This window comes from Miniopterus schreibersii (genome assembly GCF_964146895.1).
Source record: "Miniopterus schreibersii genome assembly, chromosome: 4".
In the NCBI taxonomy this organism is placed as follows: Eukaryota; Metazoa; Chordata; class Mammalia; order Chiroptera; family Miniopteridae; genus Miniopterus; species Miniopterus schreibersii.
Genome location: NC_138105.1, coordinates 81,242,159 through 81,344,164, shown reverse-complemented (window position 1 = coordinate 81,344,164; position 102,006 = coordinate 81,242,159). Strand labels below are relative to the sequence as shown.

The window sequence follows — 102,006 nt, the reverse complement described above, 5'->3', positions numbered from 1 at the left end:
GCAGGCAGCTGGAATGGTTCCTGGCTCTACCACAGTAATTAGGCACCCTCTTCAAAGCTGTTTCCTCATCTGGGAGACAGAGATAAGAATAAAGGCTACCTCTGGGGTTGTTACAGAGGCTTAAGTGAGATGGTGGATGTAAAGTCCTCAGCGAAGAACCTGGCTCATTACTAGTACTTACTAATGAGGAACTATTACTACTATTATTATTTTTGATCACAAAATCTTATCTGGACCATCCTCTACCATCTTACAGGACCCCATGTTCCGCAGGAACCAATCTGGGTGATGCTTACCTTATCAAATTTTCTTATTTTATAGAAGGAGAACTAAGGCCAAGGCAGAGCTGCTCTCTAGACTCTTTTATTTTGAAAAAAAAAATGTGCATGGCCCAGCCTCTTCCCATGTCACTCATTTCCACTCCCACTACAAACGACAGAAGGACACAGGTCTGGGTTGAAATCATGTGCCTTTATGGGAAACAAAAATATCCAACAATAACAAAAGCCCTTCAAATCTTGCCAAGTTCTCAACCAGTGATAATGAGGCAGTTTCAATGATTGCATCTGGCTGGGGACATTTCTAAAGGGTCAGGAGAGTTGAAAGACATTGGCCATAAAGAGAAGTAACAGAGAGGGTTGATATTTTAAATAAGAGCATATTAGACCTCCCTTCCGGCCCCTCATGCTTTCACCCTTTCAAGTTACAGCCTCCTCCCGGTTTACAAAGATACTTCCCTAACTTCGCTCAAATGCAGCCTCCTCTAGAATGCTCTCCTTCGTCTGTGCCAACCGCACCTGTCTTTTCAGTAATGCCTCAAACATTTTCTCATGCATCCCCCATCACTTCCGCCTTACATCCGTCACATTTGAGTATGTGCCTTATGATACCCATTGATAGTAGGCACATCCTCAGACCAGGGCCCATGCTGATCGTCCCAGTGTTCCCACCTCCCTCCCCCGTTCAGTGCTCAGTATACAGCGAGTGCTCAGCATCAGCAGGTGCTCAGTGAGGGTGTGTTGAGTTGAAGCCAGTTCTACATGCCACTTCATATCACCAGCCTCTTGAGAGTCCTAATTGTCATTTCCACATATTCATCCTTCCTCCAAGACCTCAAAATTGCCTGACTCAAGGCATCTCCAGGAAGGAACAGACCCCACCAAACATCACCAACTCAGAGTAGAAGGTCTGGAAAGGGGAGGAGAGAAGGCTAAGCATTCACCCCCCATTCCAGAAAGGGGCAGAAGAAGCAGCCACTGGGGGAATCCAGGAGGATCGAGACTGGTGTGGGCAGTGCTTCATTCTGGAATCTCATAAGCAGCCATTTTTGGAAAGTTTCCCCTATAAAACTCGGCAAACTTTGTAGTGGGAGTCAGGGCCTGGTGGGTTACCTGGCCCAGGACCAGCAGGCATAGACCAGGAACCTTTCTTTGGAACATGGCCTATATTCCCTTGAGAGAGATGTTAGAGGTTGTCTGTCTAGTTGTTCGGTTAGAGCTATGGTGGGAATGTTAGCCTCGTGGTGTGTTGAGTTGTCAGGCACATAGATTGTAGTAAGGCTGAAGAACACAGGCTGCAATAACAGGCCTCTCCTTCAAAGGGGGAGGGTCAGGAGGTGCTGGGAGCAGTGAGGGAGAGGGCAGGTCCCAAAAGGTCCCGCAGCTCCAGCTCTAATAGGCGTCCTGCTCTGTCTCCCTCTCCCTCTCCTGGCTCCCATTCCTCCCCTCTGGTTCTCCATGTAGGGCCAGGCAAAGGGGCCAGTTGGAAGTGGTGGAAGAAAAGGCAGTACCTCTTCTTTTCCTACTGTGAGTCATAGATTTGGACCAAGGAGAGGTTGAGGTCAAGGACAGAGGGAGGACTGAAGAGCTGAGGGGAGGCCAAGGCCCCTGCCACTTCCTCCTACTGCTGTAAGGAGTAGATCCGAGGCCCACACTTCTAATTGCCTCACCCTCAGACAGCTCCTAATTGTGGGTGATGAGAAAATTCTACAAGGGCTCTCAAAGGTGCTCAGTGACTCTGTGCGATCACTGTGGATCCTCCCATGGGAGGGCCCCTCTGGGGCCAATAAGATGTGGAAACAGCATGGTCAGCCTCCAGCCTTGAGACTGGGAAAAGAGCCAAGAAACAGAGAGAAGAGACTTCTTCAGGCACCTCCTTTAGGAAAGAGAGTTGAATCTTGGGGGACTCAAGTTAGGACAGATGTTTCAGTATAAAAAGGATCCCCAGTAAAAGGATGGGCATCCCCTCAAATCCCTTCCCAAACCCCATTGCATTTAGAAAAGAGAAAGTAAGGAGCATAAAAATATCTTGATGACGTGGGCTTGCCTGACAGTACAGAAAAGCAAGTCTCATGGCAGGCAGTGTGTCCCATTACACAGGAGGATTATACCGAGCTTCAGTATAGAGATTTTACATATATCTTTATATAAATGCATATATATTTATAGAGCCTCTGTCTAGAACAGCCGGGCTTGCTTCTTCAGTTCATTCCTCTTCCAGAGGGCCAGCCGGTCAAACTCAGAGATGGTCATGCCGAAGACTTGGTAGAACTCTTCCTGGGACAGGTGGCGCTAAAAGGAAGTGGGAGGGGACAGAGAGGAAACAGCTTGAGGATGTGAGGTGTAGGCTGGGGGCACATGGAGGCAGGAGCGGTCACTGTGTTTCCTTTGGATGTGCTGTGCCCGGAATGGCGTCGGACCCACAGAAGGTGTGTGATGAATATGTGTTGAATGGATAAATGCATGAATGAATGTTTCATCGGAGGGACCTCTGGAGCTGGTCTGGCTAGAGAGGCTGCCCCTGCTCAGGATTCAGGTGGGACTTATGCTTCACCTAAGTGTCCCTGGATGCATCCCGGTTCACGCTACCTTTCTGCATCCCTCTTCATTCATTCATTCTGTGTTCAGGAGTGTGTAGAGATTAATGATACTCCTCTGTCCTTTGGGAGAAAATGGAGGCATAGCCAAGATTTTAGGGTGTATTTCCTCCTATTAATAGTTTTACACATGATTTGGATGGCTGTTCCTCAGGCCAGTCAATGAAAAGGCACTACTGTTCATATTTATCCACCCACTGAAATGTCCTTTCATCTCTTTCTTATATGAAACAAATGTGCCATAAATTGAAACATTGTTCTGCATTCCATGGCAAGCCCCTCACTCCCAACTCCTACCTTCTTCCTGCCTGCTCTCTCTCCATTACAAGCAGTCTTAAAAGTTGACACATTGTCAAAAGCTTTTAGATTTAGAAATATATGACACTTAAAATGTGGCAAAATGTTAACATTTTGTGCATTTAGGTGGGATGTTCATTTTATCCTTGCAACTTTTCTGGAGTTCTGAAATTTTTCAAAATAAAATTTAAAATTGTTTTGAGAGAGAAATATGTGGCCTGAAAATATCCTGCCTGAAAACTTACTGGAATCACTGAGATAATCTGTTAGTAGCAATTATATCAGCTAATTTACTCAGTTCAGTCCACTCCCTGATCTGGTACAGGGGGCTAGGGCAGTGTCTCTAGCCCAGTGCTCTCAGCTCAGGCAACACATTAGAGGTTTCCACGAGTCTCTGAAAAACACTGATGCCTGAGCTCCTTCCCCAGACTGCAATTTAACCGGTCTAGGGTGGAGCCTGTATTGGCATTTTTAAAAAGCTCCCTGGGTGATTCTCATGTTTAGGGAAGGTTGTGTTTCCCTGGTCTGAGCTTCTGGGGCCTTGGAGGATGTAGGAGAGCTAAGGGTCTTCCAGAAAGAGCATTCCCATCCCTTAATGCTGGCGTTCCACGGAGCTGCTGTGGGAGCTGTCCCCTTCAGCACTGGAAGACACTCACTGCCAGACAGTGAAAGGAGGCCCTTGTTAACACGTGGGAGGAATCGTGTGCTTCCTCACTGCTACCCCAACAAGCCAGAGCTGGAAGCACTCACAGAGCTTCCTGAGCACTTGCATTCCCCTCCTACTGCCCCAACCATCTCTCTACTCTGTGTGAATTCCTCTGCAGTTCAGGTGAAGGTGGTTGATATCCTCGACCTGTCCCAAAGAGTGCTGAGCCTCCTCTCTTAGAAGCCTGCATTCAAATTCACAAACATTTCCTGACACCTCTCCCAATCCAGGCCATGTGGTAGATGACAGACGATCTTTGGCAGGCAGAGGAAGTGGATCTGCACACTAGACACTGGGCTGGGGGAGGCTGGAAGAAGAGGTGAGTGACACATCCTGGGGGAGGCTTGGGGCACAGGTATCACTAGAAAGCAGCCCTGAGGAGTGAGGAGGCTGGTGAGATGGGAAAGGCAGTCCAGGGAGAGGCATGGAGAGGCCCTGGAGTAGGAAGGGTAGAGGGTACACCTGCATCAGAAGAGACCAGGGACTGGGACTCCACTCCAGGTATGCTGGACGGCTCGAAAGCCCACTGCCATGCTCAGGTCACCTCTGTGCCTTTATGCTGTTCCCACTGTATGGTGCTCTCCTCCCTCTCTCCATCCATCCTAACCTGCCCACCTTGAAAGTCCAGCCAAATCCTTCCTCTTGGTGGAAGCCTGGTCCTCCAACCCAGCTGTACTGGTCTTCTCTGAATAAGAGCAGTCACACATTGGTGGAGTGCTTACTACTCAGGACAGTGCCTGACTCAGTGCCAAGGGCTCTCTGTGTCTTGTTCACTTGGCAACTTGAGGGAAGCACAACAACCACCCTACTTTATAGAGGAGAGACCTCAGCTTTAGAGAGGTTGTCACTTGGCCAGGCTGCCCACCTAGGGATGGCAAGGTCAGCGTTGGAACTTAGGGAGTCTGAGTCTAGACTTCCTTATGCTTTTAATTCTGCACAGTAAAGCATACTGTGCTTCTGGGGTCCTGGAGGATGCCTCCCCATCCTCCCCATCACAAGCACTGGTTTTCTCTACAATCCTGCATAAAACCAGTGCTGAATTTCTTCTTATCTACAGACCTTGGAGAGTGGGGACCAAATTTAGCTCACCTATGTCTGCAGAAGCATCAACCTCAGATGGGACACACTGTACCTGTGTAGCACAGATGCTAAGTAAATTGAGGAGGCAGCACAGAATATCATGGAACAGTTCTGGGCTAAAGAAGCTGGGCTGGAGCCTTTGCTTTTTCAACAAGCTATGTGACCTCAAAGCCATTCATTTCCCTGGCCCCTCCAGAGTTGGGTGAGACCCAAAGGCTCCTGCTCAGTTTTTATACTTACCTCTAAACGTGTCCGGTCCACATCCTTGGGCAGTCGGTTTCTTCCTCTTGTGGTCACCAGCAGTAGTTCATAAGGGTAGATCTAAGGAGAAAGGATAGGGATAGGGGCTTGCAGGTTGGGTGAGGGCGGTGGGCTTGTCCCTTCAGCCACATTTTGTGTCTGGGCTCCCTCCTCTACCCAAAAAGTGTCAGAGGCTAAAGTCTGGAGGGAGGGCTGGGTCTGCCTTCCCTGGGGTTGCCTGGCAGCCCCAAGACACCTTTTCCCAAAAGGTAAGGCCCCAGAGTCCCCTGATCTGCTAGGGATAAGCTTGGTGGCATTTGGCATTAATGTGGGCACAAGGCCTCCTGAATGCAAATGTCTCATATTTGGTGATTTGAAAGCCTCCAGAAAGTCTCTGAGGCCCACAGGGAACTGTCTACTTTTAGGAGGCAAAGAGTCGTGGGGAAGGATTTAGGGAAAGTGAGCCAAGAAACTGGAAATGCTGGTAGTAAGAGGACCCTGGAGGTTATTTATCGGTGTCCCCTTTCCTGCATAGACAGTGCTGTCAGTCTCCTGCTGGTCCCCAATGCAGCAGTTCCTGGTGTCTCAGAGACCTCCCAGGTCTATGTGTCCCCTTTACCTTGTACTCTGTAGAGAGAAAAGAGACACAAAATGGAAACACATTGGTCTTTGCTTTGCATCACTATACTGGCCCCTGTCTTAGAGACCCTGTGCTTGCTCAGTTCATCCCAAATCAAGGCTGGTAGGAGCACCATGATGGCTGGAGATAGGGGTTGAGTTGATCCAGAGAAATGGTTTTAGGGGGGGAAATGACTTTTGAGATATTTAGAAGAGAAATAAGATGAGTCTAAAGCACAGGGCAAGACCCTCCATCTTCTGGGGGGATCCTCTAAGATTTTATATGAGCTGCCCTCCTGCCTGAGTCTGCATGTAGGAGCTGGTAGAGGCTGGTGGGATAGCCTCATGGCAGACTGCCCACAGCTCATGGAATTTTTGCTGGGAACAACATGCATTTGGCTCTGAGTGTTTCCCTGCACCCACAGCTGGCAGCAACTCCAGCTCAGCAGTACTGGGACAACAGTACTTTGGGCTGGCTCCGGGAATCCAGATGGGACAGATGGCCTGGAGGTCACCCAAGGCCAGGGACTGGAGAGGATGAGGGGTGAGGAGTGGAAAAGGGAGGGACTGGGAAGTGAAAGGGAGTGGGAACTTGGGGTTTGGACAGAGCCCAGCTTGGGGCCCGAGTCTGTAGCAATCTTTTGTTGAGGGTCATGCGACATCTATGAGCAGTGCATCCGAAGTCCCTATGAGCTCCAGGGGAGGCCGGCACTCACCTCGCATGCCCCAGTTGACGGCATTCATGCTGTCGTAGTGGAAGAGGTCTGCGCTGGGTGTCTACAGGGGAGACAGAGCCATTGCTGGCCTGAGGCAAGCTCACCTCTGCCTCCCCGAAGTACTCACCTATGTCCAGAAAATGGACCAGGGTATGTGGGACATGGTGCCCTCGCAGAAGCCTCAGTCTCAAGTTGGGCTAATTTAACTCATTGCCATATCCCTAGTGCCCAGGCCCAGCACATAATAAGCACTCAATAAATATTCATTTATTGGTGAATTACATCTCCTGCTTTCTTTCATGAGCTCTGCACTGGCAACCCTATTTAAAAATGCAAGTTGCCCTCTCCTCAAATACCCAATCTGCCTTATCCTGCTCAACATTCCCCCCTTTTCCCCACTGAACTTATTACCTTCTACATTCTATATAATTCGACTTGTTTACTATTTACTACCTACTTTCTGTTTCTCCTAAGAATGGAAGCTCCAGGGGAATGGGTTTTTGTCTGGCTTGGTCACTGATGTATTCCATGCACTTGGAGTGGTGCCTGGGGTATATAAAATACTTTTTAATAAATAACTGTCATGTGAATGAATGTCCAGGCTCCGAGCTTGTAGAAGACAGGCCTGTGTGTCCTTCAGCAGGACAGGTTGATTAACAGCAGCTGTCAGTCTCTGGTACAGCTCAGATCCCTTTCATATGCTTGACCCTGAAATAGTCTAAGGGGTCTATGGCTTCTACTTCTGCTCTTCTGTAGTCTCTGGTCCACACAGCAGTGGAGGGATCCCTTTACAATTCTGAGTCAGGTCACACAGCACAGTTACTGGGAACCCTCTGAAGTCCTTACCAGCGTGCAAGGCTCTACTGACATCCCTGTTGGGTTTCATTTCCATGCTCACTCCATGCCAGCCCCGTGTCCTCCCCTCCCAGGGCCTCTGACACTGTGCTTTCTTCTATCTGGATGGCTCTTGCTGGTCTTCAAGCAGTGAGGTCCCTCTGTGCCCCCAGGCCTGGCTTAAATCCATCCCTCTCTGGCTGCCTTCTCTCCCTACCCCCATGTCTGAGTTCCATCTTAGCACTTATGATCGCTTGACTGCAAATCCTACCTTTACTTGCTGGTTGTCTGTCTCCCCAGCTAGAACTCAAGCTCCCTGGGAGCAGCAACTTTATTCACTACAGGACCCCCAGCACCTAGAACAGTGCCTGGCACTTAGTAGGTGCTCAGTTAATAAACATCTATCTCAATATCCCTGCTTTCCCCCATCACCTGTCCAGTCACACAGCCTCCCCTCTTGCTAACAAGATATATTTTTTATTCCCTTTAGGTCCTTAAACCAACTCACTGATCCTGTGAAGGTTTTATGTTGCAGGCCATCAAAGAGCTCAGAGGGCTCCAAGGCATGTCAGGCAAGTGGAGCAGGCGGTCAGGTGCGGGCCATGGGCTTGACTCTTAGCCCTACACTTACTGGGTGTGAGAGCCTGAGCAAGTCACCCCACCCCTCCATGCCTCCATAGTAACCACCTCACAGGGTAAACGAGTTATTGCTCGTAAAGTGCTCAGCACAGTGCCAGGCATTCGCCAGCTTTGCCCACGAGGACTCCTTTTCACATAGGGCTCACTGGGAGGAGAGCAATCATTGCCTTTGGGTTCCTTCAGTTAATCCTCCTCTAGCCCCAAGGCCTTTGTTCAGATTCCGTCCCTAAGGAATCACCATAAGCACCACAGCAATGAGCTAGTGCTGGACTTGCCATCATCGTGGGGGCAATGTCCCTGCATATCCTCTCTTACCCTGTGCAGCCCATTTCTTCTGTAGGCAGGCAGGGAGGCAGACTTGGAGATGAGGGGATCTGAAAAGAAGAAGCAAAACAATTACTAGGGGGCCAAGCCGGGGACCCCTCTCCCTGAGCTCATTTGGCTGCAAATGGCCAATATTACTCCCCAACCCTGGGGCAAAGAGGCCATAGCCAGAGGCCAACAGCCCCTTCCACTGCTCTCCAGGCTTGCAGTTAACCATCTTAAGGGATCTCACCCTGGCAGAATTCTAGGCCCACCCGAAGCACCCACTCACATGGTCTTCTGGCCTTGTCCTGCACACATCTAGCCTCTTATGATGGACTCCTGTCCTGACACAGGGTGGCTCTGGACAAAGGCCCTGGAATTGGTGGTGAGCTCAGAACCCAGACAGGCAAGCGCTCACATGGGTGGGAGAGGTGCATACTCTTTCTCTCCCTCTGGGAGCTATTAGGCATGTCAACCCTGGTTCTGGAACCAAAAATTGAAGCCCACCAGCTGACAAATACAATGGGGTGGACTATTTGAGAGGAGCACTGTGTTGGGACATCACAGCTATGGGGAATCTGCAGCTGACTCAGCTCTGGCCCTCACAGGATACCATGGGATAGAGGCAGGATGGGCAGAACATACCACTGTCAGCCAGGTAGTGGGACCGAGGGGCTGCAAGAGAGAAAAGCCAGAGATCAGTGTTCAGAGACATAGTGGACAGTTCATGGGGCAAACAGACATAACTCCCATACCTGGGGCGCCCTGGCTGGAGGGGAGGAGGGACCTCATTCACTACCTCCTTTCCCACTGGTCAGTTTCCAATTGTACTTGTACCCCATCCTCTCCCCCCCCCCCCCCCAGCTCCTAGCCCAGCACCTGGTGCGTAGCAGGTGCTCTGTGATATTTGCTGCGCAGACGCCATTGAATGGAGTTGAATTTTGAGCAGTATTGGTGGTGCCCACAGGCAGGGGTTAAAAACAGTGCCCCTCAGTGGTCAAATAGGGAACTATCCTGGCTCTGCCATTAGTAGATACATAACTTCTACAAGTTACCTAATCATGCTTCAGTTTTCTCATCTGTAAAATGGGGAGGGAGTGTCTCCTTTATAGGGTGATTGTAAAGAATATATGGCATAATACAGAAAGGTACTAGCACAGTGCCTGACACATACAAAACACTGAATAAAACTGGCTTTATCATCATTACCACCAACATCTTTAATCTCATCTAGAGGCAGGGTGATTATCCTTGATTAGGTTACTATCCATCAAGCATTGACCTGTATTCACAAGTATTCACATTAAGTATTCACAAGTATATCAAGATGATTATTCTTGACAAGGTATCTAGGTATCTATCAAGTATTGACTTGAGACAGGATTTCCTGGCAGGACTGACTCCCACAGGGGTAAGAAAGAGAGGAGGCAGACAGAGCATGTGTGTGTCCAGGAACAGGGATGGTATTACAGTGAGGGACACTTAGGGCAAAGTGCTTGAACCAATTCTCTGCTTGTTTACCTCCAGTGATAGGCTGCTCACTACATCAAGAGGTAGCCCCTTACATCTTTGAGCCATTCAGATGATTAGAAGATGTTTTTGTTTAGATTGAACTTGGTTGAAAGTCATTGCTTTAGATACCCCAAGAAGCAGAAGTGACTGCTCAGGGCAGAGCATGGTCTTACTTAGTGCCCCACACAGCCCCTTGCAAAGTCTGTATTCTAGAACCAGGTGAGACTATAGGAGTTCAAATTCATTGATGGAGCAGGGGGAAAAAGCCCCCACTGGCAGGCCTCCAGAGCAGCACTTACAGCCATTGAGGGACATGTCATAGCCAGCTGTGTGTAGAGCCTCCCGGCTGCTGGTGGAGCTCCTGGGTGGGGTCCAGGGATCTGCATAGGAGCTGGACCGGGCCTTCATCTCCTCTTTCAGAATCAGCCGGCCAATTCCGCTCTGGAGCTGGGAGTCAGGGGAGAAGCAATATGAAGTTAGAAGGAAGCTAGAAACACTGAGATAGAACAGGCTTGAAAACAGCTGAGTGATTAGACTCTCTATAGTGAACTGTTGTCATTTTTGCCTTCCCAGTGTCCCTCCATCCTTGCAGCATCCATATTTTCTTTTGGGACTTCATCTCAAAGTCCTGTGGTCCTGTGGCCTGGGTGGGACTCTGTTGATGGGCTTAAAAACAAGTCTGGCCAATGACAGGACTGCATTGCCCTGGCCATAGTGATTGGTTCAGTGATGGGCCGATGGCTCCAGCTGGGCCAGTGAGAGCCTTCTCTGGGACTCTCGTTGGAGCTACTGGCGCCCATCTTTTTTTAAAAAAATTTTTTAGAGAGGTGAAATTCACATAATATAAACTTAACCATTTTAAAGTGAACAGTGTAGTGGCATTTAGTACAACCACAACCTCTATCTAGTTAGAAAACATTTATATCACTCCCTAAAAAGACCCTGTACCCATTAAGCAGTCACTCTATTTCCCTCTCCTCCCAATCCCTGGTAATCATCAATCTATGTTCTGTTTTTATGGATTTACCTGTTCTGGATATTTCATGTAAACGAGATTGTACAATATGTAGGCTTTTGTGTCTGGTTTCTTTCACTAAGCATAATGGGTTTTTTTGAGGTTTATCAACATCATGGCATGTATCAGTACTTCATTCCTTTTTATGGCTGAATAAAATTCCATTGCATGGATATACCACATTTTTTAATCCATCCATGAGCTGATGGACATTTGAGTTGCTTCCACCTTTTGGCGGTTGTGAATAGTGCTGTTATAAACATGTGTGTACATATATTTGAGTACCAGTTTTCAGTTCTTCTGGGTATATATCTAGAGGTGAAATTGCTGGTTCACATGGTAATTCTACAATAGTGGCACCACTTTCCATTCCCACCAGCAATGCATGAGAGTTGCTAGCACCCACATGCCACTACATGAGAAGAACCTGCCTGAGCATGAGGCCAAGGTAGAGGCAAGCTGGCACAAGAGCAGAGAGACAATTTCCCCATGATAATATTTTGAGCAGCTGGATCTAGTTATAACTGAAGCTAATCCTACCATTTGGCTTTTCAGTTATGCCATTTCTTTATTCCATCAAAAAATGACTTTGAGTTTGGTTTCTGTTACTCGCAAGTGAAAAAATCCTTAGTAACATACTGTTCAATCATCTTGTTCAGTGGTGTGGCCTGCTCACCTTGTGCATGCTGCGGTCAAAATCATCCTCCTCTCCTCCAGACGAGAACCTTCTGGCACGGGGCACTGCCAAAGGACAGCTAGGATTAGCTCCGGCGTGTGCTCCCCACTCAGCCTGCTCAAGGGGCAATAGAGCCTAGACAGGTGGGGGTTTCCTTTATGCGCCACCACTTTCTAGCTGAGTGACCCTGAACAAGTACACTTGTGAACTGCTACTCACCATGGCCTCCCTGTATGGAGATGCCCAGCATCCCTCCCATTCTTGAGCTGTGAGGTACACGTGAAGCTGACTGCCCAAACAGAGCTCATAAGCCTCAGTGTTGGGACTCTGCCTGATGCTGGTGGGAGAGAGAAGTCCTCTTTCTGCCCAGGGGAGGAGGTAAGCCTGGTCTTGCTGGAGCTCCCTGTGCTATGACATGGGCAGAGTCAGCCTGAGAATGGAGCCACCTAACTCAGGGACAGGACAAGTCCTGATGACATTCATTCACATCCAGATCCAGCTGTGCCACACAAAAACTTTCAGTCACATGGCCCAGGAAATCCCTAATTTGGCCTAAGACATTTGGGGTTGTTTTTTTTGTTTGTTTGTATTTTTGTAATTGAAACAGTTTCATCTAAGATTCCTCCCTCCCCCAAAGCCTGCTGGCTGTGTCTTTCCTGACTATACAGCCTCTGAACACTTATTTCTTAGGACATTGGTCACTGTCCACTTTGGGTCATAGCTGTGCTGGTGTCTTATCTCCTTTCGATATGGAAATGTCTTTGACGGTGGGGCAGAGGGTCATCTCAGCTCCTCAGAAGCTTTGCTTCAGTTAGTAAAAGGTGTGTATTAAATCAAAAAGGCACTTGATGAAAATTCCTCCCCAAACTTGAAGGAAACAGCTTGGGGTGCGAGACTGGTTGGGGTTGCACATTGAAGACCACTAAGCCCCTTCGCTAGGGTGCCCACAAGAGCCTCCCGCCTGCCTACATCCTCTCTTCAGTCCTCCAAACCTCTCTCCACCCTACAGCCAAAGTCTCTCACACACACAAATCTGATCATTTGTCACTCTTAGTGCCTTCCTATTGTTCAGGATAAAGACCAAAACTCACAATGCCCAGTGGGGTCTGGCCCCTCATCACTCCCCCCACTTCACTCTGAGCTCAAGGCTAAGCTGACAGCCTTTTCTTTCCCCCATGGAACCCAACCTCCCATCTTGGGTCTTTGCAGATGTGTTTCTACACGCTGTTGGCTTGCCTCTTCCTCACCCTTCCCATAGCAGCAGAGCCTCTGCATCTGAGAAGCTTCTGTCATCTTCTAGGCTGGACAGCATGCCCCTGTCATCAGCTTTCTTACCTCCTGTATATCACCTGCCCCTCTAGTTAGGACCTGTGTCTTCTCCACAAGGGCAAGGACATGGCCTAGTTTGCTCCCCCATGTCTCCCTAGAGTCCATCGCTGACCCTCAATACATGTCTGCAGAATGAATAAGTGAATGATCATGTGAAGGAGTGGGTGACTATCCTGGCCCCTGTGTACCTGGTGTAGGTGACAGGGCTCTGGCCCTGGCTCCCCTGTGGGGCACACTACCTTTGGGGGACCCATGGTAGGTCCAATACTCAGACTCTGAAGCATAGTAGGGGTCTGGCGAGTAGGCTGGACTATACTTGGAGGCCTGGCTGATGTCTTCACTTGTTTTACTCTTGGTTGCTGTCGACAAATCACCTGCAAAGGCCCCAAAGAGAGAGAGCTTCAGGGAGGCAGAGTATTCTAGACCAGTGTCCTATATACTCTTTCCCATGTCTCAGCCAGGCTCCAGCCCAGAGCAGTGAGGCCACTTTGAGGCCAGGATTTGGGACATGGAGCATTGGAGCTGGAAAAGCACTGAGGCCAAGGCTGCATTTGACACTTAGGAATCTGAAAACCAGAGAGGGGAAGGTGCTTGCTCAGGACCACACAGCAAGTTAGACCAGAAGTGGATCAGACCCCCAACTCAGGGATCGTTCTACCACATTCCACGGACTCCCAGGTGTGCTTCTAAGTGAATACTAATGCTGTGGCTCCTCCAAGATTAGACATGTCCCAGGTGAGCCCTTGCCCTCACCTTCTAGAAGCCAGCCTTGTTGTGGATTTGAGCTACATCTAGAGTGGGAATCGGAAAGCAGGCCGTGCTGCATGTTGAGTCAGGTCAACTTTCTCATTCTGAAATGCCAAGTCCTTCTTGGGGAGATGATATGACCCAAAGGAAGGAGCACTGGACAGGGAGTGAGTAATGCTAGGTTCTGCTCCCAGCTCTGCCACTTAACTCAATTGTAACACTGGGAAAATCCTTCCTCTGTCTGCCTCAGTTTCCTCATCTGTGAGCATCAGAATTGGTCTTTTGGCTCAGGTACCAACCAGCTTCAAGCTTCTATGTGAATTCCTACATGGGGTGACCATCAAAACTATTACAGGCACAAAACCTTGTGGGGCAGTGACTTTAGCACGTTCCAAAGACTGGCAAGAGGCTGATTAGGGTGGAGAGAGGGCTGGGGAAATGAGCGCAGCTTCAGGATAGTTCCCCAGGAGAGAAGCTATAGGGACAAAGTCTACACTCCGGGCAGCCAGGGCAGCAGAGTGTCCCAGGATGGCCCTCAGCCAGCTCCAGGCTGTGCCCCTCCCCAGCAGCACTTGCTCCCAAAGCTTTCTATTGCCTGGTGATGTGGGCCCTCGCCCCAGCCAATCTCATTCGGCCCCTTTCTTCCTTCCTCTACCCACTCAGTCCACCTCCACCCAGGCTCCCTGCTTTGGTGCTGCCTCCCAAAGCCATCTGCAAAATTCCACACAGTCCTGAAGGGTTTGGGATCTGGGGGCCTTATCTGGATATGAAATCAAACTAACTTTGTCAGGGTTGGTGACTTTCTGTGGCCACTTGGGGCACATAGTGTGTCCTCTGCAGCCACACATAGGTGTGCACAAGCTCACAGACTCCTCTGGACCCCAGCCCAGCCCCCTCCAAAATCGAGGATGTTTGTCTAAATGATCAGGTCTTAAGTACCCAGAGCCACTGTTTATATTTGTACCGCCCCTTCCACCAGCTCAGTGAGTTCAGATTCCTGCACAGGGCTGCTTTTGCCAGCTCCATGCTCCACCAACTCTGTTATCCAGCTAGACCCGTAGGCACATGAGGGTGACAGGGTGGCAGCTGCGCCTCCACACCCTCAACTAAGAGATGTGCTTATTCAACTGAGGCTCAGTAACTGGGACTGTCAGGTCTCAGTGATAAATGACTGAGTATCAGTGCCCCAAGAGCTCCTCTCCCAGGGAACACTGACAAGGGTCGCTCTGACCATGGAATTCAGGACGCCAGACAGTAGGGAAGGGGGAGTTGAGGAGATGGTGGCAAAGGATTTAGGGGATATGAGGCCTTCCTTGCTCTTTCAAAATGTCACCAAACTCTTCTCCAGTGTCACCTGAGTGATTGGGGGAGGGCAGTCAACAAGAAGGACTGAGGTGCAGCCTTGCATGTGCCTCTCCTGGTAACCCATGCAGAGCCATCTGCACAGATGTTAATTGCCCCACACCCCTTGCCTGGCCATGCCCGCTTGCTTCCGACCATACCATGCCGTTTGTAGATCGGGGGTTTCCGGTAGATGTTACTTTCTCCAGCTGCCAGACAGACCCAGAAGGGACAGTAGGGAGGAGAGAAGGAGAGACAGGAGAAAAGGAGACAGCAGTTGGTCAGTTGATCTCAGAAGAGAGAGATGGTCAGCAGGTTTTTCCAAGGGTCCACCATCTTTTCCCTGGTGGGTTTCCTCTTCCAAAGCTGAACTTCCAACCTCATACCATCAGGTTCAAAGAAAGGTGAGGGGAGAGGAATGGGTGGATTCAAATGGTGCTGAGGAAGGGACCTGGGGCCTGAATGGTGGGTATGCAGGCAAAAGGTAGGCAAGTGCTCAGCAGGACCCCATGCAGGAAGTTATCCACTCCTCCACCCAGCAGCCACGCCTCATTCCATGTGCAAGTGCCCAGAGTGCTGCAGCCATGGTTCAGTGTTATCTCCTCCCACTTCCTCAAACAGACAGGCTGGGAACTTTCTGGGGCAGGTGAGAAAGGTGTAGATGAAAGAACAGGATGAGCTCCTGGGGAAACATGAATGGGGAGTGAAAACCTGAGCTCAGAGTTGGGAACATAGTCTAGTCCAGCTCTGCTGTAACTCAGAGTGAGATCTTGTCCAAGTCACATCTACAAGGTCACCTATCACTGTCCCTCATGCTCGCAACCTCTAGCTACACTGGCCTGTTTCAAGACCTTTGTACTTGCTGTTCACTCTGCCAGGATGTGTTTCTCTGGGATCTTAACAAGGATGATTCCTTCTCATCTTTTGGCTTCAATATCACCACCTCTAAGAAGCCCTTCCTGACCACCTCACCGAGTCCAGCCTCCCCGACCCCAATCACTCTATCGCATATCCTATTTTATTATCTTTACAGCACCTACCATTACCTGAAATTATCCTTTTACTCATTTGTTGACTCATTTATGTCTCTCCCCACATTAGAGCATAAACACCATGAAGGCAGGATCTGGGCTGGTTTAAGCACAGTTGCAACCTCAGGGTTCAGAACAGTGCCTGGCTGTACAGAAGGAATAACAGAGGCTCAGAGAAGCTAAGTAACTGGCCTGAGGTCACCAGCTTATATATAAACAGCAGGATCAAGATTTAATCCCAGGAGTTTTGATGCAAAAGCCCGACTTTCAGCCTGATTACTGCTGTGTCCCATCACGACCCCTAGACATTCAAAGCACTTCCCTGGGCTTCTTCCTAGTGGTCCCGACCAAGGCTGATTCTGTCAAGTGAGTGGGCTAAAGACTATCGGTGTATCAGGGAGAGAAGGTGGGTTAGTTCAGGTGACTGGTTAGCGAGGGTCCCTGGGAGCCGGCTTCTCCTCGGTGCCGGTGCAGGGTGCCCAGTGACCCCATGAAGCATGCATTCATCCATGCTGGGAATTCCGGGCTGGCAGCCTACCTGGGATGTGAAAGTGCTTGGGAGCCTGGTAAGAGGTCGGAGTGGAGGACCTCACATCTAACTGGCTATGGTATGGAGAGCTCCGGCCACTCTCGGGCCCTGGAGCACGCAGGCAGTGGTCCCAGAGAGAACAGAGGCAGAGAAAACAAGCATTAGCGCGGTGGCAGTCAAGGCAGCAGTGAAGTGATGACAGCAGGGACAGTGGGGAGGCGGCTGTGCACTCATGCACTGTGTCTGCAGAAACAGGCTTGACCCCATTTTCTTGCTTCACCCCGAAGTCAGGTTTTGTGGGTTGTAAGAACCCACTCCACCAAGCTTCAGGAAGGTATTTTCACCCCACCCTCCCCATCCTGCCTCTCCCTTAATTGCTCTGCTGGCTTCACCCCTAACTTCAGAGCTGGCTGTCAACTACCTGACTGGCCTGGTTGGGGCTGGGCCATTGAGTAAAGGCCAGGCCACAGCCCATTTCTGGTCCTCTGGGTGGAGGGGCCTAAGGATGAGCACTAAAGTGTCTCTTCCAGCCAGGGCCTTGGGCTGCCGCCACGTCCCTTTCCTAGCAGCTTACCACCCATTTCCCCACAGCTTCTCTCTGCTCCCCTGCCAAGGGCATCTGCAGGGACTCAGGGAGGCCCAGCCAGTCACCTGCGTGGCCACAGGCCTGCAGAAGCCCTGCTGGACAGAGATCTCAGGAAAGCCCTGTTCTGCCTCTGCATCTGGGGACATCAGGCCACTATGTTGTTCCCCTGGCTCTTCCTGTCCCTTTGGGGGCTTTCCCCTTCCTTACCAGAGCGGTAGTAGTGGTGAGGCGAACGGGAGAAGGTTGGGGACATGCCCTGCCGGCTATAGGTTGGGGAATCGATGTATCCTGGGCTGGAGGCCCGTCTCTGCCGGAGGTCCAGGTTTTCGTAGATGTCCTGAGGGAGGAAGTGGGGCTGTGAGCAAGGTCAGCAACTAGATGGGCCTATGGCCCAAGGGTCTAGGAGGCAGGTAGGGGAGAGACAGAAAATCCAGGATTCTAGGGGCTGAAGTGTAGTGCTGCCCTTCTGAATACAGAGACCCCCCCTCCCTGGGTTACACATACAGCTCAAAGAAGGGTGCAGAGACTTTTCAGGGCCTTCACCTATCACTCACAGGCCCTTGAATGGAACCTGAGAGTCAGGTCCCTGGAATCCTGGCCAAGGATCACAGAAGCATCAGGGAGGTCTTCTCTGGGTAGAAAGGATACATCAGGTCTCCCTGCCCCCCAAACATTTCTACCCTTTATGCCACCACATGTTCCTCCAGGTCATGCTCCTATCTCCCTATCATTTCCCTGGTTTGTTCAAGGGCCCGGGCCCCTTGGAGGCCTGGGGAGGGGTAAAATCAGAGGCCTGTTTGTTCAACATAAAGGGACACAATTATATAAAAGGTCTTCCCAAACCATCTTAATTACCTGGGAGTAGGGAGATAATGTTCCCAGCGACTTAGCAGCGAAGAGTTTGAAGGCAGTCATGGAAGGAGAGAGAAGAGAGCAAGAGAGAGGGACAGAGAGCAGTTAAATAGTTCAGCAAAGAGAGGGCCTCCGCTGCCCCCTGGCATCCCTGTCCAGATAACATCCTCACTTAGAGGCCTGGGATATTAGCAGTTCTCACAGGTAGTAGAAAACCTTGAGATTATGCTTTCCTTTTGCACATGGGAACCCCAAGGCCCAGAGAAAGGACAGGATGGCTCGGGGCCTCTCAGGGAAGAAATGGCAGGGTCTTCACTTGGACCCAGGCTTCTCCACTGCAAGCTCACGGTCATTTCATGACTCCTCCTTGTCGCTTTACCAGTTCATGACCCCTCTGTAGTTCATAAGGACAGAGCCCAGGGTAAGGGATCCAAAGGTAGGGCCAAGCAAGGGCCAGGCTGGTGCCATCAGTATGGGAGTTGGGCCAGTGGGTGGTGTGACGAGCTGGAGAATGGAACGTCCCATCCAAGGGGGGCTGCTCAGGCCCAGCACATCAGGGCCAGGCTGGGATGTCTGCCCAGCGTTAACACAGCTTCTTAAGTTTCCAAGACAAGTCAGGCAGGCAAAATCTTATGTGAAATCTCCCAATGTTTAAATGTTGAAAACTAATTTACAAGATATTACAACTAATTTAAAAGATATTTTGCGAGTGAAAAAAAAATTTTCAGGGCTGGGTGTGGTTTGTGGGCCCTAGTGTGCCATCTCTGTTCTCAGGAGAATCAGCTTCTACCAAATACTTGGTCCCCTTTTCCTGGTCCATTTCAGGGACCAGAACCCAGAAAGTCTCAGCACCGGGCTCTCAAACCAAATGGAATCCAATCCCTTTAGAGAGGAAGGGGACGGTGGTGGAACAGGGACAAGAACTCGAGTCTGTGGCTTCCAGGCCAGGATGCTTCTGCTCCAAATGACAGCTCAGGAGTGTGCAATGAAGTTAGAAATCTCCTGGGATATTGACCACCAGGACCTCCAGGGTAGTGGCCACCCTGCCTTCTCCAGAGAACACTTTCTCTTGTCCAGGAACCATTTAATTATTTCAAAATTCATCTGATGCTGAGTTTTTATAAGAGTTCTTCTCTTGCACAGGGACTTAAGGCCAAAAACCAGAGAACCTACTAACTAGGGATTATAAACCCAAATGGCCATTAAGCATGGCAGGGGAGGAGAGCCATGGCTGTGTATAAAAATTTCTCCACTGTAAGGAAAACAATATAGTTCAAATGATAAGTAGTTACAGGTTCTCGGCTTCAATGTTGGGGTTCTCAGGGAGTGTTGGGGACTCAGGAGAACTGGAAGCCCATGTCCAGTCTATAGCAGGGCATTGCTCCCCATCTCTAGATGGTAGAAATACTGGTGTAGTGTCTTCAGCTCTAATTTTCCAAGTAAAGCCAGATTTTTGGATGAAATCACCTGGTTTTAAAATGTTGACTGTAAATTACAGTTTAAAAGAGTCTTGGGTGCCAACACTGGAGGGCAAAGTGTCTGTGATGGAGGGGACTGGGGACCCCGTGGGCCCTGCTCTCCTCCAACAGCCCCAGAGAGAGGGACAAGATGCCATACCTCTCCATAGCCACATCTCTCCAGCATCTCATCAGACGTGTATCTGGAATGAGGCTCGTAGGAAATGAGGTCGGGGCGTTGTATCTCGTAGATGGACTTAACCTTGGGGAGAGCTGCCAGGTCTTTGTAATTAAGGATCTCATTATCCACTTTAGCCTAGGGAAGGAGGAAATGGACAGGAAAGGAGCAGAAAGATAAGAGAGAAAGGAGAGAGACACAGGGAGGACGAGCTTCTCTGGTTTCCACTAAAAACCAAACTTTAGGATGGAAGACTCGCAGAATGTTAGAATAAGACGGGTCTTAGAGGCCATCCATTCCACAGGGCTAATGCTGATGGCGGGCCCAGGATGGGTGAGGCCCCGTGCTTACAGGATTCATCTCCTTCAAATGTCATGACGTCTCTGTGACATGTCAGGGTGCTGGCTGCCTTCTGATCCCACAGAGAGAGACACCCCATTCACAGCATCCTTGAGGATGATGAAGATGGTAAAGGCAGAAATAATCACGATAGAAAACACTGGCTGATGTTTGGTGAGCACTTATTATGAACCAGACACTGTTCTAAGTCCCTTATGTGGATTAACTCAGTTACTCCATACAACTCACAGCTCTAATAGTAGGGTCTAATATTATTCGCACTTCTGAATAAGGAAACAGGCACAGAGAGATCAATGGACTTGCCCAAGGTCACATAGCTAATAAACAGCAAAACCAGATGTCAAACCCAGCCAGTCCAACCTGAGAGCCTGCCCTCTCCAGTGGCCTCTCCTAGTCCCCCAGGGCAGGGAGTTCACTGACTTACAGCTGTCAAAGGGCTGCATCAGAAGGCTGCTTCTCACATCAAACTGAACCGAGCCTCTAACTACTGCCTGCCTTTGCCTGAGCAGTTCTCTAGAACCACACAGATGAGGAGAGAGCTTCCCCTTGCACGGGACGGCCCATGTCTTATGGTTCCTGAAGCCATGTTCTTTCCATGTCTGCATCCTCCAGAGGTTCCTTCTGTGACCTGGTTTCTGCTGGTTAACAGGATCTGTCTCCCCACAACTACTGTGCTCACAAGGTCCTGAGGTGATGCAAATTAAGAGAGGCCACTAGACAGAGAATCCAAGGAGACTGTATTATCCCCATAATGTCTCCCAATGCCTCGGGGGCCAGGCAAGTCTCAGGGCCAAGACTACTATAGAGAGAGCAACTTTCATAAAGACCTTAGAAGCGTTGGTATTTTAAACACTTCTTAAGGCCCTTCCTCTTTCCATCCTGTCCCATCCCACTGCTATTTGGGCACTGTGCTATTCATTCCCCTTTGCCCATAGACCCACCATCCACTCCTCCTTTCTCTGATCTGGGCTCTGAGGCCCCATGGACTGTATCACAGGCTCCCTGTTTTTCAGCTGGGTTTGGGCAAAGTGGGGCACCAGCAGTGTGGGAGGTGAGTGAAGAAGCTATTTACTTGTCGCCCTTGCACCTGCCTTGCCTGGGACTGCTCTTCCACAGATCAAGCTCTTACTATCCTTTCCCTTTATGCGAGGGTGGTGACTACTTCCCACTCTTGTAGTCCTGGGATGCTGCATGATGTGTGTCCCCTAATCCTGCCCATACCTATGCAAACACTCCCTTCACAAAACCTATCTCACTTAAACCCTTTGAGGTGTGCCATCTCATTTATGCCAGACCCTGCCTGGGTCAGACATCCACACCTGTACCAATTTGGGGGAGTGTGAATAAAGGGAGCCTCATTAGGAGAGTCCACTTGCATAAGTAACTGCTGCCTTTCATTCTGGGATGTTAGATCTTGACCTTGAGAGCTGTTGGCATCTTGCAAACTTGTTTCAACCTATCACTCACTATTCATCTCAGAACTTTATTCCAAACCTCAGAAACAGTAAATTTATGTTTCTTCCTATGGCTGCCTTGTTCACAGGTTATAAATGAGTTTATAGTGATTGGACAGAGGTATCCTAACATAATTAGCCAGGAAGGAAGCGACCACATGGAGCTGGTAGAAGTCAATTCTCCTGGAGATGACTGCAGTAGTCAGTGGGGGATGGAGCAAAGTTTGAAAGGACCAGTCCCCTCCAGGTACACTAATAATTCTATTTTAATACCAAGCCTCAGTATTTACAAAAATTAAACCAATACTCTATCTTTCTGCCTGTTATTGCCTGTCCCAAAGGTGGTTGGATTGATTCTTCCCTCAGTTTGGAAGCCATGTTCAGAATGGTCTGACTTAAAACATGGCTCACATCACGTGTGCAGTCATTCCCCAGAGCCACCGGAGGTGAGGCACCATTAAGGGGAGAGCAGGAGAAGAGAGAAAGGAAGACACATGCCTACTCAAGAATGTGGGGGTAACTGATCTCAATGTGTAAGCCCCCAGCTGGAGGGCAGAAAGGCAGGTGTCCCCAGTTGCTGTTGTTCATCTGTAGTTGAGCTACTTCTCACAAGGGCAACTCTAAGAGATTTCTCCAGGCCTCAGGGTGAACATCATCAGGGCCTAACTTATTTCACAAAGGTTAGCAAGGCTCCTCAGTAGCACAGGAGAGACCAGCCAGGCCCAAAGGGCATTATGGTGCAGCACTATATATCCTGAGCTCACATACCTTGGTAACTCTCTTCTGGAGACAGGCTCACTTTGGTCAATAACATTCCCATGGTGTAGGCCCTGAAACTAAGCTCATTAATCCTGCTGTGGTCTGGCCTCATTCATAGCACCAGGGGGACAGTCACCTCTCTTGTCCTGGACAGGAATCTTCAATGAATACAGCCTGTGATCAAAGTCGCTTGTCTTTTGTGGGAGCCACATGGCAGTATTGACGCATATTGAACTTGCATTCAGTGTTTACTCTTACATCTTTTAAAAATTTGAACAGAGGAAGAAAAGAAGGGAAACAGTCCCGTCAATGGGCATTATCCAGTGATCAAGGAGGAAACTGGATGTAGATTTGGAGTAAATTAATGATCAGGCACGGTGGGCAGGGCCCACCAAAGGCTGGCAGGTTTGAGGACTTGTCTAGAGCTTCTTATTAGGATTTCCTACTCTAGACTCCTCCACCCCCCATTTGTGGTCTTCTTGGCTCCCTTGACTCAAGGAAGGCTGGAACAGTCTGGAGTCAGCCAGACTGAGGTTTGCTTACTGTCAGTGCCCTCCTCTGATCATTGTGGTCCTTTCTGGCTCTGCCTCCTCCGCATCCATTATCTTCTGCTTATCTCTCAGGTTTGAGCTTAAATGTGTCTTCCTCATATTCTTCTCCCAGCTGATCCTAGACTGTCTGTTTCATCTGCAGCAGCAGCAGAGCACCCTGTACCTTTTCTTCCTCGCACTTATCAGAACTGGGACTGATCATCCGTGGAATTACGTACTCATTACATTACGATGTTATGCATCGGGTTGGTGCAGCTCCCCACCATCTCCCAGTGCGAGCACAGCATGTAGTGGAGTAGACACTCAGCATGCATTTTTTGAGTGAACAAATGAATAAATTACATATCCAAGGGACTCTGAGGTCACCTAACTCAACTCTTGTCCCCTTTGCCACATCCCTGGCAATGATGACCATCTCTGTGTTTGATGCCTCTAGGGTTGGTAGTTCAGACACATGCACAAGGTTTACTTCATCCCTGGACTTCTCACATGGATAGGAAACTCTTCTTTATGTTTGCAAATCCTTTACGGCCATGTTTCCACATTCATATGGCTTCTACCGCCTTTATGCCTCTATCTCCATGTTGACATCCCATCCAATACCCACTCTGAATAGTACTCTGATCCCCAATTTTTCTCTTGCCCTTGTCTCAGTTAAGTGATGGGGAAGGATGCACATTGCACTGGTTTCAGAGCTCGTCGAGGGCTCTTGCTGTTGCTGCACTTTCTCGTGCTACTACTGACTTTGATATCATCCCTGTAACTCTGTTTACTAAGCTGTGTGCTCCCCAAGGGCAGGGACCATGTCCTCCCTGTGCCCCACTGTATCCCCAGCACCTAGCACAGAGCCTAGCACATGACAGGCCACACTGGGTAACAGTAGATACCAGTTGGATAAAAACCTGACAGCTATCTCTGGCTTGTCCTTAGAACTTCTTTAGATTCCAGGCTGGGGAATAAGAAGGTCCTACTGTGACTGAAAAGCAATACATACACAGATAACTCGGTTGGGTGACCCAATGCTGGATCCAGGGGGTGAGATGGAAGTTTCAGACGTCCGCCTGTGCTGTGGGAGAGACAAGACAGAAGGGGTGAGAAGCTGCACCTCTGACTTGGTGGGAAGGGGGAAATGGGGTATAAGAACACAGCTCTTCAGGGACCATTAGCATTACTATTAAAGCACTCTCTGGCTATTTCTGTACTTTCTCTTCATTTTCTGCCTTTTATTTATTTTTATATTTTTATTGATTTTAGAGAGAAAGGGAGAGAGAGAGAGAAACATCAATGTGAGAGAGAAACATCGATTGATTGCCTCCCATAGGTGCCCTGACTGGGAATTCGAACCTGAAACCTAGGTATGTGCCCTGACCGGGAACTGAACCCGCAACCTTTTGGTGTACAGGATGTTTTAACTAACTGAGCCACTTGGCGAGGGGTTTATTCTCTGCCTTTAAATCAATGTCTGAATGTGAATGAAATCAGAAATGCACAGGGCTTCAGGCTGTTGGACTGAATATGCATTTGTTTTTTACATATTTGTAATCAGCCTTTTAGATAGGAAGTTACTTATAAAACTATTTGGGGTAATCCCAGTCAATAATGTACTTACTTTAAGTGAATAAAATTGTTTAGTACTCATTCCTTAGTAGTTTGCTTATACAAAATATAAAAGTAGGTTAAACTTCATGTAATTGCTCAGTATACTGATTGTTTATAGTATACCCATTGCCAACTGACATCAACCTAAGTGATGAACTTAAAAAAAAACTTTCGCTAAACAATGGTGGTGGCAGCAGAACAACACTGTGTCAGTCTCAGAGAGTGGCAGCATGTTGTGCTTAAAAAGTAAATGGATCAGGAACCAGCGTCTACTAATGAACTACGTGATTTCAGGGATTGGTTTTAGGGATTGCTAAATTCCCTTTCAGATCTCTCATCCTACAACTTAAAGCGTTCCAAGTGGGGCTGTACAGCAGTGTTTCCCAAACTGTGGATTGTGAACTAGTGTGGTTCTGGGGAAATGAATTTAGGTAGAACATTTGATAATACGGAGTCCTGGAGTGAGAGAGTAAAATGGAAAATTCTATTTTAATCCTCTCATATCAAGGAGGAAGTCTTAATTTGGTGCTAATACATTTTAACAACTGTCTTGACAATTGCTAATTCCCCAACACCCCCTTCCCCATTTTTTTAACAAAGAGAGTTCATGAAACATGATCTAGCTAGAATTTCCAAAATGTATTCTTAAGAATTATTTCATTTTCATCAAATTTATTTTATGGTTAGCTTCTATTTATAGCAAGTAATACTGGGTTTCCACTTAGTGATATAAAGTTTTATTTTAAAATAAGTTCAGTTAAGTAAAAAGTGGTGAGTTACTTTAAAGAAAAAGAAAAACATTAAGTATATAATGATACAGGTGACACACAGATATGGCAAATAGCATCAGGTTTGTAGGAAGATGGCCGAAACTTGAGAAATGTCACCAAAGAGGAGGAAATTGAGGAAGAAAAGGATGATTAGGTCTTCTTACACTTTAAAAGGGAGAGGCCTTAGAAGAAACAGGAGAAAAAGCACAAACTTATGGCTCAAAAACAATTATATATCAATAAACCAGCTCTTTCCCAAGCTTACATTAGATGGATGAGATGGCAAAGGAGACAACATTACACCAGCTGGTCAGAAATTATACACGTGTTTTAGGCTGAGACTCTACCAGGGAACTTTTAACACAGCACCGAGGTACCAATTGATATCTGAAGGCCAGAGTGTAGGGGCACCTTGGAGATCATCGAGTGCCCCCCACCACACACTCTAGGTATCTCCTCCACAGCATCAAGGACCCAGAAACAGGGCCCTGTCTTGCAGTTCTTGGATCAAGAACCCAGAGTCACAGGACTCCCTGGTGCTTGTCAGAGCACAGTAATTCAGAGGAACACAGGACCTCTGCTGGTCCAGCGTGTGTCTGGAGACTGGCTGTGCTTCTGCCTGGCTGCATCACTGTGGGCAAATCACCACCTCTTAGACCTTGGTTTTCTCACAAGCAAAGCAAAGATAAAATTCCTTGCCCCACCTGCCCCATGGGGTTAAAGAAATCAAATCAGACAGTAGCTGTGAAGATCCTCTGCAAATTCTCAATCCCTGTGACAATATTAACTATAATTATTAATAAATGACCTGAGGCTGGGGCACCTCAGAGAGGCTGCCATCTTGGTAAGCAATGGTTAAGATACAGCCTCACCCCAGAAACACTTAAAAACTCACATTAAGACACTGCTGTACAGTTTTCCAAGTGCTCTCACATCCAATGTCTTAATCCCGCCAAAAGCCCCATGAGGTGGGAGTTACCATTAAGGAAACCCAAGGACACAGGCACACATTTGGGAGTGTGCACACTAAGGAATGACTTTCTACTAAAGCACAGAGCCTCCAACCTGTGGCAAGAAGTAGCTGGGCTTGCTTACCTTTAACTTCTTCTCTGCCCGGGCTGCCTGTTTGCAGATTGGGTGCCAAACCTCAGAACCTAGGGGGCCAGGAAAATAACAAAGTCTCAGACCTTTCACACCTACCAGCATTCGAATCTCTCTCCCCTCCCCCCATTTACTCCCTCAACAGCATATGTGCCCTACACAGCAGCCAGGACCCCTGGTTTTCCTGGCTCTCTGCTGCTACATGGATTCAACTGGCTATGCACACTTTCTGCCTGTTCAAATCCTACCCATTCCTCAAGGTCCATGCCTGATATGACATCTTTTTGCAAACATTCTTACCTGCCAGCTGAGAGTGACTTCTCTCTCCTCGGTGATCCATAGTTCTTTGTATCTCTCTCAGCACAGATGGCCTTAAATCATAGCAGTTTGTGGATTTATCAGCCCAACTAGATTAACAGCTCCTTCTGGGCAGGAGCTGGTCTTTATTCATTGCTGGATCTCCCACAGCATCCAGCATGGGACTTTGCTCTCAGCAGAGTCTCTGTACATGTTTGTGAGGTGAACAGATGAGTGGATGATCGGCAGTGAGTGACACATAGCAGGTGGTCAATAAATGTGTGTTGAATGAATGAATGGCAGTGGAGGTGAAATAAAGTGACAGACTGTGGTGAACTCCAGCCTTTCTTCCTCTTCAAAGGCTCATGACAGTCTACCAGAGCTATCACATTCAAGGGGAAGAAGTATCATGATGTATATTCTGCTTAAGAGCATTGACTTGACCTGCTAATTCCTAAGAGACTCCAGACTCTTCAAATTTAGTATATTGCATTTTGTTGTGGGTGAGAAGCCAGTTGCCAGCCTCAAACCAAGAGGCCAATTTGGAAAGGCATGAGCAACAGGTGGCCGGTCACATGTTGAGAAGCAGCCCCAAATATTACACATTCCCCAAAGAAGGAACAGATGTCCTGGATTAGGAGAAAAAATAGGAACATATTATCCCACTAGTGCCATTCCTCTTGTAACCAGCCCTAAAAGGAAAGGAGCCAGCAAATGGCTGGATTCCTGAGCACCCAGATGGCATTTGTTTGTCTGGCTTTGTTTTTAGGATACACTCACCATTATGGTTTGTTGCCTGGAACCCCAGGACTAGAATACCAGCTAAGTGACAGGGGCTTGGTTTAAGGTTGAACAGTTAGACCTGAAAGTGTGGTGAAGAAATGATGGGCCTGGAATAAGGAGCCCTGGGTTCTTATTTCTGCTCAGCCCCTAATACCCCCACTTTATGGGCCCCAGTTCCTTCACTTGGATAACAACGAGGTGGAATTTTGATGGTCTTGGAGATTATTTTCATCTCCAAAATTCTAATTCTAGGGCCATTTTGTCATTTGTGGGACAGGGATCTTAGATTCTTATTTGCTGACGTTCTTGGGTGTTGCTAATGATTCGACACAAGTTTAATTCCTTCTATGTAAAGTGCAATGGCTCTCAGAGCCCAGTAGAGGGACTCTGGGTCTGCGGCTAGATCCAGGAACCTCAGGGTGTGTCTGCTATCTGGTGCTGGGTGGGGATCCTTGCTTTGGGGAGTTAGAGAGAGCATTTCTGGGTCCTCTTTGAGTTGCTTCTGAATCCACCAGGAGTTGTTTACCACTGTGGCTCTGCAGGAAGCACATGTTACAGGTCACTGTAGGAAATGGATGAGATGTACTGAGATGTCTAAGGTCACAAGATTAAGCAAAAAAGGCATAGGCAAGGTAAAAGGCCAGGCAGACGTTCTCATGGGGGGAAATCATGTGTAAAAGGAGGGGGTCAGATGAGATGGTCTCTCCATGCCATCGACATATCTGCTTTAAAATAAAGCTGAGCCACAAATAGCTTCAGCACTCCGCACACAGGAGAGCAGTTTTATAAGATGTGAGGGGTGAGAGTCAAAGGGATAAAGAACATATAGCTAAAAAAAAAAGAAGTTGGGCAGTTGGAAGAATATCATTTAAATTAAAGAGGCCGCCCGGCCGGGTATGGCTCAGCGGTTGAGCATCGACCTAGGATCCAGGTGATCGGGGTTCGATTCCCGGTCAGGGCACATGCCCGGGTTGCGGGCTCGATCAATGACTCTCTCATCATTGATGTTTCTATCTCTCTTTCTCCCTCTCCTTTCCTCTCTCTGAAATCAATAAATAAATATTTAAAAAAAAAAAAGAGGGGAGGAATCTGTCGTTAGGTAGCAATAAACTTAGATAAATGGAGGTAAGAAAAGATGATTTGTTCATGAAGACCCCTATGAAATTGTAGTCTGCGGAGCTTCCGCCTTTAGTTAATAGCTCCACAGTGTGACGTTGGCAGAAAGGTAACATCTGGAGTGAGGAGGCGGGTTATTCTCTTCTATGAGCTTCATCCCCAGAGCCTAAAACAGTACCTGGCTCATGTGGGTTTAATAAAGAAATGGATGAAAGACTGGTTGGATCCCACCTTTGTGTTTTAAAAAAAGACAGTGATATGCTCCCAGAGGATGATGGTCACCATAACAGGAGGGTGAAAAGGATTTTTAAAAATATTTTAATGCTTTTCCGTGGGAAGAGGGATTAACTCATCCATCATGTCCTGTAAAGGAGATCAGGGACCGAAGGCAAACATTTCAGGGAAGGAAAATTTAATGTCTGAAGTTTGAATGGGCTCATTCTGCAAGTGAGCTTCCTATCCCTGGAAGTATTCAAGCACACATTGGGTGTGTAAATGCTCAGCAGGGATATTGTTGAGGAGATGCATCACGTGGCAGTTACACTCATGAACGTTTATATCCTTCCCAACCATGGAGATTTTATGTTTCCATCTTAACAGGCTTCTCTGTATGGAAAAATAATTATTTACCCCTGTCCAATGCTCTTGACTAGAATAAGTTCTATAAGAAGTGGGATCCATATCTGTCTTATACACAGATATGCCTTCAGGGACAGCATATCCTTAATGCTGAGTGAATGAATAAACAAAATAAACATGATACTCTATTTCAGGCTAGTAGAATTCTCTAAGTGGGCTCAAAGATTTGGACAAGTGGTAGAATGAGAGTGGTTAACACTCCAAATTTGTTTCCCTGGAATGTATGGGATAAAGAAATCAACTTTACAAGACAGGACTCTTTAACTTCTTGTAAAAATTCCACAGGTATGACTTCAGATTGAGTGTCCAGAAGAATATTCGCTAGATTGGGGTTTGTCGAAGTGTGACTTGTGGGCCACCTGTCCAGCAGCCTGGTGAAATGCAGATTCCTGGGCCCTCAAAGAGCCCCTGAAGTCAGTTTCCTGGAGGTGAAGCCTAGGGATCTGTGATTTTAACAAGCTCCCCAGGCGATTTATGACTGTAAATTGGAGAACCACAGGGCTAAATACTGGTTAACACTCCAAATTTGTTCCTCTGGAATGTCATGGGATAAAGCAACTTTACAAGACAGGACCCTTTAACTTCTTGTAAAAATTCAACATTTTTTGTTTGTCAGACTCCTGGTTCCATGAGTCACCCTCTCATCCTCTGAGACTGTCACCCACAATTCCAGGTTTTGCAGTTAAAACCGCCTGTAAGGGTTATGGAAGTGAAGGATTAGCCATTTCTGTGCCAGCTGAATCAGAGATAGAGATCTAATTCTCTAAAACTGTCCCTGAGCCAGGTATTAAGGCTGTTTTTAATCTGTAGCAGAGTCAGCATTCAGTCTTATTTGACTGGTTATAGCACCTGTAACATTTTGAATTTAGTTTGGGAACCCACTCACCTCTCTGTTGGACCTTGAAATTCAACTTGCCAACTCTTTTATTTTGTTTTATTTTATTTGCATTAGTAGTTGTTTTATGCCAAAACTGGAGCTGGTGCCCTAGTCTTCCAGAATGCCCAGCTGGGGTTACAAATAGAGCAGTGACTGAAGCTGGCCCAGGGAGGTTCCCTTTGGGCAGCACGGTGTTTTCTTAAGTGTTTTTGAATATGAATGCTCTAAGGCCCTGCAGGTGGCCAGTGACCCTCCCTGCCTCTCAGCCCTTCTCACTCATCTAAGCAGTTTAAACAGGACAGTTAAGTTTTCAGCCCCTGATCCTAGCCAGCCTGTTCTCTTACAGCAGGCTTCTTTGGATTTCTCTTGACCATAATAGGGTGAAATTTCTGAGTTCTGCCTTTATGTCAACAGCACTACCTTTGTGACATAGACTTTCTAGAACCTTGGAACAGCTCCTTTAAAATCCCCACCCAGACAAACAAGTGTGGTATGTCCATAGAACAGAATATTACTCAGCCATGAAAAGGAATGAAGCATTGATATACACTATAACATGGATGAATGTAGAAAACACTATGCTGAGTGAAAGAAGCCAGACACAAATGGCCACATATTATATGATTCCATCTATATGAAATATCCAAAATAGGTAAATCTATAGAAGCAGAAAGCAGATTGGTGGTTGCCAGGGGTTAGGAGGAAAGGATATGAGGAGCAACTGCTTAATGGGTATGGGTTTCCTTTTAGGCTGCTGAAAATGTTTGGGAACTAGACAGTGGTGGCAGTTGCACAGCACTGTGAATGTACTAAATGTCACTGAATTGTACACTTTAAAGTGGTTAATTTTATGTTATATGAATTTTACATATGTATGTATAGGAAAAAATTTGGTATACAGGGTGTCCCAAAAATATATATATATGCACTTTGAATAATTATTAATTCCAATGAGTTAAATCTGAAAAGAAAGAAACATCAATTGAGCTATCAGCTGCTAAGTGTGTATACATTTTTTTAGGACACCCTATATGTAGGTTTCAGTACTAACTCCTGTCTCAGACATCCACAGGGCATCTTGGAACATATCCCCACAGATAAGGGTGGACCACTGTACATGCAGAGCACTTAGAACAGCGTCTGCCTTTGAGTAGGCATAATGTAAGTGTTAGTTGTTTTTGTTATTATTATTTTCCCTTCCCTACCAAAAAAATATCTGTTTGCCAGGATCCAGTTTGGGTAAAAAGAAAGTATTAAGGAAACACTTGCAGGGGGGTGGGTAGCGTTTACTCTCCTACTCCTGGAGCTGGGGCCTGGGTGAGCGAGGGGCTTGCTGCAAGCAGAGGACTGGCAGTGCAGGTGGAGTCTCTAAGCAGAAGCTTGAGCTGGCTGCCAGCCACCTGAGAGGTGCCCTTCTGGGAGGTTGGGCTTATGCCCAGGGATGAGGGCACCTCGGGAGAAGTGGAAAAGACCAGCTTGCCCGGAGCTAACATGATCAAGTGGGCTTGAAGCTTAATAAAGACTTTGAGGGGCAAGCCTGCTTAGCTACCATGAAGCTGGTTACCATGGAGGATATGAAGTGGGATGAGGAAAGGAGAATGGCAGTGCTGAGTAACTCACAGGAAATAATAACTGCTGAAAATACCAGTTAGGACAGTAATTAAAATGTGTTGAGTGCTTAGTATGTGTCAGGCACTAAGTATTTTTATTATTCTTATTGTTATTATTATAACTAATATTTAGAGAGTGCCTGTGCCGGCCCTTATGCTATACACTTTATAATAGCACTTTACTAAAAATTATAATTATAACTAATATGATAATAATGATAATAAATAATCATGATAAATAATAATGATAACATTTATGAGCACATATGCTGAGCCCTGTATTAAGTGTTATTAACAGTGATGATAATATTGACAAAAGCCAGCATTATTAATGCATGGCATCGTGGTGAATGGCCATTTCTACATTACTGGGTGTTTATCATGAGCTCAGACCGGCAGAGCTGGTGGTGCTGGGCTCTGTGCTAAGCCTTTATTGTGTATTCACTCCTTTAATCCTCACAACAGCTTGGTGAGGTAGGGCCTATGGTTACCCCTGGTCTCAGTGGGGCAAATTAGGGTATAGGGAGCTTAGATGTCTTGCCTACCTGCCAATCACTGTCTCCCCACCCTGGCCTGGGTGTGGGCATGTGACCAAAGTCAGGCTTCTTAGAGTCTCTTCAGAACTTCTCTGTTGAACCTTGCAGGGAACCCTGCCCCTCTGCACCCATGGTGGCTGGAGGCTGGCCATATCCTCCTTCCCCCCACATGGAGACAGCCAGTCTGGGGCAGGAGAGTGCGAGGCCACACACAAAAAGCAGCAGGGGGAAGAACCACCTGCTGACACCCATGGGCTTCTCAACCCAGCTGTGCTGCTCCTTGGTGTGTCTGTTATGTGAGCTGTTCAGTCCACTTTTGTCTAATGTCATTTGAGTTGGGTTTTCTGCCACCTAAAAAGTCCAGACTAATAAAACATCTCATTGAGCTAAAACGAGAATATCTGACAAGTTCTTGACTTGCCCGGCAGGCAATTTTGTTTCCCAGAAAATAGAGGAAGCAACCAGGAAAATTGCTACTCTGGACCTAATTTCTATCAACATGGACAAATTGGCTGGTGAAGTGGATGTGACATGTAACTGGTGAGAAAATGGCCACATTGTCTTGAGTCTGTGGTGACCTGAGAGGAACAAGTTGGAAACAGACTTTAAAATACAAATTTAAGATTACTATGCAATAATATCTATAGGATTTGAACTGTTTGGTAACCCTAAAAAAAAAAATTAAAAAATGCAGCTCATCAAAAATGAAAGTGTACTCTATTTAAAATGAAATATGCTTACTAGAGTCAGACTTTAGGAAATATCAATTTAGCACAGTAGCGGGATATGTTTGAAGAGTCTAAAATTATGTAGCAGGATTGGGAAAACATAAGATTTAAAGTTTTTAAGCATAACTCCTACAACCTAAGCTGTCAGTAGAGAGATCCAATTTAAAATAACAATGCTAACCTACTAAATTATAGCAACCACTGTTAACGTTAGTGCCTTTTAAAGTGTGGTTTGATGAGATGCCTAGGTTACGACTGAGGGCTGGCATTCCATAATCCATAACAACAGGTGGCCTCTCTCCTGGACATCTATGAGCTCAGTGAACCTCTTCTGTGGCACTTGTCAGAGGACAATGAGGCCTCAGCTAAATACCAATCCAACTGTGCAGACAGACATACTTCTTGGTACCAGGACCTTGTATTATCTGAACTAAAAAAAAAAAAGTGACCTGAAATAGACTCAGTTATACAAGGGAAGGGTTTGGTGTAATTTATCAAAGAAAGCTTCCAGGGCACCATTTTGGATTTGCATTAACACAAAACTAAGGCTCTTCACTTTATTTTGGGCCGTGGACACCTCACAATTTGATGAAAGCTACAGAAACTCTCCTTACTTTGCAAGTAATTTCAATGCAAACTTTGGCAAGTAATTTCAGGGGATTCATCAAATTCAGGCCAACTATGGACAACAGGTTAAGAATTCTGATAATAAATGAAAGGAAATTGACTTAAACCCTAGCAAAACAGGCTAGCTAACCTTGGCCCAAGGACATAACCTCTCCAAACTTTCTTCTTCTCTAAAATGCAAATATTAATGACTTTTCGTTCATAGGGTGGTGATGATAAAATGGGATATTGCATTTAAAACTCAATGTGTGGCACCTAGTAAGTGTTTAACAAATATCAGCTGATGGCATTTCATTTATCTATTATTATTATTATTATTATTATTTATTATTATTAGCAGGACCTATACTTTGTTATAACATTTTCCTCAGCACAGCAGGGCTTGTCCTAGGATTTCATAAGTGACTTCTTGCCTGGTGGGTTTAATTAAATATATAAATGATAACAGGGACCTATTTTAAAATGTGCAGCTAAACTCCTGTTTCCAGTGTTATTCTCTGTCTCAGGTCCTCAGAACAGGGGCGTATTTACTGTAGACAGAAGGATAGTGAAAAAGGCTGTCTTTCCTTTTTCCCAGGGATAGGCACATTTAGAACAAGAGCAAAATTCTATCTCATGAACCACATTTTGGGTTTAGCAAAACTCCCATTGGTCCAGCAACTGCAACCTTCGTGACTTCAGTGTAAGTTCTGCCCTGAACTTGCAGCATTTGGGCTATTATTTTGCTGCACAAAAAACCAGTGACCTAATTCCCTGGTGAAGCCCAAATGATGGGTTTGGACAACAAACAGATGAGAAATTTGGCATCTTTACAAAAACAGTTGAAAGACTGAATGCACAACAGAATTTAAATAAAAGAAAACTTGCTCTTGTCTCCTGGGGCCTCAGAAGTTCTCACCCAGACAGATGTCAGACTTTCCCCAATTAGAGCCCATCAGAAAGCCATCACACAGCAATTATAACACAAATAAACTGACCAGAAGAACCTCCAAACTCGGTTGCCAGCGACATGCGTTCTGTGTCTGGCTATGGAACCAACACCCTGGATTTATGCACTTTGCAGGCTTCCTAATGCTGTCTCTCCAGTATGTTGCTTTGTGGGGCACTTAGCACCCTCACACCCATCTCCCCAATATTCACAAGGACTTTGTGGAGTATGCTTATTCTCAGAGCACTAGGCATGTGGGCCTGCATCAGTTTCTCTGCTACACAATGCTCCCTCCCACTGTGGGCCTTTGCACCTGCTGTTCTCTCTGCCTCCAGTCTTCCTTCCCCTCTTCACCCTCCTACCTCCTACTCAGATCTTGACTAGATCAGGAGCTTTAAAACATGCTCCACTGTCCCCAAATTCCCCTTCACAGCACTTAGCACAGCTTGTCATTGAATATTTGCACCTCTGGGTGAGTAAAGTCTGCCTCCCCTCCCTGGTAGTACACTCTACCCTGGAAGCAAGTACAGCTGCCTTGCTCATCTCTGAGCACCCAGCACATCACAGAGAGCCTGCCACATAGCATAGCCTCAGTGGGAATGAAATACTGTGGACTTATCCTCATTTTCTAGACCCAGAGAAAGAAGTCACTTCTTAAGGTCACAGCCAGTTAGCAGAGGTGCTGACCCTTGAACCCAGGAATCCTGGCTCTAAGCCATTTCTCACTACTCCTGTGCTGCCTGGGAGGACAGTTTTCTTGCTATTTCTGGGGAACATCATTTCACGTTCTGGCCCCCCCCACCCAGGGAGAGTGTCCAAGGCAATCACAGGTCCAGCTCTCAGTAGAACTCCCTGGTGGCTGACACCATCCTCGAACACCCACAGCCCAAGTCAGCATGACTCCAGCGTCGGATAGCCTGGTCCCCCTCATTCCAGGATCACTCAGCATCTCTCAAGGCAGGTCCTTGAAGGCCCTGCAATTACTCCCACTCTTCCAGGAGCCAGGAGGGTAGGAATGGGGATAATTAAAGAGGAGGGCGACCTGCCCCTCATCACCAAGAATATCTCCTACCTCCTGGAGGCATTTGCGCCCTAGGTTTGATTGTACATTCTCTCACATCGCAAAACTGTTTATTTCATCACTTAACTCTTTCAGCATTCTGTGAAGTTCTGGCCAGAAGTGGGGCTTAGGAGATACCGATACATGAAGACGGGCACTCCATGAGTGTAGGGAACTTGTCTGGTTTGCTCATTGCTCCATCTCTAGTTGTTAGGACAGGACCAGGCACACAGGCGATGCTTAAATGGGTGAACTAAGAGGTTACCATGGTAGGAACTTAGCGTACCTCTCTATATAGCTGATATAAGCTGTTAAAAGCTGATTTGACAGGCTAAGCAACTGAAGTTCAGAGAGTTAAGGGACTTGCTCCAGGTCAAAATTTAGGAAGCAGTGGAACCAGGATTGAAAGCACCAAATGGGGAAAGATTAGGATTGGGAATTCAGGCAGGAAGGCAAAGATGTTGACTACTCTACAGGTGTGAATGTGGGGGCAGTTTCAACACTAGAAAATGTGTTCACCAGGGAAGGGGGAGAGGAGTACCATGCAACAGATTTTCAAACCAGGTGCGAAGTCCAGATTACCAAGGTGGTCAGGGTCCATAAGGCATTGTGCAGTTTGCCAAGGCTCAGGTGGGCTTCCTAGCACATAACACAGGGTCCTGTAGCAGGAACCACTCAGAGACCCAGGCACCGAGGGATCAATGATAATGGGAAGGGGAGGTCTAGTCCTTGGAGCGACCCGAGTAAGCAGGCAGGTCCTGGGTCCCAGGAGGCAAGGTGCAGGGAACCCTGAAGTGGGAGTTATAAGGCCAGTCCTGTTCTGCCCCTGCACGCTCTGGTTCTCATTCAGGTCTCTTCCTCTCTCTGAGCCTCACTTTACCCATCTATATAATGGGGGTTGTTACCTTACAGTCTCGAGTGACCTCTGGGATCCTCCCACTTCTAACACCTGTGTGACTGTATGTATAAGTAAGTAGTTGTAGAGTCACAGCATCTTAGAAACAGTCACCTAGCCCAATCCAACACAGGAATTTCTACTCTAGCATTTGAACAGATGGTAAGAGATTCTGTTGACTAGCTGTAGGCCTGTGGTCCTTAACCAAGGACGATTTTGCTGCCAGGGGACACTTAGCAATGTCTGAGATATTTTTGGTTGTCACAGTGGGAAGGGGGTATGTTATTGGCATCTCATCAGTAGAGGCCAGGGATGCTACTAAACACCCTGCAATGCACAGGACAGTCCCCATACCAAAGAATTTTCCAGCCCAAAATGTCCATAGAGCAAGTTGAGAAAAACTGCTCTAGGCAGGGACTCATTTCATCTGTGAGGATCTCCTGGACCTGGGCATTTGTGGCTATGACAAGCTTAGGAAGACACACTCTGTGTAACTGCCTCCCTTTCCTTAGATCAGCATTGTAGGGGAACCAGAAGGAAGGGCCCTCACTCCTCCCTAAGTGAGCTATTCACACACCTGGGGATGGCTAATCATAGCAGTTCAGCCAACAGTGATCGCCTGTAGAGTGAGTACTTCTGGGGCCAATGTCAGGAGCAAGGGCTCTCAGGGAGCAGGCCAAGACTCTAATATAAGCTGGAGAGGACCAGATATAGACAAAGGGATGTGGAGACTTGGAGGAGGGAATGTGGTAAGTTGTGAGTGGGGTCAGGGGCACGAAGGGGGGTTATGAAGTGTGTAGTGACTAAACTGGACCTAGAATGATAGGATTTTCAACGGAGGGCATGAGAAGACAAGGGCATACCTTATTGAAGACAAGGTATGCAAGCAAAACCTGGAGGCATGAGACCATGGATTCATTTGAGGGGCTGAACACCATCCGAGCCACAAGGACAGGCCTGGTCCATCCCTGCCCTCCTACCTCTGCACCCTGACCACACTGACTCCCCTAGGTCTCCAACACTTGCCATTCCTTTGCCCACTTCAGAGCCTGGCAGATTCTGTCCCCTCAGGTTGGTGCACCCCATCCCTCCCCTCTTTGCCCAGCTAACACCCACCCATCCTTCAGATCTCGGCTTCCGCCTCTTCCTCTGGGAACCTTTCCTGACACCCCTTCCCACCCCGTTGTGTTCCCTCTGGTCCCATACTTCTCCCCACTTTAAAACTGATTCTCTTGACAGTTATTTGTGTGATTATGCACTATGATCCATTTCCCCTACTGGACTGTAGGGCAATGGGGGTAGGGCTGTGGTTGGAACTCACTATGGACCCCAGCACAGAGTCTGCACATGGTAGGGGCTCAAGAAATAGTTGCTGAATGGATGAAGAAACAATTGAAATCGGCAGCTTAAATGATGGGTTGGTTTAAGGCTAGACAGGCAGTTTGAGACTCCATGAGAGGGTCCTGAATTCTAGGTCAAACTGGTGGATAAGGAGAGGCCCTCAGGCCTCTTAACAGGGCTGTGCCAAGAATACCATGATGCCTTCGGATGATGGACTGAGCAGAGGGTGGAGGACTGAACAGAGCCTGGGGACTGATCGGGAGACTGTTGAAAGAATCCTGGAGTCAGAGGGCTGCACCCTGGGAAGGGGCAGAGGGAAAGCAGCCTCGATTTGCTTCTAAGAGAGTGCTGGTTCCCCCTCCTTCCTTTTTGTGCCTCTTGAGAGTCCATGGGAAACCTGGGCAGCAGCCTGGAGTGGTACTCAGAGATGTGGGGAAAAGGGAGGGGAGATGCTACAAACACTGCAACTCAGGCATCCCTCTGAGGTTTTCTGACCCCATGGCCTTGTTCAGCTCCACCTCCCACCCCCAGGCAGAGCCAGGGGAGTCTGCTCAGAGCACTGCCAGGGAAGCAGGCCAGCCAACCAGCAGGTGGACGCGCACAGGGATGGAAGGCAGATTACGTGTCACTTCATATTAGCCACACCGGCAACTTTCCCGAACCACCCAGAGAGGGGGAATTAAATGCAAATTTGAGGATAAACCAAAAGCAAAGGTAACACTGAAATAAAAGGAGATTGGGTCTCCTTTCCAGTCATGAGGGGATTGGAATGCCTTACAGCGGGTCAGATTTGCTTACCTGTGAGGTACATCTCCTCCCCTTCAGTGAACATCTGGTGGCAGCGTACACATCTGGCACATGTTGGGTGGTAGTGCTTCCCTCCTGCCTATGGAAGTAAAAAGAAGACATAGGAGGTCAGACCTGGGGCTGTTTTCCAGTGGGGCAGGTTGAGTGTGAACATTTCCTGGGCACATTAGTTTTCTTGGCATCTTCATGGCCCTGAAGTTGGATGGGAGTCCCCCCAGGGGAGTCCAGAACTGTCTAAAAGTCCACCCAGGAAGCCTGGTAATTCCACACCAAGCGTCCCTGATGGCAGTTCAGGGGACTTCTCTGGACATCCGCATTTCTATTCTCATAGCAGAAGGGCCCTTTGGAGGCCACCAGTCTCACCTCATTTCCAGATGAGGAAACAATCTTGCTTTGAGGATAGCCCAGCATTTCCCCGAGAATGGTACCATCACCATGAGTGGTGCAGCAGATGATTTTAAATGGTACATGGGCTCAGGATTTAATAGTATTGGATCAATGGGGGGGGAAAATGATCTCCTTTTCAATCCTCTATCAATTCTTCTGATTTTTTTCAAGGAGTAAGTACCAGTTTGGTGCAGTATGCCTTTAACATCTATCCCAAACTTACTAACCTACCTTTTTAAGAATGAAAGCAGGTGTAAGACTTGGAGCCTCCACAAGCAATTGAATCTAGCTAGAACTATACTTATTTTTGGTTACAAGCAATATGGCAAGTGATCCTGGCTTTCCTGTAATGTTATATAAGTTTTCTTATATGTAAGTAAACCAACTCAAAGACAGTTTAAAGTTTTAGTTAAGAAAGTGTACACAAGCTTCACAGGCATGGCAAATATTATGAGTTGCAGGCGAAGGACAGACTTAGTTTACAGGGGGCAAATAAAGGGACCCAAAAAGCCAGGACCTGTGGGCGAGTCTCTGACCCCCAGACCACTGTACAGATTGCTGTACCTGGGTGCCTCCATCCCCATCTTCAGCTCACCCCAGTCTGGCCTTGGGTGAGCCCCCTTCCCTATTCCCACTTTCCTTCTCTACCATTATTTAAAGGAAAAATGAATATGACTTGCAGCTGCAAATTCTAGCTTCAGAGAAGGTCGTGGCTCAGGTCTCACTGAAGCTGGTAGCAGTGCTGGAGCTGGACTCGTGAGGGCTGACTCCAGCCTAGCACTCACTTCCACACTGACAGCTCTGACACTGCAATCCCAGCCAGGAGGACTTGGTGGGCCAGGGTCCTTCAGTGGCACCTCTAGGATTTCCACATGGGAGGAACCTGGTGCAGTTGGCTAGAAGATGGGGCTTGTTTTGAAGGTATATTTTGAATATTAGGACAAGGTTTTGGGGGGGATTATATGTCTGGGGGAAATTGGTAGATATTGGGAGGAGTTGTTAAAGCACCTCCCTAACCCCCAAGCCATCACTCGGTCTGCTAATGAGTTCCTTCCAATTCAAAAATTGTAACTGCGTAACACTGAAGGCCCATTTCCAAACCTTTTGGGGGGGAGGGCGGATTTTGGGCATAGGCTTGCCTATTCTGGAAATACTTGATGTAGTCTAAAAACTTAGCAAGAATGTGAAAAGGACAGATTTTTTAAAAAAGAAAACCCCCTCCAATATTCCTTGTTTTTGTCTGTGTTGTTTGCATGGCTCCCACCAATGATAAAGTGTCTTTATGGTCATCAAAGCAAACTGTGTTCAAGCTTTGGAAGGAGCCTGCAGTTTTCCCGAGCTGAGATGTCGTGGCACTGATTCTCCCGACCGTGGCAGGGATAATCGGTTTAATTAGTAGCCTCTTCCCACTTTGTGTCGCTTTAACATTTGAATTACAGACCTGTTTTTCTAGGGTGGCAACAGCACGTTGGCAAAACTGAAGCTTGGCATCTTCCTAAATGTCATGCCCTTCCACCCATCCCCAGCTGAAAGAGGCTTCCTGCCCATTTCAGCACCCTGGCCATGGATGGCGTTGAAAACGACTTGAGGGAGGCAGGGAGGCTGCCAGAGCAGCTGGCACCAGCAAAAGGGAAACCAAGTCAGTGAGATAAGATGAGATATTCTGTCTGTTAACAAACTGAAGTAATGAAGATAGTGAAGAAATGTGGCAAAGATTTAATACCTTAAATACGGGGCAGTATTGGAGAAGACTAAGAGCCACACACGAGGTTAGGAAAAGCAGCACAAGGGCACCAGGCTCGAGGTTCTCCCTGGTGAGGGCACAGACTAGGAAGGAAGGAGTGTGACTGGTGCTCAGCATACGCAGCTCTGTCATGGAGGAAGGGATTGTGGGGTGGCCTGGGGAGGGGAGGGGAAGGGGAAACAATCTAATTAAGTGCCTATTGTGTACCTGGCAGTGTGCTGAGCCCTGTGGTGGGCAACTGTTGTTTTTGCCTGGCCCACATCCTTCCTCCTTACTCCACAAATAGCATCAAGCCTTTCCTGGGTGGGACTTGCCATTCCCCACGTCAGTCCATGTGGTTAAGTAGGGCTGACCCCACCAAAACGTGTATTCCAGCTCTGCTCCCAGATACTGGTTCAGAGATTGAGCCTGAGATTGTCTAGTAGGAGTCAGTCCCAGGATGTTTGTTGAGCTATTAGAAAAGAGAAGCTCTCCTTCCACTGCGGATACTGGCTGATAGGAAGGATGTAAACCTGGGGTGACTGGTGTCCAACTTCCCCATCATGAAGGAGAGCCTTCCTGAGAATAAAGCCAATACAGAAGAAAGTGGAGCCAAGATGGCGAGATATTCCAGATGCATTTGTTTGAGCACTGGATCCAGCTGTGCCTGAAGCCAGAACTACTCCTGGGCTCTTTATTATGAGAGCTGGTAAATTTCCTTTTTGGCCTGAGCCATTTGAGTATAGTTTCTGCACTTGCAACCAAAAAAGTCCTGACTAACTATAAAGGAAAAACACGCTCTTGTGTGTCTCCTTTACTCTCACACTATTGCCACACTCACTGTGCTTCTGACACCAGATATGTGAAGTTTTTCCCCTCCACCAAGCAATTCTCTGTGACATCAGCTGGGTTTCCTATAATTGAACTCAATTTTGACACTATCTACCTGGAGAGAGAGTCAGACCCCACAGGTTAAGGGCTCAGTCCCACAGGCCTATCAGATACCATTCTCAAGTCCCAGGTTGCCACCTGTACTTCTGACTGACTGGCTATAAAAAGTGGTTCTCACAACCCCCCAACTTGGGTTTTATAATTTGCTGGAATGGCTCATAGAACTCAGGGAAACATTATGTGTACCAATTTATTATAAAAGGATATGAGATAGGCTATAGCTGAACATCCAGATGGCAGAGATGCATAAGGGCAGGGTATGTGGAAAGAGGCCAGGAGCTTCCATGCCTTCCCTGGGTGTACCACTCTCCCAGCATCTCCACATGTTCACCAACCTGGAGGCTCTCTGTACCCTGTACTTTGGGGATATTGGAGGCTTCATTACATAGGCATGTGATCATTGAGTTAATGATGATTAACTCAGTCTCCAGACCCTCTCTCCTCCTGGGAGGATGTGGGATGGGGCTGAACGTTCCAAGTGTCTGATTATGGCTTAGTCTTTCTGGTGACCGGCCCCCTATCCAAGACTCAACTCATTAGAACAAAAGACCCTCTTATCACCCAGGAAATTCCAAGATACTCAGGAACTCTGTGTCAGGAATCCAGGTAGGTTAAAGACCAAATATTAGACCAAAAGATGTTCCTAGTGCTCTTATCACTGAGGAAATTTCAAGGGTTTTAGGAGCTCTGTGCCAGGAAGTGGGGGCAGAGATAAATATTATAATGGAAAAACAAATATTTTCATTAGGAGTTAAATAATAGTAATATTCTCCATTGATAAGATAAAAACTCTAAGACTCAGTGAAAGTGACTTGCTTAAGGTTTCATAGCTAGACATGGTAAAATTGGGATCCAAGTCTGTTTCACTCCAACCATGTATTTTTCATGACATAAGGTTACTTCAGAGCCCCCTGAGTAGCTGAGAGCTGTGGGCAGCAGTGTGGAATATAGGGGCCTGGAGTCCTAGGTGTAGCTCTCTCTACCAGAAATACTGCATGTGACCTTGGAAAAGCATCTCATGTCTTGGGTCCCACTTTTCTCATCTGTAAAATGAGGAGGGTGAGCTAGTTGATTGCTAAAAGTCTCTTCCAGCTCTAAGGGAAAAAAAAAGTCAGTACGTCCAAGATGCTAATGGAGCCTCGTACAAATGGAATCAATTGAACCGCTGTCACAACAGCTTCCCGAGAGGAGGAGGCTCCCATGAAGCTGAGAGACAGAAACAGGCAGGGAAGGCAGCCACCACTGACAGTTTCAGAGCAGCTCGGAAAGGCTGGGACAGTTCCCATTTGCAGCCCTGCGTGTAATCAAAGGTTTTTTCCTTCTTGAAAGAAAAGTCTGCTTTCATGATCTCCCATCCCACCGACCCTTTACTACACTGCAGTCTGGATGCCTCTCCCACACAATCCTGCAGACCCAACAAATGGCCCACCTGCAGGTGACTTTCTCCGCACCCCACAGCCTTTTTTCAGCCTGCACAGCCTTTAACTGCTCTGCAGAACCTGACCACCACTCTGACTGACCTTGCCATCTTTTCTGAAGGCCTGGCCTCTCACTTCACTGACCCTCCCCTGTTCACCCCCCACCCACTGCTCTTCGTCTTTCTCTGATAAGTCCTCAGTCTCCTCCTGCCACCTGTAAGCCCCCAAGGCTGCCTTCAGTTCATTAGTGCCCCGCCCCCCCCTCTGAAATCCTGATGACTCCCATGGTGCTGACTGTTATTCACATCCCAGTATTTTTTACATTGGTCCCTCCAGGCCTGAACTTTGTTTCTGAGCTCCCATCTACGTTTCTGACTGCCTTTTTGAAACCACCCTGGAATTTCAATCAGAACATGTTCCAAATGAACTCACTGTGTTTCTGCCCAAATCAGCTTCTTTTCTGCCACCCCCAGTTCTGCAGAGGGCAACACTAGATTTCCTCTCATCCGGGCTTGACACTTGGTGCAACTATTGGCCTCTTCTCTTTCAATCTTCTTGTCTACAGTTGCCTCACAGTGGCAAAGCTATTGGAATTCGACTTCCATAATCTCGGAGATAGGGTGGTTGGCCTTTCCACTGTCATTGTACCTCCTGAGTCCTTCCTACAGGGTCATGGCCTCCTTGCTGGTCTCTCACTTCCAGTTTCTTCAAATTTAGCCCATGTACATCCTGTTATCCTCTCTAAGGTGCAGCTCTAAGCAGGTCACTTCTGCTAGGTCTTTCCATGAGCCCCCGTTGCCGAGTGAATTACATATAAACTCCTCACTCTGGTATCGGGCCCTGGGAAACCTGGTCCCAGTACCATGCCTGTGTTCCTGTCTCACACCTTATCTTCCATGTTGCACTCCTATGCTCCCTGGGAATGCTTAATAGCTTATCAGCTCTGTGCCCTTGTTTATCTTATTCTGACTCCCTGCAATCTTTTAAAAACCTTTCCTGGTCCTCTCTCCTGCTGAGCCCAGATGTGGCTGCAGAATCCTTCTTAACATAGTGCTGACTCCAGATAACCACAACCAACTGGCAAGATTTGTTAGAATGAATGATTCTGCTCTTGAGAGCTGACCCAATATGCCGACCCCCAGCCACTGTCAGACAGGAAAATGGAGGCCTAGACAGGCAAAGATATTCACCCCCAATCTGAGCATGAGTTATCAGTTGAGTGAATATTAGAACCCAGTTGTTCCTGCTCTTAGGCTATTGTTTTTCCTTTACACCAAACTCTTTCCTGTTTCTAATTTCTCAAGGTAGGTGGTCCCAAAGCTAAGATGGTTTCCTGGGCCCACAGGTGTGGGAAGAAGGCCAGGAAGGCCAGTGGTCAGGGGGCTCAGGCAGGGGCTCAGCAAGGGTGCTGCAGGTTGTCTCTCACTGGCAGAGCAAGCTGTGCACTGGAGGCGGAGGAGAGCTGTTGCCATGGCGATGGACCAGCCAGAGAAGGGCTTAGGGAGCAGGCTGCGAGACAAGCTGGTTCTTAAATCAGCACATTTACCAAATGCTTAAGAAATAAAAAACAGCTTCCATCCTCTAGCAGGGTTGGGAAGAAAATCATAATTGTTACTCACCAGTAATCTACCTGGGTCTGATAGGTTACTGATATTCCCATCACAGCATTTTTGAACCAGGAATAATTTTGTCTAGCTTCTCATTTTGGGGGTGCCCAGAGAGGCAAGGTTATCTGCTCAAGGTCAAGTAGCAAGCTAAGCTGGGGCAGAGGAAGCAGAGAGGTGGAGGCTATGGGGGGGGGCTTTCTCTATCCTCAATGATGACTTCTGGGAGTCACAGGCCTTCCTGCTGAAACATATTCACAGTTACTTGTACCCACTCACCTCTAAGACCCTGCCGCTGATGTATCGGTCACATGTCTCGCACTTAATTCCAAACTGGGAGTGGTAGTCGGACTCGCAGTACGGAACGCCATCCCTGCAAGAGGAAATCCACACAGGAAGAGGAAGTTGGGGGATCTGGGGGGACAGTCTGTGGAGGTTCCAGGACCTGCAGCCGATGGGGACTGGGCCAAGATTAGAAGCACTGGGGGAGCTCGTTAAAAATGCAAACTCCCTAGACACCCCTGAGATCTATGGAATCAGAACCCCTGAGGGCCCCAGGAATCTGTATCTTGACAAACTCCCTGAGCATGTCTGGGAACCACTGGTCTGCTGCTGGCCAGGTGTCCCTTTTTACTCCTCTCCTTCCCCTTCCCCACAGGTGCTCCAGACCCACTCTCTTCCCTTTACTGCAAAGGGCTTTTTAAAAAAATGTTTAAAATGTATTAAGAGTTATTTTATTTAGCATAGATAATATTTGCCCTTGGCACATTACAACGCATAAAGGGAAAAGTCTTCACCCTCCTACCAGCCCCTCCCAGTTTCTCTTCCAGAAGAGCCAGGAGGTAATCAATGTGATCAATTTTTTGCATCCTTAAGGGCTCCTCTTCTAATGAAAAGTTTCAGCTGTGGTGAAAGAGTCACTCTACTGTGCTCCTGGATGAGCAGGTAACAGGAACCTCTCCCGACCACCTGCTCTGTGTTCCATTTTTGCCCACTGCTTATAACTTATCAGGCAGTAATAAGATTGTTATTAATTATTCTTATACTACCCCCTACTACTAATAGCCACTGACATTTATTGCTTGGTGTGCAGAAGGCCTCCGATGGTGTTTTACATAGATAATTTCATTTAATCCTTAAGGCAGCCCTATGAAGTCGGAACTGTGAGTCCCCGCATTGTGTGGATGAGAAAAGCCAACATGTTGGACCTAGAGCTGGATTCATACCCAGGTGGTCTGGTTTCTCACCCAGATTTTCGTGAGGATTAAAGGGCATGGCGCCAGTGTGTCCTAGGGCTCCGCACAATGCCAGCCTGTAGTGAGCACTTGGCAAGTGGCAGGCAGGGGAACCTCCACGATTGATGAGCGGGGTCTTCAAGGAGGACTTGTGGGGCTCCACTATCAAGGGCCAATGTGGAGATAGTTGGGAACATTAGAGCATTTAGTTCAGCTCTGGGCCCTGCATAGCTCTAAGGACTAGATCTGATGACATCTCTCTGACGTGCTGATGACATCTGTGAGAAGACAGGAACATTTCTCCCACTTTTGGGTGTAATAGAACTGGCTCACACACAGGAAGACCTAAGGGACAGGCATGTCATTGTTCTATCTCCACATTGTTGCCGTGTTGGGATTGCTGGGAGCCACCCTGGGCAGTAGGGCGGCCACTGTTTTCCTGAAGGAAAGGCAGCAGTGAGGACCGATGCCCAGCAAGTCTGGAGGTGAGGCTATTGTTTGTGGGTCCATGAGACAAGCCTCCCCCACTCTTGCCAACCTTTCCGCACTCTGTGGGTATGGGAGGGTGACTGCAGGGCATTGAAGTCATTTGTCAAGAGGTAGGGACAAGGAGACAGATAAATGCCAACACCACCTCATTTGGACCCATGGGTTGATAAGGCCTTGGGGAATTTAAAATATACATGATTCGAAAAAGAAGCAGAAACTAAAATTAATATTTACTAGGTACTGCTTCGGTATAAAGCTCAGATCTCTGAGCGCTTACACAATACAACTCTATGATGTAGGTCATCTTCCTATCCCCATTTTTATAAATGAGGAAACTGAGACTCAAAGAAATTTAGTGTCTTGTCAAGGTCGTGTAGGCTGGACTTCTGACCTGGACATCAGTGCCAGAGCCAGTGCCTCCAAGCACCTGCCACTGTGCTGGAGGACGGATGAAGAGCCCAGAGGCAGGCTGCAGAGGCCCAAGGTGTGGTGGGCAGTCCAGGCTGGGCCTTCTTGAGAGGAGCTCTGAGCAAACCCTTACTCCCCCAGAGAATTCTGACTTGGGCTCCCAGACTCAAGGACTACTGGCTGGCGACTCACTAAGGACTCTCCTTACTTGGCAAGCACAGAGGAGAATGATAAAATCCTACTAATATGGCATTCAGTATGGTCTCAGTGATGCGGCCTCAGTTCACCTCTGCAGACTTGGACCCTGCTGCACCTGTGCACACGTCTGAGCTACATCCAGCAAATAGGATGGATGTGTCCCACACCTCCCTACCCTTGCCCAGGCTGGGCATTCTGCCTAGAAGCTTTCCTTCAAATTTTACTCCCCTTTCTAAGGTTCAGTTCAAATACCGCCATCTTTCATGAAGCTCTCACAGATTCCAGATTCCACTTCCTGCCTGTTAGAAGTGATCCCTCCTTTCCCTGAACATTCCCAGCCCTTCACTTGGACCTCTGACACAGATCAGTGCTGTCTGGCCAGCATCCATCTCTCCTTCTGCCAGTAGCAGTATGTCACGTCACCACCCCACCCCACTTGCAGTTACTGTGGGCCACAGAGGGTTGTCCTCTGCCTCTAGGGGTAATATTTTCCTGGCCAGTGATTAGGAATGGGTGTGTGACCCAAGGGTGGCCAAGTCAGAATAGCCATGGGACTTTTGCTGGCGTTCTTGGGAAAGAGGCCCCTCTCTCTGCTGGGCTTGCTAAGCTGATAGAAAGGAAGCTTAGAGTTGGTGATCATCTTGCCACTTGGGGAGGGTCTGCTTGAGGATAAATTCAACACAGAGGAAAGCAGGGGGGTGGAGAGAGAGAGAGAGAGAGAGAGAGAGAGAGAGAGAGGCTTCTGACATTCTGATGACATCTCTTGAAGCCCCAGGATTCACCATGCTAGAAGCTAAAATGCCTCTGGCCTTCCCATTCCTATGAGTCAGTAAACTTCCGCTTTTGCTTTTAAGTGAGTTTGAGTTGGGTTTTCTGTTACTTACGATCAAAAAGGTCTTAAGGAATGAAACTTCTCCTGAGCTCCCTATCACATATCCTCCGGGGTCATAATTCTTTATGTGTATAGCTTATCTCCCTATTAGACTACAACTTTCTTGACAGCAGAAACCATATATACTGTACTTTACATGCTTGCTAGGTCCCAGCACCCCAGAGTAGTACCTAGGAGGTGTCCAAGGTCATAAAGTATCAAAGCTGTGAGCATCTATGGCCATAATCTCTTTTAGGTACTTGAATATAAATGTGGTCACTAGGCCTAGCAGGAAGGGGGACTTGTCTGGTGCAGCAGTGTGCAGGCCACTAGGAGCTGGGCCCTCTCTCCTGACAACTCTGTGTGCCCATCAATCATCTCCTCTCATCTCTATTAAATTCATTCAATAACTATATTACTGACTATGGGTTGGGCACTGTGCTAAAGGCAGCAGTGAATAAACCAAAGTCCCCACCCTGGTGAGGACAGCCATTAAACATTACTCTGGAACAAGTTACTTATTCCCCCGAGCCTCACTTTCCACAGCTTTTAAAATGGGGATAAATACCTCATGAGGGTAGTTATGGGGTGTAATGTGATAATCCATACATAGCAGTTAGTATGTTCCTTGCACATAATAAAAACTCAAATGGTAGCTAGTATTTTCATTATTGAAAAGTTAACATGGATAAATATATAATTGAAAATGGTGTTAGCCTGGATGAAGGAAACAAACAGGGCACTATGAGGGCCAGTATCAGGGGACCAGAGGTGGTAAGAGATGGTATGAGGCCACCTCTGAGGAGATGGTGGGACCTGAGACCAGAGGGAAGGGAAGGAGCATGTGAAGAGGGAGAAGAGCATCTCAGGCAAAGGAAACATGGTGGGAGGGCCCAAGGGTGGGTGAGGTGCTGTTTGAGGCTGAAATGTGGTAACTGGATGGAAATGAAGGGAGATGCTGCTAGAGATACAGGTGAGGGCCAGGTGGGGCAGCCTGGTAGGATGCGGAGGCCCCGGAAGCCAGGTGGAAGGGGGAGAGAGACCCACTTGCTGATGTACTCCCCAGTGAGGATGACGCTGCAGGTCTGGCATTTGAAACAGCTGACGTGCCACTGTTTGTCCAGTGCCAGGAGCGACTGGCCATGCTTGATCTCCTCCTTGCATCCAGCGCAGTCTGTAAAAACACAAGAGGATGCTGCTGAGCAAAGCATCCCGGTCCCCTTGACCACTGCCATAATCTCAGCCCAAGTCAAGGACACCTGTCTGTGAACACGTTTTCCCACAGCAGCTCCCACCCTGGCCCTGGCACCTGTCCAGAGCTTCACTGGGTGAGAGAAAAGGCCATCAGAGCCCTGGCCTCTCGACAGTAGCGTGAGAGACAAAGATCTCCCAGGGTTCCTCCAGACTGCTTGTCATCCTGACCACTGTTCATCCAAAGAGAACCCTGCACTGCTGTGCCTGTCCTCAAGTAGCTCATAAGCTCATGGTACTCACTCTCCATGACCCGGGGAGCTGCAGCATCAGCAGCACCTGGGAGCCTGCATGCAGGCAGCAGCGCAGGCCCCGCCCAGACGTACTGCATTTTAGTACGTCTAAAGTACTAGAGTCAAGTCTGCTGGCAGTGAAGTCTGAGAAATACTGCTCCGGGGATAAGCTTAGCATCTATTTTTTCTCACCCTTAGGCTGTCGGCTCAATGGCAAGGACCCTGTGTGTGTTTTGTCTTTCAGTCTATTCTCTCACCTAGCACCGTGCACAGCATGAGTATGAATGAGCGGGCCTTACAGTACCCAGGCTGAGGATGGGATTTACCATGCCCGCCCCCTCCCCAGTGTGCTTTGATACCAAACGTTTGCCTCCCCAAGCAGCAAGGGTTAAAAAGTCTGATGAGTCTGTCCCAAACCAGAAAGGTGCCCTCACTCTCTGTCCTGTCACCCTGGAAAGTGTACTGGGGCCACAGAATGTGGGGGGCCTGGTGGCTGCCTGTTGGTCAACCAATGTCTGGGGAGGGGCAGGAAATGGAGCCAGCGTCCAAGGTACTTGGAAGATGCTGGGAATTGGGGCCTAGCCAACCGGATGGCCCACTCTGGAGGAGGAAAGGGTTACGGGGCAAAGTTTACCAGAGGACAAGCCTTCCTTTTGGCGCCACAAGACAAATGCACACTTCGGAGCAATAGGGAGAAAGAAAGCGCACACCACGCTGGGAGAGCCTGGCTGGAAGCCCTCAATCCAGCTGGGAGCCAGTCCTGGGACAGAAGATGATGAGTCTGCCTGCCTAGGAAGGGGGTGTGCCCCTGCAGGCTGTGGGGAGGCCTGGGCCCTGAGGAAGTGTAGGAGGCAGCTCCCATGGTACCTGCCTCTTGGCTACTCAGCACCTTTCTAACATCTCTTAGCACAGGCTGGGGGCAGGAACGTCTCTGATTGCAAGATGATTCAAGTCCCAGGCTTCCAGATGGGGACTAGGAAAAGTATTTGGGGTTTAATTTTTCCTTCCTTTTCTCCTGGGAGAAATCTACCCCAAACCCCCATTCTAATAATCACAGGCTTCAGAATGTAATAGTTTAGAGAGGTCAGGCACCCCCTCCCCTTCTATAGATAGACAGGAGTCTGAAGTGACTTGCCTGCACTTGGCATAAAACCTGAGGGTTCAGGTGTCTGGCCTAGCTTTCTAGGTCACAAAGACTGCACTCGTGTCTCCATGGGCCTCCCCAGTAGGGTAAATAATTCCAGAGGGGCTCAGAGTTCATAGAGCAGTTGGTTACAGTTTCACCCAATGCAGGAATCTATAGCATTCTTTTTTCTTTTAAATGTGTTTCTAGTATTTTTCTTTCTTTCTTTTTTAAATATACTTTATTGATTTCAGAGAGAGGAAGGGAGAGGGAGAGAGAGAGATAGAAACATCAATGATGAGAGTCGTCATTGATCGGCTGCCCCCTGCACACTCCCCACTGGGGACCGAGCCTGCAATCCGGCCATGTGCCCTGACAGGGAATTGAACCGCAATCCTGGATCCTAGGTCAATGCTCAACCGCTAAGCCATGCCCAGCTGGGCTCTACAGCATTCTTGACAGGTGGGCACCATCCTCTGCTTAGTCACCTCCAAGGGTGGGCAGCTAACCCCTTTTGAGGAAGTCTGCTTTGCCTTTGGACGAGAAGGTTGTCAGGACTGCCTTCTTTATATGGAGCCGAGACGCAACTCCTTGTGACAGCACTATTTTATGTAACCAAGAATCATCTACCTCTTTTCCTACATGACATTTCCTTCAAATATTTAAAGGCAACTACAGTTTCTCTCTTATTCTTCATGTCTTACACTGGGCTTCTCCTTGCTTGAAATGGTCATCCACGGATCAGATTCACTTGTGGATTCCACAAGCATATTATCGGCCAACAACACAATTCTCTATCTCTCCAATAAACTCATTTGAAGAGATGTACTCTCTCATGGCCACATTCTAGTAACAAGTCCCATCTCCCTAAGCTGTAGTGATCTATCTGGGATGAACCTAGCACCTTGAGTTAAAATGTAGGAGGTTGTATAATGTAGTGGTTAGAGGTTGGGTTGAGTGTTTAGAGTGAGGGGTAAGAGGCTGGCAGAGGGGGGAATCCCAGCTCCCCTAGCTTCCTCATCTGTATATTTTCCTTATAACTTTGGTGTGAAAATGAACTGAAATCAGGCACATAAGGATTTAACACAGTGCTTATATGCCCAATATGTGGTTGCTGTCATTATTATTTCACTTTCTCATGTTTTTAACCCATATTCTCTGCATTCTCCAATCTCTTGTCTGAGGCCAGAAGCAATATCCCTGTAGTAGGGAAGGCCTGCTGACCCCTCCTGAGGACTCTGGGACACCTTTTCCATGTGGTTTCTCTTTTCATGTTAAATTGCTGATCCTCCATTGTTCTGGCTTCATATTTATCAGAACCGTTTTCCCCTTTCCTTCCTCCTCCCACTCTTGGGCACTGGCAGAGCCTAAGGTACCCCATCCAGGAGCCCACAAGTCTCATGTCATAACCAAGCCCTGTCCCTAGTTGGTTTCTGCAGAGCCAGCTGTCCACTCCTCATATGTTTCCCTCTATTCCAAAATTATAACCTTCAGCTGGCAGAAGGTATGAGGTCTCCACCTGTTCCTCTCAAATTTCTCAGTTTATTGAAGTCTCTAAAGACCCCAGGCATTTTTAGTTTTGTTTTAACTGCTTCATTTATTTCACTTAGATCAGCAAAAATGAGTGGGCTTTGTGAGCCATAGCAAGCTCCCCACCTTGCTTTAGGCAACTAATCCAAGGACAGACTCCTTCCCAATTAGCAAATCATGTCTTTGGTAGAGGGTGTTAAGGGAATAGGCTCCAGGGCCAGGCTGCCTGGGCTCACATCCCAGTTCTATTACTTACTATCTGTGTGACTTCGGGCAAGTCATTTATGCTTTTTGAGTCTCATTTTTGTCATTTATAAAATAATTCCTCTTATCTCCCTAATAGAGTTGTAATGATTAAATGAGATATTATATATAGAAAATTTAGTGTATTGCCTGACAATAGTAACAGTCAATCAATGTTAGCAGTGGAGATGGTGCTGGTGATAGTGGTGGTGATGGTGGTGATAGTTGTGGCGGATAATGATGGCTGTGATGGTTGTGGTGGTGGTGAAGGTGATGGTGGCAGTGATGGTATTGGTAGTGATGGTGATGGCTGTGATGGTGTCACTGGTTGTGATGGTGATGGTGGTAGTGATGGTGGTAGTGATGGTATTGGTAGTGATGCTGGCGATGGTTGTCATGGTGATGGTGGTGATGGCTGTGATGGTGATGGTGTCACTGTTGTGATGATGGTGGTGATGGTTATGGTGATGGTGGTAGTGATGGTATTGGTAATGATGCTGGTGATGGTTGTGATGATGATGGTGGTGATAATTGTGGATAATGATGGCTGTGATGGTGGTGGTGGTGGTGAAGGTGATGGTGGTAATGATTGTGTAGGTAGTGATGGTGGTGATGGTTGTGATGGTGATGGTGACTATGGTGGTGCAACTGCTACTGCTGCTGATTCTTGTCAGTGAAATCTGTGAGGGAACATTTCTTGTTCCTGTGGGAAGTTACATGATTTTTTCTCTTAACAGTTCCTGAGTATTATTCTTGACCTCTTTTGAGTAGATACTACTCCTGCTTTTCCAGAAAGTCTTTATTCACCCTCCAGAGATAAAACTTCACATTCCTGTAGATCAAAAATACACATTTTTTCTACTTTTTTCTTTTTCATGATACCTTCCTCAGCACTCTCTAGAACCTGGTTTTGGTCCCCTCTTTCCTTTGGGAACTCAGCAGTCCTTCCAACATTCCCTCTAGTAATTTGCAGCAGGGACAGTGACGACCTTCGGGCAGAAAACCTTTCTATGAAATATGTGCTCTGTAGATCCACAGATTTGATGTCTTTACTTCTTGAGCAATAAGATGAGCTGTAGTCCTGGGTACTCCCCCCGGAGTACTGTCCTTATGCTCATTTGCTTCCCATTATCCATTCTTCCTCACCTTCCTCTACCTCCCCATTTGCAGAATTATGGTGGAGACACTGAGTAGCCTGTCCCCAAGGACACATTCACACGCAAGACCCCCACACTCAGCTGAGGAATCTCCCACCTGTCTGAGATCTGATGCACACAGTAAAACACAACAAACTGAGAGAAATAATGATACATTCTGGAACCTTCTTCTCAGTTCTCTTTTGATGTACTGTCTAGATTAAACCTCCAAGTCAACAGCATACCTCACTTTACATTTAAAGAGCACTTTACACACTATGATGTATGCTAGTCTGATTCCTGTATACTAATACATTTGCTTTCTACAAAGCTGGTTAAACTGGGCCTCAGTGTGGCTACATAGCTGCTTTGCATCATGCAGAAGGTTGGCAGGCTACTGATTCCCAGCTTCCTCCTCTCTACTGCCTCACAGGTGGTTCCACTGGTCTCCAGGCACCTCAGCAGCATCAGTCACAGGGCCATGGTCCTGCATCCCAGCATCCTAGCCTTGCTGTCATTCTGCATGATGCTTTCAAGGAGTTATAGTGTGTGCACACAGCCACCTTGACATGAAAACCTGCTCAGAGCAGCAAACTGTTTTGAGCATCACCAAGGACATCAAAGGAAGAGCTGTACATTCCACACACAGATCCGATTTGAATGAAAGGAAGGAAGGGTGAAGGAAGGAGCCTCCCCATGGTCTTTCTCCCCAGCTCTCCGCCCTGGGAGGACTCTAATGGAGCCCCTGGGAGCCAAACCCTGTTGACTCGGGGTGTTGCATGCTCACCCACTTCAGCAGGATGCAGCCTACCATGCTGACTCTGCTGGTGCTGTGGCTGATAGCCCCCCCGCACCGGCACGGTGATGCAGCACAGGAGGCTAATGGGTTTCATTGATTCTGCCGGCAAGGCCAGCGGGTATCACGTAGCATGAAAGAACACTGGAGCCCAGTGTGGTTTACTGAGACCCAGGGGGCCCAGTCCATGTGTGCATGTCAGCAGCCTGACAAGGGGGTCTGGGAACAGGGATTTAGAAATCTTACTGCCAGACACACTTGAGCAGAATGGACATTCCACAAATTAGAATGACTGTTCCAAGGTATACTCTTGATCCTCAGTTTCCTCCTAAAGCTATGGTTTAGTGATAAAACATAATGCGTCCTATAGCATGGCAGATGTCCCCCTTGCCCCTAAATAGTGATCCTCAATCTTAGGAACAGCGAATGAATCACCCAGGAAGCTTATTAAGAATGAAGATTTCTAGGTTCCATTCCCATAAGTCCACAGTGGGCCTGGAAATCTATATTTTTACCAGTTCTGCAGTGGAGCTGATGCAGTGGCCCACAGAACACACTCTAAGAGACACTAGCACAGCCCTGTGATTTGCTTTCATATGTTCTCTTTTGTAAGACACGTTTAAGCATTCTTTTGTACTGGGGTTTGTAAAAATAGCCACTGGGGGCAAAACACTTGGTCATGTCTGTTGGGGTGCCCTTGGGAGTGTGGATCCAGAGGGGAGATAAGATCAGGAGCCCAGCTCATCCCAGAAAGCCCCACCCAATGGCACAGGTCATCACTGTTTATAGTCAGGCAGCTGCTCTCCCTGCATTTGTGCTTAGGGAAGCTCGTCAGTCTGGGCCATATGCCAACTGGGCCATGATTCAGAAGTCCTCCGGGGTGGGAACCTCCTCCACTTCCCTCCAGGCCTGCAGGGGCCAATATCGGAGCTGGGACAGGGAAGCCCTGGGAGACAGTGCCCAAAGACAAGGAGGTACCCAGTGGGGAGGACTCACGGCTTGGTCCTCGGATCTTGATGGGCTTACTGCTGGTCATGGACTGGGAGCACGTCTGACACACACATTCCTTCCCGCTGAAGGTCACTTTGTCTCCAATGGGGAAAGGCTTCCTGCAAGGGGGATGAGGGAGAAATTCAATACCTCTTCTCTAGAGGGATTCTGTGTCTACTGGTGCCCTGACAACACATGTGCTCAGAGCTCTTCGTAACACATACAGCTTGCCTTCTAGAGTACTAGATAAATTCAAGCACCATTCATGGGGCCAGGCTGACTAACCACTCAATTAGGGCCAGGACCAGAACTGGAGGCCCATTTGGGTTATTTACATGATTTTAACACTGGAAGAATCACAACACTCAGTTGAGCTTCCATTTCTCATCAGTTGGATGAAGTGGTTAGTAGCTCCTCCTAGAGCTGTTCCTTCTTCCTGGAAGGACTTTTTCCATCTCAACTTGATTTATCCCTGTATATCTAAGAGAACTCATTCAACTCCCAAACTTACCAAAATTTCTTCCTTTCACCATCCAGGAAGTTTAGAGGCCCACAAATAACCTCTTCCTCCCTTCCTCTGCATCTGTGCAGTTTGAATTCCACAGCTCAGAGGTCCCAAGCTGGTACATGGCCAGCCTCCCTAACTAAATATAGACTGCATCCTGCATCCCCACACAATTCAACTACTCTTAAATGTGAAGTTTGGGACACCTGTGACACAGACCCTGAGCATAACCCGGACATAGGCTGCCAGTGGCTCCACTGCCCTTGTATTAGCAGCGTGGGACAATGGAGGGTGTGCTGGGGACAAGAGTTTGGGGAGCAGCATTTGGATCAGTGTTCAGGCACTGACTCGTGGTAAAAGGACACAGCATCACCTTGGGGAGGCACCACATCTCTATGGGGCTTGAGAAAATTTTATACTGTGTGGACCCTCCTGTGCTAACCTCTTGTGGATCTGGGAACTCTGAACCCAGGGCCCAGATTTTAAGAGATGGATGAATGAATGAATTCCACTTCTTACACACTGCGTCACTGGTCTCAATCAGAAACTCTAATTGATAACTAACAGGTGGTTATTTTATGGGGAGAAAATCTATAAATTCCTTTCCCAATTAAAAAATGCATATGTATAGTCTAATAGTGTTTTACTTATGACTTAATCAGAGAGCCCATTATACTTTAATGTATTTGTGGTCAGGGTTGAGGTTTTGTTTATTTTTTATCTCCTTAATGTGGTACTTGGCATACAGGGAACCCCAATGTACATTTGCTAAGTTAATAAGTGATGCTGGGGGTACAAAGGAGGGAAGGGGTGAGCTTTCTTTCACCTGTCAGGTATTCGGAGAGGCTAGATGATTATCATTGTGATAATGAAAAAAGAACAGGAGCAGACGCAGTTATGTACCAGTTACTGAGCTAAGGTCTTTGGGTGTATTATCTCATTGATCTTCATGAAAACCCAATGAGGCTGGAATGGTTTTGGTGCCCATTTTACTGATGAAGAAGCTGAGGCTTAGGGAAGTGGGCCACTTGCCAGGGTCATGGAGGATGGCTACAGATATACCTGCAGCACTGTGGCTGAGGTGTGGAAGCCTGAGCCAGATGCATGGTTTCCAAATTTAGTACTGAGAGGCCAAAGTACTCAGTGATTCCTTTGGGCCTTTTGATGGGAAATGGGAGGCTGAGTGTGGGCGCTCAGGACCTCACTATGCCTTCATTGAAGGACAAACTAGTGTTTTACATTAGATCACATTTGACAGAAAGGGTTCAGCTATTAAAAGGTTTGAAAACCACTGGCCTGTTGGATCCTTCCACCCATGAGATTCTAAAAATCCAAGTGTCCAGCACAAAGCCCTAGAGGCCCCAGAATTACCTGGGAAAGACTATTTATTCCCTTCCCTGGGGGCTCAGGCAGAGAATCCCTGCTTCCCCTGGCCACTCGCTCACCTGCACATGCTGCACACGAAGCACTTGGGGTGGTAGGTGCGGCCCAGGGCGGAGATGACTTCACCGGTGATGAAGTCCCGGCAGCTATCGCAGCGGGTACCATAGAGTTGCTGGTAGTCCTGGGTGCAGATGTACTCCTGGTTCTTGAAGAAGAAGCCTGACTGTGCCAGGCCACAGCCACACACTTGAGGAAACAAGGAGGGAAACAAATGCAGATTGAGTCCAGAGAGGGTCTGCAAGCAGGAGGTCCTTGTTGAGACCAGACCAGTGTCTGACTTGGTCATGAGTGGACACAGAATGGTGGCACATCAGACTCAGGGGCCTTTGGGGCCAGTGTTCCTTAAAGTACGGCCTGAAGACCACCACTTGCATTGGAATCACCTGGTGGTCTTAAAATGCAGATGCCTGGCCTGAATCAGACTCCCTGGGGCTGGGGCCTGGGCAGCTGCATTTTAACATACTCCCCAGTTGATTGATGCATGTGACTGAGACCACTGATATTGTACAATCCTCTCAACGAGTGAATGAAAATTTAAGGCAATGTGACTCATGCAATGCTATATAGCTGGTGTATCATGAAATTGATAAAGAATCATTCAGTTAAAATTTTGGGGGGGCACTTCTTACATGCATGACTCTGTGCTAGGTGTGCTAGGTATAGGGACCATGTACTCAAATCCCAAACCAGACTTAATTGAGGATGGCAGTGGGATGGGTGATTTGAAGATTATAATCTGTCCTCATAATCATAAAGGGCGCATCTGTTCCCAGGCATGTATGATAAAGCACAATCCCCAAACTGAAGAGCTAATAATGTATGTGGAGAGAAGACCATATTGAACATAAATCATGATGACAGGCCATTGGCTGGTGCAGGCAGAAAACTGTGAGGGGGAGCAAAAGGAAGCACTGTCAGTGGGGGAGGGTCATGGGAGGCTTCTTGGAGGAGGCAGCACTTAAGGTGAACTTTGAAGAGCAGAATAAGCTAAGGCACAGAGGCAGGAAGTTGCAAAAGATATTTGTGTGGAGATAGCTCTGGAGAAGGGGTGGTGTTTTTAGGGATTGGAGGACAGTAATACATGAAAATATTGACAGGCCAGTTGGAGGAGGGCCCAGTTCCAGCTTAAGAAGTTTAGGCTTTATAGGATATTGAGAAGCCATGAATGGTCTTTCCCCTAGTGTTTAAAAATTTCAAAGAACTTATACATATACAAAAGTAGAGAGACGATTATAATGATTCTCCATCACTCAGTTGCAAAAATGATTAATTGCCTTGATAGCTTCTGAAGAGAAAAGTAACATGATTTTATGAGGTATTTCATTAGGTCTTTTGGGATACTCTTGTGGACAACAGGAAGATGTATAGGACAGATAATAAAAGAGCAGGTGGATATAATCATAGGTGTCTCAACAACTGAATCAGATGGGACTGTCTTCCCACAAAGGACTTTGAAATGTGGGAAATGAGATTTCCCTGAGAGTGGAGTTATGAAATCAACACATAATGGGCAGAGCAGAAAGAGGCAAAGTTTCTTCCAAGAGATTCAATGGCTCTCAGGGCCACCAGAACTGCTGAGTGTATTGATCCAGCTAAAGCAAGGATGGGCCAGCCAGGAAGGGGCTGGTCAGCAGTCAAAGGAAGGCCACTGGAGAGCCCGTTCAAACCTATGACCAGCTCCCTTGTTCTGAGTCTGCATTCACCAAGCGGCTGCCTGACAGTGTCGCTTTCTACATAGATTGCCTTCGGGAGAGAAGCAGCTGGTTAGAGCAACATGAATTAGTACAATGGAGAATTACAGCTCTTGTTTACATTAATAAACAAGTACTCTGGCTTTCTACATTGGTTTCCTGAGGACTTTATTAGCACAAGTCAGCCTTCTCAAGCATGGCCAATGGTGGGGGAAACCAATGAGACAGAGTTTCCAAGCCTGTAAGTGTGAGGACCTGGCCTGGACAGGGTGATATCACCCCAGTAAATACCACCTCATCTTGAATAAGGCAAGTTGTTCTGCAAAAGCAGCCAGGTTAAAATGGGAACGAATTCCAGGTGGATGCCAGAAATATTTTGCAAGTGTTTGTTCACCTTGCAAGCCAGAGGCAGGCTTTAAGGGCCAGGATGAGTGAGGAGGAGGGCAGCTCCAGATGTCACAACACCAGGGCACCAGTGCAGCACAGCAGGACACACAGTGGTCTGGGAGCCAGACCCCCACGGCTTTGGTCTTATCACTGCCTCTAACTGGGTGACAATGAACTTGGCCCTGTCTTGTCTGGGGCCTCTGTTCACTTGTATGTAAAATGACCTGAGCTCTCCTTTTGACACTACCTTCTTGGGAGTCCAGGGAGAAGGAGAGCTTCCTTCAGGGCTTACCATGTGCCTAAACATTTTAGAACCTGCCTGAGGTAGGGCTGGAGCCCCAGGAGCCTGCCCCTAGGGAGAAGCAGGGTGAATAGTAGAAGTAGTGGTAGAGGTGAGAGGTGGGAAGGGTTCTTCTTCCATCAGGCTTCATGAAAATGTATCCCATCAAACAATGGAGGGAAGGCAAGGCCAGAGTACAGACTGTTCTGGGGTGTGCAGGTGGCAGATCAATTGACTTCATCGCTGTGGAATTAGTTAGGTCATGGCCTACGACCTCATTGGAAACAGCTCCTGTTTTTTCCCTTCTTTTCTCTCCTTTGTTTCCCCTGCCAACTCCACCCCCACAGCCACCTCTCCCAGTGGAGAAAACCAGGAGGCCACAAGAAAACTTGGAACAATCAGTTCCTCCTTTTCCCCCAAGGAGCTGCAGGAGGAAGTTTTTGGTAGAAAGGATGTTAAGGTTGATAAGAATCTCAGGAGCTCCTGGAAATACAGTGGGAGCATGGGGATGGAAGGCGAGCTGGCCCATGACAGATGTCTCTGGGGCTGAGCAGAGCCCTACATTCCAATAGTAGGAAAGGCCATGGAGAGCGTCTGCAGTATAGAACTGATGTGGAATCAACACACCCAGGAAGGTCATTATTATTATGTGAATCAAAAATATAAAGTCTGCTAATTTTAAAGAAAAGCAGATCATAAGGTTTGACAATGGGACAGAATGTGAAAAGTTAGAAGTGCTTTGAGAAAATCCAGAATGAATGTTCACCATAAATACAGTGCCTAGCAGGAGGACTTGCATGCAGCCCTGTTTTGTGGGTCACTGGACCTCTTCCCATGTTCCTATTCTACCACTCAGGTGCTGTGTGACTTTGAAAAAGTTGCCTCACCTTTCTGGAGCTCACTTGCCTCATTTGTAAAATGAAGTAGCCAGGTGGTAACTCAGGACACAACCTCAGGATTTGAAAGGCCAGGATTCTGTCATATAATTCTGTTGATTTTCAACTTTTCAAGCAAGACTTTTATAAATTTCAAAATCAAAGTGTTAGAACAGCCCCTGGGGGTGACCTAGCTCATTACTTTAAATATTTAAATCGTGAAATATATTTGCATGCAGAAAATGTATAAAATTTATATGTACAGTTTAAAGAAGGTGACTAAAATACATTCCCAGGTATTCGCTGGCAAGTTTACGAGATAGAGCATCACCGCACCTTGGGAGCCTGTTTGCCTCTCCCTAAAGCATCCTCTTCCTTCACTGTCCCAAATTGTGTATTTGTCATTCTCATGCTTTTCTTTATAGTTTTACCGTCTGCGATGTATCCACAACAATATAGGGTGAATTATGGATAGACATTTTGATACAAGTTTTATTCCCTTCCAGCCAGTGCCGAAGTTGGCCCTGGCGTGTCTCAGGGCTGCCTCCTTCCCCAGGGCAGGTTTATTTCCCATCCATCTACACACTGAGCATGAGACTTTTCATAAGGGGGAATCTCAGGCCTCTTATTAGGCTCCTACTTGGTCCAGGCTCCAGGCTTCGCCTCCTGCTCTCCATGATCCATAGAGCCATCAAGGTAAAAGCTCAAGGTCTTCAGGGTGCAGCATAAACCATCAGGATTAAACCTGGCACTGGCAGGCACAGCAGGGTTTCTGCTTTTAGTTTGGTTTTTCACATCTTCCTTTCATGTCAGCACAGTAGTGCATATTAAAAGAGTTGTAAAAGAAATTCATAGAGATTTTAGGTTTTTCAAGTGAGAAGGTTATTTAGTGTAACTAATCCCTGGAAACAAAATCCTCTCATTTGTTTCATCTCTAACTAAGCAAGTTGACATTGAAAATAATACTCTTTCCCTGCCCCCTTAAGATCCTCATTAAAAAAGATTCTACCACCTCCCAGTGACAGACTGTCAAAATGGGCAAATTCTTCCCTTCTCTGCAGCCACACCCTTGAAATCTGATCTGCAGGTCCTCCCAGAAAAGGCAAAATTTATTTCTCTATAATCTTTTTTTTTACAGATTTATTTATATATTATTATTTTTTTCCTTTTTTCCTGAATTTATTGGGTGACAGTGGTTGACAAAATTACACAGGTTTCAGGTGCACAAGTCTACAGCACATCATCTGTGCACTGTCCTGTGTGTTTACCACCCCAAGTCAAGTCTCCATCCATCACCATTTATCCCCCCTATACCCTCCTCCACCTCCCCCCACCCCAGTATTTCTCCATAATCTTGAATCTGGGTTGGCCATTTGACTTGTTTTAGTCAATGGGATATTAGCAAGTATGACACAAGCTGAGACTTGAAAAGGTCTTGCTTATTGCTCTTGAATTCTGAGACCACCATGCAGATGAGTCTAAGCCAGCCTACTGGAGGATGAGAAGCCATATGGAGCCACTCAGGTCAACAACGGCTTGTCAACCGCAGCCAGCTGACCCACCGTGTCATCATGATGAGGCAGGCAGCTCAGACTGGAAGAAGTGCCCAGTTAACCCAGAGAATCGTGAGCTAAAAGATGGTTTTAAGCTATTGAATTTTGGCATAAATAAAAGGTAACAAATACACTCTCTCAAGACTATAATTGCAGAGTCATAGCTCAAACCTCCTTATAACAATTCTGTTATCTTTACCCTTTGTCCTACCTCAGTTTCTGGTGATGTAAAAATGGTCACTCACCAAGATACTCTTGCAGGTCAATTTGCATTAAAGGGGTTTGCAAATTCTCAACGTAAAATTTAAACTGCATCAATGAAAATACATCCCACATATGCCTCCATAAACAAAGCAGGGAATATTTAACTTATTTGCTCAGTGATGAGTCCAGTTAGATCCTGAGGAAAGAAATCCAGGATTTTTCTCAATGGCCGGGGACGTTAATCTCAAATACATGAGGCTAAGGTTGGAAGCAGTTACTAAAATGAAAGATCTGGAGGGTTTAATTGACCCTAAATTCAATATACATCAATGGTGTGGAGTGGCTCCTCAGGACATATCAGTCACATTAATGCAGTTCTTGCTATCCTGGCAGCCTTGAGGGCTGTGCTCTGTTCTGGGCACTATGTTGTAAGAATGATAGTGACAAACCAGAACAGATCAAGGAAGAAGATCCCAGGGTGATGATATAAGTTGGGATAATTTCAGTGAGGCCCAGTTTAAGGATTTGTAACATAACTGGGCAAGAGGAAGACTGGCTACAAGTATATGAAGTGCAGCAACAGGGAAAAGCTAACACAGAGTGCTCCTCACACTTCAGGAGGACAAATCAAGAACCAGTAGGGAGAAGTTACAGGTTTGGGGTCAGACCGTTTGTGGGTTTCTAAACCCACAGGGCAATCCAACATCAGAACGGTGAACAGGAAGCTTGGAAGGCAAGTTCAAGAAATGGGTCATCTGTCACTGGGGAAGAGCCAGAGGTCTCTCCAGGCTCTCTCAGCTGAGTCCCTCTTACTTCTGCTGCTAGCTAGCTTTCTTCTCTAGGAATTCTTAGCTCAGTCATGTCTAGGGTTCTAGAAGTTAGCCACGGATAAGCTGCAAGAATTAGAGGTAACCCAACATCCATCTGCTCACAAATTACAAGCCTTACTAAAGTCAAGATGTACCTTCTCCGCTGCTAATCTTAACCCTTGAGTATTGCCACACTGTCATGGAATAGGTGTTCACCTCAGAGCCATGTTGAATTTTCGCCAGGACAACTTGCTCTTTCATTCAGTCTCAAATTGATTTTTAGGCACAAGGCAGGACTCTTTTAAAGAGGTATAAGGCAAGCTTGCAGGGTGGCCTTTTTCCTTCTGGGTCAGCACTATCACTCTGGGGTCACCAGGCTCCCTCTTTTTTCCATATCCCAACACTTCCCACTCCCTTCCCTCCCTCTTCACTCCACACTGCTTAAGGGACAATTATCATAACAGACTCAAGGAAAGTCTCTTTAGGCTGATATATATCAATTGCCTACGTTTGTTCTGCCTGCCTCTGTGGCATGTCCCTGGGGTGGGAGCATGGCCAGGAATTGGAGAAGGGAGCTGGGAAATCGGGCCTCCTACCTTGACAGGTGAAGCATCTGATGTGGAAGTGGTTATTGTGGACGCGAACCACCTCCCCTTTGCAGGTGTCTCCACATCGGTAGCACTGGATGACATTGGAGCTGCCCCGCGGATTGTAAGGATTCTGCTGATAAGGAACTGTGGAAAGAAACAAAGAGATCACCATCCAGAAGGCCCTCATTCTTTAAAAACTTTGCCATAACACATTGTTATAATCTTAACTGGAAGAAAAGGCAGAAAGCGTGCAAATGACGAGCAAAGTACCTTCAGTATATCATCAGGCTGAATGTGCCAATCCAAGGCATCATTAGAAGGGGAGTGGCACTAAGCAGAGTCCATAAATCTCCTTAGGCAGGCAGAGACTTATGAGTGAGCATGAACTTTCCTGGTAATGATAGAGGCCAGATTCACAAATGAAGAAAAATAAAAGAGGAAGTAAGGTATTTCAAGGTAAGTAATCCAGAAATACCATTTTTTGGGTGATCTCTGGATCAAAGCCAGGCCCCACACTTCTCAAAGGGAATTTAGGTCTTGCAATTGACTCATGGGTCTCAAAGAAATGGGTGGCTAACACTGCCTCCAATGGGCCTTCTTGTTAAGCAAGTTACATCCCCTCTTGCACCTCAGTTTTCACATCTAGATAATGGGTGTGGTCAATGGTAGCACAGACTTTCCATAAAAAAGGCACAAAGGGAGACACTCCAGTAGGAAGGAGGTTGAGAAGGGGACTCATCTTAAAGCTGCCTTTGAACAGCACTTTCTATAACATTGAGAAAATGTCAAAAGTGCATAATTGAGAAAAAAGAGGTGGTGGTGATTTGAAGGGGTGAAGTCACTGGGGGTTGGAGCTCAGTGGACAGCATTTAACGATGTTTAAGAGCTCTACCAGCCTATTGAGTCTGTCATTCCCTTGCTTTGACCTTCTCATGGCTACTTTTCTAAATCTCCCTTCCCTAAGGTAGACTTTGCTTGACCATTCTAAAATCTGGTCATCTGGGATTTAATCATAGTAGGCAACTGCCTAGAATTCCAAATCTCAGGGTTGGGAGGGATATTAGCAGCTGTCTGGGCCAACCTCGTTATTAAGTGTTGGGATAACTGCCAGTGAGGAATGGAGCTTTCTGTCTTGTAGGAAGACCCCAGTGGCACCATGGAGGAAATCACTCAATTACTCCATTCTCAAAGTGGAAGTAATAGTCCAAAAACTTCTGCTCATACTCTGTTAGGAGAAGGCTCACTCTTGTCCTGGCTATAAGTCTGACTGCCTGATTGGAGGGGAATTGGTGTCTTTTTAAATTAATTAATAGAAAAGCAAAGGCTATTTATTCAGAGCTCTCTCTAGCAAGGGAGTCAGCCCCCATCACTGGCATTTTGGTAGAGACTCAAAGGCAGGCAGAGGAATGGTAAAGCTTTCTGTTGGGATAAGGGAAGGATCCAGGTTTGCCCTGACTGGTGGCTGTGGGCCTGGGGAAGTTCTAGGTGGTCAGGTAGAAGTGGGGTGTCCTATGTGACTGGTTAGGGGTGCACATTTGGCTCTCTCTAGTTGGTCCTAAATAGGAAGCAGGGACAAAAATTAGGAATGAGATCCAGGTACTTCACTGATTTTTTTTTTTACATTCAATATTATTTTATATAAGTTTCAGGTGTACAGCATACTGGTTAGACACTAATATAATTTATGAAGTGAAGCCCCTGATAATTCTACTACCCACCTGGCAATACATAGTTTACAATAGTACTGACTTTATTCCTTATATTGTACTTTTACATCCCTCTGACTATTTTGTAACTATCAATTTGTACTTCTCAGTCCCTTCTTGGTGTCTATCATTTAGACATGTAGACTTACTGGCTAAACTCTGAATAAGCACATTGTGAGTTACTCTGAACTCACAGGAACCTTGAACTGCAAAAGAACTTAGAGATCACATAGTTCAGAGTTTCTTGACCGAGTATAGTAGTTGTTATGTCTGTTCACTGAAATTTGAATCAGTTATTCCAGGCACATGAAGGATTGCACATGGTGACCTGCTTGGCAATGAAATGTAAATGGCAGGTGTGTCACTTCTAATTAAAAGCCCTACGAGCCAGTATGTGATCTGCCATGTTGCTTTCCCCATAGCCTAGCATCCAATGACACCGAGCTGCTGTGTAGGATGCGTCAGCTTAGATCCCTGATTGAGGAATCGTAGAGCAGTCTAACCCGTGATGAACGTCTACCTCGAGCAAAGACACATTTTTGTTGTTATAGTCTCTAAGATTTTTGTTGCTGCAGCATACCCTGACTGATACACCTGGGATTTACTACTTCTAATTAAGTATAAAACTTGGTGTTGTGTACATTTTCCTGTGGCTTTCTTCAGATTTTCAAAGATGATCTCCGTAACTGATTTAATCCACTCTCCTCTTTTTAAAGACAAAAAGCAGGACTTTCGATTATCTTCCACTCAAAGGGGTCCTGAATCATACGTGTGCTGTAAGGCAAAGAGCTACTTCCTTAGCCCTGACTATGCTTCTGACAACTTTGCTATCTGAGGTGGGAGAGTAGTATCCTCACACTCTTTCTCTCATGAGTTCGTGCCCCTCAGTCAACTCTTTTTTCCTGTTTTTAAGACAAAAGTTAAATGAGTTAGCAGGTTAACTAAATCATGAATTAACTTATTAAATGGATTAATACACAGAAAGCATTTCAAAAAGTGCATTAAGTGCTCCACCGGCATCACTGGTATCATGACCATCACATTCTCCCCACAGCTCAGCATCCTGCCTACTCCCCAGAATGTTTGCAAGCGCTCTCTTTAGTCCTGTCTCCTTTTCTTTTTTCTTATTCCTGCTCCATGTCCTTGGGAAATATTTCATTCTCCTCTCTGCCCCTAATTTGTGAGAAAAATATGACCCTGTTTATATGAGCAGTGTGGTGATCTGTTGCTGGGGGAAACAAAGCTGTGAGTCTGAAAATAAAATAAGAACAAATAGTATAATCATCCCCAATGATTAGAGCTCTTGAAATACCCAAAAGTCCCTCCAGAATCACTGCACAAATTTTCATCTACCTCTTCTAACTCAAGAACCAACTTCCAAGATCAAGTAGATTTTTTCCTGATTTGATTTTCTGGAGAAATGAATTTGTGATCATGGTCTTCAGTCAAAACTCAGTCTTTGAACCACTCAGAAAGAAAGGCAAAAAATCAGAGTGAGAGTGAGGAGATGGATTGGGAAAATAGGCTTTCTGGGGCCATTTACTGATGGGGCCCCCAGCTTTGACTTTGTTGCTTCCCTCAGGATGAGGGTACTGCTTTGGTGATGTTGGCTGTGGCCAGAAATCCACAAATGTCTGGTATTTGTAAAAAAAGTCCCATGAACAGAAATGCACACATTGGTGGTACAAGTTCTTTCAAGACTGTTGATGTAAGCTGTGATTATAAAAGGGCAGCAGTGTAGCAAGATTGGAGCTTTTAGATGTGTGAAGACCTTTCCTTATCCAGACAGTACCAAGAGGAACTCTGGAGGTCAAGGGAAGCTATGCTGAGATATCTCACATCTGCTTCTGCGCTGGAAGCCACCTCATTTCCAATGAGATTTTGTTTCCTTGGCTAATTAAATCAGCAACTTAATCTTACCCTCTCTGTATGTAGGTATGTATGGAGGATGTCTTTCCATAGATCTGTAACCTGTTCTCCCCCTAAAACACTAAAATTTCATTGTTCATTGTCTGCTGGTTATTATTTCTACTAATTTTTATCTCAGAAGGTACTAAATGATTCATCTTAGAAAGCCACAGGATTTATAACATTTGTCTTACAGGCAAACATCTTTTGAATTCTAAATTGACTTACATATGCATTTTTGAACTGCTTCATGTGTTAGGAACTGCCCATCCCTGAGAGCAACATTTGAGAACAGACAGCCTCAAAGGACATTAGCTCTGCTTACTTGTGAAATAATCTACGAAGTTAAAAAGTTTAGACACATGGATCATGTGATATGTTTCTGAAATGTGTGCAGGGAATCTCTGGCTTCTGTTTAGTGTTTTTTGATCAATAAAGGACACCTCGGAGAGACATTCCCAGTTACTAGTCCTTAAGCAGTGCTGTCCAATAGGACTTTCTGAATTATAGAAATGTTCTATATCTGTGTTGTCCAGTATATTGATCACTGGCCCTATGTGGCCAATAGGCACCTGAAATATGGCTAGTGTGACTGAGGTACTTAATTTTAAATTTTATTTAATTTTAATTAATTACACTTAAATAGCCACATGTGACTAGTGGCTGCCATAGTGGACACTGAAGCCTAATAGTTTCACAAATGGAACACCAGGCATTGAGAGTGGAACAAAATAAACATGGTTGAGTTCTATTTATATAAAAATAACATACAAATTAATTCAGGACTACCACCTCAGAATTAAATCTTTTTTTTTTTTTTTTAATCCCTGAAGAGCTTTAAAGATGTATTTTAAAAATAATTTGCAGTAGGAACCAATTACACACCCATTCACCCATCCTGAATTTGATCTGGAAACAAAAGATTCTGAGCAGTAAAATAAATACTGATTTTTTAAAAATCACAATTTTTCAGGCACTGCATGACTGAACAATCATAATCTTTCCAAGAATAAAGCAAGAAAATCAGTTGGCAGTGGCTGTCAGTATAATTTTTTATGACAGAAAATCAGCTAGTCAATGCCTATGAGATTAAAAAGGACCGAAACACTAAGTCCTCTTTTTATACATACCAAACCTTCAGCGTTCTAAAAGCAAATACAGTTTAATTCCATAACTAAATTCGCAAGTAAAGCTCTTCCCGAATGTTACAAAGATAATTTAAAATTGTTGGAACACAACAACATACTGGAAGGGGAGGGGCAACTGGCCTCCTGGTAAGCTAAAAGGAGCCCATGAGCTGAATAATTCAGCATCCAGTTCCTCCCTCCCTCTCTTCTTCATCTCCTGTGTTTCTCTCTCATAGACAGAGCTGGGGATAACCTGGGTTCTAATTCCCTCTCTGCTATTACCTAGTTTTATAATCTTAAGCAAATCATCTAACTTCCCCAGGCCTCAATTCCCTCTGTAGTCTCTGAGTCAGCTTGGAGACAATGATTTATAAAATTCCCTCCAATTAAAAATTGATTCTGGCTCTATGAGTCCTTTTCTGTGCTTCTTTCTCTCCCTCTGCACTTTCTTCTCACCACTAACTGGTCTCACTTTTAAACTAACTGTGTTGTATGTTATCAGATTTATTAGTCACTTTTAAAAGCAGATAAAGGCATTCTTCCTCTCTCGTAAAAACATGACCTAAGCTATGTTCTCTTTGCTGATGTGGTGCCCACACAATACTTTTTCCTCCCCTGAGGGTCACTTGACCTTGTAGATAACAGTGTTCCCACATCCTAATAGAGTCGTCTTTAAAACAGTCTTTAAAAGGTAGAAGCACCCATCTTATGCTGGGGTATAATTAAAAGAGTGACAAAACTGACTCGGAGACAGTATAACAACTGTGAATAATTGGCTAGAAGTGTAATAAAAACTGTGGGGCTTCTGGTTGAACCTCGAAACATCAAGCAGAGAATGAACCGATTCAGCAATGAGCTCACAACAGCCCAGGGCCCAGGAAAACAAGTGGGTGCAGCAGCTGTCACACATCAGCTTCCCCACCGCTCATTAGAGCCCAAAGTATCCTGGGTGTGTTCACAGGGATGCGAAAACACGGAGGAGCAGACGCCAGTGTGGATCCAGGCATCTCACAGGCAGAAAGCCGTCTGCCCGAAAGGTTAGGGCGGGGCCTGTATATAAGAGTAACCGGTAGTTACCAACGGGGACCTTGCATTCGATTTGGGAGTTGAGTCATGGCCCATGACACAGATCCCGTTTGCTGTGCTGAGACCTCATGCGCTGGAAGGGAGGAGAAGGGCGGGCACAGAGGTTAAAGGTGTGGACGCTGGAGTCAGGAGGGCTTGGTTTGTGTTCCACTCCTGCCCCTTGCTGGTTATGTGACCTTGAGCAAGTTAAGGGTGTGGCACCCATCTCAGTTTGCTCACATCTGGAGTGGGAATAACTCAGGTCATTTATGAGTATTAAATTACTTAAATTATATAAAAGTGCTCAGTACACTGCTTGGCATGTAACTTGGGCTTAATATTAGCAATAATGAAGTTAAAGGATCTCTGAAGTTGTGCATTCCTATCTCCAATCCAGTGTAGAAATTTTTTCTAAATGACCCCCACCACTTGCCACTGAGCTTGGCTCGAACACTGTCAAATCCATTTTTGGAGTAGTCCAGCTTGGGCAAAGGTTTTCTGGTTTTCCCTCCTTGCTGATTGTCAAGAAAAACAAACAAACCCTTGGCTGCAGCCCATTTGCCACCTTAAGTAACCTCTGCTTTCTTCCCCCATCTCTGAGGCTCCCTGTTTATGGGTTTCTGTAGGCTACAGAGGTGGGTGGCTGACATGCTTCTGATGTATCCTGCAGAGGAATGTGTGAATTGGGTGTTTCCTGTTGTGGGAATGAGAGGCTATGAATTATGTTATCCTGGGGCGGTGTATTTTGGGCACATCTGCTGTTTCCAGGAGGACATGTTCGAGTGTTTGTTGTGTGTGCTTACTAAGTGAGCAGTTTGTTTTCTGAAAACTCCGACAGGGAAACTGTGAGAGCTGCTTTTGGTAACCCCTAAGGGTCATGCATATGTCTGTCATCTTGTGTCATTACATCTATATTCCTGTGAATACCTGGAATCAGACTTTTAGAGCAGTGGGGGCTGGGAGGTTACCTACACACTAGATTGTGATCAGTGGCAAGAACCATTTTTGTCTTGTTTGCTCCTGCACCCTCCGTATCAGGCAGAGAATAAGTGCTTAATAAGTACTTGGCAAATAAATAAAAGAATGAATAGAATTAGTCCAGTGGTTTCACTTCACAAATGAGAAAGCTGAGGCCGAGAAGGGAGAAGGGATTCATCTGAGCTCACACAGCAATTTCTGCTTGCATCAGTGTGTGAGGGTATCCATTCTACGATAACAGAATGAAAGACAGGGCAAACCCTAGAGAGTGAGCTGGGCTGATACAGAGTCCCAGGGTCATGGTAAGGTGGAGAGAGGATTCACAAAAGGCGACATTGCAATATTGGAGCCATGCTGAGGTTTAGCGTCAGCATAGGTAGGCTGGGGGGGTCAGTGTTCCAGGACGCAGAAGCATAGAGTTTAATGGAGCCATGCATGAAGAAATAGAAGGGGTAAATGCATAAGGAAAGGTCTGGAAGGATAAGACACAGGATTTAGAGAGTAGTTACTCTGTCAGGAACTGTGCCAAGCAAGTTACATACATCATCTCATTGAGTTTTCATAACTGAGGGGATATTACTATTATCCTCATTTTACAGATGAGGAAACTGAAGCCCAGAGAGCTCAGGTAACCTGTCCAAGGTCACAGTTAGTGAATGGTAGAGGTAGGATCTGAACCCAGGCAGTCTGACTCTAGAACCTGTGTTCTCACCACCAAGCTCTACTGCCTGCCACACAAAAGTGCCAATAGTGGCTACCTTGGGAGGAAGTGGGCTTGGGGAATCTAAAAGGAGTATCTAATTTTTCTGCCAACAGTAATCATTCACCCATTATCCGGCTGATTACAAATGTGCATACATATACATCTCACAGATATAAGGATAATGGTGGAGGGTCTAGAGTACAGTCCAGGAACCAGGGAACAGCAATTCAGCATCTACAGCAGATGACGAAGGAGCTGCGATTGCTGCCCCCAGGCCCAGCCTTGAGCAGCTTCCCTGGCGCCAGCAGGTTCAGCCTGACAGGTGTGCGTGCCTGGTCCCGGGGAGAGGAAGGCTCTGCAGGTGCTGGCAGCTGCAGCAAAGCAGAGGTCGGAACACCCTGGGAATCCCCTCGTCTCTGCACAGATGGCCCCGGCCTGGCCACAGTTTCCCGTGTCAGCAGGTCAGTAACACAGTCTGTCACCCCAAGACCACATTGTGAAACCTTTGCTGTGACAGAAACTCCTCCATAGTCTCTCTGCCAGGCCCATCAGCCTGTTCCACAGTCATGGCATGTGGTTGGCAACATGGCTCACGCTGCCTTCTCCAGAAATGTGTTGTCAGGACATGTGTCGGAACGGCACGCTCCTGGCCAGACAGGCTGCTCTTGCCTGACAGCCAGCTGCACGCTAGAGCTATAGCAGGAAGGATCTGGGCCAGACCCAACAGGCCTTCACCACAGAGGTGTCACCGGCAAGGAAGCCCGAGTTGCCTCCCATGACAGGAGTGATGTACTCTCTTCACCTGTGTGAAGTCACTTGATAAAGTGGGAACTGCATTTTGTCATTTGTTTTGCAAATCCAGAAAGCTGTCCAGATACAATGCCACAGAGTAAACTTTTCACTTATTTATATATTAATCTTATGATTATAAAAGAACTGTATACATCTGATTGCATTCAATAAAAGACTACATTTTTAAAAAAACACAAAAAACAAAACCTCATTTTTTTCTTATAACTCAACTAGGTCCCTATTTCAAGAGAGGAAGAAACTAAGTTTCAGCCACTTTGCCCTGCACTCCCCCCCCCCCCCCCCCCCGCAACCCCTCTACTGCTCGCTGGGGTTGTGTCGGGCACAGGGCCTCTTTCTAAGGACCCAAACAGATCCAAGTTCTCCTTTCTTTTCCTGAGGCTCTCCTCCCCACTCTGGACCAGGGAATCATTTTTGTTAGCTGGGGGTAAAGAAGCCCCTTCTGTCTTCTCTAATTTATGCTGTCTCTGGAATATTTAGCTTTGTAATAAATCCTTCCTGTTCTGAGGGCACAGACTTTTGAAACTCAAAAGCCAGGAAGCGACCCGTCTTGTCCCTGGCTTCTGCTGCCCATCCTGGCCCTGAGGCCTCGCTCAGTGAATAGAGGGAAGGGGGGGAGGGGAAATACTGGCGAATATTTCCAACATATCATCTCGAGACACTTGGCCCCGGGGCTTTAGGAGTATGATATACAGAGCTGCATAAGAACGGCTGAGGAATAGCCAGGATTTGATGAAGAAGGGAAATCCCCAGGGTATGCTCTTGCCACTGCCCTGTCCCTCACTACCTTTCCAAAGCCCCCAGGCAGGGACACTGAGGAGCTGCAAAAATAGCTGAGAACAGCTAACATGAATTGGGCAATGACTACATGCCAGCCCTGTCACCTCATTTCATTCTTACAACTCCATGAGACAGACACCATAAGATCCCTATTTTAAAGATGGGGCATCTGAGTCTCAGAGAGGTTAATTCATTTGCCTGAAGTCACACACGTAAATGCTAGAGCTAGAGTTCAGACAGGCATCAGTGGGTCTAGAAGAGGCTCAGTTCTCTCTCTCCCCTTCCTCTACTTGGGGGCCTTCCCAGCAGGGCCTCCTCCTGCCCAGTGTAGCTTGAGGGGAAAAGGGGGACCTGCCCAAGCACCCCAAGCAGGGAGAACAGGGCTGCCTTGCACTGGGACCTTGTGGTACCCCTTTCCAGCATCTCTATAGCTTATCTGAAAAATACTATTTGGATTTTATCTGGGGTCCTGGAAACCATGTTGGAAATAGAGGAACTTCAGGAAGCCAGCAATTGTCTTGGTTCTGTGAGTGACTCAGTCCTTTGGCCTCTGAGCCAGAGGTTTTAATACTTATACAATGTTTGCTTCCTGAGGCTATGGCAGGCCATCAAGCCCTGATATATTGTGGGAAATCCAAGATCATCAGCTGTCACCCGGGCTTCCCTTGACTTAAAGGTTTTCAGTATCAGAGCAGAGGATACATAGTAAATATCTAGTCTAGAGGTTTCCTTTTTTTTTTTTTTTAGCTATGAATCCTTTCTTGAAATGAAGAAATGGCCTCCAGGTTATATTGATTCCACTGCAAACCACGCATCGAATGCAAACACACGATGACCTCGTGGTCATTCAGGGAAATCCCCTAGATAGGGACTACTTCCATTGGATGTGGCTCCCAGACATGCTTTATTTGGTCGGCTTGGTGTTTGTTTTTAAACCCTTCCTGAGCACCATGGTTGCTACTTCTTCCTTTGGCCTCACGCCTGGCCAGCTTGCCTCCTGCACTGCCAGTTGCTTGCAGGCACTGGATTGTGATACCGCCTAGAACCCAATGAGCTGCTGTGACTGCAGTGGGTAGGGCCTGGCATGTCACCTACTTGTGACCCCCTCTTTCCCCAAGGTAGCAATCGAGGCCCCTTGTCATCCACAATCTCACCTTTACAGATACAGCCCTGAGGCTAGGGAAGGGGAGGAACTTGCTCAGGGTCCCCATCATACTGGCCACATCAGGGCCAGCGAGAAAATACCCTCTTTTCAAACCAGGGACAGTTTGCCTAAGGACAGGCCAAAGTGAGGTGTAGGTGACACACGTCAGGGAATTCTCAAAGCCATCCCAAGCAGCCTCAATTCCCAGAGGGCAGAGGTTTCCTGGAAGTATCTTCTTTGGTGTCTAAAGTGCTTGTCCCATTGCTCAAGTTCTACAGGGCTCTTTCTGATGGCCTCTGTAGTCATCCTCTCACGAGACACTCCTACAGTGTGACTACACCACAATAGCGGCTCCCCTCACAGAAATCAGACCTGACAGCCAGGCCCAGGGCTGAGAGGATAGCTTGCCATCATTCCACTACATCCCATCTCCCTCCCTCCCTCCCTCCCTCCCTCCCTCCCTCCCTCCCTCCCTCCCTCCCTCCCTCCTTTCCCTCCTTCGTCCTCTGTCCTGCTAAGATTTCTATTACTATCTGGTTCTTCCTTGTTCCCTGAGAGGGAACCAGTTCCTTCTCATCTTTTTACTCTGCCATTAACTTTTTGAGAGACCTCAGGCAGGGTACTCCCCATTTGGGGGGTCACTGTTTTTCTATCTAGAAAGTAAAAGGGTTGCATTCTGTTTCCTTTCAAATCCAATATCCTAGGCATATTAAACACAGTTGCAATACAAAATACTTTCAGGGGCCAGGGAGATAACGTCAGTGGAAAATCGACCCAAAAGGGGACCAAACTGGCAAGACTGGCCTAGTTAAAGGAGAAGTACTGGGTCCCAGAGGGTTACTATCCTGCAGATACACACCAAGGTCGCAAGGAGGCCTGTGTTGGGGGCTGGATTCTGCCTGCAGGCCACCAGCTTGGGATCTCTGCACCCAGACAGATAGATGACCACAAAGTCACTTCCAATTATCATCTGAGAAAAGTCACATGCTCACCACATGCCTGTAGGATCTGGAAGAACAGAATACTCCTGAAATGAGGCCTCGCAGAGCCCCAGGCTGCATAAGAGAGCACCATATAAACATATCACTCTCAAGGTCTCAGTGACATTACTCAGGGACAGGCAGAAGTTTTCAAACTTTTTTTGACCATGATCCACTGGAAGAAATTAATTTTGCCAAATGACACAGCACACAAATATATGCAACAAAAGTTTCACAAACAAAACTTATTCTAAGTATATATGATACGTCCTGATTTTTTTTCTATACCATTTCATTGCAATACTTTATCTCATTTTATTTAAACGTGTTGTTTGCAACTCAATAATATGTATAAGATCAGAGGTGAAAAGAATTATAAAGATTATTCCAGGTTTGCACTGTCCAGTATGGTAGCCATTAGTCATATGTGGCTATTCAAATTAAAATTAATTAACTTTAAATAAAATTTAAAATTCAGTTCCTCAGTCACACTAGCCACATCTCAAGTACTCAAAAGCCACATGTGGCTAGTGGCAGCTGTACTGAATAGCACAGAAATTGAACGTTTTCATCACTGTAGTAAGTTCTATTAGACATTCCTGACCTACAGTATTGCAATGAAGAAACCAAGGCCCAAAGCCCCTCAAACAGATGTATTTTGAAACTGGGTGTATAGATTGGGGACAGATGGATGTAGCCTCGAAGATGTCTGCCAGTGGTCACAAGAGGAACAGGATAAAGAATGGGCCCTTGCGGATTTATCCTCACTACAGGATACACAACTCAAAGTCTACGTCCTGCATTCCAAAAGCAAGGTGATGGATCAGCCTTCACAGAAAAGCAGAAGCAAATTTTAATCCCTCTACATGGTACTTATGGAGTGGTTTCTGTGAGCTGGAGAGAGAATAGGCTATGGAGCCTGTTAGATCTGGGTTCAAATCCAGACTCTTCCTCTCACAGGCTTTGTGAGATTGAGCAAGGTGCCATGCCACTGAGCCTTAGTTTTCCCCATATGTAAAATGGCAATAATAGTATTTATCTTTCAGAACTTTTGAAAGGATCAGAGGTAAGGCATCTAGTGCATTGTCTGGTATATTTCAAGTGCTGTGCCAAAGCTTGCTATAGTAATGATAACAGCAACAACAACAATAAAATGAAGCTAAATACTGTGGAGATATAAAGTAAACTCAGCTCCTACTTCAAAGGAATTCCAGGGTGGAGTAGGAAGATTGTTTTTTATCGTTTATCTAATGCTGAACCCAGTACCTGGTACTAGCCAGCAATCAATTCATACTTTCCGAATGAATGAATGCTGAGTATATATCTCTAAATGCTCCAGCCTAGGGTAGAGCTTGGTAAAGGAATCAAAGCAGTCCAAACATGGAGTACTAAGATTTTTAAGAATTATTTCTGATGGGAAAGAAAAAAGAAAGAAAGAAAGAAATGGAGGCAGCACCATGGAGAGATGGCATTTTAATATTTTTCAGTAGATCATTGATACGTGACATGTGGGATGAAGAAGTCGACATGACAAGTAACCAAGAAAAAGAATAAAAGGACTAAAAGATAATAGGATGAAAGGTGAAGAATATTTCCTTTTGAAATAAAAGACTTTATAAAAACAAAGGCCCTCCCAAAAAATCAAAGGACAAAAGTTGCTTTTTCATCTTTAGAAAACAAAGCATCATTCGGTTTCCAATTTAATTTGTATAGTCTGGGGGTGTGGGGGAAACTGTTCACTCTCTCATTTGGCCCACGTGTAAGGCCCTGCAAACAGCTTTTTTTTCATCCGTAAATGTAGTGGACATCTGTTGTTTTGCTTGTTCAGCATCTGCTCTCTGCTTCTTCTGGCAAAGGAACCTTTCTTTTCTGTGGGGAACCCATTCCGTGGGGTTTGGGTGGGCTGATCCTGTTCCAACACAGGAGTGGAAAGTAGCCGAAGCCTAGCCAATCAGAGAGCCCCAAGCCTCTTTCCACATAATGGGCAGGCACGGGACATAGTCCTCTCTGGGGTTTTTGGAGCTCTTGGAGAAGCCATCTGGGTTGCCTAGCCAGAGGAGGTGGTCTGGGGTGCCTGGTGCCATCTTGCCCCCCACGATGAGAGAGCATACTAGAGATGGAAAGAAAGAATGAACAGGTCCCCAAATGCAACACTTTAGTCTGTGGATCCAGATGGGCCTGAAGCCCCTGTACTTACGAATTTCCCAGGTATACTAACCAATATAATGCAGTCCCTTTCTAAAAAAGCTGAGTGAGTTGGAGTTGGGGTTTTGTCAATTGCAACCAACTACTAATATCCTAATTAATCAGTTTCCCATCTGAATCACAATCTATTAATTTAAATTAAACAAATATTCCTGTACCACTTCGTGCTGGGCCTCATGTATCTAACATGACCCACAGCATCTAGCTGAGGACACGGTGATGGAAGAGGTGCACAGGTCCCTGCCTTCGTGTGACTCACACTCCAACTGTGGAAATGGTGGGGGCTAGGAGAGAGGAAGGGGGACTATGGTAGGAGACACTGTTGTTTCCTTCCCAACTGACATTCGTCTTTTCCTCGGCTAACCTCTCTCCTGGGAACTCATTCTTGTTTACCCTCCCCTGAGCGGCCATATCGTTCAGGAAAGGTTGTGACCCGACCTCTCCCAGACTTGGGGAAGGAGTCTTGATTGGCAAAACTGATTCTGATGATCTCATTCTTTGACAAGTGATTGACTTAGGCAAAAGCATGCGATAGACCCCTGGCCACTGAGACACAGGGGAGGGTGGGCGGGAATGAGAGGTTTTCTTTGCTCTTCTTGGCTTCTGGAGGTTGCTGTTCACCTGGAGTGCTGGAACTGCAGCCTTACTGCCCATGATGAACTCTGTGGGGAGCCACCTAAAGTGGAAAGAATCCGGGTGCTTGAGACGATGCTGAGCCTCTGAATTAACCTGCCCCTCTTTGGGCTTTCTATTCTGTAAACTAGACATGTCTAGATGTTTAAGCCACTCTTAGTCACCTGTTGCTGCAGGCACTCTATGGAACCAAGGGTGCTATACTATGGGAGCTTCCAGGTAATCAGGAAAGCTTCCTGGAGCCGCTCTGGAGATGAACAAAGTTAGCCAAGCAGAGGTGGGTGAGACGGAGTGGCCGATTAGCAGAAGTCAGTGGTGGAAGTGAAATGGGAACAAACTCCTCCATGGGGGTGCTTTTTGCTACATGAGTGTTTGTCAAAGTCATCAGCTAACTAACTACCTGTTTCAGAATCACCAAGGGAGGAGGTGTGGATTGTCAAAGTGCCGATTCCTGGGCCCTACCCCAGACCTATTGAATCAGACTTTAAATTTCAAACAAGCTGCTATGCAGGGGTGTGTGTGTGGGGGGGGGGGGGGTGTGTCTTTGGTTCACTAAAGGCTGGGAACCTTGGGTTAGTGACCAGAAAACTCACACAATCTTTGGCATTGAGATGAAAATTTTAGAAATCTTGGTATCTGATACTAATTCATAAAAAGTGCTGTCAGAAAACATGCCAAAATCCTTCAGAGTATTACACAGTATATTTTAGCTGGTGTGTTTGCCAACCTTCACAAATGTTTAAAAAAGTTGACTGGCAATGAAATGATGTACTAATAAGGTAGATTAAACACACATTTAATTCACTCAACCCTGGCAGATGGTTTTTGTTTTTAAAAATTTAGTTTTTCTCTCCATCTCCACCAGCCCTGGCCCAACCAAAAGCATCTCTCACACCCAGTGGTCTTCCTGCCACACCCCTTTTCTTGATCAGCTCTTCTTAGCTAGGGGCAATTTCCCAACCCCCCTGACCCCACCCACTAGGGGTCATTTGACAGTGCCTGGAAACATTTTGGTTGTCACAACTAAGGTTGGTGTGTGTGTGTGTGTGTGTGTGTGTGTGTTACTGGCACTAGTGGGTAGAGGCCAGGGATGGTACTAAACATCTTAAAATGTACAAAATAGCTCTTCCCTACTCCTAGCAAAGAATGATCTGGTCCAGGATGTCAGTAGCACCAAGGTTGAGAAATCCTGTTTTAGATGGATCTCCTACATCCCACAGATCTCAGGTCAAAGGCCTTCACTGACTCCCCTACTGTTTTTGGTTCTCACAGGCCTGGGTACTACCGTCCCTTGGTTGCACTTTTCAGTATGTACTAATGTAATCAGTTGTGATTATCTGCTGAATCTCTGTTCCCTTCATTAGACTCTAAGCTTGATGAAGGCAGGGGTAATATCTATCAAGCTGACTTCTCTCATGCTAATGCCAAGCACAATATCTGGCCCACAGCAGGTTTACTACAAACATTTTTAAAATAAATGCAACTACGTTGTGCAAATTCGCGTGCAGTCATAAAACGCACTAGTTAGCATAGCTCCTGTCTGCAAGAAAATGACATTCCTGCAGGGACTACCTGAAAAATCCATATTACAACATAAGCATTTGTAGTATAAGAAAAGCACAGCGGCAGCAATTCTGAAACTGTCCGGTCTCAGGACTCCTCTACACACTTAAAATTTATTGTGAGCCTCAAAGAGCTTTTGTTTAGGTGAGTTGCATCTACTGATATTTATCATATTAGAAATCATATCTGAGAATTTTTAAAAAACAAAAGAAGCCAGATGCACACATTCCATTAGCCATCAGAGTGATGACTTCACGGTACGTCACCTCCGGAAGACCCCACTCTACCATCATGACAGAGTGAGAGTGAAAAAAGCAAAAAAATTTTTAGGATTATTACAAAAATAATGTTGATCCTGTGGACCACTCAAAGGGTCTCAGGGATTCTCAGGGGTTCCTGGAACAACTTTGAAAACTTTGTAATAAAGGAATCCTAATGCCATAGAGATAACTTCCTGCAGAGGAATCAGGGCCGGCTACATGGAAACGCTGCATCTGAGCTGGCCCTTGCAAGATGGGTGGCACTGGGACACCCAGCATAGACACACCTCTTCCGCTGGCCCACTACACGGCTATATGGCGAGGTGGGCAAACTATTGCTGGAGTATCAATCCTGGTCCACTGTCTGTCTTTGTAAATAAAGTTTTATTGGAAAACAACCATGCCCATTCATGTGTTGTCTATGGCTACTTTCATGCTAAAATAGCAGAGCTGAGTAGTTGACCTGTAAAGCCTCTATCTGGCCCTTTCCATAAAAAGTTTGCCAATTCCTGTTCTTTAGAATATTTATAAATGTAAACTTGGTGTTGAATGACTTTTTTTAAAAAGTGCACCTCCCCACCCCCACATTGGAATGGAGGTTAGTGAGTGGGTAAAAAGATGGGAAAGAAATTCCCACATCAGGTGGGGTAAAAAGGCCATTAGCTTGGAGAACCACACTGACACCTTTGATTTCAAATCGTCCAGCACAGTGGGAGGCTTGGGGCAGGTCATTTACCCATTTGGGGATGCTAAGGAGGATGGACTATACAGGGTAAACCTCCCCAACAGTCAGAGCTGTCCAGAGATGAATCAGGTTGCCTTTCTAGGTAGTGAGCTTCCCACGTGTGGGAAGCTGGCTGGGGCTGCATGATCGCCAGGCTCAGCAGATGGGACTCAGCTCTTTGGGAATCAGATGGATAACTGTATTAAATGAGGGAGCACAAACTCGGTGCTTATGGGGGTAGGTAGGTCATGCAGATGAGTGAGCAGGCTGGGGTAAGATGAAGGGAGTGGAACATGTGGCCAAACAAGCATGGATGGCCCCTACGTGGTTTCAGCTGATTCCTGCCATGTGGGGGCATGAACTCAGTGACACCAGAAACCCGGATTTTAAAGTAAAATCTCCCAGTTTTTATAGCATGGCTCAAATATTAAACAAATAAAAAGAACACTATGTGAGTCAAATAAAACACATTTATGGATCATTTTGTCACCCAGACCACCAGGATAAGATGAACTTCCGTGCCTTTGCCAGCTTAAATGTTCTTTGATTCTAAAATAAAAGTAATCCCTTATATTTAATGAGGGCTTTTTTATTTTCAGTGTCTTGACATCTTATTTCATGATTCTGTATTTAAGAGCATAGTGAGGACTAGAATCCAGGACTTCCGCCGCCAAGTCTAGTGTTCATGTTATGGTTTTAGGATCCCCCATACTAGAAAAAAGATCTGAACTTAGCAGAGTGGATGGGTAGAATAAAATGGAAATGGGCAGTGAAGGCAGAAGAGTCAATCAGATTGAGTGAACAGGAAGAGAGCTCAGTAACGGGGTGCGGCAGACATACTGACTAGAGCAGCACACATACAGAAGACGGTCCATCTGGATCTCTGGAGGAGCTACCCACCAGGCCTCCCTTGACTCAAAGGTCCAGGAGCCAGTAGATTCCTGTTTAACTTGAGTAGCTTGAACTGAGTTTTGGTCACTTGCAATTTAAGAGTTCCTACAAAGTCTTAAGGCAGGGATTAGAATGTACTATTGTAGTGCAAACGCAACCATACGCAATATGTAAATCAATGGGCATGACTGTATGTCACTAAAACATTATTTACAAAGATAGGCAGCGGGCCAGAATTAACCTTTGAGACACGGGTTGCCCTCCTGTGCTAAAGAATTATTCACTGGGCTAACAGAGGAAGTGTGTGTCTATGCTGAGTGTCCTGATGCCACCCAGCTTTCAAGGCCAGTTCAGGGGTTATGTGGCTGGGTTATTAGACTAGATGAGATTCAAGGGTTCTTTGGCCTGATTTTTCTCAGGATATAGAGGTAGAATCTCCACCTCCAATTCAAGAAATGTTTTGAATGGAAAGTATCCTCCAACAAAATGCCATAAATACCAGTTCTATAAGTGAGCATATGTTAGTGGAAGCCTCAACTCATACTGAGCCAGTTAAAATGCAAGGAAGGACAGCTAGCAGATCTTTCAAGTAAGAGTCCAGGCTGTTAATTACTTTTGCAAAAGCAATACATAAACATACAGATGGCAATTGTAGTAAATATGATCATCTACATATAAACATCAAAATCCAACCCACTCCTCAAGGCCTATGTTGCATGAAACATACTTCTAGAAATATTTCCAGATTTCCCCCTCACTCCCCTCCAAATATGAGCTCCCTTTCTCTTTAAAACCTCAGTGCATGTACTCATGACTAAGAAGTGGTTCTCAAACTTGAGCATGTATCAGAATCCCGGGATGTCTGGTCAAAACACAGATTGCTGGGCCCTACCCTCAGAGTTCCTGATTCAGTAGGTCTGAGTGGGACTGAGCTCCCAGGTGATGCTAATGCAGCTGGTCTGGGTACCACATTTTGAGAGCCACTGACCTAGAGCATAGTGTACCCTATAATAGCATCACTTTTGTGCTTGCTTTATTTTCCTGGAAGACTGTAGATTACTCGAGCAGGGATGCTACTCATGTCTGTATACTCTGGAGTATTCTTGTGGGCATTAAACAAACATTTAGACACACTCATGGGATGAAATGAGGAGTTAAGTTTTTGGTCAGGATGAACTTGACAGCTGTTTCCTATAACAGGTATTTCTTGAGCCCACAGGAAGGCAAATGCAACAGACTTGTTCCCAAGAAGTAACCAGTAACCAGTACAGGAAATTTCTGTGGCTAAACCACACTGTAATAGAAATTACAACACAGGCAAGTTCAACATCTGGTGGAAGACCAAAACCCAAATGAAATCCATCAAATGGTTATGCAACTTTGCTTATACGTAATGTGGTTACTAGGTTTATGTGTGGGGGTGGGGTGGAGGTGGGCAATAACAAATAATAGAAATGCTAGCCCTGGACAGGTGGCTCAGTTGGTTGGAGCGTCATCCCATACACCAAAGGATTGTGGGTTCGATTCTCAGTCAGGGCATACACCTAGGTTGCGGTCTCAGTCCCTGGTCAGGGTGCATATGGGAGGCAACCGATCAGTGTTTCTCTCACATTAATGTTTCTCTCTCTCTCTCTCCCTCCCCCCTCCCTTTCCCTCTCACTAAAAGTCAATAAGAACATATCTGTAGCTGAGGACAGAAAAGAAAAGAAATGCTAAAGGTTATCTAAATACCTTTTATGTTGGGAATCAGAATGTGACTATATTTGGAGACAGGGTCTTTAAAGAGATGACTAAGTTAAAATGAGGACATTAGGATGAGCTCCAATCCAATATGACTGCTGTCCTTATAAGAAGAGATCAGGACACAGACATGCACAGAGGAAAGACCATGTGAAGACCCAGGGAGAAGACAGCCATCCACAAGCCAAGGAGAAAGGCCTCAGAAAAAATCAGCCCTGCTGACACCTTGATCTCAGACTTGTAGCCTCAAGAACTATCATAAAATAAATTTCTGTTGTTTAAGCCACCCATGAGTGGTATTTTGTTATGGCAGTCCTAGCAAACTAATATAGATGCCAGATCATAATTTTAAATAGTACACAGGGTATAAAAGCTGCCAGGGACCCCTGGAGAAGATGTCCTGTACCACCTACCCCTAGTCTCAGCCCTGTCATCTTATGCCTGGAGGCATAAGAAAATGCAACAGGTCCTAGCTGGCCTTTTCCCACTCATTCTGCGCACAGTAGCCAGAGTGCCACTTCCAAAATGCAAATCTGATTATGCAAATCCAGGGATGCTTAATCCTGATCCTGCCTCCTCCAGCGGCATTTAACACCCTTCAGTGGTTTCACTTTGCTCTTGGGACAGCGCCAGACTCCTTGTCATGGCCAGGGAGGCCCTGCATGGCTTCTCCATGCCAGCCTCCCCCATCATCGCAGACCTGCCTCCCCACCAGCAATAGATGACAGCCACACCGGCTTGCTTCCTTTTCCCTCAAACACACCTGCTCCCTCTCAACTCTGGGAGATTCCCTCTTCAAAACAGACATGCCAGAGGTCCTGGCACATTCAGATGTGGTACCGTCCTGGAAATGCATGCTGGGGCGGACGGCTTCCTGCAGGAAGAAGTCCTGACTGCTCATGCCCCACTCCCTTTGTCACGTTGGTCACTGGTAAAAAGTAAGAAGCAGTGAAAAGCGTCAGAGCACTGAGCAAGCTGTATGCAGGATAGTCTTCCCAAACTTGACCTGATGGATTCTGGTGACGGGCACCATTCACCTGAGAATTGTAAAAGGAGCTGGCGGGTGAGATTCGGGCCTGTCGGCCAAAACGAGTCACCTGCTCTGATGGGCATGATGAAAGGGTTCTTTCTTTTTTGGTCTGGGTTGCAAACTGTCCTTCCAGACATAAAGAGAGGAGCAAAGCCTCTATCCTAAGCTCATGGTTCTGCATCTCTTTTTATCACCATTTGATTTTAGAGACCACACTTTCTGAATGGGATGCTGAAATGCATGGTTGGATGCATGGCCTAACGGGATGAAATACTTGAAATTGGGATGGTTGTACCTAAGGATACCACATTCATAAGGAACTGACTCTTTCTACCTTGTGCCATTTACCTGTAACCCACATAAAGCTGAATTTGCTGTGTGCTCAATTTCTGTGTAGAATTATATTAAATGTTAATGGAGAAACATAGTCAGCAACCAAAAGTACTAAAACACACACAATTCAAATATACGCTGGCTCCTCCCTCAAAGACCAGCCAAGAGAAGAAGGCATCTACTTAATAACTAGCAGAACAGAGGCCAACTCAAAAGGCCTTTTCATTCATTGTTTCACTTGATTGTCATTAAATATATGACTCAGGCAAGATGACATTCTTCCTGTCTCATAGATGAGAAAACTGAGGCTTAGGGAGCTGAAGAGATGCACCCAGATGCCAACACACCCCTTCTCACACCTAGTTCAGGGAGCTTTCTTCCCTACACTTACACACACACACACACACACACACACACACACACACCAATAAACTTACTTCCTGCCATTCTGCATCCTAAAATATTATTTTTGTTTCCTGGAACTAATGTCAGCAAAAAATTATTGCCAATATATGTTCACAAAATCCCAAGGGATTCATTACCATTTGATTTTCAACCCCAGCTAAGAGCTCAGACAAGAGGGAGCAAACATCAATGAAGCATACAAGCATTTTCATTCTCTGAACCTCTAAGCTAGATTAATGCTTAAAAAAAAAAAAAAATCCTACCAGAATACCTCTCTTCTAGCCAAAGAGGCATTCTGTCACCAGTCAACTCCAGGAACCCTGGTACAATAATTAATGTGGGCCAGAGGCCCAAACTCATTGGCACAGGACAGATTCTCAGATGAGAAACAGTAGCCCCAAATCCTACTCACATAAAGGGCTTATTGACATTATCTGCTGAAAAGAATCCAGATTTCAAGGGGCATAGCAAAGTAGAGAGAAAGCAGAATTTTGGCTGTGGAGGAAGTGGGGGGGGCGCACATTTTCCCTATTTCAAAGCCCCTTACATTTTCACCAGAGCATTCCCTAAGTTCATACCCTCAGTGGACTTCGCTACTGCCAAAGAACATTTCCCCATAGCACTGACGTCACAGAAGTCAAAATAATCCAGGTCAGCCAACACATTCCAGTTCTAAAACAGAAGGTTTCAGAGAATTCCTGCAGGCAGATTAGCTGTGGGTGATGCCCAGGGACCCTGGGCTCAGGAGCAGCTGCTTGGCCTGGGGCTGACTCCATGGAGCCAAACGGCCTCAGTAAGAGCAACAGCATTCAGATCCAGAACCCTCCCAAAAAGGTGGTTTGATTATTAAAGGGAGAGAAAGGGAGTGGATTAGGCCAAAAAGCTCCCCAAGATGGGTCAGAGGTCTGAAAGGTGCTGAAAAGGAGGTTGGATATGGACACAGGCGTTCATTCCCCTTTTCTTGGGCCCTGTGCTGGGCATGGATGTGGAAGGCCCTAGAGATGAAGGACAACTCCTGTATATTAGGTAGGTAGTTAGCCTGTTTGTGCTTCAGATTCTTCTTGACCTAGAGAAGGTGCAGAACCCCAGGCTATAGCCCAACAGGAAGACCACAAAGTGTAGCTACACATGGAAGGTGTCCCAGCCTTCCTAAGGACAAGATATCCTAAAGATTCCCTGAGTTCCTTGACGCAAAAAGCTTTCCTGAGTGAGCACACTACAGTGAAATAAGCGTTATCCTGGTGTCACTTTTCTGGCACCCACCAAGGCCCAGGGAAGACCTGGATCCAAGCAGAAAGCGCCAAGTCAGCACAAACAGATAAAGTCCATGCACTAAAGCTCATGTTCACTGGTGTAGTTATTTATTTGGCAATATTTACCAGCTAATTTCCTTGTGCTAAGGACTGGGGATACACTGGTAAATGAAACAAACACGTTTTCTCTCCTTTGGGAGAGATATGTAGTAAGTAAATAAACAACTAAACAGATCATTACAAACTGTGATAAGTAGAATGAAGGAATAGGATAAGGGGTGGGGACAGGAAATCTGAAAGTAAAGCATTTCAGCTGAAACTGCAAAAAAAGGCAAGGAAGACAGCCATGAAAGACCAGGGGCAAGAGCAGTGCAGGTGGAGAAACAGCAGGTGCAAGGGCCCTGAGGCTAGAAAGCACATGGTGAGTTCAAGGAGGTGAGTGTAGCTGGAGTCGCAGGGTCAGGGAGAGACCTGAACAAAATATGTTGGGGAGGAGGCTCTTGAAATATATGATGCTTAAACATTTTTCAAGCACTTTCCCAGGTGTTGTTATAGTTGAAACAGCCTTTCGAGGTAAGCAAGGCTGACAGGATGGGTCCATTGAATTGATGAGGGTACTAGCAGATGTCACAGAGTTAGTAGGAGAGCTGAGATTTGGAGTTAGTTCTTCTGTTTCTAAGCCTAGGAAAGTATCTATCTATCTATCTATCTATCTATCTATCTATCTATCTATCTATCTACCTACCTACCTACCTATCTATCTATAGAGATATACAGATATAGATATATGTGTATATATATAGATAGATATATATACATATATATAATTTATGAATAAGGAAAATATATAGATTATAATTACAATCAGTTTTGACGAATACATAAACCCATGCAAACAATATCTCAATCAAGATAGGGTACATTTCCAACACTCCAGATAATTGAATGCCACCTTTTGCAGTCAGTCACTCCTCCCCCAACCAGAGCCCAACTCTGTTATGATTTCCACCCACATTGATTCGTTTTGTCTGCTCCTGAGCTTTATATAAGGGCTCCATACGGTACGTGTGCTCTTTTATGTCTGGCTTCTTGCACGCAGCATGCTTTTGGGATTCATTCATGCTGTGGCATGTACCAACAGCTGGTTCGTTTGTTTGCTAAGTAGTATTCCACTGTGTAAAAGTACCACACTTTGTTTATTCATTTGTCTATAGATGAACATCTGGGTTGTTTCCAGCTTTGGGATATTATGAATTAAGCTGCCAGAAACATTCTTGCACAAATCTTTTTGCAAGATACACATTTTCTACTCTCATGGGTAAATACCTAGAAGAGTTGCTGGATCATAGGTAGGTGTATGTTGAGTTGTTAAGAAATTCAGTTTTCCAAAGTTGTACCATTTTACATTCCCACTACAATGTATGAGGAATTTCAGCCATTTTGGTGGGTGTAAAAAAGTGGTTTTAATTTGCATTTCTCTGATGACTAATGACGCTGAGCACTTTTTGTGTACTCATTGATCATTTGCATATGTTCTTTTGTGAAGTGTCTTAGAATTTTCTTGCCCATTTTTGCTGCTTTAAGTGTTCTAAGAAGTCATTGCCTCCCTCAAGGTCATAAGATACTCTCCTGTATTTTCTTCTAGAAGCTGTATAGTTTTTGCTTTAGTTTATTTAGGTCTATGATCTATCTCAAATTAATTTCTGTGTATTGACTAGTGATGGACAGACTTGCCAAGTATGAGGACTCCTTTATTTTTATTTTAGTTTTTACTTTTTATTGTGGCATAACTTGCATGGAATCAAGTACACAAATCTTAAGGTAAAACTCAAAATTTTTACATATATAAACATCCATGTAGCCACACTCAGATCATTTAAAGACTCCTTTTTCATGTTGAAATTATTTGTTAACCTCTGTATATTGATATTACATTTAAGTAATAGTTATGGTAGCTTCTTGCCATATTGAATTTCCTCAAACCCATGCATTTGACAGACTATGCATCTGAGGCTTGGTGCACACATGGATTTTTAAGCTCCAGCAATAATTCTCTGGCTCCCCAGTGGTCTGTGGCTGGCAGCTGGGGAGCAAATACACCATACTCTACAAGAGGTGTGCTAGGAAATGCTCATGAATAAACCATGTTGACTTACAGCAAATGACCATAGCGTAAGAATGTTTTAAACAAGGGCCAGGGACTTCAGAAGAGGAAATAAAATCACTTCAGGGGTGGATATGAGAAAGCTGGAGTGAGAGTCTTTTAGCCTAAAGATGGTTAGGATTTCGATAAATGGGGGTGATGGTAAGAGCTAAGTGCCAGTGGGAAGAATGGCTTTAAAAAAGTGCCTTAGAATCCAACTGAAACCAGTTTAAGCAAAAAGGAAATTTTTTTGGTTCTTGCAACCAGGAGGTCTGGGGTTGGGGGTGGTAGGTAGCCTCTAGCCTCAAGTCTGGCTGGATGCAGGGGCTTTACTCTAGGTCAGAGATCTGATCTGGCTTTCTCTATTTTCAGGCAGCATCTTCTCACATATTAGACAAGTATGGCAACTAGTACTCTCCAACCCTCATCTCAGCTCGGCAGCCTCACTCGAATGGATACTTCTCCTTCCCAATATCTCCCTACTGAACAGGAAATACTCTGGGGGGCCTCTCTTGAGTCTAATGTCCACCGATGAACAAATCCTTGTGGCTAAGGTAGATAGGAAATGCTGGTTAGCTAGTCTAGGTCATACGCCACCCCCCCGGGGAGGCACAGAACACAACTGACAGCCCATTAGCACTGCATGGACTTGGGAAGTGCTGTGCTTCATTATAAGGGAATGCGGGCTTTGAGTAGGAAATGAGAATGGGGAGCAAAGCAGGAGGAGGCTTTGCCTCGGGCGCTGAAGCACTAGCCTGGAATGTCTGTATTTGCCCACTTGGGAGAGTCTCCGGGCTGAGTGTCATTCTCTGCAGCCCAGGAGCTGGCTGCTGAACAGATCCCAGGGCAGCCTGTGCAGCTGGCATTTGGTGGCCACTTAAGAAGTCATTCAACACCAGAGTGTGAATTGTGGGATGTGCCGAATGTGAAGGCAGCGAACAGAGACAGCTTTGTGCAATCCTTTCTGTGTCTATACTTCCAGCGCATCTTCTCTATTATATTTCCGGTAAACTCCCCTTGTAGTTGCAAAGATGAACTAAACGAGAAGGATGAGGCATTTCTGTATCATCATTTTGCGTTGGAATATCAAAGTTGGAAGAGACCTTAGAGGTCATGTAGCACAGGGGTCAGCAAACTTGGGCCCATGGGCCAAATCACTCTCCTCTTTTATTTTTCTAAGTAAATTCTGATTAGACCTCAGCCCCATCCATTTGAGGACACACTGTCTGGGGCTCCTTTCATGCTACGGAGACTGCATGGTTTACAAAGCTCAAAATATTTACTACCTAGCCCGGCCGGGCGTGGTTCAGCAATTGAGCATCGACCTAGGATCCAGGCGATCAGGGTTCGATTCCTGGTCAGGGCACATGCCCGGGGTGCGGGCTGCAGCCGATCAATGACTCTCTTGTTGTTGATGTTTCTATCTCTCTCTCTCCCTCTCCTTTCCTCTCTCTGAAATCAATAAAGATACATTTTTAAAAAAAATTTACTACCTAGCCCTTTACAGAAAAAGTAAACTTTTCTGGTCTAGTCTGACATGCTTCCTACTCAATTAAGAATGTTCTCTACAACATTAATTTCACCTCTGATTCATGCCTGGGATCAAAAGAGACAGTCCATGGAAAGTTTAGAATACAGTCTGATGTGTGATGAGTGCTCCTTGAATGCTAGCTAAACAAAAGTCCTGGGTTATCAATACACATTCCCCTCTCCCAACAGAATGACCAAGAGGTGACTATCCTAACAGTACCATGTGCTGATCAGTTTGTATATTCAAATTTGTGTTTTCCTAACACAAATGTATTTTATTACTTTACTGCTATTAATCATTATTGTTTTCTATGTGCCAGGCACCGTGCTAAGCATTTTATGTCCGATCCCTCTCTCAGTGATCCCCTGCTACTCCTATCTTGAGAGGAAACGAAAGCTTTGCGGGTAAAGCAAGTCTCTGGAGGCCGCACAGCTAGTAAGTGGCTGAGCTGGAATTTGAACCCAGGCAGCCTGACTCCACAGCTCCAGTGCTTATCAAATACACTATCTAGGCATCTAGATTTGGTCAGTAACCTAGTTTTCAAAGTATCAGCTCGCACAGTCCCAGAAATCAGAATCAGATAACAGGTCCACCTGTGGGCGTAAGAGCGGTGATGCCAACACGAACGCACAGCGGGCTACGGAACCACTGCCATCCTCTCTGCAGCCCACGGCTCCCCTCGCCCACGCACACCACGCCGCTTAGCCCGCCTCTCCCTGCCTCTGGGCGCTCTGATCATCAGGTAAGTGTTGCCGGGGAGAAGGTCCTAAATAATGCACAGCTCTGGTCGGGTCACTGCTCAGCTCAAAACCTCTCATGGCTCCCCATTGGCCATAGACTGTAACGAATACTCTCTAGCCTGGCATTTAAAACTCTCAAAGATCTGATCCTCACCAACTCCCCAGCCTTATTTCTTCACTTTCCACCTACTCATACGCTATAGAGTGTAGACAAGCAGGACTTCCTGACATTTCCCAAAACACTCTGTATCTGTTTATTTCGCCCTCCACACGAGCCAAGGGCCTAGGATGCAGAAGTTGTGCAACAAGGGTTTGTGGGATGCTTGCCTGGGAGAATGAGTGAACGAGCCCATCTGGAAGGCCCCTGCCTTCCCTCTGCTCCCCCTAACAGAAGCTTACTCTTTCCTCAGGGTCTTCTCCGTGCAGTATTCCCCAGGTGTTCCAAAGGCATTTGACCTGTCTTCCCCTTCACTCTTCCCTCTCAACACCCAGGGGGGTTTCCTCTGTCCCTCGGTGATGCTGGAAGGAGATGGTCGGAGGTCACACTCCCTGTCCCGTGCGTCTCTGATCGCTCAGTGCCTGGCACGTCGCCTTACACAGCGCAGGGATTTGTTTCATTGCCCCAATGAATGGGAGAGCAGGGCTGGGACATCCAACGCAACTCTAAGAGCAGCCACCCCAAATCACACTCTCTCCCATGACCTTCATCAGAGTACAATGGGGAAAGACAGTGAAAGGGAGGGAGCAGGACGGGGTGAAAGGAGGCCTCAGAGTCAGATCAACATGTTTGCAAACACCTGCCCCACCACTTCCTAGCTAACGTGACCCTGGGCAGGTGACTTCACCTTTGAACCTCATGTCTCTTTTATGCAAAATAGGGATATAAATATTCCTCATTAAATTCATCTCTTCCTATATCCAAGGCTTCATTACCTATTAAATGTGAGATTCGGGGCCAAAGATCTCCTCTCTGAGCCTCAGCTTCCTCCTCTGTAAAATGAGGATAATATTAGTGTCTACCTCCTAGGACTTTGTGAGGGCCGAGTGAGTTTATGCCTGTGAAGAGCTCAGCACTGTGCCAGGTACACAGTAAATGCTCAACACATGTAAACTGTTGGTAGCAATCATCACTGCGTCAAGCGCTGGAATGCATTTGGAGGACTCAGCAGTGAACAAAGAAGACAGGCCTGTCACAGAGCCATCATGTGGCTTATTGTCAGAAGGCGATAAGAGACAGAAACGAAGACAACAAGCTACTGGATAAAACGGTTGCTGGCTGTGGCAAGTTCTGGGAAGGATGGTGAGAACCAACATGACATGGGGACCTTCCTTAGATGCAGGATGCAGGCAATGCCCACGTAGGACTGTTGCAAGGATTAAAAAATAATGCATGTAAAACACTTATGCTCAGATATGCTAGCTGGAAACAATGTCTCTTGATTAGGAGGAGCTGGAAAAAATTGATCCGAGGCTAAAGCATCTCGGATGTGGGTTGGGCTTCTCTTTGTTCTTAAAATGCTCCCTCCCACGTCCCTTCTCCCTACATGTCATGGGCCCAGGCTCTGTCTGTCCTTTGAAAAAGGAATTTACGGTCACTTGAGGTTCCTGTACCATATAATCCTGGCATCATAGGCAATTCTCCTTCCAGAACAACATAGCCTGACTGTGAAAATATCTAATTTTATGGTTGCCTTAGATCGCCCTTGGGCAGGCAGGGTCCAGATCTCTGGGCCGTTTCCCCAGGTTTCAAAAAGCAGGCACAGGCCTCCAGCTGCCCCTGCTCCTGCACGCTGAGAGCAGCCTGCTGTGGGAAGACTGGCACTTGGTGGAGGGTGCTTCAGGTGCTTAAAATAGATCAATTGTGTCATTCGACTATTGCAATGCAATTGTTTCACTGGCCCTGCTAGTGCTGGTGAGGGCAAGAGATAACAGCCCATGGAGAAAGACCTGTGCTTGGCGCAAAATTAAACAGATGCAAGGAAGAAGCTTTGGAAATGATACAGGCAGTGGAGCGTGGAATTCTGCCAGGAGAGGGGCGGGGCTGTGGCAGGAGAACACAGCAGCCCACAGCACTGGGAACAACAGGGTGGCAAAGCCGAGCCTGGCTGGACCCCTGTCCGCCTGGTGATACACTCGGGAAGGAGCCTAGAGGCTTCTGTGCGGCAGGACTCAGTCCAGTAGCATCATGTGAACTTCTCAAGGGACCACCGGTACTCTCGGGCGGACACCAGACCAACGTGAGGGGCTGACTGGCATCTCCCACTGCTCCTTCAGTGCCCTCTCCCTGGCACGTTCGTCCTCCCACTGTTCTGGCCGCTCTTCCCCGGGCACGCTCCCCTGGACCCCTGCCCACCCTGCGCACGCTGCTTGAGACTGGGCCTCGGCAGGGCTCTGCGGGGGCGCTGCCACCTCTTCCTGTCCCGGCGGCTGGGATCACATTGTCGCAGCCCGCGTGGCTCCGTTTCTTCCTGCTGAACTTGAGAGCCACCACCCCTCCCCCACCCGGCCCGCCGCTCCAGTGGCTGCCGTGCCTGTGTCACCGACACTGGACAGTCGTGGCAGTTGAGGAGGGGACAAGTTCAGGTCACATTGGAGAGGTAGTAATGACCAGCCAGGGACACGGACTGGATGTGGGGAAGTGAAGAACAAAAAACTGTAGACCAGGGCTGCTTTCTAACACTAACTCAGGTGACTGGGCAGATGGAGGCTCCAGCAACCCACTGGGACCAGAAACTTAGAGCAGTTTCTCCCCTTTATTCAAAGAGAATAAGTTTATTAATGTGTAGGTTTATTTAAGTTTATTAAAATTTAGGTTGAAGTGCCTTGGAATATCCATATGGGCAACTTCGTGGATGGTCAGGAAAATGAACCTAGGTCTTTATTGTAAAGAAAAAGAGAATGAGCTTTGCATGAATAAATTAATTCATCAAATATCTTTTGAGCACCTACTATGTGCCAGGCACTGTGCTTTGCTTTCTATGAATTATTTGCTACCCTGAAGGAAGCCTGCCCTCAGCTGAAGAAATGATGTTGGCATTAACCACTTCCTCGCCTTTCTTGAGCAGGAGAACCCAGTTTGACAGAGGAGAGGTCTTGAGTAGCCTGTGGGGCCCAGGTGTGGCCTTTCAGTAACCACTCCTTAGCTGGGTGGGTGTGTAAACTGCCCTTACTACTATGGAGCTCGAGCTGTGGACTAGATATCCTCAGCTGGACCAGGGATGCCCGCTCTGCTAGAACAGTCTCTGGAACAGTTCAGCCTCCCAGGGCACCTTCCTTTGGGCTGGAAAAGATGCCCAGAACTGGAACCAGTTATCCAGAATTTCCTTCCTTTGGGCTGCGCCTCACCCCTCACTACTAGGTTCCCCTGGAAACAAAACTGACCTCTGGGAGATGGGGCGGGACATTGTTTGCCCAACTGTATCCAACAGGATATGATATCTCCCTTCTGGGAATAGCTCAGCTGGGGAAATAAGGCCACGCAGTAGGGTTTTGCTCACTTCAAGAGGAGTTTAATAGCACGGTAGTGTTCATCAACTGCTAACTCCGGACAGGACTTTCTTCTGTAATAATTAACAGACAGGCTGCAGTTTCCACATCTCTGTGTGAAGATACACTTCTCCGTGTTTGATGTTATATGGATCACCTACTATACAGGGGTTTAAAAATTCCAATGCTTACAGCAGCAAGGTAACATAAAAACATTAAGCTGTTCTTGTGCAACTTAATCGGAAGTGATGGCAAATGTGGCACACTAGAGACCACTACACGCCCCACTGAAAACAGGCAATCCTACTGACTGTTGTCACATAGGAAAACGGGGCCAGGGAAAATGGGGTAAGACCTTCCAGTTGTTTCCTTAAGAGAAGCTATAAATCCTAATTTTGATTTCCCAGTTTTCCAATGTTCGCAGGTGATTCAAACTCACTGAAAACCTGGTGTAGGACAGATACAACATATCCCATCGTGCTGGTCACCAGCTGGCCCTGTTTGATCCATGAAGGCCGGGGCATGTGTGTTATGTTTACTGCTGTGAGCCCAGCATCAGGTCCAGTGCAGAGTTTGGGCCAGTAAATATTTGTTGAGTGAACAAATGAGCAATCCATTCTTATTCCCCATGTTGGACATTCCCAGGAACTAGGCTGATTGGAAACCAATGCCATGACTGTAAATTCCATCACACTATTGAGATGTGACAGTTGTGCATAATGACCTACACGGAGGACTGGGTAGGGAGTGTGTGTTTTCTGCAGACAGACTGACTGTGGACTACTAAGCCACTGAGGCCCTCCCTTCTGGGCACCTCCTACGTGTGAACTCTTCCCTTCAGGTTCTCAGAGGTGGTGAAATTAGGGTTTAAACATCAAAACTAGGCAGATAACCTCTGTGACATGCATGTTTAATAATCAACTATCAGCACCCTACACTAGCCCTGGGGAATGGCTGATATTCAGGGGAAACCAATCCACAACGAAGTCTTCTCCTGGGAGTGGTCATTTACTTAACAAACACAATGTTATGGAGAATTGTGTTCCCCCAAATTTATATTTGAAGTCCTAACCCGCAGTACCCCAGAATGTGACCTTACTTAGAAATAGGGTCTTAACAGAGGTAGGCAAGTTAAAATGAGGTTATTAGGGTGGGCCCTAATCAATACCACTGGTATCCTTATCAAAAGGGAAATATGGACACAGAGACACACACAGAGAGAAGAGAATGTGAAAAGACAAATGGACAAGACCAAGAAAGGGGCCCAAGGGCAGGAGGAGGCTGATGAAATGAGGGAGGATGGGTCTTGGCACCATTGTACGTGGTATGCATGACGCTTCAACCTCAAGGATGAGCCAGTGCTGGGTTTGTGCCTAGGAAAGCCATAGCTTTTGGGAGTTTTGGGAGTTCCAAACACATGCGGAACACAGCATTTAAAGGACACAGAACTGACTTTGGTGCTCAGTACCTCTGGCACCCTGGGGTCAACTAAGTCTCCGGTGGCCCAAGGAAAGAAGCCTAGGACAGATGTTTCCCCATGGCCCTCAGAGGGGACCAATCCTGCTGAAACCTTGATTTCGGACTTTCAGTTTCCAGAACTGAGACAATACATTTTTGTTTTTTAAGCCACCCACTTTGCAGTACTTTGTCATGGCAGCTCTAGCAAACTGATACACACTAATTTTATTTGTTTTATAGATACTTGCTATATGCCAGGCACTGTTTTAAGCAGTTCACAACTATTAACTTATTTATTCTTTATAACAGCTCTATGAGAGAGGAACTATTATTATATTCCCTGTGATTTTCATTAGAGATGAGGAGCTGAGGTACAGAGGAGGTAAGTGACTTGCCCAAGGAAAACACAGCAAGTAAAGGGCAGAACTGGAATTTGAATACAGCTATTTAGTTCCATTCTGTGCTCTTAAGAACTACAGGAGAACAATTTAATTGGCAAAGGTGCTTATACACTGGTTGTTTTCTGTTCTCTTACAATGGTATCTGGCTAATGTTGGCTATTAGCCAGTTGTTGACCATTCACCACGGCAGATGTTAACTAAGCAAGATAAAGCTCTTGCCAGATAGGAAAGCTGGAGTTCAGAATTGATATCACTTCCTTTATGCAATACAAGTACTCTTGAAATCACATTGTGATTTGCAGAGATGTGTTATAGTCATCATATTGTTATATGGTTTTTCAATTGTTCCTTACATTAGCCCCCTAAGCCCCCTTAGCCTCAAGTAATCCTTTGTCAACAACTGCTTCATTTGGGGAGCACTGTTTTTTGTTGTTTGTTTGTTTGTTTTCTTTAATCTCTGCCCTTATAAAGTATACAGTCATCTCTATTTTATCTGTTTTGCAAATTTAGAATTTCTTTAGAGGGCATCCTATGTGCTTGTATTTGTAATGGCATCTTTTTTCAAGGAATTCTTAGGGTCCCTGACCTGGTCAGTGATGTCAGCAGAGGAAGGTCATCATGCTTCTTGTGCTGTGTGTCTCAGTTCTGAACTCCCTGCCTCTCCAGATCCACTCTGTCCCCTTCTCTACCCTGCACTGACCATGATGGGCCCATCAACTGCCTTCCTTGCTCTCTGGCGCTTGGTTGGATTGAGCCAATGGGGAGCACTGTAGGAGAGGTCAGGGTATTTATTCCCTTGCTTCCTTCCTTGGGGTTGCCATCGGCTGGCTGCCTTTCTGGAACCAGGGGCCATAGCTCCTATCAGGCAGGCCTTACCCTACAGCTTGCTGGGTCTGTGGGTTCCTTTTATTTTTTGCCCCATCAGGCCTGGGAACAGTTGTGGTATGAGTGGTAATGGGCTGCTGCTGTTTCTAGCCTCCTAGTACCGAACCATCCTTGCTTCTCTGTTTGTTCCTCTACACCCTTCTCACACACCTGCAAAGACACCTTCTATTTAGCTCCCTTCAAATTGCCCATCTCTTCCCTGCCAGAACCCTAACTGATAGACTCCTCTTCTCCTTCACCCTTAACTCAATCAGGTGCTGGGCCATGCAGGCTTTGTTTTCTAAAGGATCTTTCCCCTTATTTATATTCTTACAACCATCAAAATCCTGGCCCTCAAACTTTTTCTGAACTAGTGTAGTTGTCTCTCACCTAGGATCCTAACTTCCTGTATTGCCCTTTTCAATCCATGCCCTATACAACAACAGGTTAATAATCTTCCTGAAAGCCATGGCTTTCTTGTGTACTGAACCCAGTGCTGGCTACAATACCAGCAAAACAGGTTAATTTTCAACCAGAAGGTTTGGCTCTTAAGATAGCGTCATTGCAGAACTTTGCTCTGTTCAGTGGCCAACTCAACTTTGGGTTCAGTTCCATTCTCTGAGACCCAGTGCCAATGAGTTTCTCATGTTATTTCACTTAATCTTCACAACCCAGTACACAGGTATTACTGCTCACATTTTACACATGATAAAATTCAGGCTCAGAGACGTGATCTATTCCATCCAAGATCACAGACAGACTACACCATAGATCTTGCCTTTGAACTCCGGAATCCATACCCCAAAGCTCAGGTTCTTACTGCCCCAGTATGGTGTTGCTTAGTCCATGCCATCTTTGTGGGTGTTGTATGACCCCTCAGTGCTCTCTTCAATGAAACTTGTTGACATGCCAGTCCATGATAGAGACCCAGAAAGGAGCCCGAGGGCAGGAGGAAGCTGATGAAATGAGGGAGGATGGCTCTAGGCACCATTGTACATGGTATACATGATGCTTCAACCTCAGCGATGAGCGAGCGTTGGCTTTTGTACCAGGAAAGCCATGCTTTCAGGATTTCTGGGAATTCCAACCCAAGTCAGGAGCACAGCATTTTATGGAACACAGAATTGACTCTGGTGCTCAGGGCCTCTGGCACTCTGGGGCCAACAGTCTTTCCTGGCTTTGGATCTAGATCTTTGGGAAATCCTGGGACCAACATGGGAATGGGAGACACTGACAGGGAATAACCAAAAATGTATTGTTCCCTAAGAACATGCACTTTAGGTGTGGTGCCCTCATGGCTCTGGGGGTTGTGTGAGAGCAAGGAATCTGGGGCCAGCTCCTTCCTCCCTGTGTAGGTTCAGGAAAATGCCCTGTGATCACTTGGATGAGTGTGTGATGACAGACAAGGCTCTGAAGGAAGAAGGCCAAGGTGCGTGGAGAGCATACATGAGGGGTATGGCAGCTGGGCTGGGGAGCTGAGGGGCTCCTGCAGCTCTGGAGGGTGAGAGGCCAGCCAGGCTGCAGGGGTGGGGATAGGCTGAGGGGCTGGTGCTGCACGGGGAGGGCTTCCCAGGAGGATGGAACAGCACATGCAAAGTTGGCAGGAGCTGGTGCTGAGAGGGAATGGAAGGAGGCAAATGGGACGGGAGCATGGAGAGAGGTGCAGTGTGGATGAGATGGGCTGTGAGCAAGGCCGGGCCAGGCCACTTGGGGCCCTGCGGGTCTTACTGAGGGGTTTCCTCTCGCATCTTAATAGCCATGAACAATGAGGTCCATATTTTAAAAAATTAATTTTAAAGAAGGAGGAAGGAGGGTTGGGAGAGAGCGAGAGAGAGAGAGGAGAGAGAAACATCGATGTGAGAGAGACGCATTGATCATTTACCTCTGGTACGCATCCCAACCGGGGATTGAACCCACAATCTAGGTAGTGCCCTAACCGGGAATCTAACCTACAACCTTCTGGTGCGTGGGAAGATGCTCCAGCCAATCGAGCCACCTGGTGAGGGTGGGATCCCCATTTTAAGCGGAGTGTGATGTAGAAGGTGGATGGAGAGAAGGGAGGGGGCTGGAGTGGATGATAGGAAACCAGTAAGAGGGCTGCCTCAGTAGGGCAGGAGACAAGTGACAGATCCTTGGAATTAAGTTTGACACAGGCCAGGGGAAGGAAAGGCTGGATGGTAGAGCCTCCCAACAGAGGCTAAGGTAAAGGCGATTGTTGTTTTCCCTTCCTTTCCCTTGAAGCTCTTCACCCATGGGAGTGTCCCATCCACCTCAGTGTCAGCCCAGGGGTCTGAGCCCTGGGTGTCCTGCTCATGCCTCTGGCAACTCGTTCTCCCTCTTTCCCCTTCCTTACTGGTCGGAGGACCAAACCCCACCTGTTACATTCTGCCAGGTCCGAACCACCGCCCGACTCCATCATCTCCAAAACTACCCCTTTCTCTCAAATCCCCTTTTTGTGGCATCCTGAAGCTCAGCTAGATTTCAGAAGCAAGGAAGAGGTACACTGAGGTGTCACTCGCTGACTGAGCACTCCCTGTTTTGCCATCTGAGTCATGTGTTTCTTACTGATAAAAACAACATACATATGTTCGCAAAGCATTTTCTCATAATCCAGTTTAATCCCCAAAATCTCACTTCTGGAATTCCTCTCAGTTTATGATGAAGGCATGACGTCCAAGAGGTTGAGTAATGTCATAATGTCATAATCCTCGCTAATGTCATAAAGTCAACAGTGGCGACAGCCAAAACCACAGCTGCAGTGGCGATGACAATCTGACCACCGTCGCTGACATGATGCCAGCCATGCCCAAGGTACCACATTCTGAATTTTATACAGCACATGTATCTCCATTCCACACTGAGGGAGGTCTCATCATTCTCATTTTGCAGATGGGACAACCATGCTGAAGATCACATAGCTAATAAATGGAAAAGGAGAACTAGAACCCAGGACCCCCCGATTCCAGGGACCACGCTCTATCAACGCCTACACCCTGTCCCAAGACCACAGCCCCTCCCTCCTCTTCTCCAGATGAAGTGATTAGACTTCAATAGTAAGCTCATGCTTTGCCTCCACTTCAGCAGTGACATTTGAACCATGGACTAGGGATGGTCCACACTGTCAAAATGTCATGCATCCAAGAACCTTTCATAATCCAACTATTAAGTCCATGACTTGAAGTTATTGTAAGCCTTTAGAAGATTTCACCTATAAAGTTGGAGTAATAATGCAATCTCACAGGTTGGGCGTGAGAGTTTGGGGTGATTGTGCAGGTGGCTGGTGGAGAGTGAGGACCCAGTAATTGGAAGTGAAAGAAAAGCTAAGGAAGATTCTCAGGTTCAACCTCAGGCATGAGGATTAAATTAAGAATGTCACATCCCAAAGGCGAGAGCATTTTTGCTTAGGTCAGGTCACTCCAGAGATGTCCTGTCAACCCTGTTCCCATGCCCTTGTGACCCTGCCACTCCTTTGCTCCAGTGAGGTCTGATTTCCACTCTCTCCATCTGCAGGCTCTCAGGGCGGGGAGGAGCCTCAGGGATGCTGGAGCCCAGCCCCTGGGCCTTGAGCGAGTCTCTCCACAGTGTTGCCCCAGGTAGCACTTCCTCTTGTGGGGACTTCAGGGACACCCAGGGCTGCCCAAGTCACTCTATTCTGTTTATTTTCCACCAGTCTCCCTACTTAGAAAAAGTGGCTGGAATGACATTTTTGTCAGTCCTCACCTCTGCAGTATTCAACTCTATTGGTCGTTATTTCTTAAAAAAAAAAAAAAAAAAAGTAAAATCTGCTTCATTCTTTCAAGAATACTCAATGTTGCTAACAGAACAAGAATTCCTCACAATTCCAGAGAAAAGGGCAGGGTTGATGGCTTGTTACCTCATTTCTTAGTTCCTTGAAAAAAAGATGAGCCATCTTTCTCTTCTGTCATTTAGTGGGAAAGGACCCTGATAGATACTGTTTTTTGCCACAGATAGTGAGGAGCGACTGGCTGTTCACATCGTTATTTGTCTGAAAGCACCAGATGCAAACATGTGGCCCGCTAAGAGATCTGGTCTACAGAATGTTGCTCTTTCCCTGAGCCTGGTGTGAAGCCAAAGCACTGTTCCAGGCTGGCAAAATCAAGAGGCACATTCTTTGGCTGAACGAGGCAAAGCGAGTCCAGCCTCACTTGCTTGCTTAGCACAGCTATGTAACACACAAAGGAAGGCAGCAGAGAGAAGTCATGCAAATACATAGTAAAGAATATTTCATTTCCGTCTCAGTGGCTTTTGCCCTGTTTCCTTTCCTCCATGCAACAGCCTGGAAATGGAGGGAAGGTGAGGAAACAGGGTTTGGTCTGGACACAGCCTCAGAAGGTACTGATTTTTCTGGTCTTGCTGCTCAGCTCTAGCTTTTTTAGAAGAAACTTGTAGATTCTTAGATTAGAAGGGTCTCTAATTCAACCCCTCTCATTTTACAGACATCTGGGATCCAGAAAGGAGACTGATGGGAAAGTCATAGACCCAAGGAAGTGAATATTCCTAGGGATCCCCCAATTCTAGAACCCCACCTGCTGCTGGAATGACCCAGCAAGCTCAGCTGATGAGGGAGCAGGAAGGGGGACTTGACCCAGGGTGGTGCCACAACGGGTGCCCATGGTTAGAGGGACTACATTGACAAGAAATGGACTGGGCCTCCTTGTATTTCTGGCTGCATTTCTCAATAGCTGGGGCCCAGCCCAGTAGCAAAACGTCTGGTCCTGGCTCTGCAAAGCAGTTGTTACCTCTGGCATATTAGAGACCTTGGCCAAAGAGCTTGTCTCTTTCTCGCCTTCTGGGCATGGCTAAACAGCCTATGTGGGGAAACCAGCTCCGGGCCCAAGGGGCGCAGGCACTGGGGGAGAGGGATATTTTACCGTCTCCAGGCCCACCCTCTGAGGGCCAGCCTCCCTGCTCCTCCCAGCTCCAGGACGAGCAGAGCTGTCCCTGGCTTTCCAGCTGTGCGCAGAGAGGTCTCCTCAGAGCCCCCACAGTCAGACAATGGCCACACTACTGCTTCCGAGGCCTTCCCAGGCATTGCTAGGAGGCAGGCAGCCTGCCTTGCAGAGGCAAGTGGCGCTGCCGATAAAACCTTAGCAAAATTATGAAAAACCAGACCCCTATTCCTCTGCCGGGAGCACAGAAAGAACCAAGGAGTCTGGGGGCCAGGTGTCCACCCAGATGCCAGGCCTCCTGCCTCCTTCCAGGCAGCCCCGGCGCAGGCTCCCGCACCTCCCGCCCCCACCCTGTTCCCATAGCAAAGGAGAGGAGGACCCACTTACTGCTCGTGTTCATGGTGATGCCTTTGCTCTGGGTCCTTCATTCAATACGGAGGCCCTGGTTGCTTTTAAAATCTTCCGATCTTCCGACCTCACTCATCACCTGGGGGGGGGGGGGGGGGAAGGCAGTCCAGTGCCAGCTCTGTATCCTCAGGTGCTCGCTCTCCCTCCGCTGTCCCCAGTCGGGCTGCGGCCACCGGCCTTGAAGGCGAGCGCACTAACGGGCGCAGGTGAGCAGGGGGAGGCGACGGGCAGAGCGGGCGCCCCGCTCTTGCCGCCCTCGGACTCAGAGGCAGAAGCGGGGCCGGCGGCGCCTGCGGGAGCGCACCCCCAACTACTCCAGCCCAGCGGCTCGGGAGCCCGAAGGGGGTGTGGACCACGGGGAGGCAGGGCGGGGGCAGCGCGCGGGGCGCCGGCTCCTCCGGGCAGCGTCCCCGCCCGCCTTCCTGAGCAGCGACCCGCCCCGGCACCCACCTCTCGGCCAGTGTCGGGAGCCAGAGGCCCCTGCCCGGGCCCCTGCGACCGG

The 102,006-nt window shown here is 46.8% G+C and overlaps 1 protein-coding gene across 1 annotated transcript; it reads right to left on the bottom strand.

Annotated features, from left to right (window-relative positions):
* Positions 1-452: 452 nt before the first annotated feature.
* On the bottom strand, positions 453-101,583 carry ABLIM3 (actin binding LIM protein family member 3). The gene is given in 23 exon segments (XM_081135333.1): positions 453-2,570; positions 5,199-5,275; positions 5,278-5,279; positions 6,529-6,593; positions 8,321-8,379; positions 8,957-8,986; positions 10,123-10,270; positions 11,515-11,579; positions 13,083-13,217; positions 15,093-15,140; positions 16,501-16,599; positions 17,285-17,414; positions 17,933-17,962; positions 19,547-19,702; positions 23,683-23,754; positions 26,153-26,211; positions 38,394-38,481; positions 44,765-44,858; positions 48,734-48,860; positions 54,995-55,107; positions 56,939-57,122; positions 63,332-63,469; positions 101,484-101,583. Coding segments are annotated over 23 exon segments (2,046 nt in total). The 5' UTR covers positions 101,497-101,583; the 3' UTR covers positions 453-2,456.
* Positions 101,584-102,006: the final 423 nt, after the last annotated feature.